General features: G+C 47.0%; 2 protein-coding genes and 1 pseudogene across 2 annotated transcripts; 1 reads left to right on the top strand and 2 right to left on the bottom strand.

Annotated features, from left to right (window-relative positions):
- The first annotated feature begins 37196 nt into the window (after positions 1-37196).
- LOC149361783 (monocarboxylate transporter 12-like) lies at positions 37197-60500 on the top strand. The gene is made up of 5 exons (XM_089569586.1): positions 37197-37573; positions 43957-44100; positions 52058-52376; positions 54985-55523; positions 59929-60500. Exons 1-5 carry the CDS (start codon positions 37336-37338, stop codon positions 60120-60122), a joined length of 1434 nt encoding a protein of 477 aa, XP_089425712.1. The 5' UTR covers positions 37197-37335; the 3' UTR covers positions 60123-60500.
- Positions 60501-64841: 4341 nt separating this feature from the next.
- On the bottom strand, positions 64842-129668 carry LOC149361781 (putative monocarboxylate transporter 5). The gene is made up of 5 exons (XM_089568152.1): positions 129621-129668; positions 82222-82492; positions 78341-78484; positions 74273-75289; positions 64842-65041 (listed from the first exon to the last, which is right to left on the bottom strand). Exons 2-5 carry the CDS (start codon positions 82451-82453, stop codon positions 64842-64844), a joined length of 1593 nt encoding a protein of 530 aa, XP_089424278.1. The 5' UTR covers positions 82454-82492; positions 129621-129668.
- LOC149361782 (uncharacterized) lies at positions 124666-125819 on the bottom strand (annotated as a pseudogene).
- Positions 129669-141870: the final 12202 nt, after the last annotated feature.

The raw sequence follows: 141870 nt of genomic DNA, 5'->3' as shown, positions 1-141870 counted from the left end.
TGTCAGTCTTTCTTGTGTACGTCTTATTGCAGCGCTATTACCATTTCTGTCTCAAATAATGCACCATCTAGCCCAAATTGACGTTCTTCTAAATCTAGAAGTACGTTCGGCGCCCATTTACTAGAAATAAAATAGCTTAATTTGTTGCCCTCAAGCGTCAAAAACAACTTCCTGCTCGATATATTTTCGTCTTAAGACGTAAGCAATCCTCGATTTCAGGTGACTGTTGTCAATACTATGCTCGATGACCCTTTGTATTCACTAAAACTTGTGAACTGGCTCTCCACAATCGCTGACATCGCACATACGAACCCGGCGGACTCGCTAGGCCTGTTCATACTGCTGGTGAGCCGAAGGGTGGACATATGAAATGTAGCCGATCTTTTCGCTTATTCGTAGTACGGAGGAGGTGTAGACAAGAACATATATAGTCTCACTGACGTGAAGCTTTCGCTCGGCCGCCGACGCTGCATGGTGCCGGCTGGTGCGTCAGCAACGACATACTTAGCTATCAGCACGTCGACCCCAGTCGCCGGCGCTGCGCCTGGCTGATTTCACACGCCGCCAAGTATAGTACGACACATTACTGTGCTGTGATGTCAGCTCAACCTCACAAACTATCGCGCTAGCGATGGGTCTTGATGGTGAGAAAGAGCATTTAAGGATTCTTTCGAGCTAAATTTTGACGTTGGTTGCATCCAATACTTGGCCACGGATGACCTTAAGAACAGAGGAAACCCATAACAGGCTTTTTGTAGCCTCAAAATTTTGTGTCTCGACTCCATTAAACTCCTTCCTAAGGGCATGACGCGATAGCATTAATGGCTGCATTCAGTGGCCTGGGGTCCACCGTGTGTATCCCTATGCAGACACGGGCACTGTAGGAGAAGATACACAACTCCCCCCTTTAACCAAGACGAAGGAGCATAGCTTGATGGCCAAGGGGTACCGTTCTGTAATAGGGAGCCATGGGGCACCAGCTCATCCCAATTTTCTTTTCAGCGCAATTAATTTAGTTATATTCTTACCTGTCGCAATGACGTTTGAGTCATGTGCGGCCTTATGTTCGCGATTTATGTGATGCTTTCATCGTTCCTCAAATGCGCCGCCTCATGTATGACGTCACTACCATTTCAAACAATCCATGTTTTCTCGCACGCCGCGTGTGCCGGCACCGGCCCCACCGGATCTTCCGTTGAACGGAAGCCTAAACGCTATCGCTTTAAAATCGGAGCACATTTGCATGCAAGAGCGACGCGATAGGAATCTCGCCCGTGGGCACCATAAATTGGTCTGGAAACTTGAAGGCACGACCCGCCCCCCAATTATCGATGGAGAGCGCGTAACCACGAGCGTGTTGCCGGATGCCCTCTCCACGTCGGTCGCGTGCGTCGGCGCTGCGTTGGAGAGAACCGACTCGAGCGGTGTGGAACCTGTCTTCGCACCGAAACGGTGGCGACGCCCCCTCGGCGGGAGGGCGAGAGCAATTGTACTGCTGATGCTAAGTGTGCGTGTACGCGCCTGAATTGGCGGGAAGTGACGAACAGACGCGACGAGACCTTTTAATAAATGATTTTAAGCGCTGTCGCTCAACCCGTGGCGTAGTTATGCGGTTTTTGCTTTTAACGAAGCCTCCCGCACAACACCAAAGCCGACACTACTCCGGCCTTCGGAATGCGGCATTGTCCGATGAATAAGTGGCGTTTTCTTTTAACCCCTTCTCTCGTGTATTATGACGCTGTTGGTAGGTCTGTGTTGTCTTATAGCCTCTGTTAAGTAGTGCTTTTGATGCGCTGCACTGTTCTGGAAGACACTATGCATATGTCCTCAGGAGTAATGTGTAACGCACCTGTATAGTCTGTTCCTTTATATAAAGGTTCTTTTTGTTTTGAGACATTTTACTGTGACCCATTCTCTGGTTTGCAGCCGGCGAAAGCCGGTTTCAATAAAGTAAGCCGCGTACAAAAACAGCGCAGTGTATAGCGTTTCCTTTGCTTTGCCTCATCATTTAGAGACTGATTACGCTCAGTGAAGGAGAAAAAACTCTCCGGTATGCCCTAGCTGGCCATTTCCTCTGCCAACTGCATCCTCCTTACACCCGCAAATACTCCTTGTTCATCCTCCGACACGACTGTTGATCGCCCTATGATACGTTTGTCTTTCTTTTTAATCCATTCTTTTACTATAAGCGACGGCTGTGGGGTACCTTTTGGTCTCTTAACGCCCTGCCCAAGCTCATTAATTCTTATTGATTTTTGGAACAATATCTTTAACTCACGTTTGTTGCCTGAGCCACTCTGCTCTCTTCGTGCATGTAAACGGTGCCCCTATCTGGACACTGCGCAGCCCTCAATCGAATTTCAAGCCTTTTCGCTAACCTTAAAGTGTGGGCTGTATAGGGGAGTATTAGCAATATAATTATTATGTATCTCTCCTTTCTTTGGTGAACTGGTAAGTTGGTAAAGCTAAGAGCACCCACCATACGCATCTATAATGTCACAGTACTGTGGTTGGCCAGGGAACATCATGAACTTCAGCTGCAAACTTGAAATTCGAGCCGATTGAGGCAGAGCGATGCAGTGAGAACATGACACTGCAGAGACGGGACAGAGAACGCAGACACAAACGAAGCGGTTCATTTGTGTCAGCTCTCTCTGTCCAGTCCCTGCGCTTTTCTGTTCCCACTTCAGTGGCAATTTCCCTTCGTGGAAGCCCGGTAGTACGTGACGAATTGAAGCTGTGGCAAGGGCAGTCGCGCTTTGTTACAATTTCGGCGACTTCAGGATGATAGTCTTGCCGGCCCACCCGGTCAACCCGCCGTTCACCTTAGAGAAAGTGAGAGCGATACAGAAGCTGTAGAGGAAAGGCAGGGGGTTTAACAGACGAATGTTTCGCTTCGCTACCCTACACTTGGGGAGACAGGTGAGGGGGGCGTAAATGTATAAGAGGAAGTAGAGAGATGCGGTCCGTGTCAGGCACGACAAGCAATGACACACGCGCTGAAATTCACAGGACGCCGCACCAGTAGCATGCATACCTTGGGGGCTGCAGCGCTGCATGCTTAGTGGAACACATCGTTCTCCATTACTAACACAAGGCAATGAGGCAGCGCAGACGTTCCACTGTGAAGAAAGGCTGCTTGGCGTTGCAGCTGATAATGTGGGTGACAACGTAAGACATACTGACTTCATCTCGAAACGATGAACCTTAAAAGGCTACTAAGAGGGTTGTCTATTTATTCCAACCATCATATAATCGTCAACTGACACCCGCACGAACCCGGCGAGGCTTCTGTCTTTCCTCTGTGACGTCGAAGCCGCCACATATATGTAGCTCGCCGTTCCAAGAACTCGCTGACATACTGGTGCCTCACCGCCTCGTGTAGTTTTTGCCGCCTAATTATATCGGATTCTATAGCAACTGGCACTCCGTGTACGGTTAAGCAAGAGGCCTCACCTTGACCAAGCGTCGTTGCTTGCCAGGATTGCGGCACTCTTCAGAAGCTCTCCGAAGGCGTCCTTGGCGTCGATGAAGACAGACCGGCACCTTGTCATCGAGTGGGCGGTGAAAGGAAAGAGGAACCGTTGAGACAGAAGCAAGATACGAGATAACACCGCTGGTTGAGGGTTTTTTCATAGCAGAAGGCTCACAAGTTAAAAAGTTTGACCTGGCGACTGATGAAATCCAACTGCATACAAGCCTGGCCACCCCACCTTGTGCACAGCAATCTATGAGTGTGTGAGCTCTGAGTATACAGGGTGTCCAGGCTAACTTTAGCCAAGGGTTAAAAGATAAAATATTTCAGGTAGGTTAGGAAGACCTCTTACACCCACCTGCCAACCGGCTTGCGCATCATAGCCATTTTTTGTTTTGCAATTAATTTATTAGCAATTAAGGTCATCATCATGAATCAGCCTTACTATTCCCACTGCAGGGCAAAGGCTTCTGCCATGTCTCTCCAAATAAGCCTGTCCTTCGCCAGTGGCGGCCACCGTATTCCCGTAAATTTCTTAATCTCATCCGCCCACCTAACCTTCTGCCGCCTCCTGGTACGCTCGCCTTCTCTTGGAATTCACTCCGTTACCCTTAAGGACCAGCGGTTATCTTGCCTTCGCATTACATGCCCTGCCCAAGCGCACTTTTTCCTCTTGATTTCGACTGGTATGTGATTAACCTGCGTTTGTTCTCTCACCCACTCGCGGTTGATAGACAGCAAATGTGATTAGCACAGTTGGAGAGCACCTTCAGAAACCACCATCCAATTTATTTGCAATAAAGCAAGCCTCACGTCTATCTTTTTCCGACATCCAACGAGAGCTAGAGAAATTAAAAAAAACCACGTCACTAGCGCATTCAAGCGCCACGATTGCGCTGCTCTATACAGTGGCTTGAGTGAACAAAATCAGCTGCTGGCAAGGCGCGACGACCTCATTTCCCCGGCAGGCCGATATGTCGACGGGGTTTGTGGCGCCTGCGCGAGCCACTCTGCAAAGGCGACGCTGCAACTTGCATTATCAAGCTTGGAGACTGGCTCGCACGGGCGTCGCAACCACCGTTGACATATCGGCTTGCCGGAGCAGTGAAGTCGTCGCGCCTTGCCAGCAACTGATTTCGTTCACTGAAGCCACGGTTGAGAGCAGCACAATCGTGGCGCGCGAATGCGCTAGTCACGTGATTTTTTTGTATTGCGTGGGCTCTCTTTGGAGCTCGGGAAAAAAGATACACGTGAGGCTTTCTTTATCGAAAATAAATAGAATGGTGGTTTTTGCATGTGCTCTCAAACTTTGCCATTCACATCTGCTGTCTAAAGTTAATTTTTACGCATTGACAAAAATATCCTAATTGCTAATTAATTAATTGCAAAGCAAAAAAATGGATATGATGGGCAAGCCGGTTGCTAGGTCTACGTCAGTGGTTTCCCCGGCCTGCCTGAAATATTTTATCTTTTAACCCTTGGCTAATGTTAGACTGGACACCCTGTATAAGCATCTCGTGGACGCTGAGACTTTCTGTGTCTTCTTGCAAGTCTCAATACAGATGACATCTGATGATACGACAGTCGTAAAACCAAACTTCTAATGCAGAGGACATCACGAGGATGGCTGCGGGACTTTTTCTTCCCTTTGAGAGGTTTGAAGCACTGACATTGCCCAGATGCTGACATTAGCAAGCGTCATTGCGATGTTTTACGGTATATAATATGGGGGTTCCTATCAGCAATTTCTGAGATGCTAGAAGAAACTGGAATATGGGGGGCCTGTCCGATGTGGAACTGCTCGAAATGGTGAAGCTCAAGGTGGTCTGAGCTGCTTAGTTTATTTCTTATTGGCGAGAGGAAAATATTCAATCCACAAAATTATTCCCGTAATTTACGAAACTCGCCATCGAGAACTGGATACTGAACCAAATCATGCGTGTGTGCGAAGGCACACACAACAACAACAATAACTACCTTTCGCGAAAAGAGGCTAGTCTGGGCTCCGTTCTACTGTTTGTGTTCCGTGCATTCAGTGTCAGTTAAACGCGACTTCTCCACTCCAGCAAGAAAGCGCATGTGAACGGTTGTTTCGTAGCTTCAATTCAATTTCAATTCAAAGCTTCGTACCTTTAGCGCCCAGCATGTCATGCGTTAAAGTTAACGAAGGAAGAAGACCAGGTAACAAAGAAATACGCGGGGTGGTAAGGATCTCTTAGTTAGTGGCTGGTCTGCGAGACCCAGTGAGATGGTTCGTGCACCCGCAAACCCAGCAATTCTTTCCGAGCTGCTGTGGTGTTTTGTTGCGTTTTGTTTTATGGAACACAGGGAACTAAGGCCATCATGTTCCAAGCTCAAGGTATAAGAAAGTTATTTTTTGCTCAGTTTTATATAAATATTAAAATCATCGGTGGGGTAGAGGGACTAAAACACAGGCTTGAATTACTGATGACAGAGGAAAGAAAATTTATAACTGGCTAAATGGTAGAAGCGCTTAAGAGGATCGGATAGCCTCAGAAGCCATCACTGGCTGGGCAAGGATGTTGGGCCTCCCAATTAATCAAATAAAACAAACGCCTTCTTCTCAGAAATGACAAGGTGGCTGAGGTGTATCAAGAAATTCAGCAGCACAGTCGGTAAAAATTTAAGATTTATTCGAGAAAATTTGCTTCGATTGAAAAGCTACACACGCATGACCTGTCAACAACTGCATCTTCACCCATGAACAACATTAGTTGTAAAGGAATTTGTTCATTATAAGACTGAGTAAAATACTTTTTCTTAGTTTTTCGACCTTCGTGCATGAGCATTGAATTTGATTAACTGTGAGTTCGTCTCCGCCGTTTTCACAAACAGGTGTGTCTTTTTTTGTCAATAGAAAATTTTGTGTAAGGTGTGTGTGGCGGTTGTGTAAACGGTGGAGAATTATTTCCTTAAAACGTTCCCGGGGTGCACATGACTTCCATTCATCTAAAACTGGCTTCACCAGGTATAGTTTCTTATTTACTTCGTTGTTCCAAGCTCACTTCTATTTTTTGTAGCGTGGTATTTGTTTGTAAGCTTCATTTCAGTGAGAAAGGAATGGGCACTGTTTTCTATGGAGAAAAACGAAAACCACTTCTGTCAGTCCAGGCTGCCAGTTTATATGTCGCTACTTGTATTTGCCTTTAGCATGTAGATATGTTTGAGGATTTGTAAGCTGTGTGAAGATCGTGTACATAGATAGAATACATAAAGGTCCTTGGGACTATTTGCCTAGTAAAATTCGTTTTTTACAATTATGAGTGTCGCGCCTAAAATGCATCCTTGACGTCCTTCATTTTGCTGAATAAAATTCAATAAAGGAGTTGAGCCAAGGCAGACATTAAATGAACGGCTAGACAAATATTTTTTGAGGCAGTTCAACAGCGTGCCGCGGATGCCAGCTCAGCCAGGTCGTGAAGAATGCCAAGGCTCCACGCTGTGTCATATGTCTGCTCTAAATTGAGAAAGACAGCAAGACAGTGTTGTTTGTGTATGAAAGCTTCTCTGACAGTATTTTCAAGGCGAACTAGGTGGTCGATAGTGGTGCATGTCTTTTTAAATCCGCATTGGTGAACATCAAGAAGCTCACGGGCTTCGAAGACGAAGGCTAATCTGATATTTGGTGCACTTTAAAGGAGTCCGCTAAATAGCTGTTGAGAGCGATGGTCCTACAGCTGGTAGGAAAGGTTTGTGGTTTTCCTGGTTTTAAAAATGGAACAAGAATGACCTTCTTTCAGACTTTGCATATTTTCCCCGAAACCCAAACTGTGTAAAAAAGTCTGAAAAGTGCATCTATGGCCGGTTTAGAGAAACGAGCAAGGATTTAATAATGTGTTTCGTCAGGGCCGGGCGCAGTCTGCTGGCCGGTCTACGGTACCGTGCGAATTTCTTGAACTGCAAGTAAATTGTTATAGGATTCATTAGTACCGGCACTTGTCGGCAGTCTTCGTTTTTCAGCTTCGGGTTAGCCGAAAAACTTCTAGATCCTTGGCTCTTGCTATACTGCCGCCGTTTAATTTTATAAAAGCATCACTCTTGACAACCTTAATTACTCTGGTACGGGAGCGGCATTTTTTCGACCTTGCGCCTAGATGACGCGAATGGAGGACTAAAAGACTAATATGAAGCCTAAGAGCTCCAAAGTTCTTCCTAAATGTGTTTTCACTCTAAATGAGTTAAGAAACGATCAATTTCGACCATGGATTCGTGTTTTATATGGCTGCTTACACGCTGCCGCAGAAAAGAAGGTTGCCCGGTAGTTCACTTTTTCTTTGAAAAGCTAATATTCAAGGGGAAATATCCAGCGCAGGAGCAAGTGCTATACGAGAAAATACGCAGAAAAGAATTTACTATTGGAAATGCAACAAAAGTAAAAATCGAAATCTTTTGGATTTTTTGTTGACCCTGTGCCCTTAAGCCGGTGCTAAAGAATACCCCCCCCCCCCCCCCTCCTTTCAAATTTCTCTTCGTTCTGGCCAGAGATGCATCGAAGAGTTCAGTTGAGGCTGTGCTTTGGCACGGTATTAGAGCTTTCGCTAGCCAACAACGGAGCCCCGCAGAACAGAAGAATGAAGCTATGGAAAGGGAGCGTTTCGCATGTTTAGGACAGTGAAGCACTTCGGGTGCTACTTTTGCTGCCGGCAGTTCCATTTTGTCACAAAATGCCCTCCTCTGAAATGGGTGACGATTCTCAGCGACCCCAGATCGCGGCTCGCTTGATGGATTTTAGTGATGCAGAAGCACTGCTTCGACGGAGATAACAAGCCAGACAAAGCACACATGAACGCTCGCGCTCTCAGGAGCACATCTGCGTTGCCAACTGTTGGCGAGTTTGTCCCAGTAGCTGACCCCGCCGAGTCAAGCACCGAGCAGCGCAAAGATCCCTACATGAAGCAAATCGTCGAAAGCCTTAGAGAGCAAAGCATGTGAACCTGAAAATTCAGGCTACTGACCAGGCAATGACGACACCCTCTGGTGGCGGACGAGGACAAGGTCGAAATGGAGGTCAACGGAAACCGCTTAGAAAAGGTCACGTACAACCCACCCGTGAAAAGTATACAGCCCAAGGGGTTTCCTTTTCACCTGTTTAGCGTGGCTCCATAGCATATCATACAGTGCAAATCCTGGGAGGATGGAAGACGCAAAGTAATTCCTGTTTCGAGAGATTACGGTTGCCCAGGATACATAAGGAGGCATGCTTCAGGCCTCACCAGGAAACTCCTTGGCATGTATACTTTGCGCGGGGGTGTACATACCTCATTCGTATAATGAGAATTTTCTTCGCGGGTTCTGGTATGCTTTATGTTCTGGTAATTTTCGCGTAGCTTGGAGATGCAGGTGGCTGAAACAGTTATACGTCTGCAATGGCATAACACATGATGCTGAAGATCAGTGAGCAAACTGCTATTGCGGTCTTCTAAGCACACTAAGGGGTTAAAAGCAAGCACGAATTTATACGTTCCGTACTAAATCCGCTCCATTCTAGCGCAGATGTGTGGCGACTGGACACTACCAGTTCCGGAAATAATTATACCGACTGTTGCGCAGATTGGAGAACATCAAGTAAACAATTATCTCGGCCTTACCGCCCTCTTCTTCAGGCTCAAATTGCACACCAAGGTGGCATTTCGAGGTAAATTTTGTTTTCTATTAAATTTGGTGGAGTAGTTGCCTGATGCTCTAAAAAAATCAGAAATCTTCAGAACCAAAGGAGCGAGCTATCGCAGCATGGATGCCGATAGCGCCTTCACGCGTGCTGCATGCGAATGAGCACCACTCTGCCGTCCAGGGAAACTGCGGAGAAACGCATGGGTTGATCTTGCGCAGCATATGAGCTCCATGCCAAAGCACACCGCGCTCTGGACAGAGAGTAACGAAGTCACGTTTTGAAAGGTAAGGTCAGCGTGTGAAGTTTGAAAAACAATGTCTTTGCGGCCAATCCAACCCGCATTCTTTGCAGCGGCTTTCGTACTGCTGTTTAGAAACGCCAGGTAAGGCTGCTAATACATTTTACAGGAAAAAAAAGTCTCCATCAGACTTTCTTTCATGTGTCTTCTGGACAGGCTATATAGGTGCTATAAGGAGGCACGTAACGGCCGGCCAAATCTTCAGCCAGCTTGCACGACAGCCGCATTTTCTGCGCTCCTGCGCTTTGCGACGAAACAAACTTGCGGGGAACTCAATGTTAAGCACAGGCTTAATGAACCTGTGCTTAGATTGGATAATTTCGCAAGTTTGCTTCGTCATAATCTGCAGAAGTATGGAAAACGCGGCTGTAAAGCACGCTAGCTACATTTGGCTCGCTGCACAGTGAGGAAGTGAAATGTGTCCGCGCATTCCTTATGAAGACCCCACAGAGGACCATCCTGTCAATCACCAGGGGGCACGAACAGAATAGCGAAATCGAATAGCTTATTCGTCTGTTGAGCAAAGCTATGAGTATGGTTTGTCAATAAAAGAAAGAAAACTTTGAACGAGCTGGTGGACAAACAAGTGCCACTGACCAGTTTTATCAGGCTCCTGTCGGAGTAAACAATTTTGTCATCGCATAGGCTCCCATTCACGAGTGCCACACAGGAGACAAAAATTCTATACATCGCCTGTTGTTTTTCCCTTGTAAAATGCAGCAGTTGTATTACGCAGATGAGCTTCGAAACTAAGATGTTGCATACTTGTGCTCGTGCAAATGCAGACAGCTCCCTACCCATCCAAGCCCGGGTTTGTCGGATGAGAGACAATATTCGAGAAGCCCAGTAACGTTCACTATCGCTGGAATATGTTCGAGATATATGAAAGAGACGGAGATGGGCAGGCATAATTTCCTGAGCGGAAATCACATCTAACGGCAGACAGCTTGATTCCATTATTGTTCCTGATGCAGCGGAACCCTTTGGGAGGCGAAGACATATCGGCAAGCACTTGTTTCGCGTGACCTCCACAATCTTCATGCTTGTTGGAAATAATCTGTGAAGTACTGGTAGGCTGTAGGGAAAGATTCCTTCAACGTAGGCTTTTTCAAGCTGAACCATTGAATGAGAGTAGTTGCCCCACCGTGATTTCGCCATGAACTTGAAAAGCAGCGATGCTGCACTGGTTCTGTCGCGAAGTTTTTTTTATCTGAGGTGACCACGAGAGATTGCTGTCTATCATAACAGCTAGCAATCGCCGTCATCGTACATAAGGTAGTGACCGTCCAGGTAGGAGGAGTGAATATCGAGTCATTGTTTCTCTTGTAAAAGCCATGGCAACTCTTTTTCTGGCGACCGACGAAGACCTCGGGAGGCTAGGTGCATCGAGGTGTGCAGTAATATTTTCTGAACAGGTTGCCGGGTAATCTAGCTCGAACGTGACGCGTTCTAGATGCAGATGTCATCTGCATAAATTATGCGTGCTCCTCGCCGAAGAGAGAGAGATACAGAGAGGGGGAAAGGATTGTCGTTATTTGTATAAGGGTAATATTGAACGGTGAAGAGCTGAGCACCGCTCCCTTAAGGTACACCCCTCTGCACTGCCTGAAAGGGTATTGGACCATTTTGAGTGCTCATAAAAATTTGTCGTTCTTTTAATTAATGCCTGATCCATTTGTACAGCGTTACTCCGAGATCAAGATTTGCCAAGGATGCAAGAATTGCATTTTGAAAAACAGAGTAAAGAGCGGCCTTGATGTAAAGGAAAACAGGTATAGTTGGTGTACCCAGAATGAAGGTGCTCTTAAAGTGACGAGACGGGGGTGCTGGCTTTATCAGTCGCAGACCTATTTTGACGGAACCTGTTCATTTCTTGGGGATACTCATTTCGGCTTTCATTGCAAAAAGTGATGCGTTTGCAGATCATTTATGCCTTAAGTTTACGTAGGCAGCTCAGGAGGGCAATGGGCCGGATGGACGCGTAGCTTGTTGGGTGCATGCTTAGAAGACGTAAAAACCGGTACAATTTTCACCAGCTTCCATTCTGTGGGGACATCACCAGTCATGCAGGAAGAATTATAATATTCCAGGAGTCGAAGACGTGAATTGTGGGGTAGCTTTGCGATGGCCTAATAGGTCATTTGATCGAGACCCGGAGAGGTTAATGTGTTTGATTCCGCAATAGCTGTGGACAGCGCTTGTGAAAGACAGATCCAGCGCTGGCACTCCCACCAGTGTGATATCTGAATGGCCATCCGTGGAGAGTGTCGAAGGCAATTACCCCGCCGACAGTAGTGTGCAGTATTCTTCTTAGACTTCTTTTAGGGATTTTCATTCATGCAGACGGAATGCAGCGAAGCGGCAAAATTTTGCCAAACAATGGTTACTTCTTTGCGTCCATCCAGCGTAGATTAAATTCACGGCATGTTTCTCCATTTTTCCGGTCTTCCGTCAAATGCTCCGACAGCGTTGAAGTAGCCTGTGTACAGGTAGCTTGCCATGTTTCTTTTTTGCTGCTGCTGTTGAAAATGTGCTTCCAACTTTCATGCGTTGATGCATCTTATTAAGGTCTGACGTAACCGTCAAAACCACATCAGTCGTCGAAGATGGTTCATTTCGCTTGGACGGTTTCTCTAGTGCTTGCTCCATTGTGCGTGCAAGCGTAGCAGCTATCTTAAATTGCGCCCCCCGTGTGACGCAGGGTGCAGAACATTGCAGTTCACGCATTTAGGTTGCGATCTCGATGTATGTTCGTTGTTCGAATGGGGGCCAGCGCCGAATTTACAGCAAACAGGCTTGCTAAGTGTCTCGAAATATGGCTATGCCTCTGACATTTGTAGCATTGTGTTGCTGCCACATTATGTTCAGTTACAGGGTATCTGCCCAATCCAAGAGAGTGAGGAATCCTTGGCGAATTCCAAGGTAACTGATCTAAGAAGTGCCTCTATGACCTTGCCACCGTCTTCTGGAGCGTGAGGGGTCAGCCTCCTTGCTTGTGACGATACCTTGGTCGCGAAGGTAGTCTTGTAGGTCTTTGTTTCATTATGTGACTCGTAAGCCGGCGGAGACATTCCGCATTGGGGTTGTGATGGCGCTGAGCGCACAGAGGATGGCTTGAGAGGCTTCACCCTGTGAGCGGGAATCCCCAGGCTGTCGCACGGCGAATACACAAGTAAGTAAGGATCTAAAAGTACTCACCCTGAGAAGAAAAGCTGAAACTTGGGGACTAGGCTCAGATAGTCAGTCCACTAATTGAGCACTTATGTAAAGTACGCGGTGAAGATAATTTGCCAGCCGCGCGCCTTCGTCATCGCTGGTCGCCCGAGCACTTGTATACTCGTAAGCTCCATTCATCCGTTGGTGGTTCCTATCCCATTATGTTTAACGGCTTCCTGTGCCTGTCGCCTTCTACCGATCAATATATACCCTCTGAATAAACAGTTATCATCTTAGGGCGCTATATTTTCTTCGTTCCTCGTTCCTTCCTCGTTCCTCGTTCGGTCTTCGCTCCTCAGTTTCGCACCGTTGTCTCTGACTCCGTCCGCAGCGCTGACCTTCGCAGCTCGCCAAAACGCCTCGCATCAGTAACCGCACGACACTTTTGTTTTGACAGGAGCCGGGGCGGTGCTGGTTCGCACGGTGAACTTCGAAGTACGCCAAGGCGCTTCTGCAGCCGGCTGCGCCAGTATGCCTATGAGAACAAAGCCAGCGCGGCTGTTTAGACGTGGCATGGTGCACAAGGCGAAACGCTTTTTAGTAGGTTTACTCGGAACATTACTGAGAGGCGCACTAGAGTACAGCAATGGGACGCCCCGCCAGTCAAGAAGGAGGAAATAAAAGAAGCCTTGGGAGCAATGCAAATGCAGAAAGCAGATGGTGAGGATCCGGTAAAAGCTCATTCTTAGAAGGACGGAGGAGAGATTGTGCTAGGAAAACTATCCACCCTCTATACGCAATGCCTTGTGACCTCTAGCATACCAAGTGCTCGGAAGAGCGCTAATATTAACATTATCTTAATTCATAAGGAAGGAGAAGTCAAGGACTTGAAGGATTACAAACCGATCAGCTTACAGTGAGTTCCCTACAAGGTATTTACTAAGGTAATCACTAATAGGGTCAGGACAACCTTGTCGAATCAGGGTGTAGAAGAGTGTTATGCGAAAATATTGGAATATGTTATAACAATTGCACAACAACCATAGTTCTCCATAAAATCAGCAATAAAATTCCAATAAGGAAAGGTGTCAGGCAAGAAGACACGATCTCGCGAATGCTTTTCCCCACCTGTTTACAGGAGGTATTCCGGGGCCAGAAATGGGAACAGTTCGGGATAAGTGTTAATGGAGAATACCTAAGTAATCTGTGAGTCGCTGAAGCCATTGCCTTGTTAAGTCACTCGGCACATGAACTGCAAAGCATGTTCAATGAGTTAACAGGCAGAGCGGAACAGTGGGGCTAAAAACTAACATGTAGAAAACCAAAGTAATGCTCAACACTCTAGCAAGGGAACAGCAGTTCGCAATACGTAGCGATGTGCTCAAAGTAGTAAGAGAATACGTCTATTTAATGCACGTAGTGACTGTTCATCCGGATCATGAGAAAGAAATAACTAGTAGAATAAGAATGATGTTGAGCGCATTTGGCAGGTTCTCTCAAATGATCAATGCCAGTTTAACAATATCCCTCAAGAGAAATGTATGCTACAGCTGTATCTTACCGGTACTCACCTAGGAAGCAGAAACACAGAGGATAACAAGGAGGGTTCAGCCTAAGTTAAGGACAACGCAGCGAGCTATGGAAAGCTAAATGATAGGCGTCACGTTAAGAGATCGGAAGCGGGCGGAGTAGGTGAGGGAAGAAATGCGGGTTAATGACATCCAAGTCGAAATCAAGAGGAAGAAATAGGCTTGGGCAGGGCATGTAAAGCGAAGGCAAGATAACCGCTGGTCCTTAAGGGTAACGGAGTGAATTCTAAGAGAAGGCAAGCGTAGCCGTGAGCGGCAGAAAGGTGGGTGGTTGAGATTAAGAAGTTTGCGGGGATACGGTGGCCGCAACTGGCAAAGGGCAGGGTTAATTGGAGATATTTGGAGAGGATTTTGCCCTATAGTGGGCGTGGTTAGGCGGATGATGATTACTCAAGCATCGCAGAGGTACCACGTAGTTTAAACTAAAAGACACTAAAATGCATTGGTCTCGCAGCCCCGCTACTCAAACATTCTCCTGCACACTGGTAGTTCTCCTGCACACTGGTAGACTTCGAGTAAACCCTTTCTACAGAGGTTACGTCATGTAGCCGCAAGAGCCACGGTTCTCAGTTTTTAAATGGAGAGTAGTGTTTGCCTACTTATGTATAATGCGTCCCGTCTCATATTAATTTCAATTATACACCCGCTGTGAAAACCTCGTGGCTCGCAGTATAGAAGAAAACTTACGAATATAGGAGCAAGTTTAGCGCCATTTTTATACGCACTCTGGACTAGATATGCGTGACACAAATATGAGCTTCCGAAATGCGCATTGACGCATTAAGCCTGAGGCGTTATGGTTATAAAATTTCTTCGAAACTGTCACCCCTCTTAAATGTTTCCTGGCGAGTGTGCATTCCCTGAATTCAACAACACGCTGTCGGGCGCGCTCTTTATTTTTTATTTATTTGTCTCATATCTGCGGCTATGCTGGACACTCCAGGGAGCAGTGCAGACGCGAGCAATCTTTTGCGTGGTGATGAGAGTGTGGTTTATGCGCAGCAGCCTCCCTCTATGACAACTGAGCGCAACTCGTTAAGTAGGCCGTACGCGTAGAGGTAGAAGCATTATGAAAGGGAACACTAGAGCGCCTGGCAACCGCACTCCCCGCAGTCCTGCCGTTGACAGCTGGCGAGAATAGGGGGCAGCAGGGGCATATATGAGAGAACAGCCAGCGGTGCTTACAGAGCATGCGGTTTCTCCACTGATTCTCGTTGCGAAGAGCGGCAGCCACGACCTTGCGTGTTCCGTCCATATTAGTCCTACTTGTACAATATTCAGACTTTGGATTTGCATATCTGAGCGTCAGGAGTCCATGGTCAGTGCGCTTACCGGCGTTTCCTGGCGATCAGCTGGAAGGACTGCGAACGCGTGCGGTTTAGATCTGCTTGGTTTTGATTTGGTTTATGGCGTTGTACGTCCCAAAGCTAATCTGGTTACGAGGGATGCCGTACTGGAGGACTACGAATAATTTCGACCACCTGGGGTACTTTAAAATACAATTACATCGCGCAGTACACAGATCTCTACCATTTCTTTTGTATTGAAATGCGACCATCACGCCGGTGATCGAACCCGAGCCTTTCAGATCAGCAGCCGAGCGCCATAACCTGACTGCAGCCCCATTTCAACTGAATCTCAAAGATGTACAAAAAAAGTATCTTAACCACCACCAAGAATTTCAGTTATTTTTTCCTGCAGTGGGCGTAGTCAGCTTGATAATAACGACAAAAGTGGGCAGTGGCTTACCTCAGCTAGGCCATAATATACGTAGCGAAAGCAGTTTCGTTTATTGCCATTTCGGAAGTGACACGCTGTCGTCGTTCAGCAGCGTGGTGGCGTCTCTTCGCGAGACGTTCCTCTCGTTCTTCGGGCCTCTTGGCCGCCCGTTTAGCCTTTCTCGAATCATTTTTACGCTGCGCAGAAGCTGTTCCAGACCGCCACCTGCGCCACCCACTCGGCCAGCGCCGCACATTTCGACAGGGGATTTCAGTGGGTGACGCACGATTGCGCTTCTTCTACACGCCAAGCACAGAGTAAATTTCCCGGAAACGAAGGCAACTTGATACTCGCTTGATTGCAACATCTGTAATAAACATGCTCGTCCTTGTTCACGTAGGCCTTAATAAGTATCGCGAAGATACGTTTTTAAGAACTGTGCATTCGCTAGACCCGTCTTTGTTAAGCTGCAAACGTCGAAGTGTCGTGGGAGAGTGGCAGCGTCCCTGTCTCGCACGCCGGTGGCCAGGTTTCCATTCCCTCCTAGGCTCCATTTTTCATTTCTTATTATTGACAGTCCGAGCTGCGCCATGGTTGCCGTGGTACTGGTTGTCATGGTAACGGCGCATGCGTAGTAGTGGCCTCAGGCAGGCACCGCGAAATGCGTTTCGTCTAGCCTGGAGTAGTTTTCGCTACAGTATGCCCGCGTTCAGGGGCAAGCGAATTTCTTATGCTTGCTATGGAAATATGAGGGCTGCTTCTATACGTGCGGTCTGTAAGTTGGCAAATTATGTCAGCGCTTAGTGCTTCTTCGTTGAATATTTACCAATTACAAAATAAGATCCGGAATATTTGAATATTTGCTGTGGATTTCGGTTGATTTGGCTTGGGCTGCACGTTCGATTCCGAAGTATTGACCAAGTCTCTATCGAGAGGCAATTTATTTTGAAAGGAAAGAAAGACACAGTAAACCTTGGTTTGAGAATGAAATCTGAACCCTATTATCACGCAATTTATGAAGGGGTTCATATATGGAACGAAATATGTGCTGGGGCGCATGTAGGTGTCGCTTATTCCAGAAGCCGTGAATTATGAAAAGTCCAGCGAATTCAGCCTAGAAAGAGTGTTACAAACGTAAACCTCTCTTTGTAGTGCTAATCGGCCATAATCTTGTAGTGGAGTTTCGGAGGGGTGTCCCTTACAACCTTTTGAATTCCTACTTGCCAAAGACGAGAGAACTAATCAGTGCGAAGCCGAACCGTTCAAAACATTAATATCAAGAAGGCTGAAATCACGTTCAATACCATTTTAAGGAGGCAGCGGTTTACGATGCGCGCGAGAGCGTTAGTGGTGGCATAGTAATTCCTATAAAATATGGAAAGTATTGATTACAGCTTAGGACTACAGCACTGAAATATCTTAGAGGTTAAATATGGCGTGGACTCCGTTTAGCCGCCCCTATCTTTCAAGGAATGCCAGCATGAACAGCGCAGCTAGCTATTCAAGAGAAAACGGCAAGGGTGACGTTTACATGAAGAGAGAGTAGATCAAGGAACAACGCGAGTTAAAGATATGTTAGCGTAAATCGAGAAGAACAAATGAACAAGCGCAGGTCATTCAGTATGATGAGATGACCTATAGTGCTTTAGTGTAAGGGAATGAATTATGAGAGAAGTCAAACGTACCGGAGCGTGACCGAGAGAATGGGTGCTTTGACGGATAACTGTTCCTCCTGCAGTGGTCGTAGTTGCGCTGAAGATTATCGCGATAAGCGGAGGAACCGCTCCGTGCCTTGCTGTAGTAGAAAGCGTTTGAGTTGTTTGAACCACTGTGTCACGTGAAGTGCACTGAGATTTCAAGGCATAGATAGTTGCCATTTCGCCTCCATCGTAATTCCGTCGTCATGCTTAGGATAGTACCCGGAAACCAATGCTCCGTACCATGGCGGGGATAAGCTAGCGTGGACGTCAACAGTGTTGAATTAGTTTGTACAGAAACCAAACGCGGCGAAACAGCTTAAAAAAAGTTGGAGGCTTATCAAGGTTAAGCCGAGTGGATGCGAAGCAGCCTTCGTTTTGCATTCTTATTGTTAACGTCCTTAGCGTTTGGAGTCATCTTGACCGCATACACGCCCGGCGCAAAGACGCTGGCGCGGTTGCGAGCACAGAGACTGACGCGACGGCGGGCGCGCGCCGCTTCATCCCTTGCGTGACGTCACATATCACGTGATGCAGCAATGGTGGCGCCGCCGCCGCGTCGCGCGCGACGGCGCGAACCGAAGCGTGGAGGCCTCCGCCGGGGACGTCCGACGGCGCGATATGAGGCCCCATCTGCAGCCGGTGTGACGTCATCACGTAACGTCACATCATGTGATCTCACTTCAAGGTCAATGGTGGCCACCGCCGGGCGTCGCGCGAAGGCCCGAAACCTACGTTAATATGCTTCGCATAAAAATTAATGATTGAATTTAACTCGCCTGCAACGACGTTGATACGTCAGTACTCGGAAGGAGATTCGCACAGTAGTTCAAGGCTGGTGACTTTGTATACGGCTACAGTCAACTAGGGAAATAACTGTAGAAGGAGACCACCTTAATCCTTTTTGAGTTCCCCAGCAAAGCCCGCACAGGCAATAAAAAAGAATAACAGGACACACTTAATGTCCGCTTTAACAGTACGACGTGATCGCGTTAATGAGTTGTCTCCCATTATGCGGAAAATCTAATTCACAACTTTACAGTCATGGTCCGATGGGGCTCTTCGTACCACTCCTTACGCGATGGTGTAACGGTTAATAGATGCGCCACTGCCCTGGTATAGCGGGTGCCTCCAACGGTGCGGTTTGTGCGACCGAAGTAGCTCTTACTTGTATATCTTTCGTGATTAATAACTGATTTAATTAAAACAAAACAACGCTTGAGCTGTCTTTTGCTACCCTTCGTCCCCGTTTTTCGCACTGTTATTTTTGAAAATATAGTTCCCGCCTGCATCTGTCACGGAGTTTGCTCACAATCTGGCTGGTTCATTTTGATGACACCGCAAGGCCCTCCACTACACCACCCAATTTTTGGCTCGAGCGCTGTCGATAACACCGACAACACGGACAGCGCCGGATTTTCGGCCCAACAGGTGCCGTAACGCTATCGCTTTTAAAAACATGGTTCACTTAACACGGCTTTTTTCATACTACAAGCTCCTGGCTAACCCTGTGACGTTGTTATCTTGCACGTCTTGATTAACATACAGCAGACCCCCGGACGATTTCACAAGTGATATCGTTTCGAAATGATTAGCGTGGAGGTTTGCTCTGCAATTTACGTTGCGCTGTTTGTTTAACGTTGTTTCGCATGTCTGCTGGACTTTCGCCTGCTGGCGCCGCAACTTTCGCTGTTAAGTTTGAAATACGGCAGCGTGTATGTTGGATTGCATCTTGTCTGGCGACGAAAAGCCACTAGTGACAAATGCTAAAAAGTAGCGCTATGCTTTCGCAGTGTCAGGCAGCGTTGTATGTTGCAGAAGCGTTCGCAAGACAATAGCTAAGAGTGTTGTGCCAAGCAGCGCCCTCGTGACCTTCATACTTCCTCTTGCCACGCGGCATGAAGCAGCACAAACAACTCACGCAGATGTGCAAAGGGAGCGCTAGACAACAAAAAATAATTTTTCATCCCTCTCTGCCCAACCTGGAGAGTGCATTCCTCTTGTTCTATTTTTGCCGCTTCCGGTGAAGTGACGGTTGCAGTGCTATAACGAGGTGCGGCTGTTGGAACATCCAGCGCAGATACACGTATGGTTCTGCGAATGACGGTACGTGATTGCCTTGCGTTACCTCATTTACAGTTTTCTGGTGACTCTGCGGATTGATAAACACGGTACCATTCGAAAAACCTATTCATTACCTACACTGTCTGCGTGCAAAGGAAAAAATCGACATGTTTAATGAAAGAGTGACTCGAAGAATTCTTCACTAGATCGTGGAAAGCCGCGTTATTCACTTGCCGGCATGCAGACCTAAAATGGCAACCTTGCTAGAAATAATGACAGCGCACCTTTTATTCCTGGAAGCAATGCTTTGGCCGTAATGTACTAACCTCCATAGTCGGATACAATTGAGAAACAAAGTGGTAGGTGCTCCTTAAAGGAGGCACTTCACCCAGTAGCGTCGGCCAATTTCGTCATGCTGTGGTTAACACAATTAAACCGTGGTTATTCCCCATCCATCTGACACCTCCTCCGATTTAACCTCAGCCCGCCCAAAGAGAGGAGCCAAGGGGGAGAAGGAGAGAATCGGTCGTGGGAGAGAAGAGGTCGACGCCATTTTCTGGCGCACCTCCTGGGAGGGGATTTTGCCGCATCGTTCTTGAGGTGTACCACCCGATTACAGTTCTTATGTTTCAAAGCAGGTCACAGGACAGCGTGCCGTAAATGACAGCCCACCGAAAGGTTTTTCATATTTGGGCCAAAGTTTTCGCATTCCTATCAAAATGGAAGCGACATACCAGAAATGGACATGTGCGTCTTAAATAATTCCATGATTTCGCCCATCGACATCGCCTGGTGAATGTGTTGATGTGCTGTGTCGAGTCGAACGTATCTAGCGTAAGTTTGCAGAGAAGAACACTGGGATATAAATAAAGCCTTATAAAAAAGTAACAAAACAAGTGTGTGTGTGTGTGTGGGGGGGGGGGGGGGCACCGACAGGGCTGGACAGTTTGATGAAGTAGCAATGGCTTTGCGAGGAAGAGAACGAGTTCTATTCTAGTGCTTACTGTAGTCAATAAAATTAGCTTGCGCATGGTCTCTCTTACGGAGCATTTGCGGTGAGAAAAGTCCAGTTATTTTTTAAAAGAGCATGAAAAAGAGAATCGCTTACATTTGAAACTATGGTTCTGAACAAGCTGCACTGTTTATACTTTTTCATATTAACTTCTTTAGAGACAGTGTGTGATCCGTGTTATCCCCACGTGTGGAAAAAGAAATATGGCGTCATTTAATTGAATACCACATCAATAGTTCGGAGGCGTGCAGTTGTATCTGCTTAGAGCGCCTGAGTTCTCGTATCGCGTCCTTGTCGATTTCGCTGTTTTCTTCACTTTACTTCCTGTCCCTGCTATCCCGCCAAAAATCCTTATTAGAACTGTGGCTGGAGAAAACGTGTACTCATAAAATAAGTCCTAGATTCGACTCCTCATCGAAAATACTGGTAGTGCAGGGCTACTTTTCTTCGGTCGTGAGAAGTACTCCCGACACACTCTTGAAAATCTTGAACTCTGGCAAAAAGATCCGGCAGGCCAGAAAAAATGAAAGAGCATTAACGCATGAACTTTTCCCCCGCCTGCAGGAAAATTCGCACGACTTGAATAAAGTCGCGAGCAGGTTAGGTATACCGCTCACTTTTATGATTACCTTCGAGCTTTATGCACTTTGGTTTCATATTCCTGACACAAAAAATTACTAGGAACTTTAGCGGCTAAAGTGGTGAAAGGCGAAAGCCTGAGTGCTGCACTCTGCTACGCGATTGTTCAGTTCACATTCTGTTGGTGCATTAATTAACTGCCAATTAATGAAGCTTAAGCTTCGCCTTTAGGAATGGAACGCGACAGCGTGTTGTAGCGCTGCCAGGGAGTCCACGGAATGCCACCACCCGTTCGGCGCGATGCGTTGCCCTTTGAACGCAACGCTTTTTAAGGAAAGGAAATGGGGCTGTAATTCTCTGTCGTCTCGGTGGACACCTGAGCCGCACGGTACAGGAAGGGAGGAAGTGTGAGTGAAAGAAGAAAGAGGGGCCGTAGTGAAGAAAACGAAAATTGTATTTTAGGAAAGGAAATTACGCATTAACTGTCTCACATATCTCAGTATAAAGTAGTCGAAAATTGTATTTGAGGAAAGGAAGTTGCGCAGTAACTGTCTCACGTATTTCGGTGGACACCCGTCAAAATTCGCGCCTGGTGAAGTCACGACAATTTGGACCAATCTGAAACGCGGACAAATACGCCTTGCTCGTCGGTACATTGGTTTTTGGGGAAAGGAAATGTATCTGTCTCTCATATCTCGGTGGACACCTAAACCACGCCGTAACGGGAAGGGAGGAAGATGGGAGTGAACGAAGACACCGTATTCACTAGACGCACCTTTGTTCATTCCAAACCATCGAGCTGGCATGACGCAGTGGTAGCGTGCTCGACTCGCACTCCGGAGACCAGGGTTCGATTCCCAAGTTCGGCCAATTTCTTATTCGGTTTTATTTGTTTATTTATTTATCTGGTCTGACTAGAAAGGCTAATTGGTTAAGTAAGTCCCACTAACTTGGAGCATCGCTATACGATCCCTTTAATTGGTTGTATGTTTAGTAGCCAAGGTACAATTGGTCCCGTTTGAAATTCGCGCACTGTGACGTCACGACCGTTTCGACCAACTGAAAAGCGTGACATTTCTGTCGACAGCTCCTGCTTACAACGATGAGGCATTAAAGGCTTCCGCCTTAAAAATGGAGCATAGAATATTCCAGCGAAAAAAAGAATACTAGACCTTTTGTGAAGTGCTCATTTTGAGTGGTGTGCAACAGAGATTTGTCTGAGTGGTGTCCAACAGAGAAAAAAACAAACAGAGGCTAGTACCACACGATAGGCAACCCAGGCGCTCTAAGGACATACCACTGCACGCCTCCGAACTTTTGATGTTGTATTCTATGAATTGACGCCAGATTTCTTTTGGCACACGTGGGGACAACACTCAGCCCACACAGTCTCTAGAGAACTTGATATTAGCATACCACTCTCATGCAATGCTGAATATGAACGATCTTCCACTGCACATCTCGGACCCGGATTTCTAAAGGGCAATATACTTCAAAAAATTGAAAGAAAACTGTTCTGCACCTGCTAAAAGCCATGCACATGAAGAAAAATTGACACCGTGTGTACAGCTATCCTTGATGCGACTGCACAGCTCAGAATTCAATCGGCTCTCTGCCATGCGACAAGATTTTTTTTACTGTGTTTGTCGGACCACGTGTTGCCTTGGGCACTTGCCCAATATCTGTTCCGTTAATAAATATTACCCGTGCATGTTAAACATCAGCTAGCTTAAAACCAAAAATTCAGGGGGCACTTTGACTGTCTAAAGTGGGTAGAGGCGGAAGCGTTTTCCGCGCCACCTTCGCTGTTTCAGTGGCACTGGTGGCGTCACATATATTTGAGTACTAATTACTAAGTGATGGCAAATCACTAATTAATTGTTAATTACTGATTAATGCCTGAATTCTAATTAACTGCTAACTAATGACGCTTAAGCTTCGCCTTTAGGAGTGGAACGCGACAGCGCGTTGTAGCGCTGCCAGGGAGTCCACGGAACGCCACCACCCGTTCGGCGCGATGCCTTGCCCTTTGAACGCAACGCTTTTTGAGGAAAGGAAATGGCGCAGTAAATCTCTGTAATCTCGGTGGACACCTGAACCGCACCGTAGAGGAAGGGAGGTGGGAGTGAAAGAAGATAGATAAAAAGGAGCCGTAGTGAAGAAAATGAAAATTGTATTTGAGGAAAGGAAATTACGCAATAACTGTCTCACATATCTCGGTGGACACCCGTCAAAATTCAGGGGGGCACTTTTTTGACCTAAAGTGTGGTCACTGATGTCTGGTTAAGATGTTAAGCTTCGCCCCTAAGAGTGGAACGCGACAGCGTCTTTCAACGCTGCCAAGGAGTCCATAGAACGCCATCGGCCATTCGGTTCTACGCCTCGCTCGTTGGTAAATTGGTTTTTGAGGAAAGGAAATGTATCTGTCTCTCATTTTTCGGTGGACACCTAAACGTCGCCGGAAGGGAATGGAGGAGTATGAGAGTGAGTGAAGACACCGTATTCACTAGACGCGCCTTTGTTCATTCCAAACCATCGAGCTGGCATGGCGGAGCAATAAAGAAAAAAAAAAAAGCTGGCATGGCGGAGTGGATAGCGTGCTCGTCTCTCACGCCGAAGACCGGGGTTCGATTCCTGCGCTCGACCAATTTCTTAATCGCTTTTATTTATTTATATGGCCTGACTAGTAAAGCTAATTAGGCTAATTTGGTAATTAAGCAATTAACTAAGCTCAGTCCCACTTACTTGGAGCATCACTATACGATCCCTTCAATTGGTCGTATGGTTACTAGCCAAAGTGCAATTGGCCCCGTTTGAAATTCGCGCACTGTGACGTCACGACCGTTTCCACCAATTGAAAAGCGTGACATTTTCTGTCGACAACTGCTGCTTACAAAGATGAGACATTAAAGGCTTCCGCCTTAATAACTTTTTTTTTCAGACCATACCCGTCGATTTTTATGAGCTGTCTCTTGCAAATGCAGATTATTTGTGCCAGAAATTATTGCTGCAAAGGCAAATCAACTTGCTAGAAAATGTCATCTTACATTTAACTGTTGAAAAATTAGTTGCAGCCGTTATGGGCATTGAATTCGATGCTCTTGTAGTTGTTTTTTTAAACGCATGATGGAGACTCGTTTATTTTACACATACAACAGCGACAGGTACCCAAGAAGTAGAGATCTCTTAAAACAATGTGTGCAGACTTCTAGCGAAAGAGATGTTCTACAGTTATGCTTCAGAGGTGATCGGTATAGGTATACGGTCATGAGGGGTGACAAGCCTTCAAGTTCTGAGGCTAAGAAAGGCCAAGCATGGACAAAGCATGGAAGAGCGTTCTAAACTTAAAATAGCTATGGAAAAAATGTTTTGTACTCATTTAGCACCCTTCGATATTCGATCCGAACGCTCAGTTCAGTGCTTGCTGGAGTACTTTCGAAGCATCTAACATATACGCTGTTTCCTGCTTGCGCTCACATATGGAAACCAACCGCAAAGCAGAACGTTAACATGGATAAGCCGCCGCGGTGGCTCAGTGGCTATGGTGCTCGCTTGCTGGCCCGAAAGACGCGGGTTCGATCCCGGCCGCGGCGGCTGAATTTCTTTGGAGAAGAAATTCGAGGCCCGTGTACTGTGCGATGTCCGTGCACGTTAAAGCGCCCCAGGTGGTCGAAATTTCCGGAGCCCTCCACTACGGCGTCTCATAGCCTTAATCGCTTTGGGACGTTAAACCCCATAAACCAACATTAACATGGATAAGGCTACTTGCCAATGCCAGTCCTTGTACCAACACACAATATTTCTACGTAACACAGGATGTACCGATACCTGACGGAGAGCGCTTGAATGCTCAGCCCGAGAGCGCCCGGCCGCGACCGCCCCCTTTTGATTGAAGTGAAAGTCGAAGCGCCCGTATACTCGGCTAGGTCACTGCACTTTAAAGAACCTCGGGTGGTCGAAATAGATCTAGAGTCCTTCAAAACGGCGCACTCATAACCTGAGTGGCTTTAGGATGTTAACACCCATTCACCATGTCATACCTGTCTGAAAACGAAAGAGCTCTTGATTGGGCAACATTTGAATAGCCGCACAGCAGGAAACCCCTTGTTTGGATAGGGCAAGCTGGTTTTCTAAGTGTTCCGAGATCAACCAAGCAATCCTTGAGGGCACTGTTGGCAGGGAAGGTTTCGAGATTTAATGAAGGGGTGGGACGATTGAAAATGTGTTTAAAAAAGCCCGAGTGTTCAAGCTCTGATGAACACAGTGAAACGGAAATACCCACAAAAATGCCACCCCAGAAAAAAAATTAAACTGATGCACGCAACTGCAATTAGAATGAGACAAACGTTAGAAAGAAAAATACGCCAGGTTTGATGGTGCTATACGCTATATAATATGCGCTATACGCGCACAGGAAATTCTGCTAGATTTCTGGAGGCCGTGCAATATATTTCCAAGCGGTTTTGGTGCACTTCGCAATACCACTACTGTTACTTCAGGAGAAAATTTAAACCTAATTTACGCTGCCTGAAGCAACGTAAAAGCTCTGGAGAGCAAAACCGACATATTCTTACCTTTAGTACTCTCAGTTCACTCTCGTTTCCTCGCGAGCAGCAGCGGTTCACCAGTCACCATTCCCCCCCCTCCCCTCCCCTACGAAAAGAAAGAGACCCCAGGCTATGAGGGCATTGAAAACAGAATTAAAAAAAAAAGCAGTGCTGCGTACGTGTGCGCAAGTGCGCATGAGGCGAATGCTCCGATAAAGCATCAAGGTGAACCCTGCGAGAAAAATAAGCAGACAGGTGCGACTTTATGTATAGGCCACAGACCGCTCATACCATTTCGTACGAGCAGGAAATAAGCGAAAAAAAATACAGATGGAGCTATTACGAAGATCCGTGCGCATAAAGATCACGCGCCAGAACAGTCGCTGGGAAGGCAGTCGGTCGCGGAACAAACACTGCTGCTTATTAGAGGGTCGCACAGAGGGGGGCGCGGCCACCTGCTATTTTGTATTCTTCCTTGTATCTCAGCGTCTAGGTATTACATAGGTGATGCCAAGAAAAAAGAGCTGGGCCCCTAGTGAAATTCAATGCAGCATCAGGAGACCAAAAGCTGCCCGTAGGCCATAGAGTTTCTTACTATTACCTAGACGGAAAGCTGGCGGCGCTGCACTTCAGCCACCATGGACGCCCAAAGCATCATGGGGCGGTGAGCTACTTGGTGCGGCACAGTCGTAATTTTTTGGGAACATGGAGTGGCACTGCTAAGACGTTCCATTCCGAAAACGCTGTTCGTGTGTGCGCAGACGACTTTCGCGCGAACGCAGTGGGCAAAACCCATAGTAGTGAAAACGCGACGACACACGACGCCAATAAAAGGTTTCACTTTTCTGCAATGCCATTAAAAAACCTCTTATAGTATTTAAGCAACAACATCTTTTTTGAAAACATATTTACTTTTAAAAGTGCGCCTGTTAAGTACGAAATATTAGTTTTTTTAGTGTTCATCACTTGGCCAATAGGAAAGCTAGTCATCTCTTATTTTAGGCAAACTTTGCACTTAAATGCTTTTTTGCTCGTTTGTTGCAATCATTAGACAAGATATTGAATGTTAGGACGTTTGTAGTTACCAAACAGCTTTATTTTTTTTTATTATTTGTTGGCCAAAAGTTGCAGTTCCGCAACAAGTAGCTCACCGCCCCATGATGCTTTGAGCGCCCATGGTGGCTGAGGTGGTCAAGTGGGGCCTCCATGCAAACTCCCATAGACGGCTTGCCAGCTTTCCCTCTAGGTAATAGTAAGAAACTCTATGCCGTAGGCTGACCTGCGAACAAGAAACAACTCCGGAGACGACGGTACTGTTGCTACGTGGTTTGTCTCACACGCTAGGATAGACGCTATCGACCTCTCACGGCATTACAGAGTAGTCGCGGTCGGTCGACGTTCGACAGGCGTTGTGAATAGACTCGGGAGGCGTATATGCGTGCCTCTGTCCAGGTACAAGTCCGGCAGGCGTGCGGGCTGGGATTCGAGGCAGCGGCACATAGCATCACTTGGAAGCCAAGCGATGAAATGTTCTAGTGGATCGGATATACCGGATCCGGAGCAACTCTTGTCGTAACCAGGTAAGTTAGTTTTTGTCATCCGTCTCAAAATCAATTCGCTTAGCAACAAATAACGTTCTGTAGATCTTCTAAGAAAAGCGACAGCTGGCATCTAGTAACGACTCAAGTGTCTTAGAGGACGGTGTTTACAGAATCAAAGGGTCTCACAACAAAATTGCTCGCTACGTTGACTTTTTCCTTAGAAATATTTTGTAAACCATTCAGTCACCATGAGTCTGAAGTTGACAAGAAATTAAATTCTGGCTGCACTGCACCGAAAAATTGTCCTGGAAATGCTAGAACGCCTGTTTGCGATAGGTGCCATATTTGATGATTGCTCCCACTTTCGGACACACTTTCTCTGAGCCTCCTCTAAGTTGCTATTCGTGATTGCAACCCTAGAGAAAAATATGGTATAATGCAACAATTTCACGAACGTTTGTCAAACAAATGTAGTACAATTATGAGGCAAAGGCAACTCAAATTCCCTACATTTGAACAATGTCATTACGAATGTCATTTCAACAAATATTTTTTGAATTCGTACATTTTTTATAGCAGGGAAGTAATCCACCAAAATGAAATCATATTTTGTTGTTAAATGAACACGAGATTGCAGCCGCGGGAGATTTTCTGCGCCAAAGTTTGCCGAGGGGTCACTTCATGCCAAACTTGCCAAAGTTTGCGCTGCACCCCCTGCGGTCTTGTGCATAAAATATGTGGCTCTTTATTGAGTGGTCTAAAGTAATTACCCTTAGTAACGTTTAGGGAAGAAATTTCTTGCCACGTGACAGCCTTTGAATTTCTCAGAGCACCGAGAATTTTGATCTGCCTGAAATATTTACCAAAAAAATATGTTTTATATCTGCGCCCGAAAGGTTTTTAGAAATAATGCGTAAGCATCGTGCTATTTAATCGCACAGCAAAAAAAGTTTTAGCGCCAAGTTTTTGCGTTGTTTTAAGTGCGTATTTTTTCACAAAAAAACATCGTTCTTTCAAGTCTTTAATATTTTTCGCGGCATTGGTGAGGAGCGTTCTATTTTTCGGCACTTGTCTATAATATGCACTGTCTCATTAAATGGATTAAAAGTTATTACAACACAATATATATTGTTCAGAAAAAGAAAGCTGAAGTCGGAAAAATTGTGTTGTGCCATGTTTGAGCCATATTAAAAAAAAGGAAAATACAGAAACAACAATTTTTTTTTCCCATTTTATTTGTACAAGAATTTTTGTGGGTTTTTCCTGAAAAGTAAATGACGAACGATATAGATGTTATACAATTACTCTTGCCTTGAATGTTAACGGTTACGAGAGCAGTATTCATTTCGATGCCCTGCGGCCTGTGATCGTCTCCTTCAAATGATTCATCCCCTAAGTAACGCGGTTCGTAATCATTCACGCTGATTGCTATCTTTTCTTTAATTTCTCTTCCCCACGCACTGCACAGAGGAAGGCCGCGTGCTCCTTTGGTAGTGGCCTTTAGTAGTTATAGGCGCTTTAGTAGTGGCCTGTGTACTGAGCTTTGACTGTGTGACTGTGTCCTTGACTGTGTTGTGACTTTGATTTTGTCTTGTTTTGTTTTCATTATGTTTTTACTTCTCTGATTTTCGTTGTGGCCGGCACCCGGTGCTTTGTTTTGACTTACTGGGACGATGACTGTACTGTGACTTTGGTTTCTCATTTTCTTATTTCGCGGATTGCACACTGCGCTTTAGCTGTCTGCCTGCGACTGTAACTTTGAATGTGATGTGCCTTGTGTTTCCTCTTCTTTTGAGTTTTCATTTTTTTACAGCTCTGTTTTTCTCTTTACATTATTTTTTCTTTGGAGCATTTACTTCTGATTCATTTATCTTGAATTGGCGTTAATCGTGGCAAAGGGTTGCTGATCCGTGCACCCTCTTTCTTTCTTTCTTGTTACCTCCTCTGAGAGGCGCAATAAAAGGGTAAAAAGTAGCCGGATGAGATATTCCGCCACGGTGGGTCCAGCAAGGTCAAGTCACCTGTCCGGGAATTTCACGAGCGCGGTTGGCGGCCTTCATTATTAAGTTCGGGGAAGGGGTTTTGTTCAGCCCTTGGTCCCCTCCGACAAGGCGGCTGGCCGGCGCGCCTTGTGAAGCCAAGAGAAGGGATGATTCCCACGCTCGCGTTGCTGTGTCTCATGGTTAGTTAGGTGGTGATCGTTTATTTCAAAGAAAAATTTAAAAAAAAGGTGATGGAAAGGAATGTTGCAGGCCGCGGCAATTGCTAATATCGTATGCGCGCGAGCTGCAGCCGGCGGACGTGAAAGGAAAAGAGAGGATAGCGAGAAGTACAGAGGGGAGCGATGGCAAGACAGGACGAGGGAGAGCATTGTACACTATTTATAAAATACAAAAAGTTCTAGTTCGTGTCGCTCGCGCGCAAATTTTCAGGCTCTGTCTGAAAATAGACCGCGTGAGTGGCCACTATGCACAATCATTTACAGAAAACGACAAATTGTACGTAGCGCCCTCTCTCGAACTAACCCCGCTCGCGGCACTCTGCACGAGAGGCCGGGGTGGGGCGCCAGGCAGCGTACCGTCCGAGGTAGCACCCACGGAGCGTTCACGTCACGCGTGCACTACCTGGAAAACAGCAAGCGGAAAGTCAACCACTCCTGCTCGCCCATAGGGGGATAAAGACATGAATGGGTGGCTCCCTTCCGCCCCGACGAGGTTGCTGGCCACCCCAATCGCCGCTGAATGGCATCGCCGCCGCCGCCGCCGTCGACGCGCCGGCGCTAAGGCAATACAATGATGGGGGCACGACAGGGCCCCGATACTTCGACAATAACTACGAATTTTACTCGTATAACCTGTAGAACGTAGAACTGTGCGAAATAAAACAGGCCCTAACAAGGTGAACGTACAAAGTAGGGGACTACTTGACTCATCACAGACGCAAAAGCTTTCCAGTTCTACATCAAAAATCACACCTCGCCCTATGAAAGCCCGAAAACGGACGTTCGGGAGGATGTGCAAAGGCTTTGGTAGGAAGAGCGACCGCCCCCTTTCATTTTATTGCCCTAAAGACCCACGAAGGGTATTACATAAGGGGTGGGCGCATATATTTTGGTGAGCAAGTGTTAACACAAGAAAACATGACTGGTAACGGTATTGGCAAAGTTGGATGAGCACATGATGGCTGCGATGTCAGTCGGTAGGTCGTTCCAGTCTGCTGCAGTACGGGGAAAAATGATGCGGCAAAGGTGGTAGTACGGGCACGAGGTCTGGAAACTTGAAAAGGATGACGAGTGCGATGAGATATGCGGGCTGGAGGGACAATGTAGGGTGCGCAGCCTAGTGAACTATGGAAAAATTTATAGAACAAGCAAAGGCTGGTAATGCGGTGACGAAGCGATAAAGGCAATGACTCGGATTCAGCTTTCAACTCTGATACACTGATGTCGTAAGAATACGATCAAAGGATGAATCTGGCTGCTCTGTTTTGGACAGATTCGAGTGCATTTATAAGGTAAACTTGGTGCGGGTCCCAAATGGGTGAGGCATATTCTAATTTTTGTCTGACAGGGGTTTTATATGCTAATAACTTTACATGTTTAGGGGCTTGGCGGAGATAACGTCTTAAAATCCAACTGTTTTATTAGCAGATGAAATTATGCTCGTGCCGTGAGTTCTCCAGGACAAGTCGCTACACAAGGTAATGCCTAAATACTTGTACGATAAAACCGGTTGTACAGGGACGTTAGCTATTACGTATGGGAAATGAAACGGGTTGCGGCGACGCGTGAAGGACAAGATTTTATACATATGAGGGTTAAGTTCCATTAACCAATTGGCACACCATTCCTGAATGCGGTTAAGGTCGTCTTGAAGAGATTTTTGGTCAGAGGCGTTATTAGCTTGGCGATGAATTACACAATCATCGGCGAACATCCGAATATTACTACATACATTTGTTGGTAAATCGTTAACATAAATTAAAAACAGAAGCGAGCTGAGGACAGACTCTTGCGGCACACGTGACGTTACTTGAATAGGATAAAAGTTTTGGCTATTAACGGTGACGCACTGTGAGTGGTTAGTCAAGAATTCTTCCATCCATTTAAAGATATTACAGGGGAGGTTCAAATATAAAAGTTTCAGCACTAAGCGTTTGTGGGGAACCTTGTCAAACGCTTTCGCATAGTATAGAAAAAGAGCATCAGTCTGTAGGTTACAGTCAAGATTATCGTGCAAATCATGGATAAAAATGGCCAGCTGTGTTTCGCATGACAAACCTTTCCGAAAACCTCGTTGTGCAGGATGAAAAAAGTGACAGTCGAGGAAGCTCATGAGATTGGAGTAGATGACGTGTTCCATGATTTTGCAGGGCCCACTGGTAAGGGAAATGGGACGATAGTTAAGCGGCGAATTGCTTTTACCCGATTTGAAGACTGGGACAACCATACCGCTTTTCCAGTCGTGTGGTAGTTGACCTGATAACAGTGACTGTGCAAAAAGTAAACATAAAAATTGCGCACAAATATCCTTGGTATTTTTCAAAAGCTTTGAGCTAATATTGTCAATACCGGATGAAGATGAAAGTTTCATGTTTTTAATTAGGGAGAAATGCCAGATGACGTGAAGACAACTGGTGGCATAGAATCATTTGTCATCGAGGATGGTGCTGAAAAAGATGATGAAATTTCAGTTTCTTTAGTAAATACGGATTAGAAGGCAGAGGTAAATGTGGCAGCGCACTCAGCATCAGTGAAAACTGCGCCTGACTCATCTGTCAGGGTTATTTCTGGTGCATGATGCGGATTAATATCTTTCCAGAACTTTCTGAGGTTACTTGTGAGCATATTCACCAAGTCCGAGTGAAAAAATGTATGCTTGGCGTTATAAATAGCGGCCATATATGATTTTTCAGCTTCGTGATATTTTACCCATGCGCTATGCGTCCCCTGAGACTTGGCTGAACGGTAAAGGTGCTTATTTTTGTTCTCCAAATGGTTGAGTGTTTTAGTAAACCATGGCTTTTGTAAATTAGAGCCAAAACTAATTTGAGGGATGAATCTATTGGTTAGACTTTCTACTTTGTCTCTGAGCAGAAATCAATTTGCTTGAACACTGCGGGAATGAAAACGTGACGACAAGACTTGAAAGAACGCATTAAGTTCATTATTTACGGCGTTATAATTCTCTTTGTCATAAAAACGGATGATTTTATAGCATTTCGGGGGCCGGTTTGGCGTAAGGACAAGGTTAGCGTGAATGAGTTTGTGATCGCTTATTTCAGGTAGGTATGTAACGGGCAGTACGCTGTCCGGGTGGTTGGTTAATAAGAGATGTAAAATATTTGCTCAGTTCTGTGTTACGCGGATAGGTTCAAGTATTACCTGCGTAAGACTGAGGTCGTTGCAAAATTCTAAGAATTCCCTTGTTTCTCTATTGTTAGCTATAGGTGAGGGCAGGTTATGCCAGTCAATATTCGGAAAATTAAAATCGCCGAAGTGGAAGATTTGTGAATTAGGATGCTTTGTGGACACTTGACACAGTACGTTATTAAGCTGCTCACGGGAAAAATCGTGACTACTGTGTGGCGGCCTGTAACAAACGCCGAGTAAAACTGTGTTAGGTGCTGCGTTTAAGATTAGCCAAAAAATTTCTAGGTCGGATGAATCTTGTATCAGGGAAGATGATAAATCTTCGCTGACAGCAATGAGTACACCCCCTCTTCGCTCGAGGTGCGGCGCGGAACTTCTAGATTTTTTCTAGCTTAAAACGAAAAAAGACCTGGGTAAAAAGTGCCGAGAGAAGTTTCAAAGGAACAAGCTATCAATTGGGCTACACTTAATATTTTTACTAGGAACGCCTCTGTGAAATGCATGGCCGAAAACAGGGCACCACACATTTTTACTGAGTTCGACATTTTTTTCTCAAATATATAGTGCTGTAATAATGTTTAAAGCATTTGAATAGATAGTACATATTATAGAGAAGCTCCGAAACATATGTTGTTGCTCACCAATGTCGCGGGACAGAATTAAAAGTATAAGAATTGCGCTTGTTGGAGAAAAATAATGAATGAAAACAACAGAACAACTTTATGCTAATTTTTTTTTGCTTTGCGATAAAACAGACCAATGCTTATGCGATACGTCTAAAAACCATTCGAGCACAAAACTAAAATTCTCGACATTTCATAAATATTTCAGTGATCGCCGTCTGTTGCTTTGACTAAGAAAGAATTTGACATGTTAAAAATGTGATTATAAATATCTGTGATTATTTGTCTTATGCTTTTTTGTGGACGCTTGAACGATATGGTTGCGACGCATGTGCTTTTTGAGAGGGTGAAGAAGGTATAAGAAGCAATGTTTCTTCGAAATAAAAACCAGTTGTAAGTCAGCGCTTGTCTCTTGTCCCGATGTTTTGCGCTGTTCCATCAAGAATTTCAGTGATGCCAACACTTCCACTCCTGTCAGAAATTTAAACGGGTGTCACATTGCCAGACATTTTTTCCTCGGGAGCTATTAAGGGTAATTACTTTAGGCCGTTCAATAAAGTGCGAGAAGCTTTATGGACAAGATCGGAGTGGTCCAGTGCAAACTCTGGTCAGTTTGGCATGGAGTGACGCAGTCTAGGCCTTCGGAGTAAGCAGAATCGTGGTCAATTACATCACCGTGGCATCAAATAGGCTCGTCTAACCGAATCCCACCTTCTGCCCTCTCTTCCGTTTCATTCCGCCATCCGTTCGCAATAAATACCTTTCACGCTTGGGCATCGTAAAATTCCCCGCGCCTTTTACTTTTCTCACAAACCCCTTTTTTTTCGTATCATTTCGACCAGAAAAATAGCACTCAGGAGCCCGGCGCAGGCTTCGCTTCTTTAGGCAGATTATTCGGAAGACTGATGTCTCCTTTGTGCCCGCAAGGCGACAACTGAATATTAAGTAGACCTAATTGTGAAACCAACGGTAGTCTTGCTCAGGTTCACCAGCGATCGTTCTTTCGTCAGTCGTTTGTGACTAGCATAGGGTTTTCTTCGATCATTTATTTTCTGATAATATAGCTGTGCTCGTTTTTCAATGGGCATTGATTGCGCGCTCATGCTGAATTGGTGCGGCGCTGTGATGTTTTGTAATTATTTTCATCAGCTCTCTAGTTACCACGCCATCGGAGAATGTTAACGACCTTCTTCATTCCTCCACGTAGAAGAAAATGTGATCGCACGACATCCGCGTTGCTTATCCCACGCAATGACGTGTTAAGCCATTAGAATGCGCCAGGCGGCTGCTGCTGCATATTAATGCGATACGCTAAAAGACCTGTGCCAACTGGAGCCTTACTTTGATGTTCCGCCGCCACGTATTTGCTCGTGCTGGCAAACACCGCATAGCTATATTTACAGAGTGTGGTGAACGTGTGCGGCAAACATGCACTTTCAGTGCGAAAAAGACGAGGTCTGCGCCATCTTACGCCTTAACCGCAAACTCTGGCGCAGCTGTACTGGGGCTGTATGTCAGAGTCATTTGCGTATGACGGATGGTGGCCGATAGGGAAGGTGGGATGGCCAACTTGATTGATCAGAACGAGTTCGAGGTCTGTAGTACGGCCGACGCTCGTCTTATGAGCCGGCCTCATTGTCATGAGCCTAAATTTCTCGCCACAAAAGAAACTTCATTTACGTCGTATTTTTTACAATGCTGGGATTTGTACCGCCAGAGTTTTCATTCGCGTAGGTTTGCTTAAAGGTGCGTCGTAGGAGCGGCACACACACATCAGTGTGCTTTCTCAGATTTAAGCGGAGTAAGTTTGAGTGCTCTTAAGGAAACGCTTTTAGCCTCTGAAAGGAAGTCCTGAAAAGGGTGTTAATTTCTATTTTATAACCATCAGGAGATATTTGAAGAGACTTTTTTCTTAAGGTCGAAAATGGTTGCCTCGCTTTCCTGGTGACAAGATCAGCTGCCAGTGTTGGGATTTTCAATTCGTTTTATTACGAGGATGTATATTTATTACTGTTTATTTATTTCTGTGTATTGCCAACAGGAGTTTAACATGAGTGGGTTTGAATTGTGCCTGCACGCACCCAGTTTAGATGCTGCTCTAACATCGGGCAAATGTTAAAGTGCATCGAAAAATTAGAGGGGAAACTTCATTTCCACTTGAAGGGTATTATGGGATACATGTAATGGGTCAGTGCCCCTACATGCGGAATTAGTAATCCTCTGCTTTACATTCATCGATCGTTGGAAGTCCTCACACCACTGTTGGAGCAGCGGCGCAGCTATTAAGCGATGCGCCACTGCAACCTCTCGCACGAGCAACCTCTCGCGACCTAGTCGATAAATCAAAATGCCACCTTCAACTGTGGTCAGTTCGCTCGCAATCCAGAGGGCAGGTTGTAATGACGCTACAAGGTCACGTGACCAAGCTGGATCACCTACGTTGCTGGAGCTACTGCGAGGCTTTAAGCGGTCGCGAACGCCGACTACGCCGATGCCGCACAATTTTTGCGACATTCGGGTACAAACTCTTTCGCTTTAAAGAGACAGATAAAGGAAATGCATAATCAGTGTCACAGCCTGAGAGAAAATGCGATATACATAAAAAGCGAAAGAAAAGAAAGAAAAGCGCCATACCTTGAGCTTGATGACAACACACTTTCGCCAGGAATTTCCATGAATTTCTGTATAGTTACCAGTGCAATCACTGATTCGCCCAGTAGAGTTCAACTCCCACATAGCCTGCGGAGGTAATTCAAAACATAAACGTATTATTTGCAGAGAAGTCTTCTTCAAGTGCGAGATTTTGCTTATAACGGTTGTCACCCGAAGGGCTGAATCTAATTTTTGTGCGACGATATAATTTAAACTTGGTGTGCAAGAGCATATACATAAATTTCAACTGGTCAAACACAGCGCAACTTGCTAGTCTATCAAGCCTGATTTCTGACAGGATCTGCTTTCGCGAGTCGGAGCGCCTATACCTCTAAGGCAAAACCCACAGCTTTTCGCTGAACAACCTATTCCTTGCCCACTCCATTGATGATGCGTAAACGGGAACAAGTGAAAGGTCGCGCATTCTGAGATCAGAACTAGGTAGTCCCTTGCGCCGGAAGGCTGGTTTCCTACATTGAATACGGCAGGATTTTTTAGAGAAGCATCAGCTTTCGCATCGCTTTGTTTGGTGAATGCTCTACGCGAGCAGTCCATGCCAAACTGGCTCGCTGACAGTCTGTTTGGCGGCAGTCTTGAATGTGATGCTGCCGTGGCCGTACGAAAAACAATGTGGAGATTTCTTTTATAGCATAGCACTTCTGCGCCTGTTTGTGGGTTGAGCCACGTCGCCATCGCCGTTGCCGTCGTCGGTGTAACCGAGTACGAGAGCAGCGAGGGGAGGGGATGAGAGTGAATGCGCTCCCCTCGAGACCGGTTGTGCCGAGTGAAAGACCGTCACTTGCTCATGGATGGCGCCAATGTCGGCGCGCCGTCGTCCATCAGCACTGCATGTGACAACGGGAGGATAGGTTTGTCTGTGGAGGCAAGCGTATCCACGCTGCCTTCTCGCAGTCGCGCCACGCTTCGCTCCATTTGCGCACGGTACTCTGAAATGTGCTTGTCCGTGTCGCCCACGGCACTCGCAACGTTCTCTTCCTAATGCTTAATGACAATGCATTGGTGCAGCAGTTTCAATATATCCCCATGGATTTCTCCGAACACAAAGCCACCTTCACGACAATCAGACTGGGGGAGGGGTGTTACTTAAAGAGTGTCTGTGGAAAATAGTGTTTTACAACTTCACATACACACACATAATCTCTCAAGTTCCTTACCTCATTGTATCGCAAAATCAAAACACCTTCAGACAGACGCGTAAATTTTACATTCGTGACTATCGCAATCGTCTTAAGAATTAGTCTTTACGGTGATTATAACAGTTTTGTAAAAGTTTACATAGGCCTCCAATAAGTGCAAATTCTATTTCCTATCGAGTTTTTTTCTCAGCGCTCACAGCCTGCAGTTCGTCAAAGTGACATCATGCCTTCAATTCATCACCCCTCGCGCGGCACGGCTCACGGTGATGGGGACAAGAGTGCGCGTATGCAAGACCGCTGCTGGACCATACCAATCACAATGGCGGGCGCCGCGTTCTTGCTGTGCATGCCCTACTCGAGCTTCGGCCTCTTCTACGTGCTCTTCATGGACAAGTTCGGCTTAACACGGGAAGAAGCGTCCTGGCCTCAGAGCGCCTGTTCCATGGTCACTCACGTGTCAGGTAAGATAGCAGCACTTTGGATGCTCCGTTGGCACTTGAAGCGACCTGTATTTCTGCCAGCCTCTTCCTTGCATACAAAAATCTTGCGCTCTTCATGATTCTTACTAACCGCAGGTGACGTGACAGAGTTGTGTTCTCAAATAGGTTTCCTAAAGGATTCAATACTACTGCTGAGGGCCCTAACTACTAGGGAGTGATAATATCGGTACTTGGATGACTGGGAGATCTTCAAGTGTTATCGGTACTTGGATGACTTAGAGATCTTCAAGTGTATAGAGCCACTCAGGAATGTGTGAACCAGTACTCGTCTGCAAGATTTGATTTATTAAAAAAGTGCTCAGAGCCTAAAAAGGTGAGTGAAGACAAGTGCAGGCTAACACGGCGTGCACTTCTACCAGATGCCCTTTCCGGTTAGGTTGATGGCACCTCGCTTCGGCCTATCCAAATCGAGTTTTGGGAACGTTTAGCATTTAGCCTCTAGCGTTGAGTTTTAAAGTGTCATTCTTCGTACAGTTTACACGTCAAGGGCTTGTAACTTCCAAATGACGTTCATTTGTTGCCTGAACTGCTAAGAATACTGCATGATTTCATTCGAAGCATACAATCAAGCTCTCTTCTCCATGTCTGTTTCCAGGTACCCTTATGCTTAGTATCTTTACATTATGGTATTTGTTTAATTACCCGTATTCGAGCTGTAAGACCTCGCCTATGACGGATTGTGGCTATTGGGGAAGGTGGGATGTCCTACTTGATTGATCAGAACGAGCTCGTTGTCTGTAGTACGGGTGACGCTCGTTTTATGATTGTGCCTCTATGGTACTAGTCTAAATTTTTCGCCACAGAAGTAACTTTATTTAAGCCATAATTTATACAGTCCTGGTCTTTGCACAGCCCGTGTTTTCAATAGCGTAGGTTTGCTTTAAGTTTTCAGTGCATGCGAGTTAAGTCACTGAATGCGTTTGTACGAAGCAGTGGAGGAAATTTTCAGAAACTAGTAGCACGCGCATACGCCTCTAGTCATTAGTTAATTGATGACTAAACACTTTACAGAACCAGCTGTAGGCTGACCCTGGCTGCTTTTATCATCCTGGACCCCCCTGAGCGTAGCTCGTGAGTCACGCCGCAGAGTTACTCACTGATTCTGTGCAGTCCGGGTCAAAATCTCTTACCCCCCCCCCCCCTCTCCAAGTTCTGAATAGTTCTGCGCTGTCTGCAGGGGCCACCTTAGGATGCGCTCCTAGAGTCGACACAGATTGTACATGCGATTGTATATGTCAGGGTAGCAAGCATAGCAGAAAACGCCCTTGAGGGCCGCCTCCTATGCGAGCCGGAAACAGGCGTTTTCTTCATCAACCAGTTAGATTATTATCTGGCTGCCTATGTGCGATGAAAAGCTCGCAGAGCAACAGAACTAACCCACTGTCTCGATGAACGATGGTATCGGGTGTGGTATGGTATGGTATTGTACAGTGCGGTATGTTATCTTCTAAAATTGCATGCTATTGTATGGTTGGTAAGGTATATTATGTTACGGTATTGGGAGGTATGTTATGTTATGATATGTTATATGGTACGTTACATTATGACATATGTTATGACATGCTAAATTATGCATTGCGGTATGTTATGCTAATATACATTATTATATGATGCGATACAGTACCGTATGGTATGGTATGGTATGGTATGGTATGGTATGGTACGGTACGGTACGGTACGGTACGGTACGGTGCGGTACAGTATGGTATCGCATGTTATGTTGTATATTGGGATGGTATGGTACAGTGCGTTACGGTATCGTATGTTACGTTACGTTATACTCAGTTTTGGAGCAAAGTGGTATAGCTGATACCATATGCAGGCGCAGCCATTGCAATCATCTGCACTCGACTAGGCAGACGAGTGACAGTTAGCTTTCTTTGTGTAATTTGTAAATGGAAGCAGTAAAAAGCCGCCGCGTTGGCTCAGTGGCTATGGTGCTCGGCTGCTGTCCCAAAAGACGCGGGTTCGATCGCGGCCGCGGCGGCTGGAATTTCTTTGGAGGAGAAATTCTAGAGGCCCGTGTACTGTGCGATGTCAGTGCACGTTGAAGAACCCCAGGTGGTCGAAATTTCCGGAGCCCTTCACTACGGCGTCTCTCATAGCCTCAGTCGCTTTGGGACGTTAAACCCCATAAGCTAAACTAAGCAGTAAAAACCTGTTGTACGCCAATATTTTTCTGCTTTTTATGAAATATTGCTCACTTTTTATTACGAAGGCAGTGAATTTAACTTGTTTCTATGCCAGGTTCTCTGCTATGTCCTGAATTTCGAAGTTATTTTCTGCCTACTGCACGAATGGTCAACTTCGGTGTCTACTATTCGACGCATTTTAAATTCATGTGGCAGCCGTGGCGCGGTGACCGCTACAAAACAATAATGACCATGAATTTTGTCGTGCAACTGATGTAAATCTTCCGGCCCATTTCTAAACAGTGCACCAGAAAGCAGTAGAAAAGTGGGCAGTGATAACCTTGGAGCTTGTAAAAGATACGGTGCATGATAACTTACTGTAGCTTACGAAACCACGTGAGGCTTGGTGTGACGTCGCCAGAGACTAATTAAACCGCTTAGATTCCTTGCCCTGACATAATTTGCAATGAGGGAAATATTGTTACATGGCGTTAAACCGAAGAACGAGACGAGATGAGCGTTGGCAATGAGATGATTAAATGGCTGCTGGCATAGCATAGCGCTCCACCCTAGCCACTGCCAACTTCATCGTCTTTGCAACATTATTTAGGAACTGCGAATGTCCTCACACATGTCACAATGAGAGCACAGGGAACACTTCACCTTTTCACAAATCTGTAAAGCCGTGTCACATTATAAAGCTGTCCCAACACAGTGAATGAAACCATTTGTGTTCGAGAGAAAGGTAAGGGAAAGTTAAAATCCTCCAAAAATAGCACGATGAACAACAATTTGACCAGTGACGTATAAAACACCTCTATAGCAGTGGATGCAGACTGTACTCCAGCTGTTTACTCCACACTGTGTCCTGATAACGGTTATGAATTTTGCGTAGTGGTGAAGGGGTGGTAACCTCTGTGCTTAAAAGAGAAAATTTTTGAAAAGTGCGCACTACGTTTCTGTGGCTGCTGCAGTGGTCTATCGTCATTACAATACATGTAACCCTCTCAGAGGTGCCGTTTCCTGCTATGAACAGGCATTCATTCCACAAACGGGTGGCCAAAGTTATTTTATGCGAACGCTCACCTTAATAGAAGGCCCCTAGATAAAACGTATTTTTCAGCTGGGAAAGCAAGTTGGGTCGCAAAAGAATGTTATGAAAAATAACAGTACGTATCCGCTGAAACCTGTTAAATTCAGAAAATTTTGTTTTTTGCATTACAGTAAAGTTACAGTTGAAAGCAACCGGCCGAAAGAGCATTCCTGAAATAACCAGGCTGCAGGAAAGTGGCGCCGCTGCGGTGACTCCGTGGTTAGCGCACTCGGCATCTGACCCGGAGTTCCTGGGTTTGCAACCCTGTATGGCGGCCACGTATAGGTGGAGGCGAAGGCAAAAAAAGCACTTCTGTGCCGTGCGATGTCAGTGCATGTTAAAGATCTCTATGTGGGCGAAATTATTCCGGAACCGTCCAGTACGGCACCGCTTTCATTCGTCTTTCACTCCCACCTACTTCCCTTCCTTTCTGGCGCGGTTCGGGTGTCGACCAAGATGTGAGACACTCACTGTTCAATTTCCTTTCCACAAACACTAAAATCAATTTTCTGCTGGACAGGATAGGCTGGTGAACATTGCTAAGCGTTTTGAGCTGAAACGTTGGTCTCGACGACTCGGATAGTAGCCGCGCATTGAGAGAACTGCATTTTAAGGCGAAAGCCTTTAATGTCTCATCGTTGTAAGCAGCAGTTGTCGACAGAAATGTCACGCTTTTCAATTGGTCGAAACGGTCGTGACGACACAGTGCGCGAATTTCAAACGGGGCCAATTGTACTTTGGCTAGAATGTTTTACAATCAATCAATCAACCATGCAACCAATTGAAGGGATCGTATAGTGATGCTCCAAGTAAGTGGGACTAAGCTTAGTTAATTGCTTAATTAACCTTTCTAGTAAGGCCATATAAATAAATAAAACCGAGTAAGAAATTGGTCGAGCTCGGGAATCGAACCCCGGTCTCCGGCGTGCGAGACGAGCATGCTAACCACTCCGCCATGCCAGCTTTTTTTAGAGCGCAGCTCTTTGGCGTCCGTTCCTGGGATTCGCGTCGTCGTCGGCGTTGTCGTCGGCCTCGTAACCAGCTCCGCCCCCCTTTCATCCCCCCAGCGCTAGCAGCGACCGACTGATACCGCTGGATGCCGCTGACGCCGCTAGAGAGTCAAGATAACGTGACTGCATAGAACACCGTCGCCGCCATGCAGAAAGAGGAGGAAAGGGTCCCTCCCCCCCCCCCCCCCCCCTGTTCTTGTGTGGCGGATAGGGTGCTCTTCAGTTGCCGACGCGCCGGTTATTTCACGTAGGCCCCGGCACGTCGACGAATACGTGACCACCTTCCCACGGCTCGACCTGGTTCTTAGCGCTGCGGAAGCGAGGGTATCATATTGTTTGTGTCGGCATCGGCGGCGTTGTCCCTGAAACCAACTCCGCAGCTGGGGATGACTCACTATCGAAAAGGTGAAACAGCTTATTTGCTGCGCTCAAATTTCGCATTAGGAAGTAACGTAATCGTCGGTAATTTTTTTCTTCGCCATGCCAGCTCGATGGTTAGGAATGAACAAAGGCGCGCCCAGTGAATACTGTGTCTTCGCTCACTCCCATCCTCCTTCCTTCCCTTCCGGCGAGGTTTAGGTGTCCACCGAGACATGAGAGACAGATGCATTTCCTTTCCTCAAAAACCCATTTACCGGCGAGCGAGGCGTACAACCGAATGGGCGATGGCGTTCTATAGACTGCCTGCCAGCGTTGCAAGACGCTGTCGCGTTCCACTCTTAGAGGCGAAGCTTAACATCGTAACCACGCATCAGTGACCACACTTTAGGTCAAAAAAGTGCCCCCCCCCCCCCCCCCCCTTGAATTTTGACGGCTGTCCACCGAGATATGCGAGACATACACTTTGTAATTTCCTTTCCTCAAATACAATTTTCATTTTCTTCATTACGGCCCTCTTCGTCTTCTTTCACTCCCACTTCCTCCCTTCCTCTACGGTGCGGTTCCAGTGTCCACCGATATGACAGAGAATTACTGCGCCATTTCCTTTCCTCAAAAAGCGTTGCGTTCAAAGGGCAAGGCATCGCGCCAAACGGGTGGTGCCGTTCCGTGGACTCCCTGGCAGCGCTACAACACGCTGTCGTGTTCACTCCTAAAGGCGAAGCTTAAGCGTCATTAATTAAGAGTTAATTAGTATTCAGTAATTAATCAGTAATTGACCATTAATTGGTGATTTGTCGTCACTTAGTAAATAGTACTCAATTATATGTGACGCCACCAGTGCCACAGAGCCAGTCAAAGTGATGCGAAAACGCTTTCGCCTCGACGCACTTTAGACAGTCAAAGTGCCCCTGAATTTTTTCAAGAAGCATAGAGCTCACTTTATTGGAAAATACTTCATGCTTTAACACACTTCTACTGCGGTACTTGTGCACCACCGCGCTGTCTGCTCCTAATGGAGGCTTTAATGTAGGAATGCTACCATTGCCTTGCAAGTAGACTATAACTTTTAGGCGAGTAGAAATCTAGTAGAACAGTGTAAAAGTGCAAGTGCACATTTTTAAAAATGTGTTGCCCCGGCTAAAAGCGAGAAAATCCATTTTTTGAAATAGCTTTGGGGATTTCTTGCGTGACTCTCGTCTGGTATTTTCAGTGCTTGTACTAATCCATACACGTAAATCATACCTAGATACTTCACGCTTAAAGTGAGGCAAAAACTAAAACCGCCTCCAACGTGCAACGCTCCTGTAACGCGCATTCCTTTTCCTCCTGAAATATTTGTGTAAAAAATTCAACTAGAGGCCTGCTGCGTTTTCATTACCCGGGTGTTTCTCTCGGAAAAAAAAGGAAGTACCTGTAGCACAAATTTTCTCTGCATTTTTTGAAGGAGGAGTTTGTTTACCCGAACTTGTAATTTTTCTCGGAGAGTTTCTAAAATTATCTCAAAATTTGTACTGGTCCAAGGCTGAATCTGATCAGCCCTTCACAGTTCTTTTACTCTAGTTTGTACCAATATTTGTGATTATCCACTGCTGTGAAATGGTATTATACCCCATGACATAGTAGATGTGACCAAGCAAACAAATTCTGCTTTGTAAAACGCTTGTAAATACTAGTGGAAAATAACTTCCAAGCGGGAAAAAGTAAGTGCTTGTTGTCTACATATTCCAGGCCTGATTGTCTTCGCACTGCAGCGTTATATCAGCGCTTATCACATCGTTCAGCTCAGCTGTATTCTTAATACATTAGCGCTAATCACCTCTGCCTTCGTACCAACCATCGAATGGATGGCCGGGACCTTCGGCGTTATTCATGGTGCAATGAAGAAGGCAGAGCGCCAGCACCAACGACGACGAAGCGATTTGTGCGTCCTCCGATTCCGGCGGCCGCGCGCGTGGAGAGCTCGAGCTCGCTCTTGGTTCTGTTCTGGTGCCGCCGCTACTCGAACAGCCTGTGCCATCGTTTCGCTGCCAGTCCTTCGAACTTGCCAATAAACCCCTCTTCATTTGGTGGAGCGTGCGGGTTCGCCTAGTACACTACCAACGTGGAGCTCCGCAGCCGCACAATTCCGATGGCGACGACCAACGAAAGCCAGCAGCCAGCAGTCCCATCGCAGCCCGTCATTTGCTCCGGTGCCGTCCGGCAGAGAGACCCCGTCGTTTTCAACGGACACTGCGACCAGGATGTCGAGGATTGGCTGGCTTCGTATGAGCGGTTGAGCCGTCACAACAACTGGGATGACCGCATGAAACTAAACAACGTAATATTTTACCTGAGCGACGTCCGCTGAGCACCGCTAGCGCCGAGCCCATTCTTCCTTCTGCCGCTTGCACGGCACGTGTCGTCATCGCGGACGTTTTATATGTCGTCGAATTTTTAGTGCTCAGCTCTTGCTCCCATGACCTCATCCTTGGCTGGGATTTTCTATCCCGTCACCATGCCGTCATAGACTGTGCCCGTGCTCACGTCTCCTTTTCCATGCTCTGCGATGCGCCCGTCGACAAACAGCCGCCTTGCTCTGGTACCAAATGCGTGGTCGCCGCCGACACCGATGTTCCCCCCGGCAGTGCCGTGCTCGTTCCCCTTTCCTCAATTTCTGGTTCCTGCGAGCCTGTACTCTTCGCCCCTTCGCCTATCTTTGCTTCTCGCCGACACCTTCCTCTTCCGTTTGCCGTCGTCGACATGCGCCAAGGTGCCGCCGAGATCGTCGTCTCGAATCCCTCACCCTCTGGGTTCAGGTTGCTCCGTGGAGAGTGCCTTGGACATGTTGAACCAGTTGACCTGATCGCACCCTTCGACGATGATGCTCTTTCCGAAAGTACACCAATCGCCGCCCTCACGCTGCCCAACGCTACCTGCGACCCGCTGTCCTCGGCGATTTTTCACCGCTCAGTTGCCAGCGATCTCGACCCACCTCACCGCGAGCACCTCCTCGCCCTGCTTAACAAGTTCCGCTCATCATTCGACCACCAGACAACTTCCCTGGGCCGCGCGACCACTATCGTCCACCACATCGATACCGGAACTCATGCCCCTCTACGCCAGCGGCCCTATCGTGTGTCGCCTCCGGAGCGCCGCGTCATCGCTGAGCAGGTTGACGACATGCTGCAGCGCGGCGTTATTCAGCCCTCTTCTAGTCCGTGGTCGTCTCCCGTCGTGCTGGTCAAAAAGAAGGATGGTTCGATTCGATTTTGTGTTGACTACCGCCGCCTGAACAAAATTACGCGCAAGGACGTCTACCCGCTACCACGTATTGACGACGCCCTCGACTGTTTGCAAGGCGCCGAGTTCTTCTCTTCCTTGGATCTCCGATCCGGCTATTGGGAAGTGCCCATGGCTGAGTCTGACCGCCCGAAAACCGGTTTCGTCACACCTGACGGCCTTTATGAGTTTACCGTCATGCCATTCGGACTCTGCAACGCTCCCGCTACGTTTGAGAGAATGATGGACAATATCTTGCGTGGACTTAAGTGGAATATTTGCCTATGCTACCTAGACGATGTTGTCGCTTTTTCGCCCGATTTTCCGACTCATCTCACGCGGCTGCACAAGGTACTGACCTGTCTCACCGGCGCCGGTCTCCAACTGAACCTAAAGAAATGCCGATTTGGCGCCCGCCAGCTGACCATACTCGGCCACGTTGTCTCCAAGGATGGCGTCCTGCCCGATTCAGAGAAGCTACGTGCCGTCACGCACTTTCCCAAGCCGACTTCTGTTAAAGAGCTGCGAAGCTTCGTGGGCCTGTGCTCGTATTTCCGCCGTTTTGTGCGCAACTTCGCCTCTATCATTGCGCCGCTTACAAAGCTTTTGAATGGTCCCACCAAGCTATCTGCTTGGAACTCAACCTGCGACGATGCTTTCAATACGCTCCGTCGTCTTCTGACTTCACCACCGATCCTTCGCCATTACGACCCCAGCGCGCCTACTGAGCTCCACACCGACGCCAGCGGCATCGGCCTCGGGGCAGTCCTTGCGCAGCGTAAACCGGGCTTTTCCGAATACGTTGTTGCTTACGCCAGTCGTGCACTCACCAAAGCGGAAGCCAATTACAGTGTTACAGAAAAGGAGTGCCTCGCCATAGTGTGGGCGTTAACAAAATTTCGTCCCTACTTATACGGCCGCCCCCTGGACGTTGTTACTGATCACCATGCCCTCTGCTGGTTGGCTACACTGAAAGACCCTTCTGGACGCCTCGGCCGCTGGGCCCTTCGTCTGCAGGAATATGACATTAACGTTGTGTATCGGTCGGGCCGCAAACATTCCGACGCTGACGCCTTGTCGCGCTCACCTTTGCCATCTCCTGCGCCCGCTTCGTCCATATCCGACTCGACGCTGGCCGCTCTCACCGCCACGGACCTCCCTTTCGAACAACGACGAGACCCATGGATTTCTTCACTCCTCGACCTCCTCAGCGCACCGTCTACGGCATCGTTCCCTGGGTCACTTCGTCGTCAAGCTTGCCATTTCACAATTCGAGACTCTCTACTGTATCGCCGCAACTATCGCCCGGATGGCCGCAAATGGCTCTTGGTCATCCCTCGCCACCTTCGCTCTGATGTTTGTATGCATCACCATGCCGACCCACAATGTGCACATGCTGGATTGCTGAAAACTACGAGCGTCTGCGTCAGCGATACTACTGGCGCGGAATGTATACTTTTGTCCGCCGCTATATACGCTCGTGCACTGCCTGTCAGCAGCGGAAATCACCTCCTCGTCTTTCCGCCGGCCCGTTACAGCCATTGCCTTGCCCAGCTCGTCCCTTCGATCGCGTGGGCATCGACCTGTATGGTCCGCTCGCGTGCACGCCTGCCGGGAATCGCTGGATTATCGTAGCTGTGGACCACCTCACAAGATACGCGGAGACGGCCGCCCTGCCCTCGGCTACTGCTCGCGACGTCGCATCCTTTTTCCTTCATCACTTCGTCCTACGCCACGGGGCCCCTCGGGAACTACTCAGCGATCGCGGCCGCGTTTTCTTATCCGAAGTCGTTCACGAGGTTCTGGATGCGTGCCACACCGTTCATCGCACGACCACCGCCTATCATCCCCAAACGAACGGCCTCACTGAAAGATTCAACCGGACTCTTGGTGACATGCTCGCCATGTATATTTCCTCTGACGCCACTAATTGGGATCAAGTCCTACCATTCGTAACTTATGCATACAATACTGCTTCCCAGGCCACCACCGGATTTTCCCCTTACTTTCTTTTATACGGCCGTGAACCTTCCTGTCTTCTGGATACTATCCTTCCTTACAACCCCGACAGTTCTGAATGCACCTTTTTCTCCGACGCTGCCCGTCATGCCGAGCAGTGCCGCCAGCTGGCTCGCTCGTTGACATCCGCCACTCAAAGCCTCCGCAAATATGAGACTGACCAAGGCAAGCCCACCCATGACTTTCCAACTGACTCGCTCGTCTGGCTGTCTGTACCGGCTGCATCCAAGTTTGCGGCTAAGTACCTCGGTCCCTACCGTGTCGTGCAGCGCACTTCACCTGTGAACTACACAGTCGAACCGGTCACGCCTTCCTCGGACCACCGCCGTCGCGGCCGCGAAATTGTTCACGTGAACCGGCTAAAACCCTACTACGACCCCATCGTCACCTGCTCGCCCTGAGTCGCCAGGATGGCTCCTTGTTTTCGCCGGGGCAGTTGCAATGAAGAAGGCAGAGCGCCAGCACCAACGACGACGAAGCGATTTGTGCGTCCTCCGATTCCGGCGGCCGCGCGCGTGGAGAGCTCGAGCTCGCTCTTGGTTCTGTTCTGGTGCCGCCGCTACTCGAACAGCCTGTGCCATCGTTTCGCTGCCAGTCCTTCGAACTTGCCAATAAACCCCTCTTCAATGGTGAGTTCAGTTTTGAATTGGTGCTATTGTTTATGAGGGTTACGGTCTCTTATTACGGTACTACAAGCATTTCAAACTTGTACAATTTAAAATCTACCAAGATTCGCTTTCATATTTTGGTTTCGGCTAAAGAATATTACAAGAACTATTTTAAATGCAGCTCACTTGTGACACCACCGACAAAATAGAACAGGCAGAGCTATAAAAGCTAATCAGTAAGAGCTAGGCAGCCGACATAAGTAAATTTAGCAAGGAGAAAATCAAGCATGCTCTTCCGAACAGCTAAAGGAGTGATGAAACTTGCACAGGCAAAGATCAGCTGTATACATTGAGACGAAGTGGGCACTGTCATTAGCAATATGTGTAAGACAGTTAAATTAGCTGAAAAGTTCCTCATAAATATCTAGAGTAGCCAATATAATCAGGACGTTAATGAGAGGCGCAGTAGCGCACCGAATGGGATATACGCCACTAACGGAAGAAGCAGTAAAGAAAGCGTTAAGAGCTATGCAAAGATGGAAAGGCGAGGGGAAGGTTGTGTTAGAAAACCTAGCCAGCCTCTACACGCAATGCCTTATGAACTCAAGCTTGCCAGAAACTTGGAAGAACAGTAATGTCAATTTGGTCCATAAGAAAGGGCACGTCAAGTGCTTGAAACATTAAAGAACGGTCAGCTCACGGTCCGTTGCCTACAGAGCATTTACTAAAGTAATCGCTCATAGAGTCGGAGCAGCCGTAGACATCAGTCAGCCAAATGATTGGGCAGGCTTTCTTAACGGCTACTCGACGATATACCATATTCACATTATCAATTGGGTGATAGAGAAATGTACAGAATATAACCAACGACTATATATAGGCTGCATAGATTACGATAAATCATTAGAATACATCGAAACCTCAGCAGTCATGCTGGAATTATAGAATCAAGGTGGAGATGAGCAATTCTTAAAAATACTGGAAGATATATTTAACAGTTGCACAGCCATCATAGCCCTCCATAAAATCAAGAGTAAAGTCCCAGTAAGGATTGGTGTCAGACAAGGAGACGGATCTCGCCAATGCCATTCACCGCCTGTTTACAGGCGCTATTTAGAGGCCTAGCTTAGGAACGTAAATGAGTATACCGTAGTATTTGCGATTTACAGATGTTATTGCCTTGCCAAGTCCGCCAGGGGTTGAACCGGAAGGCATGATGAATGACTTAGGCAGAGCAGAACGGTCGGTCTAAAAATTATTATGAAGAACCAAAGTAATGTTCAACCGTCTCGGAACGGGACAATAGTTTACGACTGGTAGCGATGCACTAGAAAGTGGTGGTAAAGAAATACGTGTGCTTAGCGCAAGTAGTGATCCTACATCCGGATCATGATAGTGAACGAACTAAAACAATGGAATGGATTGGAGGGCATTTCGCAGGTTCCCTCAGATCATGAAAGGCAGTTCATCGATATCTGCTTTCTTCGTTTCCCCTCTGCGGTGGCTCAGTGGTTAAGGCGGTTGCCTAAACAGCTGGTCTACCCAGGCTCTAGTCCGACCGCGGCGGCCGTGTTTCGATGGAGGCGAATCGCAAAAGGCGCCCGTGTGCTCTGCGATTTTCATTTTCGATTTTGATTTTCATTTTCGATTTTCAAACCTATTTTCATTTTCTTTTCATTTATTAATGCACAGCGGCACAGCCTTTCCTGACCAGAGGTAGCGGTGCCGTTAAAACGTGGCACTAGTGATTTGGCCTTTATGCAAGCCTGAAACAACCTCAGAACAGTAGCTGGACGAGGGCAACAGTGTTGTCTCGGCTCACTATGTTCCTCGTTTGCTTGGTACATTTCCAGTAGGTACTATTTGTATGTAAAGCCACTTCTAAAGGGCCCTAAGCTTATTCTGATAAGGCAAAAGCAGATAGCAGTGGTAATAGACTCCTAATTTCAGTGGCCTGATCCTTCCTCCACAAAGAAAACTATAAGATCAGAAATGTTAGTGCGGTTAGTATGAATTTGATTCCAGTGAAAATTGTTTTAAAATGTTGGGAGAAAATCACGTAGCATTTCTTGGCCTAGCTTTGTCCCTGAAAGAGGCATTTTTCAAGGTTGTGAAAAACGCGAGTCACGAAGGCTTGTTGACTTAATTAGTTGTTCAATTTCATTATTTATTTCTGGTTATGGAGGAGTCCTTGTTTTTACCTTTTTGTCAAGGTATACGTATATAAACTACATACAATTGTAATTTTAACCCGAGAACAATATTCGCCAGTGTGAGCTACTGAGTCAGACCTACGATTTGACAGACTATTCTTGTAGTATATATGCGACATGGGGTAGTTTTGGCTGTTGTCTCCAATGCATGAAAGAAATTGTTTATATAATAAATTATGTATTTTGGTAGAGTAGTTTCACAACTTGTGGCAGGAAGGAGTGGAACTTTGTCAAAATTCAAAAGAGTTTGATTTTTTTTCATGCATTTAACATTCTTGTGCCAGGACATGTCTTTGTAAAGATTCACCCTGAATGTTTTAATTGTATCAACAATTCCTATTGACTCTGATCATAATCTGATTTTTAAAGCGTACGGTACCTGTGATTAACCGGCAGTAAAATTGACAGCCTTTGTTTTCTTAGTGTTAATTTTCAGGGAGTTCGCGGCACTCCCTTTATGCCTGCCTTGAAGGACGTTGTAGATGCCATTTTCTAATAATTGTAAGTTACTGTTGCGATATCATGAGAAGGTGTAAGCTGCGGATGATATATAATCTGCAATATAGTGGACTGTAGTGATGTCATTTATCTAAGAGTTGAACAGGACAGCCCAAACTGCTTCCCTCTGGATGCCAGAAACAACACGTTTGCATGATGATAAGCTGTCAGCTATTCAGACGCTTTGAATTCGGAGTTCAAGGTATGATGTTATAAGTGATAAAGCTTTCCCTCTCTCTACATATATTTATAGTCTGCTTAGCAATGCTTGAAAATCAATGAGATAGAGGGCTTTTAAATATTCTGTGCATATACAAACTACCATTTACTTTTCCACGAATGCTTTTAATAACATACCTTTCTGTGTTAGTAGTGCTAGCTCTACTGATTTCCATTTCCAAAGCCGAATTGTGTCGGTGCTAATAAGCTCTGAGTTGCAACAAATGTCATGATGCGAGTGTAACATATTTTTCTACCTTTTTGAAAACATCGGTAGCAGGGATATTGGACGGTAGTTAGACAAACTGTTGCGATCTCCGCCTTTCAAGAATGTTCTTAGTTTAGAAATTTGCATCTTAGCTGGAAAAACGACCATAGAGAGGACTAGATTCAAGATATGGGTACGATGTGGCAGAAGCAAGTATGGTATGTGCTTAATAGGTCTCAGCTAAAGATTCAAATATGGATGCGTCTTCCTCCACCACCTCCACCCCTGTCCTGTTTTCCCAGTTACGTCGAGCCCCACGGTCATTTGAACGCCACCCTTTTCCAGCCAAACTTCCATTCAGTACACTCATTATACAGACCGTTATCTTCCGACGTTGCTGATTTGGCTAACCTCTCGCCACCTATAGGCTTATCAGATGGATTTGATGGCTCTGCCAGACGCCTAGCACTGTTGCGACACCTTTCGCCAATAAACATTTTACGTTATAGTAACCGAAATTTAGGCATTATTTCGGCATGTGTTGCTTGAGGAGACATGGCAGGTCACATTATAAAATATTTCATTGATATTTAGCGAGATGTGTTATGCTTTGGCAAGATAATGTCATAAACCTTAACAAGCTTTAACTGTACCAGCCTTTATAAAAAGCACGAGAAAAGTATACCAAGTCTTGCAGAACTGATGTTTTATCAAATAGCTGCAGTTCATGAGTCAAAAATTGAAATTCTCTGAGTGGTCATCCGGGAACCTCAAAGTAATATGTGCATACTTGAATTTCTTTGCAGGTTTCGGGCACGGCCTGTTCCTAACGTCGGGCGCCATATACATTCTGCTTTTCTTCGACAAGTACCGTTCCACAGCAACCTCGCTGATGTTCGGTGCTTGGGGCGTCAGCGCCGTCGTCAGCCCGTATGTGCTGTCCCGCCTTGTCGTCACGTACGCTCTTGACGGGGCGATGCTTGTCTTCGGTGGTGTTCTTATGCACTCCGTTCCAATCGTCATGCTGGTCAAGAATCCCTCCGCTGTCGGCGTTCCCTTCAAACGGTTCAAGTCTGCTCACAACGAATTGGACGTTCTTAATGGTTACGGTACACAGAAAAAAAGGTAAACGGACAGCGTCATTGTAATCTCCGGAATCATGAGCATCATTATTCATTTTCAACCATCTGCCATATAAAGGCTTTCACTGTTGTTTCCAATTTTTCTGCCGCCGCGGTGGCTCAGTGGTTATGTTGCTTGGCTGCTGACCCGAAAGACGCGGGTTCGATCCCGGCCGCGGCGGTTGAATTTCTGTGGAGGAGAAATTCTAGAGACCCGTGTACTGTGCGATGTCAGTGCACGTTAAAGAACCCCAGGTGGCCGAAATTTCCGGAGCCCTTCACTACGGCGTCCCTCAAAGCGTGGGTCGCGTTGGGACGTAAAACCCCATGAACCAACCATAAACCAAACATTTTTTTGTGACCTTGCGCAAATCATGACCACGTTCTCCTGAAAATCCTCTTGTTATTTCGCACGCAGTGCTGCCTGGATGTCATGGAATTATAGGGTTACTGTGTGGAATAAAAAACAAAAACTGGCTGTATATATAGGCACTGCATCTGTGCATGAGTACATCAAATTACGTTGTGCAATTTGTGTTATTTTGCCGAAGCTTTTCTTGCAGCGTTGATATTTGTGGTAATTATCAATTGCGTTCGTCTAGGTACCTGAGTGCAGTTATTTGTTTTTCAGCTGGAACTAAGCTCCGCTAAAATGCAACTATTATTACATCATAACATGCTCCAGAATAGAGGTGCTAGCCGACAGAAATTGCGTTATTACGGAAGTCGCTTACGCTAAGCCGTTGTGAGCACAGATACCATTGACACTGCGATAACACCAAGCCTAGCGCAGGGACATTCTACGACACCAGCTCAGATAATTCCTTGCAGTCTATAATTTTCAAGCCTAAGCTGAAATATCGTGAATTTTACCAAATCAGGTGCCCACGCTGATCTCGGACCATCGGAGCAATCGGTGTCGCTTGTTTGTGCTTGTGAAACAGAGTGTGTTTGATTTGTATGCACTTGAGGCTACTCGAAGTGGAGAGATGAGCCTTCCCACGCGTCAACTAGTAATGCTTCTTATCATAACAGAATATTTCGACACTCATATTACAAACAAATGTAGTTTTTGGCCCATTTTTCATCGTGCCATTTTAAGAAATTCCTCCTTCATTTCCATTGTGTTCATTTATTCCATTCTTTTTTTCATCCTCACTTCTCCTTCATAATAATAGAGGCTAGAGATAGTTAATTTCATGCGGTACAACCTCTTCCCCGCGTTTGTGTTTCTCTATGATGCGCTGGTAAACTGAAATAGGGGTGACCAGTGAGAAACTTTGCTGCTACCACCACCTTACGCAATGATGAAAAATAAAAGTATATTTCAATACAGCTTCCTGCTTCAAGACATCAAATCGAATCATTTACTGAAAGAAAACCAGGCCAGCTGATAAACACAAGCCTGACGTTTTGAAACCCTTAGCAGTATTGGTTTCAGCACGATTGCCATATTCACTTAAACTCGTCGATCCGTCCCATAAATCGTTAGGCCAGCTTACGGAAATGGCGAAAATTATACTTGGCAGTGTGAAGTACTGTATGTCACCCAAGTAGTGTTGTGAGCCGCTAAGAAACGGAGAAGGTAACCTGCACCGAGTATCGCATATCGCTGATGCCCGTAGGTCACGCTTGAGAGGAGACAGCGCTTTGTTAGCGCCCCAAGTGAAGACGGACGTCAAGACACAATAAATAGGACACAACTAGAGAAAATGCGAGATTGAGCAACCTTCTCTTCGTCCTATTGCACACTGTTGCCGACCTTGAAGCCTTTAAGGGCAGCGATGGGGTACATACACTTCCTGCAGCAATTTATCTACGCAGCATGTGATATGAATGGCACAAATATTTTCTAACTCACTATTAACTATGATAACTTCCAGAAAGATCATAAAAATTCTTTTCTTCGTTTCAGTACAGGTCTGGGCAATAATTCGTCTAATTTTTTTAATATTGCCTTAAAGAAGGTTACTCTCTATAGTCGTAAAATCTTGGACCTGAGTAAGCTACAAAAATGTTTGCTCTGAAAACAACTGAGTTGAGAATTTTTTAAAACACTGCATTTGTTTTACATGCAACATATTGATCACCAAATTAAATTTTTAGGAAATCTTTTTAGTTATTATTCTTCTATGAAAGGGCATGTTTAAGAAAATGTGCGGAAATTCTCAACATGGCTGCCAGAAACGATTCACTACTTGAAGTTTGGTGGAGCACGGGTTTACTTACAAATACCAATTGTAGTTCAATGACGCGTCCTGTGTACTCCTTTTCAATGATGACTGCACTTGCGCATGCTACGTGTCCTCGTGTCGAAGTCTTCGTGAGTGGCTTGAGATTTCCTTCCAGGTCGGTGAAGGAGCAAGCTAAAGAGGCGGTAAGGCAACACCAGGGCTCATATAGCCAATCCGCCTCGCATGAGGGCAAGGTCTATCTCCTCTTCTTTCGTGCCTAGCCTGTACTGCAGTGCCACAGAAAGCTGACCGGAAGTATAGCACGGTGTTTGCAGTCCGAGAACTTGAACCAAGTCTTCAGGTTTATACATGTCCAATAGTGTCCAGCTTTCATCGTTTCTTGTTTTTTTGTTCTGAACAATGATTTTTTCCTTTCAGTTATAAGCCAGAGGAAGGCTCCGTTAATCACGAAGCAGGGAAGACTGACACACGGCAGGCCGCCACCTTAAGACAAGTCTTCGCGTTATTCAGCGCACCAGCTTTCTACGTCCTCTCGATAACAGTCGTGGGCGATGATTTCATATGCACGGAAATCACAAAGACAATCGTGGTTTATGGCACCGATAAAGGAATGGGGCTGAGCACATCGAAGCAGTTACTGACATTATTTTCGGCGGGTCACCTACTGGGACGAATCGCGCTGCCTTTCATGGCGGACCTGTTACCCTTCTGCCGGCACCCTCTGTACGCGTTCAACTTTTTAGCGCAGTGTGTCGGCCTAATGGCGATACCTCACGTCTCCACCTACCCAGCCGTGGCAGTTCTGTCAGTTCTGGTGGGGGCATCAGGAGGGTACATCCTGTGCATGAAGTACGTGCTGGTTGCCACCTATCTTGGAGTCGGCCGTACGGCGGCATGCTGCGGCTTGGATGGCCTCGTCATGATCCCGTTATCAGCTCTGAGTCCACGGATTGTCGGTGAGTGTGGGGGCATCTTGTGGGCTTGTGCATGAACTCGCCGCCAGGTAGCTTATGTTTTTGCGCGCGTTTAGAGACTGATCAAGCTTACTTGACGTGACTTGCTTGTGTGAGGCATAAACTACCTAACCATTACCGGAATTTGAGTCGCAAATATATTTATTTTTATTGCGAAAGTAATACTTCGCCAGGTCTAACCAGTAAAGAATCAACAGCAGTTGATTCTTTAACAGTTCTGAACTTAGACGGAGCGTTTTATCTAGGAATTCGTGCTGTAGAAAAACTTGATCAATAACAAAAGTTCTATAAAGGAAGCATTGTTTAAAACGGTTTTTTTTTCATGCTCTGAGGGAACAGTTTTATATCAAAAATATGAATTAACATATCTTTCCCGCTATCTAGGAGCCGCTTTGGTCTTTATGTTGAAGAAGGCTGAAGACATGATAAGCAAAAAAGCTGTGTCATCTACGGTCAGATCGCTGTCATAACTAATTTTGACGCGCCCATTCATAGTGGCGTGGCACGATGCGCCTACAATAGCCTAGAATTGTCCCCTGGTGAGAAACGCCTGTTATCGCTATAAATTCAACGCATTACAAAATTCAGCGCAAAAGACAAATAGAATTTATTTTTTAACCAACACCACTGCTCCAGACGCCTCTACTACCAGCCAACGTTTCTCATGTTTTGGCGACAGCATCAAAGAACGATTAGCTCACTTGAGTACTCTTTTGTAGTCTTCACAAAAATTAGCACAATTATAAAGCTACATCGAAAGAGGCTAGCGGGAACACAAGTACAGTTATTGTTTACCTTTATCATTCAGCCAATTGATGGAATTGAGAATAAAGACTATTACTATTAGAATAAGGACTATTTGAATAAAGATTATTATTTTATCGGCATGCGGCGCAGGTGATAGTGAAGCGTTGGGTGCGGTATGTTGTTCACGACTTTGGGAAGGAAAACATTTCAAGTTAAAGGAAAGACGCAAAAGCAGTGACGTTATCGGTTACTGTGGCATAAAACTAAAAAATTTCTTGCTTAACGCAATTTTCGTTAAAAATGTCAGCGCACTCTGCAGGCGAGTTAGTGTCAATGCCTTTTTTTTCTTTCGAGAAACATCGTTCACATGGTTACTGCCTCAATCATCATTCACCCTTTAACAGTGAACCTCAAGCTGTACTCGTCGTGGGAGATAGTACCAATATCGTCAATGACGTGTCACACTCGACCCCCCCCCCCCCTCCCCGCGTTTGCACTCCAGCCACCGCCCAAGAAGAGTTACGATCAACAATTCCATAGGTTGAAATTTTCAACAGTGAAAGGTGGTATTTATTCACGACAAAACGTGTTTCGCGGCTTTAGTGCGTGTTTTAAGGCTAACAATAATCATTTCATAATTGCGTCGCGCCTGAAGAATGCCGGCGGTAGCGATGTCTCTGGCGGAGGAGCTATTTTTTGCAACAGTTCTGACAACATTGTTTCTGGCGACCTAGAATTTGTTTCCGACAGGAACTCTGGCTTTGTTGTATAGCTGGAGACGGCTTCAGGTCCAGACGAGAGCGTCGGCGACGCCGGTACTGCATTAAACTGTGCACATTTACGACTGATTTATCAAAACAGTTCGTGCTAAGAGGAAAAAATGTATATGCACTTTCCAATGTGTTGCAGCTTATCGGACGAAATAAATACGTCGCATTTCTGCGTGTTGTGAACAATTACTATGTCTGCACTAAGGGAAAGCGGCCCTCAAATGCAGCTTTTCCTCTTTTAAATGTTCTAGTTTCTTCTAACCAGGCACCGATTAACTAATATGTTTTCAGAAGAATTGCAGGGAGAAACTATTAGTACTTAAAAACACTTTCCGATTTTGGGACTTTTCCGAGAATTACTTTGGAGGTTAAAAGCCTAACGCTGCCAACGGCAGAAATACTGGAAGCTAATGTATAACGAAAAACCTAGGCGCTCCTAAGTACTGGCAGGATAAGGTATGATAAAGTAAAAATCACTGATAAATTATGAACACTGGTCCAAGAGCACTGGCGGGGACAATATGGGGTAAAAGCGTATGGCAAGGGTATTTTCCAGGCTATAGTACACACCTGGACACATTTAGGCTTAAAACGAAAAGTTTAGCCTTGGATGATACACACTCACTGTGTAGTTTTGAGAATATCCGGCTGCGATATATGGCCTCGAAAATAAGATGTTATTATTTAGTTTTATATGCTATAACTTACTTTAAACGTAAGGGTTTTTTGGGTCATTAAGCGGTTTGTCACATTTATGCCTTTAATTGAGCATACACGCAGAGATAACTTCTGCCTAGTTGTGTGATGTGGTGTTTAGAGCGAGAAACATTTTTGTCAAAAAACCGGCGCTCCTCTTTAGGCACAGGAGCTGCTAAAATTTGACTTCAAATAAATAAATCAAGGTAATTTACAGCCCTAAAGTTTTGTTGTAGGTGAGGTGAAAAGAAGGTATTGCTCGATGTCCAATTTATGACCAGTGACCACACTCAAAAATGCTCCAACTAATTTATTTCGAAGCCAGGGGTCCTAATTCGAAGCCCTCTATTCTGCTGAAAACACTGTTTCAATGGACGCAAGAGTAGCGGACGCTAAACTCGGATGTCACCACTTCGCGCACTTTAACGTGCGTTCCCAGACACCATTAAAGCGTGTGGGTGTAGGGGACACAGACGCAAAGGGGATGCCCTCGACTCAGCGCGGCAAGCTCAGCAGAGACCAGCCACCAAGTGACTCGGGGGTTGGTAGTTTGGTGCCCAGCTTCAACTGGTCGCAAGCCAGAGAATGGGTTGGAGCTAAAGGTTCACAAGGAAAACAAAGTTTATATAGCAAAGAGACGATACAGAGGATTCTAAAGTCACTCCTACGAGCGCATACGAAGTGATTAACAAGACAATGCAACTCGTGCAAAGTTATACCTGAGAGAGATTACATTACAAAAGAAATATTGCACCTAAAGTGCACTAACACTTAAGAGAGACAAGCAAACAAAACACTGTTTGTTCAATGGGCACTGCGACAGTCCGACGACCAGAGGTTCACGACGGTGCCGTCCCGAAGACTCGCGCGCCATGCCTCGTTGGGAGTCGAACGGGCGTGCTTCTCTGAAGCTTAAACGGTGGCTCGCGCTGACAGACAGCTGTCAACGCCCTTCATATATAGGCGCCTCACGCGTCCATTCGTTCCCCGCGCCAAGGCAGTCGCGCACATATGCACAGTATCAGCTGCGCTATTTTCTTCTGCTTGCGCCGGGCGTAAGCCCCCATTGGTCAGGCGGGGAGACTTTCTTCGAGGTGCTTCGAGATATTTTTTGTGGGACGCCGCCGCTTGCTCGCGAACGAATAGGCAGATGGCATCGTTTGGCACAAGCAAAGCTGCGCCCTTCCCGTCAGCATTGAGTAGAAACTACTTCGACATTGTAGAAAAAAACGACAACGTGCGGTCAGGTAAATCCGGCGAGCGATGGTGGAGACGGAAACAACCTACAAAAGGCTATGAGCTCTCCGGGGTTTGCTTGTCCCCTGTTCTACGACGCGAGCTGGCGAAATCACGTCCACGCAACGCTGTTTTTGTTTCTTCTTTCAAAAATGCGCTGAATTTTGTGGCATCGGGAAATCGGATTCTTAACGAGAGCGTTCTCTGAGAACCGGACGTGCTGTTATGCGGGTTGCTTCGACACATGGGCGTCTTAGCGGCTTACGTGTACTCTAAAGCTTCATTAGAAATAGCCTTTGACACACACGCACAAAGAGCACGCTATTTTCAGCGTTCATTTTCCTATTGCGTACATTTAGCGTATGCTGTACTAAAGTACCTTATCGCCAAAGAGTAAAGATACGGGCCTTTTATTGGACCGCATACAGGTCAGTTGGCTTCCGCGCGCGTTCTTCCATTTAGTTCAAATTCTTTCTTTCATAGCTGGTTCGTTCTACTTTAGTGCGTGCGTGCGCTCTGATGCACTAAGCTAGAATATCGCCTCGAAGAGTTTTCGTCTTCGAAAGATTGCATCGCCGCTGGTGTTACTCTTCAAGGTTCTTTGCGCGTACTCTTAAATCCAAGCACTAAAACGAAGCCACGACGAGCAGCAGTCGCTCGCTTATCGAAGCTGATCGCGTAAGGGAGCGGATTTCGTTGTTGCGTAAAAATGCGACTGCCGAAGTTGGTTCATGTTTTCTCTACTTCGACAGCCAAGCCAGGCTTGTTCACCGGAGAGAAAATATATTATCAGTACTGAAGTTTGCACACTCTACAACAGTAGAAAGGCCGCATTACGCGAAATGTTTGCTTTCACACATGCAAACTGTACTCAAGAGGCGGTGCTTACAAGAGCATCCTTCTTAACCTTGTCTTCCGTCTCTTTCCCTATATTTCAGGCCACTTTCGGGATGCAAGAGGATCATACGACAACTTTTACCGCATGCTTGGAGCCGTCAGCTTCGTCTGCTTTATTGTTTTCCTTGCCTTTCACATTGTCAACGTGGCGCGAGAAAAGGCAGGTCACTCAAGATGTCAAAGTAATGACCAGTCTCAGCAGCCAAAAATGAATAGCCAGTCAGTGGCAAAATAGTGGAAAAAGTTGGTATAAATATAGGTCCCAATTTGGCATTTGGGGAATCGGTAAATTTCTCCAACAATGGCCATTCCTTGATGCCAAGACAGGGCGGCCCGTGCTCAGCCAGTCTAGCTATCGGCAGTGCACCATCGTCCACGCCCGGGCTGTCTATGCTCAACCATTCTGTCAACAATGGCCCGACGTTGGCGCCAAAAGTATGCCCATATTCAGCCAGACTATTAATAATGGCCCGCGATTCGCACCAACACTATGCTCATATTCAGCGAGTCTATTCCTAATGGGCACCATTCGCACGGACACTACGCCCATGTTCAGCCGGTTTACTAATAATGGTCCGACGTTTGCGCAGGAGTATGCCTATGTTCTGCCAGTCTGCAAATAATAGCCCTGCGTTCGCGCCAGGACTAGGCACATGTGCCAGGTTTTCCTCGCTAGTTTAAGATTCGTCGTTAATGCATCGCCGATATCACTTATAGGTGGGTTATTAACAGCGATGCTAGTTGTAAAGTGTATGCAATGGTGGGTCCTCCTAGATTTATTACCGATTCTGTGTGTACTTTTACTCGTTTTTGGCCACAACCGCCCAGCTTTCATGCAAGACTGCAAGCAGCCTTCTGATGCATGTAGACTGGACAAGAACAATGGAGACTTATTCTGCACCAGCCGGAGTTCGTATAATTTAACATTTTCATGTAGGCAGCCAGCGGACATACAAAAGAGAAATAAAGTGTGCAAGGAACAAAATTGATTGCATCTACGGTGCCAGTACATCGTGAGACGCACTGCGCTTGACGCCACTGAACTGATTAGTCATATCGGCACTAATCGTTGCAGTTTTATTGTAAGAGAACTTTTGCACTGCCTTGAAACAAATTCCTGGCCAAGCTCTTGCACCATCACCTCGCTCTACATCGAAGATGCAAAGAGATGCACGATGTGATCATCAGTGTAAGTACGACATCGCAGGTGAAAACGAGAACTAAAATAACACACTGAATTTTCGGTGCGCAGTGTGCGAGAAAATGCTGGAAACACAATTTTACAGAATAATTTCTAAATGGTGCTTAATGCCATCCCCACATTCATTACAAATTCTGGAATCACAATTGCCAAATTTTTCTTCCACCATGTGGCTAATTTCCAATCCCCATTTGCAATCCCTCACCCTGTAATACATAGTAAAATTCACAAACGGAGATGTAGAGCTTAGTACAAATGAATCTATATTTAGATTCACTATCTAAAATACGTCTCTAAATTACGAGCTGGTTTCTTTCCTTTTCATTCAAACAAAATTATCGCACAGGTGGTAGCATCTACTCCCTGTGGACGTCGTTACAACTTTGAACCGAATTTTCTGTGTGAAATAAAGTATTCCATGAAATACCGGTTGCCCAGTTTTGCGCACTGCACTGACCGCAGGAGACTAAGTACACGTTTTTTTTAGAAACAAAAATATGCATTTAATCAGTTCCGGTTCGCATGCATCTAACATGGAAGGCGGAACTCTTACCTGGAAACCACACGAAAGCACGCAGAACCATGTGTCTAGAACAACAAGTATTACTGCTTAGATTTTGATGTCAACGATTTTCAGAAAAGATCTCATAGAAGTGTGCATAGGCGTCCTGGGAACTCGCTCTATTATCGTCCTTCAAAGCGCCCCACCATGTTAATAGAACTGTGAACTAACTGGGAATCTGTGAACTACCGGTAAGCAATACTGTAGTGTTCTGTCATCATAGACATTTTAAAGCAGATCTATTGGGTGGTAGTTGCTATTCCATCGTGTTCTCGGCATAAGCCTGAAAACTTTTTATCCCGTACAAATCGTCTCACGGAGATTTTGAGCTGAGGCGTCCAAGAGACATTTAAATAGCAGTAACGAGTAATCACTGGCACCGCACGTACGGTAGCACTCGTCCTCCTAGTACGAGTGGATATCAGGTCAATGTTTTCCTTCTGAAAGACCTGACAACACTTTTCTGGGAATATACGAAGATTTCGGGAAGCGAAATAAATTTAGATGTCCAGTAACGCTTTCTGAAGACGTCACTGGGTGATGTAGAGCGATAGTAACGCGCTCCAGATACAGATGTCTGCATAAATCGTCCGGTAGCACAGACCCAACGTCCGACGGTTGCAACCTCAATCCATCGGCTGCCACTTCCACACTTAAAAGGGACGCAGTAGGCCGGCGTCGGTGATCCAAGCGAAATCTCCGGCAGCACGAACGCAGTGCCGGACGGCTGCCGCCTCCGCTTCCACCCTTCGCCACTGCGTGAAGCACTGGACCGCTTCGAGTGTGCATAAAAGTTTTCAGCTCAATCAAACATTTTTCGATACACTTGTAGAGCTTCCATGATGGCCAAGACCGCTAAACCCTAGAAGAACGGCATGGTGACCGCCAGTCAAAAGTAGCCCTTGCTGTCAAGGAAATCGGCTGTCGGGATGCGTCTAGCACAAAGATCCTCTTCAAGTGGGGAAACGAAGTGGATGACCTTATCAGACGCAGACCTGTCTTGGCGAAACCCGTTCATCTCTTGAGGCTACTTATTTCGGGCTTCGAGGAGCCATGCGATGCCGTTGTACATCATCCGCGAGGAAGATATTGATGTTCGGGGCCCATTTGCGTGCGTATTAAAAACTTCTATAACAGTGAACAAGCAGTAAAAATGACAAAAGTATATCGATCTAAGGGGGACGTAATGTGGAGCTCAGTTAAGTTCAGTTTTATTCCTTAAATTCCCCCATTCAAGGGCGTTTTAAATAAAGGATGGAATTACAGTGATTCGGCTGCAAGCTTTTTCGCGAGGGCCTGCATTATTTCAGTTAATGTAAACGAGTCAGAAATTCACAATTTATTAACAGCACTGTACCAAAATGGAGATGACACAGCGTTTGCATTACATTACGAAAATAGTCATGCCATATGTAGCAATGTGCACTCTAGTATTACCAATATTATGAACTTATTTGAGAAAAACGTCGTATCTCTCAGCGAATTACATATGAGCCTACAGCGATTCCACAATCGCCACAAAAATCGCATGTTCCAAGGCCAAGAATCTGCACAACGTAGCATGTACAAACTACATGTGCCTATCTATTCTATACAGAACCTGTGAAAACTATTTGGGTTTTCGATTTCATTGTGTGCTACCTCAAAATAAGCAAGCTGACACTATGACTCGAAATCTGAAAGCTACTTAGCCCACGTGTACCCCATTACAATATGCACACCCGCTGTTTTAAGAAACCTACGCTTTTTATCACTTGGTGAAAATGCATATTTTATGGAGAAACGTTGCTGAACTCTGTTTTATTTATTCACACACACACACACACACACACACACACACACACACACACACACACACACACACACACACACACACACGCGCGCGCGCGCGCGCGCGCGCGCGCACGCACGCACGCACGCACGCACGCACGCACACACACGCACGCACGCGCGCGCACACGCACACACACACACACACACTGCAGCTCCACAGCGGCTATTGCAGGAGTTGGGATATAGAATACATGGTCAGCAGTTGCGTATATAAGTTGATTGATGCACGCACACACAATAAAAGTGCATGAAAGATGAAATAAAAAATGTACACAGCATAGGTGCTAGTGCCATTGACTGACAGCTTAAAATTGCGGACATGCAAGGGAACGAATATCGACGGGTACGAAGTTTCTAGGTTTCGATGATACTTGCGAAGAGGCTGTATTTATGTGTCAGTACGTGCGTAACATGCTAGCTGATAATGGTGAGTAAAAATTAACATGGGTGCTCACTGCCAAGGAGCGCGGCGAGTTAATGAGCATGTAGGTATCCTGGTTAGGCTGGCATCACCGTACGGCAGTAATGTGACGTGGGAATTGAGGAGAGATCGAAGAAGGCCCTCAAGAACACCCAAAGTTCACCTTTTCACGCGCTACTGCTGCACAGCATGCGCCCAAGGCCACGCAGCTCAAGTGTCTCCCAGCGTGAGAAGTGATCGAAAAGCACCATGAGGAGCAGCGCCACCATGAGGTGCGCGGCGTGCCATTCGATGTATCGAACTACCCAGAAATTGGCGTTTGACAGAATAGACGACTTTATTACACGTCTTTACAGGGTTTTCAATGCCATTTTTTTGTGTTTGATGTATGAAATGACACGAGATATCCGGCTCGCCTATATAAGCATATCTTCCCAACAATGGCTGTGAACACTACAGATGCCTGCGATTTCTAGCGCCACGGAGGAAGACTGCAACAAACAGAGGCAAGCATGCAATAATTGGGTATTTTCTTCCTCTCGCTGCTTTTATTTATTTATTTATTTATTTATTACAATGCGTACAAATCACCCGATGGGTATTTCTGTACGGGGGTACAAACATAAAGAGTGCTTAAAAGAACTGTTGCACATACAAACACAGTCAATGTAGCAAGGAAGCACTGAAGCAAGAAACACCTGATATGTACTTATACAGAAACATATGGAAACGTGTAAAAATTTGAAAAAATGTAAAAATGTCAAAATTTACAGCAGTATAGGAGTTCCGTATGTAAAAATGCATGCAAAAATGTAGATAAAACATTGGACAAACGATCTAGGGGAAACATTCCGTTGTCTCGCTGTTCTTTGCGCAGATGGCAACACCTGTGATGCAGCGGTACCTCTTGCTAGAATAAAACAGCTTATGGTATTTGTTATGGTCGCACTTCAAGTTCTCTCCTGATATCGCGTGCAGGCACCGTAGAAGGCTCTTCGGAGTTTTCGGCTGGTTTTCGTCTTGTGCGTGTCCAGTCATACACAATGAACATCCCGAGTATAACAGCGACGGTGGTATTCAAAGCAGCCAGCATTCGATAGAAGCCGTCGTAGGAGCCCATAGTGTCCCGAAAGTACCCTGAAAAATACAAAACAAACAGAAATACTGGAACTGGAGAACACCATGGCTGTGAAGGACGCCATAGCGGTGGGCTGCGGTTAATTCAAACCACGTTGCGTTCTTTCACGTGCACTGAATTGTAAAGTACACGGGCCTCTAGAATTCCGCCTCCAACGGAAACGCGACTACCGGATGCCGAAGTCTGGATTTTTTGGCCGCACTACAGGGTGTTGGTGAACTAACTTCGGGAGTCCAGTGTGTATCTGTATTTATACAAAAAGCTTCATGCCTGGAAGCACACTGCCTAAACAATAAAAAAAGACCACCGCGCTCGGGATCAAGCCCGCCTTCTTCGGAGCAGCAGCCGAGCACCATGACCTCTGAGCTACAGGAAAGCTTTATATTAAATATGCTTTTGGAAATAATGGATCATAAGGCATACTGACACCATTAGCTGTTATGCCAAAACGGAATTATTTGCTTCGCTGCATTATTCATAATGAACTACTGTGGGTCGTAAAAAGAAGGAGACCTTCACTATATGTTAGCCATGCTGAAATTGGTGCTAGGTATTGTTAGCAAGGCATCTTAGACCAAATGCGCGGAGCGTTGATTTGAAAATTTGTATTTATAATAAGTAGTCGCTTCAAAATTTACAGACTGTTTCAAGACTAAACGCGCACTATGCGAAAGCTGCTTGGTATAGGGGGTCGGCCATTATGCAGACGAACAGGATTTATAATTATTTTCATAATGCATGACGTAATACATCATCCAAACTTGGTATTGAAAACGCAGGACTGTCGTATGCCATCTCTGGGTCAAAGTTCAGCGGAATAAGCGAGTGATTTGACCTAAAAAATATTTTACTATGTGCATTTAGAATTGCAACAGTCGATACAAACTCATAACGGCGTTGTCAAAGAAGCAATTTTAAGCTGAGGACAATCTCATTGGCATGCTGTACCAAGAATATACCTGCTTGAAGCAAACAAGACGTAGGAGAAACTATAGCAAACAAAAACTTCGGAATAGTTACCCAGACAATTAATTTCATTGAATCAAATACACGCTAATTTCTGTATTATCATTTTCTAGTGTACACAGTTGAGCTGAAAGAACAATGCTGAAGGCTTCCGAGAGAATAATAAAGGACTGAACTCGTCGGGTAGGATAGCAACAAGTGTGTGGGACAGTCGATGAATGTAATAATGCTGGTCGTTGTCGGCCGCGTTCAGTTTAATTACAGCAGCTAACTTTCAAGATGTAACTAATCTCGAACATTGTGGAAATATTTTCTCACAGAGAAAGTTCAGGGCAAGCCTGGATCATTCTCGCATAATATTCTCAGAGTCTTTTCTTGAAGCACCCGTTTTATTGGCAGGAAAGATCTGTCGCTTGAGTTAGAAAGCAAATCTATGCAGTTCCTGCCTTTCAGAACCTGTGCAAATTTGGGCGCCTTTCTCTACACCAAAACACTTGGCAGCACCGGTAATACTTTATGATCTCCAGAGCGTTCTTGACAGCTTCGTGGCAGTCGGTTTTCTTTCTGAATTTTCGCATTGTTCTGTAGAGCAATGAAACAAGGGCAAAGGAGGTTAGACTCTGTTGGTGGAAGGGTGAAAACTACCCTAAAAATTTTGAGTCTTTCAGCTGGAACCACCATATGGCGTTTCCCAGAATTTGTTGCTTGTCACTAAAGTAATTTCCCTGTTGATAAAGCGACACGAAAATATCCTTAAAGTTTGCATATTTTGAGATGAATAGCCTATCGTAACAAATAAAGGACATCTGGTCGACTAGCTGCGGAGTACCCAAAGTAGTGTCTAAAAATGGGCAGTTTATCGGTATCATTATCTTTCTCTCTGGCTGCTGAAAACAAATCTCCTCAGTGTTGTGTAGAGCTGTACTGGACAATCGGTCAATGATACCAGCTAAAAATCTACTGTATGGTCAAATAGTACGTAATATCAAATGCGAGAAAGCCGCGTTTTCAAGACTCTTTCAAGTATATCTATGAGCGCAGGTTGCGAGCCTACAAGCCACAGCAAAAAAAAAATTGTGGTGCAGGGTAAGGAGAACCAGCGTTAGAAATATTTCCAGAGCGTCAGTACTTGCTAAAAAAGCCAACGGTCAGAAAATGCACGTATGCAATAACTTCCTCCTTGAACTCTAACAACTGGGCGCGAAGAAATTGTAAGAAGGCCCTGAAGAAAATTGTTTCCAAAGTTAATACCCAGAATCGCTCTGGAAGATGTGCGCATTGTTCCAGTTGACGGACAGTAGTAGATGCTGAGCGAAAGCGCTGAAACTTCAAGTACCACAATGTCACAACAGAGCAAAAAGCAAATCCTCAGGCATGAAGGTTTGATGCAGCACCAGAGAAATATTCTGCGGATTTGCAGTGCACTGCGTAAATGGAACAGCAAAGGGACGTCACCCTGAGTGAGTGGCTTCTATTCGACGGGATTTTCCTTTTAGTACTCTAGCACTAACACTCCACTGACCGATTTTGCTGCAGTCTGTCAAAATCTGATGTTTAACGGCGCGGGTTGCTCAGGAATTGCCACATGGGTCGCACAAGTCCTACCTGCGCTAGCACTAAGGCCTGACTCACTGACATCAGCAATCTTTTTCTGTTGCCTTCGTGACTTTGAAAACCGAGCGTCCGAACAAAACCGAAACCGAATTGAAAGCCGAAGTGCTGCACTTAATTCGCATTTTGCTTAAGTGCTCTAAATCATCCGTAGTCTCTTTAAACGAATTTTAGCTCGGAAACTTCTGCTTATTAGAGAAGAAATTCTTCGAGAGTTATCAGGGAATTCAGAGAGTTATAAAACATTTCGAGTTTTTTTAACTGAAGGTATTTTCGACTAACTATATCTACCTCGGCCAAGTAAAGCCACAACCCGGGCTACAAGCGTGGAAAGTGAAAAGAACGAAGCAGTCTGCGCACTGTGGAAAGCGTTTCCTTGCGGCCGCCTTTAACGTTCTGAAAACCTGCAGGCACAGTTAATGACCGAAGATTTCCTGCGCCGCCTCTTTTAAAGCGGGGATAGAAGCTTTCCTCTCTTTCAATTGCGTTTCTGTACCAGAATTCATTCTCAAATACTCCTGCTTGCTTCCTAAATATCTCCATTTTGTGAGCGCAAAGGGTCACGAAGAAAACTTGCCGCATGTTCTTGCAAAACATATGAACACAGAGCAAAATCTGAAAATTTTCTATAAGGTATTGATAAAAGAAATATATGTCTCTTCTATTTAGCATGCTTTGTGAGCATAATAAAACTGAAACGATGGACCAATGCCTGATTTTATCCTATGACAGGTATTTTCTTCCGAAGCGCGCCAATAATAATCACTTACATACTTATAAAACATTTCCAAGTACCTGTTGGGCAAGTCTGGTTCTTAGGAAGATTCTTATATATATATATATATATATATATATATATATATATATATATATATATATATATATATATATATATATATATATATATATAAGAACCTTCCTAAAAACCAGAACCAGATTTGCCCAACAGGTACCTGGAAATGTTTTATAAGTATGTATCTATATATATATATATATATATATATATATATAGTAGTTGCAGCAGGTCTTGTCGTTGAATGGGCCAGGAATACTTGTAGAAGAAGGGGTCACAACATTGCAATTATCTTCATTTCATACCGACAGTTTAATACCGACATTTAATACCGACGTTAAAGAACCCAAGGTGGTCGAAATTTCCGGAGCTCTCCACTATGGCGTCTCTCATAGCCTTAGTCGCTTTGGGACGTTAAACCCCATAAACCAACCAACCAAACCGAGGAAAACCAACAAAAGAACGTGAAATTTACTTTTTTAAATACAGCTTTAACTAAAAAGGTTGGTATTCTTGAAATGCAAGGCATAGATAGCTGGCTGTTGAGCACGACTTACACGCAGTCAAAGTTGAAAATTAAGTAGGGAAGCCAAGGGCATAATAAGACGATGGTGTGGTAGGATGAGCAGCTAACTTTTGCGATTCGATTTGCTGGTCCGCTTGCTTACACGCTTCCTCAGAACGAGAAGCACCACCTAGTCGCCGTCTACTAGCTGAGCACTGTTTGTTCACTGTCGTGATTAGCTTAGAGCAGTTAGTTGGTGTAATATGCTTACGAACTGCACTTAGGACAGTGCGAAGAAACCGTACATGGTTATCACGAAAATTTATCATGTATGGGTACCGCGACCATTCAGCGGCAGTTCAATTACTGCCATCAAAACGTAGACCGCGTGACGCCATGCCATTAAGGTCAACTCAATGCAAGAACCCAAAGAAAATTTGTCGGCCTCGTTCTATGAAGAAAACTTTCAGTTGCATTCTTGTTTTCTGGATGTCTCACTTAGCTTACTCTACGTTCTTTAATGAAAAAAGGAATACCTTCTAGAAGGACACGTTGCTGCCATTTGCACGTTAATTACTGACAAATAAACTGCTGATGCTAAAAAACACAGAGATACTGTAAGTAAATTTCGACCATAAAGGATTGCCACATTAATTTACCGAACGAAGTAAGTAATTATTTCGTTGAAAATAATATTGGCCGAAAAAAGCAAAACTTGCATTCTGAAATAAGCACCGGAAAAATTTCGCCTAATATTCGAAAAATAATACCCGAAAAATCCTACATGTAGTTTTGTAGTATTATTAATATGAAAGTTTCACCCGTTACCGTGGTTCAGTGGATTTGGCGTTCGGGTGCTGATCCTAAGAATGCCCGTTCGATCCCGACGGGGGTGGCCGTATTTCAACGGAGACAAATTACAAAAACGTCTATGTACATCGCGGTATCAGTGCCTGTTAATGACGCTCAGGCGAACCAAATTCATTCGGAGCTCTCCATTAGATTTTTCCTTATAGCTCATTTGTCGCCTTGGGATTTATAGAAGAGAAACAAAACGAGAAGGCAAACTTTTTTTCACCGCTTTTTCTTGCTTAACTGAGTTAAAAAGAACTGTGCAGTTGATGCCTAAGAGATGTGGTCTTATTTAAACAGCAAATGGATGTAGCTGGGGTTATTTTTACATGCCTTCTTGTGCTCATAGTAGCGCGGCATTTGCAGAGCATCATATTTAGCAGTATCTGTGGATTCAGGAGTTGAAATGTAAACTTAATTTTGTGAGTTTTACCTGCTGTCACTCTTAAAATATTCCTGAAAGCATTTCAGTGGTAAAGCCTATACTGTGCTTAGTCTGAGCCGCTGGGTCGCCGTGATGCACATAGCGGGTTCGCAGCGTCGATGCTTCGTTGTTCGATAAATTACTGCCGTCAGTGTAAAACATTGGTGGCAGTGAGGACGCCTCTCGCCACTAACGTTCAAAAAAGGCTTTTCGAGGAAGAAATGTGGCTTTTGCGTCAAAATAATGCTAGTTATTACGCAGTTCAGTGTATACAATCATATTTGCTAGCGCTTAGTGAACACACGTTAGAAGAACACGAATACACAGGACACACGCTAGTCTTCAACTGCCGTTTGTGCTAAAATCAACCAATATAAGATATCTAAAAAATGCTGAACTCACACACGCGCAGTAGCAACGCCACGCCTCAGGAACATCATTTCTTTTTTTGACAGATTAACAGACGGGGTGCTGACGCATTTCGAGCCTTCATTATCAATGCACATAGATTCAAAAATTTCACGTTCCGCTTGTGTTATCATTGTACCTAGAATGATTGTTTCTGGAAAGATTGGTGTGCAAGGTACAGGGTCAGGGTCGCCAGGGTGCCGTTCGATAAAACAGCGTTTGCAGTGCGCAGCGAGATTACCCCCCGACGATATGTATTCCGTTGCCAAGCGACCCTGACCCTGTACCTTGCACACCAATCTTTCGAGAAACAATCATTCTGGGTACAATGATAACACAAGCGGAACGTAAAATTTTTGAAGCTATGTGCATTGATAATGAAGGCTCGAAATGCGTCAGCACCCCGTCTGTTAATCTGTCAAAAAAAGAAATGATGTTCCTAAGGCGTGGCGTTGCTACTGCACGTGTGTGAGTTCAGCCTTTTTGAGATATCTGATATTGATTGATTTTGGAATAAACGGCCGTTGAAGACAGACGTCTGTCCTGTGTATTTGTGTTCTTGTCTCGTGTGTTCACTAAGTGCTGGCAAATATGATTCCAAACGCTTTCCAACTAACCCAAGTTTCCGCCTTAATGAGTGTATACACGTAAACTTCGTTAACTCCTAGGCATCTTAACGAGCTTGTAATACTTAATTTTTAGGTTTTACTCCTACGCGCCTCGCTCTGCTTAGAGACTTGCTGCTCACCGTTAGTTACAGCCACACAACTTTACAAAATTTCTAAACGTAGTGTAGCGCGGCGCTGTACCTAAAGAGACCTTGACTACCTCACGCGCCTTCGTCACGCGCGCTAAAACGTTTGTCGTTATGCGTCATTTCGGGGCGCGCATGCAAAGTGAAGTTCTTTGTCCCGGCCACACTGTCGTGCTCACCGATGCTCGCTTCTCCACCGCAGAGGGGTACATTAAGCGGAAATATAAAAGCTCTTAATGTGTTTGCGTTCCGTAAGGTGAGTTTTTGTTGTGTTGCGTGTTGTAGGCCTCAGCCTGCTGATATGTGGTGAACTCACAAATAGGCTAAAATTACTTGATATCCTTCATAAAAGCAAGCGAGAGCCTTATTTGTGAGGATGAGGCGAATTAAAAAAGAAATGAAAATTGGGTTCGATTCAATGAGATAAGCAGTGCAAGAGTCACATTTTTGCGGACTCCTCAACCGCGCTTTAAAAGAAAGAGGTGAGGAGGCAGTACGAGAAGGAAGAAGGTGAGTGGCGCCGTAGTGGAGTGCTCCGGAAGAATTTCGACCACCTGCAGACGTGTAATGTGAACTGACATACAGCAAACGGGCGTCTCTAGCGCTTCGCCTCCACAGAAACGAGGCCGCCGCGTCCTGGGTTGAACCGGCTGCCTTGGGCTCAGCACCCGAGCTATCTATTCCCTGAGACACCGCGGGTGCTGGACATATGATGAAGAACGTAGTAAGGTACTGAAAAGTGATTTTCAATCCAGCCGTCAGCCCAGAACGGTTTCGATAGGTGGACGCATTCTAAACATACCAAATTTTTAGTTTTTTAAATTCATATTCTTCCGAGAAACGCAGGTAGAATGTGCACTCTGTGGGCTGTGCGCAGGGAGGCACAAAAGTTGAAGAACTATGCTGTTCGGCGTCAATCTAAAAATAGTTGTTGGGCAAAATCAATCCCCCCCCCCCCATAAAGTTGCCAAGTAGCGCACTCAGACCTTCGCTAACTATCGCTGCGAAATATGAGTATAATGCTGCTGTTACAGGTAAGCGTTATTGCTAGTTTGGCGTTAGTGAATGCACAAAAGCCATTAAAGCCGTATCTTCTTAGACGACATTTCTGAAAAAGATCAGGAAATATCTACGTTCCTTTGATATGGGCGGATGGGTGAGCTTTACTTCCCCACGACGAATTTAGCATCAATCGGTCGTGTCCACTGAGCCTAGTAACGATGCATGCGGTGCAACGCGTGTCACACAGGGCAGGAGCATTAAAACAATCCCCAAAGAATAATTACGCACTGTGTAGTAATGTTTTTTCGTAGTCCGTTCTCATGCGCGTCTAGTCTGCGACTGCTACCGCAGCTGAACCCAGCTAGCACGTTGCCAAAAGCTTTGTATTTTTCGTTTTGCTGCGCTATCAGTAGTGGTGTCATTCCTCAAAAGCTCTGCGTCCGAGGTGTGAGAAGCCTTATATTGGACCCCGCGGCTGGGTGAGCCGATAGTCTTCTCTTGGGGCTACTTCAAACCTTCCAATTGATAACCACAACTTATCCGTCGCGTGTTAAATTCATGATCTCTCGCGCTGTGGTTTGGATATCGTCGACTTCACCAACTTTTATCTACGTGCCTATCATTCCGAAAAAAGTCCGCGGCAGGTTCGGTTGGTTTGTTGGGGCTTATCGTCCCAAAGCAACTCAGGCTATGAGGGACGCCGTAGTGAAAAGCTCCGGAAATTTCGACCACCTCAGGTTCCTTAATGTACGCTGACATCGCACAGTACACGGGCCCCTAGAAGTTCGCCTTCATCGAAATTCGGCCGCCACGGGCGGGATCGAACCCGCGTCTTTCGGGTCAGCAGCTGAGCGCCGTAAGCACTGAGACACCGCGGCGGGGCCCGGGGTATGTAAGCACTTCAAGTAAAGACATCAGCCACTGAAGGGCTCTTAACAAAGTAGGAAACTGAAACCAAGGCAATAACAGCGTCTCCGACAAAAGAGCCAAGCACCTCGGGCATTTCCCGTATCCGAGACGGATGCGCCAGCAACTAAGGCACTAGACCATCACTGCAATTCAATATTTCAGCATCCTCTCTAACGATACTCGTCGCTCACCGCAATCACAAGCTAACTGAAGCAAGGTCACGCGCTTTAAAACTTCTCCTAACCTCAAGAACAGGAATAAGAAAACAACTTCCATATCCAAACGTTAATCGCGATGAGCGTGAGACAGAATCCACGGTTTACAGTGAGTTCGTCGACCCTAACCTGTTCAAAAGTAACATTTACGCTAGCGCACACTAACCGCGTGAATTGAAAAAAAAAAGAATCGCCTGTATCTTTCTTTGAAGTATGTTTTAGTCGACTGAAGAGGGAATTCCGCAGATGCAGTGAAGTTTGTCACTATCAAAGATGGAAGAAAATAAAACAAGAATGCAAATCAGCTAGCTCGACTGGATTGAAGATATCGGCCATTTTTTGTGGAAGAATTGAAATTCTTTATTTAGACAGAACCGTCTAAACCTGCACTAACCTTGCTGGCATTATTTATGCAAGACTTCTATCACGCTATTAATCTTAAGCACTTCGACATGGCTATTTCCGTTAAAACTTGTAACAGATTCTTCCTTATCGGTGCAGTTATCTCTCAGCTGTGGGAAAATCTGTTATTCAAGTGAGCATTGAAATAAATAATGTAATGCAACAATAACACAAAAGTTTAATTTAATCACCTTATCTGAGCACCCCGTTTAAAGAGATCTAAACAGAATAATCCTGAGTCTGTACTTATATCTACATAATTAATTCGTGAATTTAAGCGAATAGGCTGTATTTTAAATTGCTTCGCCAAAACCGCTGTCAATATTTTTGAAAATGCAATAACACATGCTATCGGTCGTCAGGAAAAAACAGTGTGTTACAGGGCTTACCGATAATGGACGCGCTGCCCAGAGACACTGGCACCATGACGAGTCCAAAGAGGCCCGAGCAGGAGGCCAGCCTCTCGATGCCAAGGTATTCAGCAAGAAGAATTCCACGTATCGCCGACGAGTAGCCGTGAACCACTGTTTCGGCGACGCGCAAAGCTGCGATGGAAGCGAAAGACCCTGTGTGCGGCAAGGATAGCGCGCAGATGGCCTCGAGACCGTAAGAGCTAGCGAAAAGCGGAAAGCGACTAACTGGAATACAGTCTGAGATTGGCACGATGAAGATGCGCCCGAGAAGCATTCCTACAGCTGCGAACTCCACAAGATGCGTGGCGACGTCCACATCAACCCCCTTGTCCACAGCGTAGTCCACGATAGTTGTACTGAACGACACGCTTGAGTAATCTCCAGCTACCGTCGCTATAAGGAACACGTAAAACGCTGGCGTTCGTAAAACCTCTGAGGCGAATCTCTGCAGGCTCCGGACAAGGCTTGAAACAGAAGACACCGAGGCCCTGCGAGATTTTTCGGCCAGTTGAGGAGATTTTCTCCTCCCTTGAGTTATCTCCTCGGCGACAACTGGTTCAACGCAAACTGTATTCACAGACTTTTCACCCTGTCTTCCCGACTTCCACGTTGCGGGATATCTGAAATTGCTTAGAGTAATCGTTGCCAGAGGCTTATCATGACGATCTACTTGTTCTCTCGTTTTGGTATGTGCGGACTTTAGAGGGCAAAAGGAGCATTTTGTAATAGCATTTTTCAGGCTATTCCACTTGACGGGAGAAGGGTTCTTGAGAAGCATTGTCAGGGGCACGGCATGCAATAGGACGCCCCCGGTCATGAGAAGGGTGCCGTCTAGGGAGTAGTTCGCACGGAGGTAAGTGAGGAACGCCGGGCCCAGCAGCCCGGAAACACCCCATGCGATGAAGGTGAGTGATAAGGCTGTTCCCTTGTACTTGTTGAAGCACATGAGGATGTAGATGGAGACGGAGGCGAGGTACATGCCCATACCCAGACCTGCAGGCAAGTAATTATGAACATCACTACACTGTTAGCCGAACTGAACACTTATAGAGGGAGACACATTCCCTCGTAGCAAGTGGAATGTGCACTTAGTTTTAGCGAATGTGCAGATTACTGTCTTCACAGTCCAATGTGAAGAATTATGCCGTGTACAGACGCGAAAAAATTAAGAGAAATTAGGTGAAAAAAAACTTCTTTCACAAGTGAATAAGTGGAAGCAATTCTTAAAGAGAACACACGACTCCTTTGTAAAGATCGTAACTTTTTACAACGTCCTGAAACGTATATTTAAGCACCAACTCATTAGCTCTGGTTTGAAACTTTGCGTAGCATTGAGCAAGCGAGTTTAACTTGAGCACCTTCAGTTCTATAGCTGCGCACTTGCGGTTAGCATTTCTGTTTGTTTTGCTTAATAGCCCAACTGCGCAAGCAGCCCTTCCTATAAGCTATAGCGTTAGCCTCAGCCTGCACTTCGAAATCGCTATAAGGGTTGACTTTGCTGCACCATCATTAATAACGAAATGCGTTCGGTGGTGCTCATCATCACAAAACGGGAGTCACAGTTGAGTAAAAGCTAAAGGGTGTCGCGCATAGTTTTCTCTTTGCGTCAGCATTACGGGCAAACAAAAATTTATGCCACAGACAGTTCTGACTTTGGTAGCGTAAAGTTGTTCCTGCAGCTTCAAATAAACAACAAAAACATTGGAAACTTTCCATTGCGGGAACCTTCCTCTACACAACAGCTACATTGCATAAAATACTGGTGCAAGTACAGATTTACAACTGCATGGCGTGAATGCATCTCGCGTATTGTTTCGTCATCGCTTGCAAATTAGCTGCTAATGTGATTGAGCGTCAACTTAACCATCACTTTCTGCTCTCGAAAGCTTACTGTCCACTATAAGATACAGCTTGCCAGTTTAACAGGTACTTTGGTAAAGCGGAAAGTTGGGCAAGTTGGATAACGTTCATGATATAAAAAATAGCGCACAGGGAACACAAGGGACGGAAAGTAAACGACGCAGACAAGCGCTTGTCTGCGTCGTTTACTTTCCGTCCCTTGTGCTCCCTGTGCGCTATTTTTTACATCATGTACTTTGGTAACGCAGATTTCTCGATAAGAATTCGTTGGTTTTGAAAACCGTTCATTGTAAAACTACCACTGAAAAACCTCTCAAGTAGCGGTCTCATGACGGCACCCTCCGCTTTATTCTCTCGGCCTGTCCCTGCCTGGTGTCGCCGCTTGTTGGTATTGCAAACATGATTTGCAAAAGAAGATACTATTGCCAGGTAGCGAGCGTTTACAGTTCGCCGTCTATTTTCAATGAACGCTGGCGGTATACATGGTCTCTTCGTGTTTATTCTGGTTTCCCGCAGTCGAGCAGCTGCTATTCTGATTCTTGAGCCCTCGAAGGTTTTAAGGCGAAAGCCTTTAATGTCTCATCGTTGTAAGCAGCAGTTGTCGACAGAGAATGTCACGCTTTTCAGTTGGTCGAAACGGTCGTGACGTCACAGTGCGCCAATTTCAAACGGGGCCAATTGCACTTTGGCTAGTAACCATGCAACCAATTGAAGGGACCATATAGTGATGCTCCAAGTAAGTGGGACTGAGCTTAGTTAATTGCTTAATTACCCAATTAGCCTAATTAACTTCTCTAGTCAGGCCATATAAATAAATAAAACCTAGTAAGAAATTTGTCGAGCTCGGGAATCGAACCCCGGTCTTCGGAGTGCGAGACGAGCATGCTATCCACTCCGCCATGCCAGCTCGAAGGTTTGGAATGAACAAAGGCACGTCTAGTGAATACGGTGTCTTCGCTCACTGCCATCCTCCTCCCTTCCCTTCCAGCGAGGTTTAGGTGTCCACCGAGATATGAGAGAGAAATACATTTCCTTTCCTCAAAAACCAATTTACCGACGAGCGAGGTGTAGAACCGAATGGGCGATGGCGTTCTATGGACTCCCTGGCAGCGTTGCAAGACGCTCTCACGTTCCACTCTTAGAGGCAAAGCTTAACATCTTAACCACACATCAGTGACCACACTTTAGGTCAAAAAAGTGCACCCCCCCACCCGTCAACCGAGATATGTGAGACAGTTACTGCGTAATTTTCTTTCCTCAAATACAATTTTCATTTTCTTCATTACGGGCCATCTTCGTCTTTCTTCTTTCACTCCCACTTCCTCCGTTCCTCTACGGTGCGGTTCAGGTGTCCACCGAGATGACAGAGATTTACTGCGCCATTTCCTTTCCTTAAAAACCGTTGCGTTGAAACGGCAAGGCATCGCGCCGAACGGGTGGTGGCGTTCCGTGGACTCCCTGGCAGCGCTACAACACGCTGTCGCGTTCCACTCCTAAAGGCGAAGCTTAAGCTTAAGCTTAATTAGCAGTTAATTAGTATTCAGGCATTAATCAGTAACTAACAATTAAATTAGTGATTTGTCATCACTTAGTAATTAGTACTCAATTACATGTGACGCCACCAGTGCCACAGAAGCACTGAAAGTGGTGCGGAAAACGCTTTCGCCTCTACGCACTTTAGACAGTCAAAGTGCCCCCTGAATTTTTCATTAGCCCCATCAATAATTATCACAAGCGCAGTCTGTCCTCTCATAAATCTCCTCTTTTCTTTACTCATTTTGCACCCAAAAGACACCGTGCCATTTGTAAGAAGTTGCCTGCGAACTTTTATTCGCCGTTGATGTGTGCTCCTGTCATATGTTGTCGTATGTAGCAATAATACAAAACTAAACTTAAGCGAGGGCGACGACGTCTAGCCGTCGCTTGTTATTTGACCCTAGCATTTCTTTGCCATAACGAAAGGCTGTTCCTTATTATGGTCCTGAAACATATAACAAGCCACAAGTGCACCGACAGGCAACTCTGAATGCTTATTAGACATATCAAATAATAAGCAATATGAGCAGCTTCGTTGCAAACACGCGCAAAAATTTTCGGGAGGATGAGACCACAAAATATGTTGAGAGGTGATGGCATCATCGTGGAAAACTGCAAAGAGATGACACACGAGGATGTGATTCTCACCGTACATTGCGCCCAGCGTGATGGAGAACCAGATGACTTCTCTGGCAAAGGCGGACGCGATGATCCCAAGTGATGCAATGAAGGCTCCCAAAACCACTATGTTAACCACAGGTACGCGGCGCTGTAGTGCAGCTACGAGTAAGCCTGGAAAAAGTGAGTCCTACACATAAGGTCACAGGAGTGAGCGACATTTATGGGATCACTATGTACATACCGACTAGCACAGCACAGAACTGCGTAGCGCGTCAACCAACGTACAATCTTTGCCAAACGTAACTAAGCAAAAGTGTTTGTCGCTTAGTCTTGCAGTGCAGCAGACATGACACCCCTTTAGCTGTAAATATATGTAATGTAAGGTGAAGACCTTCCCGCTCCTTTAGAGACAATTTGGGTTTTATGGATGCGGTAAGGGCTCGATTAAACGGCTGAGAAGCAAGACAATACTTGCGAAAAAAGCGAGGAGAAAAGAGGAACATGTAAGACAAATACAGTGCAAATATTCTGAGTTTAACAGGTGTTGAAAGGAAGCCTAATTTCCGGAAGGCGACGCCTTGATTATTGGCCATGAAGGCGATAAAAGAAAGAAATATAGCTTGAAGGAGTCAGGAATCAGTAGCTCGGTTATTAGTTCTTCCCGCCTTCAAGGTTACTTTATACAAGCTTCAAGCCTGAGTTTCTCGTCATGATTGCTGCAGTGGTCAATGGCCAAGATTTATCGTTACAACAGTTCCGCTTAATTTCGAGGAATAAATGTGTTAAGTATCTGGAATTCGCGGAGAGTAAGGGTTCTGTGCCCCGGTTCTGGTCGCCCTTTTTTCGTGCAAGGAATCAAGTGGCGTAGATCAGTACAATATTTGCATGACTTCGCGGTCGCTTTTTTTTTGACTGCTCTTATTGCTGAAGGCTAAAAGAAACGCTTGTCGAAGTTGGTTAAATAAACCCCTTGCACAATTCTTCGCGCTTCCTTCCAATGGTGGATGCTGGCCTGATAATCTTGTCACTGCCCTGCTGAAAAATAAGTTCTATGATGCAATAACCTCATAGATCATTCATCATAGAATATCATACAATATGTATGACATATCATACAATCTGTATCATATATCATACAATTCATATGATATATCATACAGATTGTATGATATGTCATACGGATTGTATGATATTCTATGATGAATGATCTATGAGGTTATTGCATCATAGAACTTTTTTCAGCAGGGTGGCGATCAGAAAAACGAGTTGACTGCTCAATAAGCTTCCAATTTGTGCATTGCTGTACCGCCGCCCGCACACCTGACACGATTGCTTGAGAGCATGGCTTGGGGCGACATTAGCACCTCTTCACGTTGGTCGTTGCGTCAGGGACCATGCATTACGGTGTGTCAGAGGCTCCTGACGGTAGTGGTACATCGTCAATGTTGAATATATCAGCGGTATGTCTCTGTCCTCACCTTTGTCCCGCTTGTCTATTGGCGAGGAGGTATTCTATCAACTTCAACACTCCGGTCAAGCTGCGCACTTTGCGCCGTTTTACAAGGCGAATACACAATTCAGAACAACTTACGAATTTACAGCTATATACCCTGTTTTAAAAATTTGTTGTTTCACCATTCATGGAGCCTCAAAGGATTAGTTAGGTGAGCCGAACCTAACACCTATGAAAGACATCGAATACCCTTTCAGCATTGAATTTAATTTCATCGCCAGTCTGCAGCAAACGTAAACTTTATCAAGTCTATGTTGCTGAATGCTTCGCTTTGTTTGTCGATAACCGTAGCTAACGCTTACTATGGATGTCTCCCAGGAGGCTTTCTTTTCTGAAGAGATTTAACACACAACAAAAATTCCTGCTTGTGCAATTTCATCAAAAGGCTCTCTCATGGCTCTCTGCGCTGTAAATTCTGCACTTACAACAATCAAGGACGACTATATACTTGTGGAAAGCAGAAACAACAACTGCGACACCCGCAATAAGAAGAAACGCGACTTACGTTGTTCGTTAAAAGCATGATTCCTTAGTTTTCCCTCCTTGACGAAAAATGGAGCGCTTCACTATTGCCCCTAGTACTAATGAAGTCACCGAACAAAGTAACGATTACGAAGCTCCGTTTGATTCACGGATTGTGGAACGGCGGCGCACCAGTGGACACAAAATTCCAGGCAAACAAAATAATGCGGCCGAACGGATATACAAGTATGAATCTGACAGCTTCTGGCCAGAGTGCAGTTCTAGCAGCATGAGACGAAAACACCTGCGAGCAAGCAGTTCTCAAAAGGACGTCGCCACGAAAGTTTTCCAGTCTGCATTGATGTGAAGGCATAACCAGTTGATTGCCTGGTGATGCCTTCACAGCTGCTCGTTTTTGAGCTTACATTTATTGCTGCATGTGACAAAGAAGACCAATTGACACACACTTGCCATTGAAATGGTAGCTTCATCGCTGCAACAATCAAGTACAGGTGTGATGAGTAAAATTCGTCTGGGTTTCAATAAATTTACTTCATCGAAATTAATGCCAATAAAACTATTTGCATCCACTAAGAGAGACAGCCCTAAGTACGTTATGAATCTGCAGCTATCGCTTCTAGTTATTAGAGAGCATATGATGCCCACAACGTTCGATTAAACTCACAGCTATCGCTCTCTATTCGTATTCAGCTATTCAGCGGTTCTCTTTTTGGCATAGGCGATCGAATATTATGAAAACATATTCCTTTAATTGAAAAGAAGGCCCAAATTACCCTTGTTCCATGCTGCATAATAGAAAATAGGAACACTGTCTCATGTTTAGTAATCATCGTCTCTATAAATTGTTTGACGTTAAGAATAAAACCATACAGTAAGAAGGCCTGCAGCGGTGTCCAATTAGATCGAGCATCCGCCTCGCACACGCGAAATACGGTATTAAATTTTGGCAGCTGCCCGGAACCGAGTTTTGATACAGTGGGTACAAGTTTCCGTCTTGCCTGATGATCGGCTTTACTAAGGCGAAATGCTTGCAAAACAGGTCTTTGTGAGCAAGAAAAATAAATTATCTTTTGTAGTTCTGAAGCCAAAGTAGGCTTTGCGCCATCAGAACGTAACATCGTCATCATAATCTTAGATCCACCATCAAATTCTTACTCCTTCAAAAGAAATTTTGGGAGATAATATGGTGTGGTCTCGGAAGAAAGTGCTACACGCTGCTCGCATGAAATAGCTAATATGGCTGGCTTCAACGTTCATTAAAACTAAAACTGGCGAATAGGCTTCCTGCGTACGCTTCAAAGATAGCGGCTTTGGCAGAGCTCTGATGTAGCGAAGCTTCCCAGAGCACATTCAGAATGAGAGATGTGTACTCTGATAGAATACTTAAGGAGCAGCTACATCGATTGGAAGGTACAAATACAATACATTTTCGAGAGCATGAATTTCTTATCCCAGACGATAGCACCAGGTTTCATGGAATTCACAGGAACACGCTGTGTCAGTGCTAAAGCCATGCCTAAAATTTTATGGCCTTGTCTGTAATATGGGATTTACATTCCAGAGCTGCACTCGAACCACAAACCTTGCTTTAATATAAAACGCAAGGTGCACATTCTCACAACAATAACGCGGAAAGACGTTTATTGTCTACAAAATTTTACGAGAACTACATAAACCATCACTTCGCTAACGATACCACCAGTTTCTCACAAATATTTAGAGCCTTTTTATCGGGACACCTTTGAGACCTTGTGCACTTGAAAGTTCCGTAATGATTACTCTGGCACAGTTCGAACCGCAGCCATAAAAAAAATGTAAGTTACTGCTCTTGTAGGTGGCCTTAAAGCTGATATTACCAGCAATATAAGAAGCTTGCACGCTTAACAGCTCTTGATTAAAGCAAACCGCGTACCCGAGACATGCGTGGCCATGGTGAGTACATTTTGAGGCCAGGACGCCCGCTCCCGGCTGACGTTGTAGTCATCCACGAAGAACACGAAGAGCAACGCCATGTAGGACACGGGCAGAGTCAGCACCAGGGTGGAAAGGGCGGCCAGGAGGGGCACGCCCCAGCATACGTCCACGGGAGGACCCTTCCTCCTGGCTCCTGCCATTGCTCTCGCTGAGGGGAGCGCAGGAGCCATGATTTTGGCGGCAGAATAAAGTCGAGGTCAAGATCCTGCCTGTCAAGGAAAGGAGGAGCCAATGTTGGCCATACATTGGTTAGGCGCATTTCTTCAGAAAACACGCACCTGTAGCTGTACTGCTATGAAATTTTTAAGGGCTTCAGGAACATTGATCCTATGTTGCGCTTGCGATGTTCAAGCGCCTATATCGCTCTTTGTTCGCTGGCTGTTTTGTCGCAACTGACGCCACTGACGTATGTTTCGGGCTAGTGGTTCCGCAAGTTAACTCTTGAAGAAAGCTCTACATGAACGCATTCAAAAAGTGAGCACGACGATCACATGCGCTTGAGTTCGTGTTCATGTAGCGCCTTGTTGAAAAGTTAAGATGACGCTGTTGACCTTAGTGTCCGCTTTGCAGGCAGTCCGCAATAACCAAAATCTACCCTTTGAACTCCTGTGAAAAAAAGAAGGTGGTAGTTGGGTTTTCAACAGGAGCGTGCGTAGCTTAGGCGAAATTATGCTTTTATATATTGATCGCGTGTCGGTGTCAGTGCAATGTTACTATTGAGCAGTTGTATATTTCCAGATCTTTAGATATAATTCATGGACCTTTGGGCGGAGGTGCCTCAGCGGCTGCATAACTTTCTGAGTGAACGCAGTTGTTGAGATGCTGAAGTAAACAGTGAAACAATTCATCAGAAAGTGTTAGGTTACACTCAGGGCTTTATATCGCATCCGTGAGTGCGGTGATAAAACAAAACAAACTACGTGTTGACCGTCAGTAATATATTATCTCGGATTAAAGATAATTCCGGTGAAAATAGCCAGGTGTGCGTGTATGTGCGGGCAAAAGGTGGTGCTGTTCTAAATTGAAATCGCTGTAGCATTAAGCGTAAGTCAAAGTTTTTCTATTGCACAGGAGGAGTAGTGGGCAAGATAACATACTCTTATATCGATTACGAGGTGTTTATCTGAGCCAAAAGAACTCCTCGACAGCGTTTTACTACATACATCAACACAGGGCTAACTGTAAATATCACCCTCTGCTCTGTGAAACCATAGTATTTGGTAAGGATCACGACCAGCGTACGCGAGTGATCACAAAAGCTTATTTCAAATCCCACGGGGCTAGTTTTGTTAGTTAGGTTTCAGTGTTATTGGTAATAAAACGAGATTCCATATCATGCAGCAGCGCTGAAGCAGGCGATATATCTTGTGGCATTTTTGAACTTTTCCCTCTATCCTTTCTCAGTTATCGTTGTATTCTCCGCAATTAAGTTTTCAGAAGCTGTTTTACCCCGAAAGCATTAGAGCGGACATTCGGAGGGAAATCCGTGCATGGTGACACACAAATTCAGAACTGGTCGAAAGGGCTGTTACGGCGCCCGTTGTGCTTCGTGTAAGGAAGACGACGGGCAGACGCGTGAGCCGCATGGCCATCGCCTGGTCCACGCTCCTGGCTCGATCAGCTGACCTAGGACTGCTGTTAGCCCTGCTCCCGTTGAGAAGCTTCACCGAATAAATCCCACCTTACATTTGGTGGAAGGGCTGGGTAATATCCTCTCGCCCTGGAACTCCGCAGGTGAACGGTACCCCCTACCGTATGCCATCGAACCACCAAGGCGTACAAGTGAGCCCGTCGCCTGTGCTGATTCTCTCCGCCAGCGGGATCTTCAGCGGCACGGACGACCATGATGTTGAGGATTGGCTCTCATCGTATGAGCGGATGAGCGCATACAATAAGTGGGACGCGGAAACCAAGCTGAACAATGTGATTTTCTATCTGACGGGCGTGGAAAATCTGTGGTATCGAAACCTCGAGGTGGACATTACATCATGGTCCGTTTCAAACACGAACTACTCAGAGGTATTCGGCCGCCCGGCTGTCAGAAAACGCCGTGCCGAACAGCGCCTGCGTGCGCAGTCGCAGCAGGTAGGCGAGAACTTTACGAGTTACATAGAGGATGTCGTGGACCTGTGCAAGAGGTTGAACGCGCAGATGTCCGAAGCCGACAAAATCAGGCATATTCTCAAGGGCATTGATGACGACGTCTTTCAGATGTTGGCGCGAGACCTGCGCACCGTCGCTGAAGTCGTCACCCTATGTCACAGCTTCGACGAACTACGCAAGTAGAGGGCTCTGATACGCGAACACACCACGAGCATCGACTCGCTTGCTGGCCTGAATGATGCAAGAGACCAGTCATCGCCCCTGCCGCAAATCAAGAGCTTCATCCTGAAATAGTTGCTCGGCAGCTCTCGCTTATTTCAAGCCATCGAGAGCCATTACCACAGATAAATCCGAATCTGAGGCACATCATTCATGAACAGGTCGCTGAGGCTCTCCCGCAAGCCCCTCAGCCCACACCTCTCGCGGCCCCGCTGACATATGCGAAGGGTTTGCGCGACCTCGACCACCTACCTATGCTCGCCTCCTGGTCCTGTTCGAGTGCGCGCTGCTTTTATTCCACCGCCTGCTGATCTGCGAACCTCCTAGGGCACGCCGATTACATTCGACCGCCAGCTCGACTGGGGCAACTCCTGGCGCACGCCTGACAACCGCCCGACCTGCTACTTCTGCGGCTTGCCAGGTCATGTGGCGCGTCTTTGCCGTCGACGCATGAACGCCTCACGGCCACTTCCTGAAGTTTCCGGTTACTGGTCCCAGCGACAGTATTCGACTCCTGCTGAGCCGCCCCTAAGCCGTTCTCTGCCTCCTGAGCGCACCGCCTTCTCTGGAATGAAACTGATGAGGATGACTGAAGTGTCCTTTAAACACCACATTAATTGTGCTTAAAGAAGTTAGTTCTGGACTGTACCTGTAACCCTTGTTATTCGAGATAGCACGCTACCGCTAAATAACTGAGACACATTCGTCGGACTTCTTTAAAAGAAGGCCTTGTGTGTCTTGCGCAGTACAGCGTGATCTCGTAAGCGTGATGATATATGCTAGAGTGTGTAATTACAATGTACTAATTAAGAACGCAGCAAACAGTCAATAACACCGCCTCGCCATACCCTTGGAGTGGAGCTGAAGTGTCCCCTTAATTTTTACTCTTGATAATCGCTGCTCTTTGAGTAAAAAAAGTGTAGGGTTTTCCGTAGTTAAACAGAGTAGACTGGACGCAACATGTCTTTAAGCCAGTTCGCTCATGGTTTTGTTCCTCTGGGTCGTCGCCACTTCTGGCGACAAGTGTGATGCTAGTATTAGTTGATGTAGACGACGATATGTAATGCACACCACGAGATGTGTTGCATTTGAACACGAGTCCAGCGAAGCGGATGTGTTCGCGCTGCAGCGGGTTGGAATGAAATGTCATGGCAGTATTTTTTTAATAGTTGTTTGCTCAAGATTACCATCAAGGTCAAGCTTCACACAAACTCGGTGAGCCACTTAGACCTCGTGAAGTAGTTTTGGCATTCAAACATTACTTTTGCGTCAGCGCTCGTCCGCGTTTACCTCTCTTGATTCTCGATCTTTGCGCTGAGGTCAGTGGAGGAATAATTCGGTTTGACATGAAGAGGCAGTTTGCCTTAGCGGACCTGACAATGCTTGCGTGTTTGGTAACTCTCTTTGCACGAAAACATGCTTGAGAGCGATCTGCTGTCGTCGAGAAAATTTATTACTCTGAGATATACTGTTTTTAAAAGAACAAACAGGACTTGTTAATAGTAATAGGAATTAATAATCATACATGGTCATATATAACTGCAGAATGAAAAGAGGCTCTAACGGAAAATGCCATGCACGTAGTAAAAGAATACACTGACAAAACCGAAGCATTGGTGGGGAGGAATAATGACCTGTTTTTTAGAACAGTCCTGTTTTTTTTTTGTGCTTGCGCGCTGGCTATAATGAATATAGCCATTTTTAGCTTATCATATTTTCATCCGCGGAGTAGACCAATATAAAAGTTAGTCTTTAGTTTCCGCTCACATTTTGTTGGGCCTTTTCTGCATGAATGACATCTAAAGAAATGTCCCCTTTTCTGTATCCATGACTTATTAAAGAAACATTTAAAGTCCTTGAGTTTACTCAACAATAGATGCACAAAATTTTCATCAAGCACTTCACAGTAAAACACTTATTAAAGAATAGATAGTGAATTTTTGTTTCTTAATAGCTGCGGCGTCAGCAGAGACGCGCGGCACTTGCTTTCTTGCGTCGTTCCCATCATTTCCACGTGATGGGTCCTGAAAGCCGGCGGTGGGAGGTATTATTTTTCTTTCATGAGCATGACGCCATGCGCGCCAACATGTTTCTCGATACTTGTTCGGTAGTATTTAATGATATAATGCGGTCAAGCATCGTGTGTTTCGTGTGGATAGGCAATCGCAGAAGATTGTGTGTCCACGAATAGCGTAGCACGCTTTATCAAGCACACGGCGAGTGTGAGCCGATATAGCAGCTACTTCTTTGTTCTTGAGTGCCGGAACAATTGCTGTCCTTACGCTAAAACAGGGAAAGCATTTGCGAATTTATCCTCCGCGTGTGTTCGTGCCGGTAAATGTTTGTACGGCATCGTAATTCCCCGATGAGATAAGTGCCACGCATGTTCTAGAGCAGGTATTTTTTTTTAACATTGGCTTAGCGACTGTAGAACTGGCGGCTTGCTATTGCTATTCAAACAAAACAGATGTTTTCTCTGTACTGGGTGTTGAAATATCATATTGTGGCACAGATTTCAATATTGTAAGTACTCTTTGTTCGGCGTATTTGAGGATAAATGGCGATTGCATGCGCAGTGCGTAAAACGCCGCTAAATGTAGCTAAAGAACAATTGTAAGTGCTAGGACACATATTCCATCATTCATTTTTATTTGCTTCCAACTGTTATCCATTAGACACTGTGATACGTCTTCATTACTTTCATTTTGTAAGCCCTAGGAAATGTTTTTGCGTGTTTCAGGTCTTCGAAGTTATACGCGCAGCACGAAAAAGAATCGTCGTCGGGTGGTTAAGGGTCCCGAGAGTCGCGGGCACAGCGATCGAATTTTCCCGCTGTATCACGGGGCAGCGTTTCGGTCTCCAGATAACTCCTGATATGGTCGCGTCCCTATAAATTGGACGTCACAATTCGCATCTCTCGCTGCACTCAAAATAAGCTTGTTGCTGGCTGCTGCAACACCAGGGATGATTAAGCAACGTCAAGCAGGTGTTGCTCGCATTCCCAGAATTCCTACTCTACACCTGCGTTAAGCTTTGCACTTGATATCCCTGGCTTTACGCAAGCCACCCGAACACGAATAAAACAAAGTTCTCGAGACACCTGCTATTTTCTTTTTCCTGGGGCGCTCTTTCCGAACAGTCATACCATATGCTTGCTAGCGACTTACCTTGCTCTTTTTCTTTTGAGTGGCTTTGTTCGGTATGTGTAATAGAGCCCTGCGCTAGCAGCTCGAATTGCAGAGCCGTTCAGAGGCGCCTCCATGGTAGCGCATCAGACACTAAAAAAAGAATTAGCTGGCAGTGAGCGAGCATGTGAACGGCAGTAGAGGCCCGTGCCAGAGCTGGGAAGGCGCACCAGTCCGCATGCTCAAAAATTGTGTGCAGAAATACGCCTTTCTAAAAAGTAATCGAAGCCGCATTTTTATTTTTAATTTTTCTAAGTACGTGTGACAAACTTCCAATAATTTGCATCGGGCACCTCTTTTCTTAAATATAATTGTTTTTGAAAAGCAATATATCCAGGAAAAAACATTATTCTGTGACAAAAACGCTGCTGAAACCGAACAGCGTGAAATAAACAAAAACCCTGGGGTTCGCCACTTTTAAAGAGAGCATTTATTCGGCAAACTGAAAAAATTAAACCTGATAAATGTCCGGAATAAACAATTAGATGACAGCTGGCCAATGTGATCTTTTTCAATCTCGTTCGTTTCAGCTCTCTTGTTTTTCCACTGATAGAAGTACTGCGTCTCTTTCTTGTTGGGAAGTGGAGAAGGGAGTGTTTTGCAGATTTCGATGTGTATAGGGCTTGTATAGGCTCACGTTTGTGTTTTCTTCTCCCAGGATACATGTAAAAAAAATTTCTCCGGCTGCAGTGTACGCCCCATCGAGGAAAATCTGGAGACGTTCTACCCAGATGTGTAAAGCACAGCCCAGCCTATTTCCTCTGGCGCAGACAATGAATTCGCTTCAAGCTCTCGTGCTGCCGGCGCATTGATATTGCTTCAGGTCTATATGATCTGCCTGAATGCACATTAAAATGCTGCAAACACAGTGAGCATGATCCATTTTCCCTCTCATTTTGATACGCGAGTCATTTTCTCTGAAATAAATAAACGTCCGCCGCTATGGCTCAGCGGTTATAATGCTCGGCTGCTTACCCGAAAGACGCGGAGATGATAATATAGAGGCCCATGTATTGCGCGATGTCAGTGCACTTTAAAGAACACCAGGTGGTCGAAAGTTACGGTGTTCTTCACTAGGCGCCTCTCACAGCCTGAGTCACTTTGGGACATTTAACCCCATAAATCAAACCATCTGAAATAAATGCATTTTTCCCTAAATGCGACATTTGCCTATAATAATCCTTCACTAATTTGGCAGTTGATAATTTAATCGTCTCTGAAATGTTCAAGTAATGTTGTGCGGATGACACATTAAATGTGGAATTGCCGTTGTGCTGAAACCAGTTTTATTTATATCGTTGCAGTGATACCTAGCATCTGTATTTTATTTCTAGCAATCTCAGGACTTACACATAAAAGCTGTAATGCCCCCTCGTGTGTTTATGATAACGAACTGGATTGAAACAGCATTTACGCTAAAAAATATATCCCACAATTCTGCCTTCTAGTCTGATATTATTTGATATATTTTTGACATGCTTATTTGGCGGGGGCATTTTCTTGCAACAAAAATTGTGGCAGTTCTTTTAAATGTGTATTTTTGGCAAAAACAGATTACACTATCAATTTATCATAGAACACCTGCACGCAAGTCCGAATTTCATTACAAATTCTCGCCTATCGAGGAAGTTTCCTTGCATTATATCGTTCACGAGACTGCTAGCACGAAGCCGGATGAAAGCTTGCTGTGATGGATGTGATGCATTTTATATACTTTGCAACTGTTTCGTAGAGTTGAAAGTTAAGATGTGGTTCCTGTGTGGAGTTTTAAAGTGGATTCCAAAACATAGTGACAATACTTGTAATACAGTAGCTTATTCCATAGCGAATTCAGTCCTCAATTGTAACGGTGTGCGAATATCTGAAAATTTAGAATAGCCAATCAAATATCCACCTAATCGAACGAATCAAATAGTGTATTTTCGAAATTATTGGAACAAAATCGCATATGTTCCCAGTATTTTTTGAAAAATCGGCAGAAGGTTCGAATATGGACCTGCATATTTCTTACGACTGTTCAAGAAACGGACCACACCAACGCAACGCACGATTCTTAAGCGAAAAATGTGATCCGGATGAACGATTCATTGTTACGACGTCGTCAATTGTGTGGTGGCGTTCACAACGTGTGTACATGGTCTCTAGTATTGGACGATGCCGCAGGACTCAGGCAAGTGCAGGAAAACTGTGACTTGATGGTCACTCTCGGAGGCCGCGACTCATACGTAGGTTACAGCAGTCATTTCGTGTGGTGGGGCTCCAGCGCCGCCGGCTACCCATTGGTTCTCTATTTAAGACAAGGTTTCCTAAGGACTGGGGCTCGGGTTTATAGGGATTAAATGCTTGAGAAAAGGGTCTTTGACCAAACCAGGCAACCAGTCACATTCCTAAAAAAAAATTACGTCATCTTAATTCGTAAGAAAGTGCACGTCATGGACTCGAGAAATCGCACACCGAGCAGCTTACTGTCCGCTGGCTAGAAGGTATTTAATAAGGTAATCACTAATAAAGTCACGACAACCTTAGACTTTAATCAGCCAAAAAATTGACGCAGGCTTTCATAAAAGATACTCCATAATAAACCAAATCCACAATATCAATCAGCTGATAGAGAAATGGCAGAATATAGCCAATCCCTACATGCAGCCTTCATAGATTACATAGATTACTCAGCGATCATGCAGACATTGTAAAATGATGCTTTAGAAGACCCTTACATAGAAATACCGGAAGTTATCTGTGTAGACTGCAAAGCTACCATAGTCCTCCATACAGCGAGCAATAAAATTCCATTAAGGACGGATGCCAGTAAGGAGACGCGATTTTGCCAAAGCTTTTCACCGCCTTTTTACAGAAGGTATTTAGAGGGCTGGATTAAGTGCAGTTGGAGATCATTTAATGATAAAAGCCTTAGTAATCTGCAAGTCGCTCATGACGTTGCCTTGCTAAGTCACTCAGAGGAGGAAATACAAATCATAATCAATGGCCTAGATAGGCGCAACAGAAAGGTGGGTCTAAAAATTAATATGTAGAAATCGAAAGTAACGTCCAGTAGCTTCTGGAGGGAACAGCAGTGTAGGATTGGTAGCTAGGCGCTGAAAGTAGTAAGGGCATACGTCTAATTAGGGGCAGAGCCATATATTCTCTTTAGGAGAGTACAGCGGTGGGGTGGCGCCAACAGCCCGCGAAATTTAGTGGCGGCGGCGTCCGCCGTTATGTGCCGAGGCGCAAGGGGCTCGCTTTGGTGAGCGATATAGAGCGGTGTCCCAGAAAACCTTTTATCCATGAAAATAACCGCAAATTACGTGAGCATTCTAAACCTTGCTACAAGAGGTATTGTCCGCCATGGGCCAGCTTAATACATGCTGGGGTTTTACGTATCCAAAAGACAAGACTTCACAGCACGATCACTGTTTTCCACGAAATTTTTCAACGCCTTGTCCGTCCACATCAAGAACATGTACTGTTCCCTTACTGCGGATGCTTTGCACAGTGCTGTAGTTTCAACGATTGACGAGTGCGGCATCAGAAAATTCCAAAATCACTGTGGAATTAACGTGGACACCCTCCTTGAACTCAATGACCTATACCTATGCTCTACAGTCGTTTCCTTTAACGACAGATTTTGATCCAGAAGGAGCGCGTTTGGATAGGCTCAGGGCTAACGCCTTTCCTCAGCGACTGTCTACTAGCGTGTTTTGATCAAAGACGGCAAAAGTGATTACCCGAGTCTCCACCCAGTGCCTGTGTCTGTCCGCTCCTTTAGTCCTGTCTATTCTGCGCTGTACCTTTTCCTGCGAACTGTCAGTAAGCAGGCTGAACAGAAGAATGATGGGCGTGTGCAATTGCACTGCACAACGGTCTGCTTCGCGGTAGACGGACGAGTGCAGAAACCTCGCAACCCTGCTCTGCCCCTCGATGTGCGCATCACTGAGTACTACAGCCGAATAATTTATAATAGCCAAAAAAGCTGGTAAAATAATCGCAGCTTTAGCTGCTGCTCCAATTTAAATCTAACACACTGGCCAACCGAACTTGAAAGCGAGTATCGTGTACCGTATATTTGGCAGTTCGTCCCATCGGGCACGCCTTACAGGCTGCACGTTTTATATTTGCAATTTGTTCAGGCTAATTACCCTCGCAGCGGGAATTTCTAGCGTGGATCTTCCTTGCCGCAATTGTATCACCTGGTAATTGTGTTTTTTGTTGTGCTACACGGTCGCACGAGGAAAGGCAAAATAGGGAGGCTATCAGAAAGACTGCTTGGTAATGTTACATGACGGCAAGCCCGATGAAGACAGAACTACGTGACATATGGCGATGCAATGATTTAACGGTGGCGGACCTAGCCACTGGCCACTTTGTCTTCTAATCCGGGACACTACCTGGAGCTACCGAGCTGTCATCGCGTTCGCGTGAACTAGGAGAACAGCAGTGACGGTGAAATACAGGACGCGAGGATGGTCGTGGCAGGCGTGGGAATTTCGGAATGCTGTATCCATCTCTGGCCGGCGAGGCGCGCCGTGGAGACGGGGAAAGCGGACGATTTCCTCGCTCCTCACGGGCGAGCAACCAGATGGTCCGCTCGAGAGCGCTGAGCTACCCTCTTCCCAAACAGGACGCAAGCGCGTACCGCCAGGCGCCGCCGCAGTGGTCGCTGCTTGTCCGAAAGTGACAATGGGCAAGTGCGCCGATATCAGCGGACACCGGCTGCGACCGGAGGGAGACAACAGCAAGCCGCGACAGCGAGAGGGCGCTAGGTCAGTACGTCCGATTTTCCCCCTTTGTTGTCGTCATCTTGCCCCGTCAGCTCCATGACCAAGCCAGACGGCAAAGGGTCGAAGATCAAGCAGCCAGTTATTTTGGGAGAACCCAATAAACGCTTCGCTCCGGGCAAATCGTCCTCCTCTTCTGTGTTGTGTCCTCACTCGCACTTGCTCTGCGCCGCTCAAGCCTTTCGCTATTGCATCACCGCAATTGCTCAGTTGTCAAAAGCTGAAGTGGAGGGGAGGAATGCCTCTCGAGAAAACGACGTCCCCCCCCCCCTTAAGCCGCTGGAGTCAGTAGCAGCGGCCGGTACCCGTTCCTGCCAGTTTTGTGCGGGCAAGGACATGGAATTACACGATCTCCTCGCAAACGTGGGTGACTTGACGGAGCGTCAGCGCGGCCGGATCTTCTCCTTGCTAAGCGGCTTTGAGGATATATTTACGGAATGCCCTGGCTGCACAAAACTCGGGCAGAACCGCATCGAAACAGGGGACGCAGAGCCTTTGAAATCCAATCCCAGACCGGTCAGCTCCGCCAAACGGCAAGCGAGTGACGCGGCACTGGAAGAGCTGCTCGATGCGGGCATTGTTCGCCACTAAACGAGTCCCTGGGTATTCCAGTCGTACTGGTCCCCAAAAAGGACGGTAGCGCAGGCTTGTTCGTGAATTACAGGTGGTTGAATGCAGTCACACAAAAGGATGCGTACCCCTTCCCAAACATTAACCATATTGTCTCGAACCTTGGCGGAGCGAGCTATTTTCCTACTCTGGATGCTAGAAAAGGCTTTCTCCAAGTAGATGCAAAAAGGCGACGAGTGCACAGCGGCATTCACATGCCGCAGGGGCATCTGAGAATTCGTTAGGATACTCTTCGGTTTGTCCGGAAGCCCGATCACCTTCTGGCGGCTGATTGACAGTTTATTCGGCTACTCCAAATGGCATCACGCCCTTGCCTACCTGGACGACATTGTCATCTACTCGCGTACCTAAGAGGAACACCTCGATCATCCCAGAGACGTCCTGAGGAAGGTCAGAGCGGCAGGCCTCACACTCAACCCCGCCACGGCGCACCTGTGCAGAGCGAAAGTCAGCCTCCTCGACTACCAAGTGTGACGCGGACAAGTGTCCCTGGTCCCAGAGAAGCTACGCTCGATCCTAGACTTTCCAGCGCCGAACGACGTAAAGGCCATGCGCCGCTTTCTCGGAATGGTTGGTTAATACGGCCAGTTCATACTCAACTGCATACGCCTTAAAGCCACGCTGACAAAGTTGTTAAGAAAGGCAGCCCCATGAGAATGGGGGGAGGAAGAGCACAGGAGGTTTCGTCAGCTGGCCGAAGCCGTCGCGGACACCGTGTCACTGAAACTGCCACACCTAAACAGGCCATTCGTGCTCCAGACAGATGCCTGCAATTTCGGAGTGGGCGCAGTGTTACTCCACATGGAGGACGAACAGCTGCGACCCGTGGCATATGCCAGCCGTGCGCTGACGCCGGCCGAGCGCAACTACTCAGTGGCGGAGAAAGAATGCTGGGCAAGCAACTAAGCACTACGAAAATTCGAGATGTAGGTAGAAGGCACCAGTCTCACGATCGAAACCCGCCACATGGCCTTTACACGTTAACCCGTCCTCGTGAGCCGAGCGGAAGGCTCGCGCGTTGGGCCCTGATGCTAAAGCGCTTCGAATTCGAGGTGCGCTACCGAAAAGGTACCACAAACGTAGTTGATGATGCGTTGTCGCGCGCGCCGGTGATTGACCCCTCCCTAAGCGGCGTAGAGGAGGAACCGACGCAGTAACCTCCCCACGCGTCGGGAGAGCGGAGCCGAGCGAAAGAAAGTCTCGCTTGATTGTACGCGCATCTCTTTGGTGTGAAGGTTCCCATCGAGCAAGCGTTCAGCACAGAAGACCTTATCAAATCTCAGCAGGAAGACTCGTACTGTCGGAGGCTGGTCACCGCTCTTATTAAGAGACGGACCACCCGACGAATCCAGTCAAAAGGGCGCAAGGAAACCGCAGGGAACGCGATAGGCGTGAGCTGTAGTGCAACTTTCAGTGCTGCGAGTGAGCTGAAGGGTTCACTACTTGATGCTGACGGAGCTTTGCTGAAATATGTGCCAGGCAAAGAGGACTCAATCGAGTGCTTCAAGCCGTCATCACGTATCAGCTCAGGCAAGCTGTGATGCAGCATTACCACGACGCGGACTGCCATGGAAGAGCGCCAGCATGGAAGAAAGTGCGTCGGTTCGCCACCTGGCTTTGAATGAAGGTTGAAGTACGTAAATACGTACAAATCTGCCATGTCTTCCAAGAAAGAAAACCAAGAGGGGGAAGGTCACCCGGCTTGCTTCAGCCGACCGTGAGCACAAAGCCATGGGAAATCGTGGCATGCGACCTGATCGGACCCCTACCGCGCAGCAAAAGAGGGCACAGATTTGTGCTTCAACGGAATCGCTGAAATCTATCCGCTGCAAATAGCCACTACGAAGGAGATCCTGGCGAAAATCTCAGAATAAAGGGTCTGTTCTGAAAGTAGTAGGACTAGTTTTTTCCTGGGCGAACGGGAGGACGAGACGCGGTCTGCGCTTGCAGGATCGTTGAAGGGAGATATTGGGAATGCTGGGGAAAATCGGCAGTCGGCTATCGGCCGTTGAAGAGAGCAGGTCACTTGTACTGTGAACCCCTGTCGCAATGTCTCGTCACGCAGAATCATGGAGCATGTACTGGATCAGCGATACGCGTTCAAAATTTGTTTAAATCTTGGTAAAACGGGCAAAGAGACTCACGACATGATTAAGGGGGCCTACAGTGAAACTTCCATGTGTAGATCAGGTGTTTTTTGAGTGGCGCAAGCTGTTCCGAGAAGGTAAGGAAAGATTTGAAGATGATTACCGCTCCGGATACCCTTCGACCCGCAAGACCAACGAAGATGTGTAGAGAGTGAAACATTTAATGAATAGTGATCGTAGGATGAGTATCAGAATGATTGCATAGGACTTGAGCATTCTTCAAACCCAAATTTTTGAGATCGTGACAGAAAACTTAGCCGTGAGGAATGTGTGCGCGAAGTTGGCGCCGGGAGTGTAGTCAGGAGCGAAAGGCCAACCGGGAAGCGATCCGCTAGGATCTTCATCATGTGAATGAGGAGCCCGATTTTTGCCCAGTACAAGGCGGCAACGCTGCCTCAGCCCCCCTAGAGCCCCGACTTGGCCCCGCCAGATTTTTTTTCTATTCCAGAGAATAAAATCGACACTCAAGGGGAAAGAAACATCACGGATCGGTAGAGGCGGTTCAACAGGCCGTGACGAGAGAGCTAACCAGCATTCCGGTCCAGCCGTTCCTGGAGGCGTACCAAAACTGGAAAACTCATTGGCAGCACCGTGTAGGTGCGGAAGGGTGCAACTTTGAAAAATTCTAATCGTTTGCACTATATCAAAAAAAAAACACATTATATAAAAAAAAACGAGTCCTACTACTTTCAGAACAGACCTTGTATTTCTGCCATTTTGGTTTCCCCGAGCGGTTGATCACTGACAGTGCATCATACTTCACGTCAAAAATTTTTCGTGACAAGTGCGCAGCAATAAGAGTACGGCAGCAGAAAACGACGTGCTATCCTCCACAGTCCAATGCGACGGAGTGTCGCAACCTCGATGTGAAACCATTGCTCGGGGCTTACGCCCGGACGCACCTCGACGCCATCACCTTTGCACTGCGAATGAGCGAAAACCGCTCTACGGGCTTCACTCCGGCTTGACTGATGTTTGGAAGGGAGTTCAAGAATCGACCGGACGCTATCCTTGCCAAAACCAGGTATGCTGCTCGAGCCGAAACGGCAGCTGCCGACTACGCGTGGCGTGTGCGAGAACGACAAGCAAACGCAGTGACAGAGGCCAGCCGCAATCGCGCGAGACCAAGGGCGAGCCAAAAGGGTGCATATGGTAGAGCGTATTGGGACTTAGAATTCCGTATTGGGACTTAGCGTCTTGGGACTTAGAAGTCCCAAGACGCTAAGCGTATTGGGACTTAGAAGTCAACGAAATTCAAGGTTCCTAGAAAATTCCTGGACCACGTAACGACCTCGCCAATCTCTGCTCCTCGTACGAACCGCAAGTTGACCAAATGGCAAGTTACGATTGGTATAGGAACAAATGGGAGAGCCAATGGTAGGCGTGAATGCGTATTTCATAGGGCACTGCGGGAGGATGGCCGTCAGCCCGCAGTGATTGCGGCCCTCACTTCTAGCTCCCACGCAACCAGAATGGATCTACAAGCACATCGAGGCAGCCAGCAAGGGGACCGGTGCGAGACCAACCGGTCGACCACCTGCGGCAACGGGATTGCGGGCAGTGGCCAAGGAGGTGACAGAACTGTATCGGGAATGACGCACGTGCCATGCCTGGTGCGGCGATTCATCGTGCTCGCCTAGATTAGATATGCGCCTTGGTTGCCACACCCCTTGCGGCTATAAAAGCACTGTACGTTCAGCAATAAAGTGCATTTGTTCGCTGGCCACCTCGACTGATACATGGTGTCAGAAGTGGGATAGCTCACGTCGGGGGGGCCTGCCGTTTGAGGATAAGACTGCAGCGACCGAAACACGATGGAGCAACTGCTGAAGCTTCCTGAACCACTGCTGTTGTCTGGGAATATTGCCAAGAACTGGGAATTGTTCCAGCAGAAATTCGAGCTTTTTCTGGAAGCAACGGAATCTCCAAAAGAGCCCCGAACCACGGCCGCCAAAACAGCACTGCTGCTCAGCACTGCCGGAGATGACGCATTGGAGGTATTTAACAACTTCCTTTTTCTCGAGGGCGAGAACAAGCAAGATTATGCTACCGTTGTTAAGAAATTCAAGGAGTACTGCCAAGAACAACAGAATGAAGTCTATGAGCGGTACATATTCCGATCCAGAGTGCAAGGCGAATGGGAGTCATTCGAGCATTTCTTGCGGGACCTCAGAAAACAAGCAAGAAGCTGCAATTTTTCGGGAATAGCTGATTCTTTAATCCGCGACCAAATAGTGTTTGGCACCAGTAGCCCACGACTGCGTGAAAAGCTCCTCAAAGAAAAAGACTTGACACTTGCCAAGGCTGAGCAGATTTGCAAAGCGGAGGAAGCAGCATCGCTGCATAACGATGCCTGGGCGCAGCCCGATAAGCACGTGGCGCTAGTCATGAAGCGGTCTGGGCAGGTTCGCAAAGCGGAGCACGCGCTGCAAAAACAACCGTCGGCACAGCCCGATAAGCAAGTGATGCAAGACAAGCAGCAATCTCGGAAATGCGCCAGATGCAACCGTTTACACGCCATACCCGGCAGATGCCCTGCGTTCGGCAAAACGTGTTTCATATGCCGAGGTGTTAACCATTTCGCAGCTTGCTGCAAAAAGGGCCCGCAAATCCGAGAAGTTGGCGAGGAGCAAGACAGCTTCGACATTCTCGATGTAACAGTCTCGAGCATCGACGCGAGAGCGGACTGGGTAGTACATGTGAAAGTAGCTGACCAGATGGTTAACTTAAAAGTGGACACGGGATCTCAGGCCAACTTGCTGCCCTTCTCTATCTACCGACGATGCAAGACGACAGCAGATTTGAAACCGAGTTCTTCGGTGCTTCGATCATACAGCGGTGGTGTCATTCGACATTTCGGTATGGCAAGGCTACTAGTGACCGTGAACGGCCGGTCGAAGGACATCAATTTCTATGTCGTCAAAAAGGGCAACCAAGCTATACTGGGACTACTGGCATGCGAGTCGCTGGGTCTGGTGTCACGTGCAGTGGATGCTGTAAAAGAAGGAAACACCGCAGCCGGCGGCAATGAGGACGTTCTAACCGAATTCCGCCAGCTTTTTCAGGGAACCGGCTGCGTGAGTCGCCAGTATAAAATGGTCCTACGCAAGGATGCGACGCCAGTTGTCCAGCCAGCTCGGCGGGTGCCCTTGGCGCTGAGGGAACCTCTGAGGGAGGAGCTGGAGCGCATGCAGCGAAGTGGCATCATTGAGAGGGTCCAGAAACCGACAGACTGGGTGAGCCCTTTGGTTATCGTGCGGAAGAAAGACGGCAAAATACGGGTTTGCATGGACCCTAGAAGTATCAACGAGTGTATACAGCGAGAGCATTATCAGATGCCAAGACGCGAGGACATAGAAGCTGAGCTCGCCGGCGCTAAGTACTTCACGCTCCTCGATGCAAGGGCGGGTTTTCATCAGGTACCCTTGGATGACTCCACAGCAACTATATGCACGTTCGGTACTCCATTCGGGCGTTACCGGTTCTTGAGACTCCCATTCGGAATCTCATCAGCCCCGGAAGTTTTCCAGAAGATCCTGAGCGAAATATTTGACGGCTGTGAAGGTGTGAGAGTGTACATTGATGACATTCTAATATGGGGCTCGTCTAAGGAAGAACACGATGCGCGCCTGCGGAAAGTGCTGCAAGTGGCAGAAAAAGCAGGCTTAACTTTCAACGCTGAAAAGTGCAAGGTTGGAGTGACTGAAATTAAATTCTTGGGTGACGTCATTAGCCACGATGGAATAAAGCCTAACCCAGCGTTGACACAGTCGTTGAGGGAGACTCCATGCCCAACGGATAAAGCCGCGGTCCACAGAATGCTTGGAGTAGCAAATTATTTCAGCAAGTACTTGCCTAATCTCGCAGAACGTACTACGCTTCTTCGCAGCCTCATCAAAAAGGACTCTGTCTTCGAGTGGACCGAAAACCACGCTAGTGAGTGAAGGATGATCTGCGACATGCTTAGCAGTGCGCCTCTCCTAGCGATTTTCAACCCAGCCAGAGAAACTAAAATCGTGGCAGATGCATCAAAGAACGGTTTGGGGGCTGCACTTTTACAGCACCACGGTGAAAACTAGCGGCCAGTCGCTTATGCCTCGCGTGTAATGGCCAGCTCAGAACAGAGGTACTCGCAAATTGAAAAGGAAGCGTTGGGGATAACGTTCGGCTGTGAAAAATTTCATCACTTCGTATACGGACGTAAAACTGTTATCGAGACTGACCACCGTCCACTGCTTGGTGTTGCAGCGAAAGGAATAAGTGATATGCCACCCAGGCTTCAACGTTTTTTCTTGAGGCTAATGGCTTATGATTTTGAACTGCAGTATGTACCAGGAAAGAAATTCTTTCTCGCAGACATGCTATCAAGGGCTCCAAGGACAGCGACGAAGGACTACTCCGACGACACGGAAGATGTGGAAGTCCACGCGGTTGCAGTCATGTCAACCTTGGTAAGCGCTAGAACACTGGCCCGTCTGGCCAAAGCAACGGCGGATGATCAGGACTTGCAGTCAGTGATGCGCTACATTAATGGCCAAGGTGACATTGTGGGAATAATGAAGCCATTCGCGTCCGAGCTGTCATTGATTAAAGGAATTGTATTTAAAGGCAGCAAAGTTGTAATCCCGAAGTCAATGCGAAAAGAAGTTCTTGAACGTATTCATGAGGGACACATGGGCTTGAACAAGTGCCAAGCAAGAGCCAGGGGCCTAGTGTTCTGGCCGGGGCTGCACTCTGATATCAAAAACCTGTTGCAGAGTTGTGCGGTTTGCCGCAAATATACGTACAAACAGCAAAGTGAGCCTTTTATGATCAGACCTACACCGGCCCATGCATGGTACCGCGTAGGCGTCGACATTTTTCAGTACGGAGGAAGCTCGTACCTGTCGGTTTTTGATGCCCATTCGAACTTCCCGGAAGTGGAGAAGCTGACTCGTACAACATCCAGTGCCGTAATTGAGAAGTTGAGCGCCATCTTTTCAAGACACGGCATTCCAATGGAAGTCCACACGGACAACGGGCCGCAGTTTTCGTCTTATGAATTTGCTCTTTGCATCCAGGTACGACTTCAGCCACGTCACGTCGAGCCCCGAGTTCCCGCGATCGAATGGACACGCTGAGAAGGGGGTTCAGATTGTGAAGAGAATCCTAAAGAAAACGGAAGAAACAAAAGAAGACTTCTGGCTCGGGTTGCTCAACTACAGATCCGCTCCACTCGAAGATGGCCGCTCCCCTGGTGAACTCTTGCAGGGCAGGAGGCTTCGCACTCTGCTCCCAGACTTCAGGCAGCAGCCAAGCATACCAGTATTCAAACGAGCCCAGGCAGACACTCGGGGGAGAACGTTACCACCTCTCAACACCGGCGATGTCGTGAGAGTACAGGAAAAGACATGGAATCGCCGCGCTCAAGTTACCGGAGCAGTTGCACCAAGGTCTTATCGAGTAGTTACCGAGGACAACAGAGTGCTACGTCGCAACCGACAGCATCTGCTTCCAACTGGTGAGCTGTTCCAGCAAGAAGCCCCCGAATGTGAAGACCGGGAGAGCGAACGAGCGTGTGAAGCACTGCAATCCACGGCACCTGCTGCAACTGGAGAGTCGCCTGTGAGCTCCCAGAACATTCCGCAGGCGCCGCCGCCCGTGACTACGACTGGACCGACTGTGAGCTCAATGGCTCCGCAGGATCTTGCATTGCGTCGATCTACCAGAGATAGGAGACCACCGCAGCGTCTGCGGTACGACCGCAATTTCAACCAAGTACTTGGCATCTCTTCTCCACAGGAGGGAAGATGTATCGGGAATGACGCACGTGCCATGCCTGGTGCGGCGATTCATCGTGCTCGCCTAGATTAGATATGCGCCTTGGTTGCCACACCCCTTGCGGCTATAAAAGCACTGTACGTTCAGCAATAAAGTGCATTTGTTCGCTGGCCACCTCGACTGATACAAGAACCTGCCGCCGCCGCGGCCCCACACAGGACCGCGACCCCGGCAGCACGAAGGCTCCAGTGCAGGAGGGCAGCAGCCGGCGCCGCGGCCCCATACAGGACCACGGCCGCGACCGCGGTAGCACGGAGGCCGCAGGTGTGCGGAGCAGCGCGCTGGCTGGCCGCAACAGCCTGACCCCCGCCGCGAGCCTGCGGAGGCCGCACCCGCATCTCACTCCGCGAGTCCCGCGGACGAGCAGTGAGTCCCAGCCCCAGCCGGGGCAGCCGGACGCCGTCGTCGGTCCGTCGCCACGTGGGCATATTAGGCCGATGAGGTGCCACGTTGCTCCTATGTGAGCGTAGCGCCGTGAGATCGGCAGCTGTAACTGGAGGCGAGCCTGGCGCTGGAGTAGGTGCCCGTGATCTTTCGCGGGTGCCCCCCTCAGGACCAACTGGCGGCGCACCGGGCCGCCGTGATGCCACCAGACCCGGCGGCGACGTGTTGCCCGGAGCGGCAACTTCGCCTTCCGCTACCACCAGCAGCACCAGCAGGAAGGCGACCTAGACGCCGAGGTTGTGCGGGCACGGATGGCTCGGAACGGAAGGCTCGGATGGCCAGTGTGCTTCGGGTGGAGCGGGTCCCATCCGCCCCAGAGCTCCGATCGCACAGCCCTCGCCGGGGAACGAGCCTCCACCAGCGCCACCCTCCCAAGGAGCACCACCCCCAGAGGACGACCTAGGAGCCATGGTCAAACATGAGCTGCGAATAGAAGGTGAAGACTTTATTGAGATAATTGCAGTCTATCGTCCGCTGAATTCAGGGGACGCTCAGTCTTTAGAGAGGAGGACTGCGGGAATTCCGGAATGCCATATCCTTTCCTGGGCGGCGAGACGCACCATGAAGACGGAGAAAAGCGGACGCTTTCCTCCCTCCTCGCGGGTGAGCAACAGGATGGTCCTGTAAAGAGTGCTGCGCTGCCCTCTTCCCCAAAGTGGCTGCAAGGGTGCTTCGCCAGGCGCTGCCGAAGCGGTCGCTGACAGGCCGAAAAAGAAACGGGCAAGTGCGCGGAGATCGGCGGGGACCGGCTGCGACCGGAAGGAGACAACAGCGAGCCGCGGCAGTGAGAGGACGTCACATGAAAACCTCCCATTTTCCTTCTTTGTTGTCGTAATCCTGCCTCGTGAGTTCACGGCCAAGCCAGACGGCAAGGCTCGAAGATCAAGCATCCAGCAGCCAGCGATTTTGGGAGAAACCAATAAACCTTTGGCTCCGGGCAAATGGTCCTGTTCTATGTTGTGTCCTCCTTCGCATGTCCGCAGCGCCGCCGTGAGAACGGCCGCGCGTGGTGCTCGATACCGGGAGCTCAGAGTTCGCGGCCTAGACTTTAAAGGAGGCTCAACGGCCCAGTAAGAACCCCCACGCAGAGGTGACGAACACAGAAGGGAAGAGGGTGTAGGGCTTGCCGTCAAGATGACAGAGATAAGCAGATGCCGATCGATGAACGCTGGCCCTGGAAGCTTCCGGGCCAGAGGTCACCTTGTGCCGATGGCCAAAGTACATGGGCGCACCAAACGGTATAGTTAGGGGGTCTATTTGCGCACGTGTCTCGGATCGGTCGGGTCGCGTAGGGTCTGGTCGGCAGGCTCAGTTCGTCGTGTCTTGTGGTCGGGCTGAAGGACGGGGCTGGTGCGAATGGTGAGGTCGATTCTGGTCAGGCGGAAGGAGGCACAGCCGGGCGATCGTGATCAGGAACACGATGCCGATGTTCATGGCAGACGCACACGCTGAAGTCCGAGATCAGCATGTCGGTGATTCCTCAGCACCTTACACAAAAAGTAATGTGACGGCTAGCCCGTTCAAGACTGGACTGCATGACATATAGCGATGTAATGATTTAATGGCGGCGGGCCTACAGTGAGCGCTCCGTGCTCACTTCGTCGTCTTCTAGTTAGTGACAGTATATTCGCGCAATGACAGCATGCCTGCGCGACAGCTGAGTTTTCGACAATGACGCCGCCCTCGTCCGCTGTAAGCAACGAGCAGAGGTCCTCCCTGGCTGCCCTGGTCGTCACTGGACCAATAGCTTGTTCCGGATCGAAGCCGCAGCGGACGGCGCTTTGGACGGCCTACTCTTGACATCGTTTCACTCTCAACAGCATCATTCCGCACAAATATCGTCAATTTCCACGATGTCTTCACTTTTGGAGCTAAGGGACGGCTGGTGAGCCGCGCCGCAACGGCATGCCAGCGGCAGCAGCGAGGCGAGTGAAATTTGCTTGTATCACCGCTGTTCTACAAGCAGCTCTGTGTTGGTCTACGACCATAAAACATAATATATTTTTCACATGTCTCTATCCAAGAGTTTGCTATTCACGTCAATATCATCAAATTTTGACTTTTCAATTTTCGGACGATGACCGAGGGGTTCCAGGCAGCTGCCAGCCGGCCGCCCACCTTAATGTTCTATATGGATCTGTACGCCCCATTTCGGAATACGGGCTGGTCAGCTTAGTTCTACATGCCGATACGTTAACGGACAGCTGATAAAGAAGTAGCAGGTCGGTCACAAAGCAAGGAAGGCCGAGCACAGCAGTTTCGTAAACACCACAGCGTGCAGAACCTCGCACGAAATGACGCCCGCAAGAAGAGTTCGCCTCGCTGCCGGATGCTTCTATAGTAGTGCCCAGTCTGGCGGCAAGATAGAAAACCCGGAACACTATTCCAAATATGGCTATATGGCTCTCCTTAGGTTAAGTTGCAACCGCCGATCAAGACCATAATATTGAAACTACATGAATAAAAATGGTGTGGAGAGCGTAAGGTATGTTCTCTGAGATCATGAACCAGCCGTTTACCAATATCAGTCAAGAGAAAAGTATGCAACAGCTGCATCTTACCGGTACTCACGTATGGGGCAGAAACGTGGAAGCTAACGAATAGGGTTCAGCTCAGGTTAACGACAACGTAGCGAGTTATGGAAAGAAAATTGATAGGTTTCACGTTAAAAGACAGGGAGAGGGCAGAGTGGGAAGGAAACAACCGTTGCTTACTGACATGCTGGTTGACATCAAGAGAAAAAAATGAACTTGGGCACGGCACGTAATGCGAATAAAAGATAACCAATCATCCTTCAGGCTAACGGTCTGAATTTAAAGGAAGGCAGTTGTAGCAGACGGCGACACAGAGTTAAGTGGGCGGATTAGGTCAAGAAGTTGGAGGGAATAGGGACAGGAGAGGGTTAACTGAAGAGATATAAGACAGGGCTTTGCCCTGCAGTGGGCTTTGTGAGGCTGGTGATGATGGTGACAAGGACTTCACTCTCTTAGAAATATTCTAGTAATTTCGTGTTGCGACCTGTTAGTAAAGACTGGTTTTGCTCCCTTCTAGAGGTTTAGCTTTCACATTATAAGTTTTAAACTGACTTAGAGCACCTTATGACAGTGCCACCACTCGTACTTACGTGTTTCATACCATTGCTCATCTTTTTCGTATATGCGCGCAAGTAGCAAATATTGGTACTAATATTCCATTCGTATTTGATTTAGTCCCGTCACTGTTCTATACGTATTCTACTCACAAGAGAAGCTACATTAATCTATTCGATTCAGGTTGGCAGAGAGAGGGAAGCCACTTAATGACGAAAACAGAGAATCCACGCGGTGTTTAAACATAGCTGGCAGGCTACTCGGCATGGGCAAGGGTATTTGGGAGATAAAGGTGAAAGGAGAGCGGTGCGGAAAAAGCACATAAAAGAGCTGAAAAGGTGAAGTGATAAAATGCGGCCATTATATGTGGACTAAGGTGAGTCGGCGGTTAATGATGCACATATCAAGTGATGTAGTGCATAGTCCGACATTGGCTAACAGAGTTCACTCATGAAGAATGCATGATTGTGAAATGCAAAGTGAAATTATAGCTTGTCAAGATATCTGATGTCATTTAAACAAGCCAAAAAACGTTCATTATATGCCTCTGTTGAGTAAGGCAGGCTAAAGGACTAAAACATTGTTAATTGTTAGAGGCACTGGGGAAAGCTTTTCTACGCTATCGTAGTACACACGCTCGTCAATATACGCAGGGCACTCTGGTAGGATATATTCCACAGTTTCAATCGACCCGCAGTTGTCACATAAGTGTGTGTTCATTTGACTGTAATGGTATCACAAGCCGTCTGTAAAAGCAGCGTTCAGGCGAAGTCATTGAAAAAAGTGTTTCCAGATAGCCGGGAATTCTGAGTTGACAGAGTAGGGGAGTTTGTAGTAATGTGTCAGCAAGCTCCAGAGCCGATAAGCTTCTTGGAGGCAAATGTTTCAGCCATTTATGGCGCATAAGATTTGGTGAAGAAAATACGAATGTATCTCCGATGTTGGAGGCCATTACGTGTCGGTTCATCAGCTTTTTCATTGGCCAGAATGCCAGAGGGTGCTGGTAGCTACTGAATTGTTTAACAGTGGCGTGAGGCAATAGCCAAATGAAGTGGGTACTCGACATCAAAGGAGATGGGCTGATGACTGGTTTTCTTCAGCAGGTTGGGGAGGATCTGCAGAGATGCTTTGGAGTCGTTAAAGATAAACCATAGGCCGGAGGGTTGGCGCAGGACCTAGGAGACAACTTCTTTACTGCCATGAAGCTCAGCTATCGTAGAGGATTTCTTCCGCTGCTGCAGCCGTTGAGAAATAATATGCGTTTATGAGGGCACAATATGGCCCCAGGAAGAAGTTTCTTGATTACAAGAGCCATCGCTGAAGATGTGGGTATCATACGTATATTCCTCGGTTAAATAGCCGAGAGTACCTTGCAGAAGCGCTGCCGTCGGCATGCGGTTCTTCGCATCTACACCTGGAACAAACTTCTGCACCTTGAGAGGTGAGAGTGTTTAGGAGGAGAGTGAGTGGTAGTAGTCTCTGTCGCTGATAACAGTAGAGAAGGACAGGAGCTACACAGCATGGCCAAAGCCAGAGTTACATTGAGTTAGGTGAACATTGTGTGCAAAACTCTTCTATTGGAAGACGCGGTGGAGATGAGAACGCATAGTTTCCTGGGGGGGGGGGGGGGGGGGGGGCGATCACATATAGCGGGAGACAGCCTCCTTCCACTACTGTTCATGATGCAGAGGAATCACTTGGGAGGCCACGGCATATCAGTAGACAGTTGTTCTGCGCGGCGTCCAGAATCTTCTAGCTTTTTGGAGGCAACCTTTGCAGCACCGGTACACAGTAACGCAAGGCTACTTCAACGTATGTTTATTCGAGTAGAACCATCAATAACCATTTGCGGTCCCACAGTGTTCCCGCCATGAACCTGAAACCTCATGATGTTGCAGCGATCCCCTCGTAGAGTTCTTTTTTACCGGAGGTGACCGCGAGAGATTACTCTTTTCAGACGAGTGTGTTGTCGGGAAGTTGACTTAGCATGATATAAATGAAGTGGGCGGAAAACTGAAAAACTGAAGTGGGCGGACCGAGAAGAAACACATACGACGACGGACAAGCGCTGCTACCAGCTGTTTAATGGGGTGTGACACACAGAGTATGAACCAAAAATGCGAGCATGCGCAAAAACAATCGAGACACACACGTCATACAACCGAGTTTCGATTATGGCAAAGAGTAAGACGTGTTCAATGGATGTTAATTCGGCCGTGCACCATTTCAAAAGCCATGATTTGTCCTTGCTCCAATCTAAAAAAGATGGCAAGTTCGTTGTTTTACCTAATGGCGTCTTTAAGGAGAAAGCACTTGAGGCGGTTGGCAAAACGTTTTGCCCGTGAAAGGAAGCCAAGTAAGAATAAAAACAAAATTTATAAACTTTTGCAAGAGCCTGCAGCTGACGTTGTTGGCGAATGCTATTGATACTAGTTCTATGAATTCCTTGTCAGACATTTTTAAGCTAAAACACACAAGCCAGATTTGCCATTTAGGACTATCGTAAGTGAGAAGGGATCATGGCAACACCAGGTCAGTCGATTTCTTTTTTTTTCTAAGCTTAAACATTCGTCTCTTGATGATCCCTTCTCGGTAAAGAAGACAGCAGATGTTGCCCAGTTTTTGCAAAACAGCGATCAGATTGTTCTGCTTTTTCTGTTCACATTGAAGATTTTATGTATTTGATATCACATACTTAGTTGTAGGCCACGGTTACAGACTGAACCGAAAGCTCGGGAGCTGTGGCATTAAAAAACAATGCCGGTATTTCACCAAATTATTTTTAAAACTTGTAGAGTATTACCTGAGCGTTACCTCTATCTTACATGACAACCAGTTTCATCTCCAGCGCAAAGGTATTTGCATTAGTTCATGTATCGTGCCGATTTTATGTGATATGTTTTTAGCCTTTATCGACGGCTCATTGGATGTAACCCTACGGGATGGTCCTGTTTTAAAGGTTTTTGGATATGCAGACGAATTTTTAATTCTTTTAAGGGCTGGGAGCTTTACATCCCTTCACTCCGTTGTTTTAGAGATTTTAACTGCTTTTAATCAATCAGGCTCGTTGGTTTATGGTTGGCTTATGGGGTTTAACGTCCCAAAGCGACTCAGACTATGAGAGGCGCCGTAGTGAAGGGCTCCAGAAATTTCGACCACCTGGGGTTCTTAACGTGCACTGACATCGCCGACATCGAGAAACCAATCAGTACACGGACCTCTAGAATTTCGCCTCCATCGAAATTCAACGGCCGCGGCCGGGATCGAACCCGCGTCTTACCGGTCAGCAGCCGAGTACCATAAGCACTGAGCCACCGCGGCGGCCGTAATGAATTATCACGAGGGTCAGATTTTACTGATGAACTACCTGATAATCAACAGTTTCGGTTCTTGGACTTAAAGCCTAGCTTCTGAGGTAGCCACATTTGCTGTATGTACTTCACTCGTGCCAGCAAGGTGTTCTTGAGATACAACTCTTCACACTCCAAGATTGTGAAAAGAGTCATTGCGTCTTTCTGCCTGGAGTCTGCCTTTCTAAAGTCATGCCCTCACAGCATGCAGGTGATTCGCAACAATCAAGTCTGCCGCCTCTTGGCGTTAGGCTTCCCTGGTCCGGTTACTTCTGCTGTTGCTGAAACCACCCTGCAGAAACAAAAAGGCGCTCAATAAAGAACACCTGAACTGTCGTCTTCAAGCAAAGTAAAACACGTTGTGGGGCTAGTTGGTTATGCATTTTCTTTTCTTCAAATTTAAGAACCGCTAACTTTCCAGACGAATACACAGATAGATAAGTAAGCGCATGTCCTGTCATGTCTATCTGTGTATTCGTCTGAAAAATAGGCGCTGTTTAAATTTCAAGAAAAGAAAATGTCGTCTTCAAACCCGATGGTGGTCCCATGTGTGCGCTGAGTGTGGCACAAGCTCAAGAAGGTGGCCTGCAGGCACCACGTTCCTTTGGTCTTCTGAGTCCCACAAAGCTATCTAGGCTTTCCCGTCGCATTTTTGGCATTTGCGAGGGTGGCTTTACAAAGAGACATGGCATCTTTTATATCAAATGCGCTACAGGAGTTGTGTACGGTTTAACCCTTTCAAGCGGGTATGCTTATATAGGCCAAACAGGCCGTTGTATTAATATACCGGCTGCGGCAGCATGCGAAAAAGTTTGAAATAAAGCAGAGCGTCAAATCTTGTGCGGCGTGTTTCTTCCTGTGTAAGCACGTGTAGGGCTAGATTTCAGAACACTAAAATTCTAGGCAGGAGGGCTGATGTAAAAGCTCGGTTTGTGCTGGAGGTCTTCCAAATTAAACGGCTATCTGATCGCTGCGCGATTGATGCTTCATTTCAGGTTTATAACACTCAATGTGCTTATATAATTCTTTTTTGCCATAATCGAGACGTCGTTGTATGACGTGTGTGCCTCCAGTCTCATTGCGCATGCTAGTATATTTGCTTCATATAGAGCGTGTCACACCCCATTAAACAGTTGGTAGTAGCTCTTGTCAGTCATCGTATGTGCTCTTGTCAGTGCGTCTCTATGGTTTACGCCCACTTCATTTATAAGGCTATTGATTATTACAACACCTAGGAATCATATTGTGCATAAGACAGTGACCGCCTTCTTAGGAGGAGCGGATATCGAGTGATTGTTCTAAAGCGAAAGCTTCACTACGGGACCTCGGACTTCAACCGCGGACCACAAAATTTGGCGTCCAGGTGAGTTAGAGTAAAAAACCATAAAAAACAGAAAAATAAATGGAATCAGTGTGCATGACTGGGAGTCGAATCTGCGGCTGCGCGAAGAGATCTCTTTTAAGGGCCGCTCAGCCGGACCCCTGCACTATCGCCACATTTTTTTTCTCTATTGTGTAGAAATAGCCAACACGCCTCGTGTTGAACTGCACCACACTCTCATGCTGTGCATTGGAGAGCGTCGCCTTCATCAAATTCCATCTGCTCCGTCCCACGCCACTGCCTGCTCACCGTCGTCTCTACGAAGGACAAATCCGTGCTTTCGCTCAGATTCGAATTTAGTAAGCATTCTCTGTAGTTTTTTTCCTGTGATAGCCTTGGCAACACATATCTCCGGCGACAGACGAAGACCTCTGGCAGTCAGGTACATCGAGGTGTGCAGTAACGCTCTCTGAAGATGCTTGGTAGTACAGCACAAACGTGACGCGCTCCAGATGCAGGTATCATCTGCATAAATTGTTATGCGTACTTCTCGCGGCAAGTATCTTATTACTTGCACAAGGGTAATGTTGAACAGGAGACGGCTGAGTACAGCTCCTTGAGGTGCGCCCCTCTCCGCTGTGTGAAAGATTGTTGGACAGTTTCGAGCACTTATATAAATTTGCTGCTCTTTTAAATAGCGAGAAATCCATTTGTAAAGCTTTCCTCCGGAGCCAATATATGCCAAGGCTGAGAGAATTGCACGGTGAAAAACAGAGTCAGCAGAGGCCTTGATGTCAAGGAAAACAGTTTTCGGGACGCACAAAACATGAGGGTTGTCTTCAAGCTATGAGACCAGGGTGATTACATTATTAATCGCAGACCTACTTTGATAGAACTCGTCCATTTCTTTGAGATACTCATTTCAGCTGTCAAGGAACCAAGTGATGAATTTGCAGATCTTTCGCTTACCTACGCAGCTCAGCAGAGCAATGGGCCGGAAGTAAGCGTAGCTTGTTGGCTGCTTCCAAGGTTTCAAAACAGGAACAAATTTCTCCGACTTCTATTCCGTGAGGGCCTCACCAGATATCTAGGAAGAACTATAACATTCCATTATTCTAAGATGGGAGTTATGGGGTAGCTTTGTGATGGCGTCATCGTGACCCGGAGGCGTGCACCTGTTTGATTATGCCATAGTTGTGGGTAGCTCTTCATTTGTGAAAGACAGGTTAAACGCTAGCACTGCCACCTGTGGCAAGCAAGATTGTAAGTCCGCAGAGATTTTAGAAGACCCTGAGCCCGCCGACAGTAGCCGGCAATATTATTCTTTGGCTTCTTTAACGAATTTTCATTCGTGCAGAAAGAGTGGTGAAGCTGTCGGGGTGGCGTGCGCAAACGTCTTATGAACCACCAAATTTCAGTTGCTAGTTGGCGCACATCCAGCGTAGAACAAAATTCAAGCCATCTTTGCCGACTGACTTTATCCAGGTAACGCCGAATGTGACGTTGTGCACGTGGGCAGACGCAAAACTATTCAGGACTTAATTGTGCGCAAAGCTTTCCTTTCGGCTCGCGTGCGAACAGCGCTCTGCCTTTAAAATGACTTATGATTTGAAGGTTGCCTATTATTTTGGCTGTAATTCGTGCTTCGGTTTTTGTTCATTCTTCAAAGCTGCCGGCATGCCGCTTTCTCGCTTTTTTTGTGATGCAACACCCGCCTAGAATTATCTCAATTGACCGCACCAATGCGGAGCCGATTTTTCGTTGTTCCAGAGTGTTCCAGTAACTTTCCAAGATTTATCTCGAAAGTTCGACGACCACAGGCTCGACGACCACAGAGTGATGTAGTCCTTTGTGGGCGCAAGTAAGCCCAAATAAAGTGTTTCGTTTAGAAGCCATTTTATCTGTATTCCTGCTCTCCGGATGGCAGTAACCACTACGTGACACAAGTTTTCAAGCCTCGAAGCGTCTAATTGCCTGTCCTGGCTCAATATATACTCCAATGAGGGTATACTCTTGTCTGCCAGTTACAGTTACCGCACGCACGTATTTGTTGCCACTATGAGGCAGGACACAAACCAAGGAGGCTGAGATATCCTTGAGAAAGCCTATTGGCCATCTGGTTACGTCCTTTGGTCGTTGTGAATAGTGAAAATAGCACCCGTGCAGTCGAAAGGTTTCCTCGACTCGCGGTTCAGCGATGACTATGAAAGAGAACTGGTGCTCTCGCACGAGCTGCCGGAAACCAGAGAAATTCGAAAGTAAACCGCGAGCGTTCCACTTGAGGATGGTGCACGTGCGAAAGAGGTTGTGGATGGTCAGCTGTAGTATTGGTATCTGGTATAACGCCCTGTTGAGCCCACGATGCCGACACCAACAGCTCCGTCGCAAGGACAGCTTGAACTTATGGCAGACCTGGTGACGATGGGTTGGCGAGGACAGTAGTCTTGATGGCCGCCAACAGCTTCGGAATCAGTAGGCATGAGATGTCACGTCCAGTGCTTCCGTTTTGCTGCCTTTCGCTGATCGTCCTGCCGCGTTGCGGCGTCTTAGGCTACGCGGGAAAGATGCTCTTTGCCAGGTTTTTTGCGCAGTGTTGCGACAGCTCTGATGGAGGATTCTCTAGCTTCTTTTTGGCCGCAGCTCTGTGTGTGTTGTCAGCTGTTTTTTTCACCTCGCGGAGCCAATTTTGGGGCAGCGACGGATTCGTGTAAACCACGTCGGGGTTAGCTCGCGGATCATGGCGTTTGGGTGGTTTGCCTTGTGCTTGCTCCACCGTGCAAACAAGTACAGCAGCATCCTTTTTACAACACCCTCCGTATAAAGCAGCGTGTGCACCACCACGGTTTGCTCATTTGCGCGGCGCTCTGGGGTGAATTTGTTGTGTAAATGGGGGCCAGCACACACTTTGTAGTGGACTGGCTGCTAAAATGTCTCGATAAGTAGTCATTCTTCTGTCATTTGTAACGCTGGGGTGCTGCTCCAACGTATTCAGTTACAGGGTAACTATAGAATGCAAGCGTAAGTCGTTTGGGCAGTGGTGCATTTTTTGCGAATTCGAAAAGAACAGACCAACGATGTAGCTTTATGTCTTTCCCACCGTCCTCAGGAATGTAAGTGATTGGTCTCCTTACTGACAGAGCGCTTTGATCCCGTATATACTCATGCACAGCTTCGTTTAAGTAGGTGACCAGTACATTTTGAATTTTGCCGCAAGCCTCCGTGTAAGAGTATGGGACTCAGACCTAAAAAGCCGCTCCAGCCAGCTTAGTTGCTGTCAGGAGACGTTGGCACCGGACAGTGTTGATGCTGTAAACATCAAGCTCCCATCCTTGTTAAGGCGATGGCTGCCAAGTTTCTCTTGAGTCGACGCTGCAACTGCCGGAGCCACGATAATGGGGTTCGCTTTTCATAGGCTTTATCCTACTTCGGTGGGCCTGAACCACGGTGTAACAGTAGGCTAGGTGAGCGAACGGCAGGGAAGAGGCGCCGCTCCGCGCCGAGGGGATCGTGCAGTAGTTGGCCGCAGGTCAAGAGAGGGCGAACCAAATTGCGGCCCGTAGGGAGCTCTCATGCGCGCGCGTGCGCTTCAGATTGCCCGCTTAGCGGCTTTTACGCGCCATTTCCCGTCCGGATATCGCTTATGTGCGAGTCGTGTTTATTGCTGAGGAGTCACTGTTTTCAAGCTTGCACTTTGATTTCACCCTGCACTGATGCCCTGGTGACATGGGGCAGTGCTTAATGCCTTTTTGTAAGACTGGCTACAAGTATTGTGCGAAAAAGTTATCGCTTTTCAAGCCACCAAATGATGACGCCAGGTTCGAGGCATGGAGAAGAGCATCCCCGCGCAGTATCGCGTGATGAAGCGGACTGACTGTGTGTGCGAGAAGCATTTTGTTCCCCATTTTATTCTAAAAACTTTATCCTCCAAAATAGATGGTCACGTTCTGATGTCAGGGAATAGAAGAGCCGGCCTAACAAAGGACGCTGCGCCTTCAATTTTTGAAGGAACACCGAGTTACCTAACCAAGAAGATCAAGAGTCCCCGAAGAAGAGTGCAGCGGATAGAGAAACCTTTGGCAACTTCTGTGCGTCCTCCGAATTACACCAGTAGGCAGCCATCGCCTTAACAAGGATGGGAGCTTGATGTTTACAGCATCAACACTACCCGGTGCCAACGTCTCCTGACAGCAACTAAGCTGGCTGGAGCGGCTTTTTAGGTCTGAGTCCCATACTCTTACACGGAGGCTTGCGGCAAAATTCAAAATGTACTGGTCACCTACTTGGCGGGTATTTCACGCCATGGAACGCACTTCTCAAGTAGCTGATTATACCGAAAGCATTCGCTTGGCTCTGAATGTGGATGAAACTTCATTTGCACAACAAGCAGCCCGTCAGTGTTTCCCACATCATGACTGCCTCCCTACCCCTTCTCCCATATTATCGATTTCTGAGCCCCCTGATGAGGTTACTTCAGATTTTACGATGGCAGAATTGCTGGCCTCCATAGATCGCCTCAAAACAAGCACTGCTCCCGGGCATGACGGTGTACCTAACTCGTTGTTTCGCAACTTGGAAGGACCTGCTCTACATTCCCTCCTTGATACATTCAATGAGGTGTGGCATTCTGGAGTTATTCCTGCAGAGTGGAAACATTCCATCGTTGTCCCAATCCCCAAATCAGGTCAGCCGCCGGTTTCTCTTTCGGCCCTCCGCCCTATTTCACTTACGCCTACTATCTGCAAGCTTTATGAACACATTCTAGCAGCTCGCTTGTCGTGGTGGCTGGAATCGAATGATTGTTATCCAGAATCTCAAATTGGGTTCCGCCCTCACATTGGAACAGAAGACGGTCTGGCTGTTTTGGCTGCGGACGTACTAAACCATTCTCCCCATAGTCATCTTTTCGTACGGTGATCGCTACTGACATCACAAAGGCATATGACAACGTCCTACACTCTTCTTTTCTTGGCACCCGTCAAGATCTCGGTCTCCCGCATCGCTTTCTCCTTTCAACTCACTCATTTTTAACAAACAGAACCTTCAGTGTACGTATCCATGGGAAGCCTTTTGGTCACTTTACCTCCAACCGCGGTGTACCCCAGGGCTCCGTCTTCGCCCCCACATTATTTAATGTAACTTTTATACCTCTTGTCCGAGCCCTAGAGAAAATTCCTTGTGTGCGCGTCCTTGCGTACGCCGACGACATAACCTTGTGGTCCTGTAATCCAGATGCGTCTGTGCAACAGTCGGCGCTTCAGCAAGCGCTGGATGCCTTAACATCACGACTACCCCCTTTGGGTCTGACCCTCTCGTGTAATAAATCTTGTTTCATTCGCATTGGCAACAAAAGTGACTTACGGAAAGCAGCACCTTTTACCTTCACGGTAGATAATTCTCCAGTTCCTCAAGTTGAAAGTGTGCGTGTTCTAGGTCTTCTACTTCATACATCTGGGACTGGGACTCCGTGGCTAAACGTGACCCGTAAATCGGCTCACGCTACTCTCGGTCTGATTCGACGCATAGCTATGCGCTCTGGCGGAGCGCGCTTTGATACTGCCCGTCAGCTCGTGCGCTCCATCCATCAGCCGCGTATAGTGTACCAAGCGCAATTTCATCGCCTCACCCGCCGACAGTGGGATTCCCTTGAATTAATCAATCTGGAGGCTATGCGCGCCATAACTTATCTTCCGCGTATCACACCCATACCCATTCTGCAAGAGTACGCTCAACTTAATACATTGAGAGAGCTTATCGACCAGCGTGAGGCAAACAGAGCACGCAAGATGTCGCTTCAGCTTCATCGTTTACAGACTCTTCCTACATGGTCATACTGTCAGCTCACAGACAATCGCCCCTCTGCTTCGACGCCGATATCAGCCGCCCATCTTCCTTCAGGGTGCATAATATACACCGATGCATCACACACAGCAGTGCAGGGAGTTACTGCAGTTTACAGTCCCTCCCATCCTCATCTCAACTCCCGCGCTACATATAGCACGGATACTTGCTCCCCCCTGGCCTTGGAGCTTCAGGCGATACACAATGCCATTGCTTCCCTTCCACTCGTACCCACTTTCGATATTGTACACATTTACACCGACTCCTTTGCCGCCCTTAAGCAGCTTAAGGCTGTCAGGCGCACATTCCAAGTTACACAATTCATTCACCAACTTTGCACAAAATACCCCTGTCCTGTGCGTATACACTGGATTCGCGGGCATGCCCAGGATCCGCATAATATCCATGCGGATGCAATGACACACCTTGACACATCCGATATCCCGCCACCTTCCCCTCTTCCCTCAGATCCGTTCCTGTCCCATGTTTCCGAGAAACACTCTTTGCGTCAGCGAACACGCGCTCTAATTCCTCCGTGTTCGTACCCTCTCCCCCGGAGTCTCACTCGGGAGGAGGAGGTATCTGTGCGCCGGATTCGGGCAGGAGCGGCTCTCACTCCTTCTGTGCGTCATCGGTGGCGTGACAAACGTTACGAAGTGGCAGACAAGTGTCCCCATTGTGGTGCTGCGCCCGACCAGTGTGATGAAAAACACTTGCTATGGACTTGCCCGGCTACAGCTTCCGTGAGACGGCGTTTACTAAGAAAGGTTGGCCTGCGATGGGACGTTGCAGACGACTACACCAAGCGGACTCTATATAATCGCTATATCACGAACTTTTGCCGCTTTTTAAGCGAGGCTTGTTTGCACTCATTTTTATAACTTTCTTTCCTTTTTCATTATGCCTGATGGCAAACAGCTCGAATAAAAAAAAATTACACCAGTATACCTGGTTCATCACATGGTGCGGAAGTGTCGAAGACCGTAGCCACAAGCCATGAAGAGGAAAACAGCGATGGCACGGAAGTTCTAAACCACTCTTCATTGGAGGACTTATTCGACTTGGCAGCGAAAATGTGCCTACCGAGGTCATCGTGGGCCGTAAGTACATCGGATCGACGAAGATGGGTTCAAAGACGTTCTGGTCAGTGGTGCTCGCGTAGTGTACAGGGACGGAAGCTGCTGTATAATTAATAAGAATTCTTTGCTCGTAAACTCTCACTTGGCGGTCCAAGCCTGCATTTTGGACAGGCCAGTTGGCTGCACAGCAATTGGAATAAGCTCGTCTGTCTCAACAACATTTGAACTTGAGAGCATGGTAAGAACTTTTGACAATGTGAACGTTTGCTCCGGCGGACCAAGTTTAAAAAGCTTTCCGTCTGTGCTGCCGGAGTGTGCTTATGTGGACAACCAAAAAAGTAGGGACATAACAAATGCCCGTTATTATCGCCTGTAGGCAGAATATGTCGGCCATGCAGTGGCCTCCACAACACTTTGCAATTCCATGCTGACCGACAAACAGCAAGGACAAAACAAAAGGTGCCGCTTCAACGGATCAGGCTTTCTGCTTTGTGGAAAAGTGTACCGTCTGCCCAACTTGAACGAATAAACGCATTGCGCCATGCAAAAGCCACTGTACTGTGGTCTCGAGCACGACTTTTAGCACGAAACAAATTGCTCATGGAACAGCTCAAAAGCTGCCAGGAAGAAATCGCAAAAGTGAAAGAGGAAGGGCCCGCAGAGAAGCTAGAAAGTGTGGATTTACCTGCTGCACAGTTGCTTCTTGTAAAAGAGTGCATTGCTGCAGTTAAATGCACTACGAAGAAAAACAGGAGATACCCTGACGACACGCTGCTGCTGTGCCTTTTGCTAAACATTCGAAGCCCTGCGGCATACTCTTTCCTGCGCAGCGATGCCATATTACCTCTTCCATGCGTTTCGACTATCAGGAAGTACATCATCAGCTTAGTCGGGCTGAAGTGTGGTTTTGAAGAAGCGTTTTTTAGGTGCCTTAAAATGAAAGTTGCCCCGAAACCAGCATTTCAACGAAGAGGGATCCGCATTCTTGACGAGATTCAAGTTAGAAAGGAGATTACGGTGAACTCACGATTAATGACATATCCCGGTCTTGTTGACTTTGGTGAGAAGAACAGACAAAGCAGTGAGCCGGCTGATCGCGGGCTTGTTTTCGCCTTCACACCTTTCGGGGGAAAATACTTGCAGCCAGTGGCTGTGTATACCGCCAAGGGACCTACGAAAGGAACGCTGCTAGCACAGCTACTGCTTCAATGCATAGTGTACTTAGAAGAAGCGGGCCTTCTCATTGACGGAGTTGTTTGTGATGGCGCCTCCACTAACAGAGCAATGTTGAGACAGCTTGGAATCAGCGGTGCTCTGGGGCATGTTGCAAATACTTTTGAGCACCCACTGGGTTCATAGCGAACGGTGCATATCTTCGCAGATGCACGTCATCTCTTGAAGTGCATACGCAATCGTCTGTATGAAAAGAAAGTGTTGAAGAAAGGCAGAAAGTTAATTAAATGGCCTTGCTACGGCGCCTGTTTGTAGCAGGCACCAAGAACTTAACTGAGCTCAGAGTTCCCCCAACACTGCCTTTCACCATGTTCATCCTTCTAACATGCTTAAAATGATAGTGAGATTGACAACCCAAATTTTCAGCAATTTGGTAGCAAAAGGAATTTTGCTTTACGCACGTAGAGGAGCACCTCGGCTGCTTAATGTCGAGCCGACCGTTCAGTTCGCGATCTTTATGAACAACTTATTTGATGCCCTGAACCGGCGCTTTCCAGAAGAAGGGCTGACTATAGACTGCAATGATCTTAAAGTTCTGAGAGTGCCTCTGATTGCCTTGACGAATGGGAGGAAGAAGTTGCAAAAGGACAAATTCCTCAAGATCTCTTCCTAAGCCGGTCAACTGCGGAAGGATAAAAAGTGACGCTCAAATCTGCTCGTGAGCTGTCAATATACCTGTTGACAAAGTGCGATTTCAGGTATGTACTGGCCGAAAAATTGAATCAGCACCCGTTGGAATTTTTTTTGGTGTTATTCGACAAGCGGATGGCCAAAACGAGCATCCAAATTTCCCAACGTTCTTGCAACTGTACCGCATGCTGTCCCTTTACTCCCTCCTGAAGACCCCACGGTTTGGTAACTCTTCAGCTTCCGAGAAAGAACAGTACGGCGTTGTGACATTGGCTGCCTTTAAGAAGGCATATAACAGTTCAGCATCAAAGGAGCTATACAAGCTGGAGGCCGTCAAGCTGGATTAGGCTTGACGGCCTAATCGGTGAAGGGAGCTGGGAGTGCGACGAAGTGTTTGAATATGATAACAATGGTGCAAGTGTTGTGGAGTGTATAATTTAATGTGTTACACGGATTGTATCCAGGAAAATTTTAAATCAGACCTCCTTCACAACGTGCAAGAAAGTATTGGAGAGTCAGAAGGGCTTGTCAAAGGCGCCCGAAGCTGAGCTCGTTAATTGCAAAACAAGGGGCAGACTCACTTACCCTAACATGCACCTCTATCAGCTTTTTATGGAAGCTGAAGAACATTTCTCTAAATACGCAAATCTGAGACATGCCTACGATAAAACAATTGATGCTGTACTAGAGAAGTTCACTTTCCCTTGTACTATCCATAGAGAAGACATGCTTGCCAAGCTACTCCATTTTTATATAAGCCTTTGTTTGCGTCAGTACTGCCGTCAATTGAAACGCAAGCGCGTTGAAAAAGGCCAGGACCTGGGCATAATATCCAAGCTTGTTTGACCAGAAGGAGCCAAGCTGAGTGTACTGTTTGTTGTTTTGATTGTACGTACAACAGTAGAATTTAGGTGCTCTGTGTGTAATCCAGGTTTACAGTGAGTGTTTTTTTGCTTCACGTATGAAATAAGCACACAACGTTCTACCTCGATTATAATTTTTTCTGGGCTGCGGAAAACACCCACTCATCATCCTCACAGAAATCGCATGAACTTCTCGAGTAACCGCACTAAGGCATGCGTTCAGTCGCTTTCACATAAAAACATTCATTTCTCTAGCGGTGGACCGTAGCCGCTAGATTCTCAAATGCGACTGCTAACTTGATGCGCCCTTCTACCTCTTTCTTGAGTGAGAAGCAAACTCGTTCCATGTTATAACCGAGAAAAGTTGCAACTATTCTAATACTAGCTTTCTTGGTTCCCGCTCCAACAAAGCTTCTCCGTAGCGTTGTCTGTCGTCTTGTGCGAGCGTCGATAAAGGGGCTTTACGCTTGGCCTAATCTGGGGACAAGTTTTTCAAACAGTTATCGGTGATTCACAGTATAACAAGCGCCTAAAAAATCAGCTGGTGTCTCAAGTTTTCCTGGAGCTACATATAGAGATGCTGTGCTAAAGCCACGATCGGCGCCGGTACGACGGATGGATGGATGGATAGGAGTGCCCCCTTAGAAACGGGGTGATGGCAATTGCCACCATGCTCAGCTTTTCTTTCTTTATTTTTGTTCAACTGTGTTGTCAGTTCTCATGAAGATTCGCCATCTTCTTTACCTACGGTTTCCTACACTTCTAACCTGATGTCACATCTCTGCTTTTCAGCCACCAGTCCTCCAATCGCTTTTTGCTAACTTCCACTGCATATTTATTTACGTGACCATTGTTATCTTTAAACCCTAGGGCCTCAGGAAGAGTGACTGTGCCTGCATCGACATCCGGATAGAAACCATCACATTTGAGTATGAGGTCCAATTATTTCCACATATATACCACACACTGCACATGTTTCACCTTCTTCGTTAAATTTCTTTTTGTAGCTGCGCGTTCTAGGACACCCTGACCTAGCTTCAAAAACTAGGGCACTGCCTCTTGTTTTATCATAAAAAAATTCTTTCCTGATCTGCCTTTTCCACTATCGATATAGTTCTACACTATGCTTCTTTTCCATTGAATTCATGCAATTTTTAACTTCCGCATTTTCAACCTGTCATTTAATGCTCTTTCTTTCTGCGTCCTCATGTCCGGCATACTTGCTGGTTAGTTTTCTAGTTATTTTCCACCACTGTGAGTCAACGCTCTTTCTGTATAACTATTTAAATACCTTAACTGCCCACCTGTTATCGTCCAATTTCCTTAGGCGTTCTTCATATAGTATTTTACTCTTAGCTTCCCGTGCTTCGAACGATGCCGAGCCCATATCCCCTTGTACTGCCTCGTTTGTGGTATTGCCGTGGGCACCTAGTGCTAATCTTCCAACAGCTCTCTGATTTCCGCCTAATCTCGACTTAACTTCTGCCCTTAACCACAGAACCGCATTGCCGAAAGTAAGTTCCTGCACCATTATTCTTTTCCAAATACCTCTCAGTACTTCATATTTGTTGTACCCCCATAATGCCCTATGTTTCATTATCCCGGCATCTCTTCGTCCTTTTGCCGTAAGAGCCTGTTCATGCTTTTCGTTTAGCCATATCCCGAGGTATTTGTATTCGCCCACTTTGGGTATTTCCTGGCCTTGTAATGTCAGCACCTTATCAGTTGTATCGTTGAGAATCATCACGCCTGATATAGTTAGGCCAAAACTGAATCCTTAGCGTCTCTTTCGTCTCCACAACAATAAACCAAAGCTTGTAATTCTTCCCGGCTATGTGCTAACATTACAATATCGTCCGCATAGGCTGAAACCCGGGAGTTGCTGCTCAACTACATTTCCGCCTAATTTGTACGGCAGATTATAACCTAGATTACTTTCTTGTAGCCTTCTTTCCATATTGATACGTGGCGGCTAGAAGCAGCAGTAGAAAGAGCAGAGGTAACCTGCTACGCAAGGAACCGATGGCTTGGAGTAGACTCTCAGCACACAAGCGCGCACCTCAGCGTCGTCTTCGTTACAAACCACTTCGTCGTCCTCCCAGCGTCCGTAGCATGACCCCCCTAGCGGCAAAAGCACCGTCCCGGTGCGCTCTACACAGGCCAGCTAGACGGCGAGTTGGAAGGTATGAGGCGGGACACATGGACGATGTCGGTGCGGGGTGCAGCGGCCGGAGATGGCGGATGTAGCGGGGTGATCTCGTACGTCACCGCGGTCACCGAACGTACGACCCGATAAGGACCTGTATATCGGGGGAACAGTTTTTCACAAAGGCCCACACGGCGGGAAGGGACCCAGAGTAACACAAGGGAGCCAGGAGAGTACTTGACTTCACGACAGCGACAGTCATGACATCGTTTCTGATTGACTTGGGGGGCCGACAGCCGCTGGCGGGCATCAAGACGGGCAGCGTCAGCGCGAGCGATGGCGTCCCGAGCGTAAGGCCTCGTGGAGGTGGTGGCGGGTGTACACTGTCGAAGGGCAGCAAAGGATCGCGGCCAAAGAGAAGGTAAAAAGGGGAGAAACCGGCTGTATCGTGACGCGTAGAATTGTAGGCGAATGTAACAAATGGGAGGCTAATATCCCAGTCGTGGTGATGGTCGGAGACGTACATGGAAATCATGTTGGTGAGGGTACGGTTCAGACGTTCAGTGAGGCCGTTCGTCTGCGGATGGTAGGCCGTGGCGAATTGATGACGGACGGAGCAGGAGCAGAGGAGTTCGGCGACCACTTTGGAAAGAAAGCAGCGGCCGCGATCGGTGAGCAGTTGACGGGGAGCACCGTGGTGGAGTGTGACGTCGTGCAGGAGAAAGTCAGCGACATCAGTTGCGCAGCTGGTTGGGATCGCTCGAATAATAGCGTAGCGCGTGGAGTAGTCCGTCGCGACCGCGATCCATTTGTTTCCCACAGCAGACACCGGAAAAGGGCCGAGCAGGTCGAGGCCGACACGGGAAAACGGGTCTACGGGGATGGGAACCGGCTGAAGGTGTCCGGGAGGGAGAACCGAGGGCGTCTTCCACCGCTGGCACAGCTCGCAAGCGGCCACATAACGGCGGACCGAACGGTATAGACCGGGCCAAAAGAAGCGGCGGCGCACGCTGTCGTAGGTGCGGGAGACTCCAAGATGACCGGCCGTGGGAACGTCATGAAGCTGCTGAAGGACGCTGCTGCGCAGGTGTTGAGGGACCACGAGAAAGAGGTGAGCGCCGTCAGGCCGCATATTGCGGCGGTAGAGGACGTCGTCATGGAGCACAAACGGGGCGAGGAACGCGTCACAGCGGTTGGCAGTGAGGCGGTCGATGAGGGAGCGTAGCGAAGAATCCAAGCGCTGTTCTTGCGCAATGTTGCGGAAGGACGAGATGGATAAGACGCAGGCGTCAGCCTCGCATTCGTTGGAGGAAGGCGCATCGACAGGGTAACGGGACAAGCAATCCGCGTCCTGGTGCAAGCGGCCGGACTTGTGGACGACACAAAATGTGTACTCTTGAAGGCGAAGAGCCCAGCGCCCCAGCCGGCCAGTAGGGTCTTTGAGCGAGGAAATCCAGCATAAGGCGTGGTGATCCGTGATAACAGAGAAAGGGTGCCGAAACAAGTAAGGGCGGAATTTTGCAATAGCCCAAACCCGGGCGAGGCATTCCCGCTCGGTGATAGAATAATTGCGCTCTGACACAGAAAGGAGACGGCTGGCGTACGCAATAACGCGAAGCTTGTTGCGTTGCCGCTGAGCAAGTAGGGCACCAATGCCATGGCTGCTCGCATCGGTCCGAAGTTCCGTAGGGGCTGAAGGATCAAAGTGCGCCAACACAGGTGGAGCTGTGAGGGCACTGATAAGGGCTCTGAAGGCGTCAACTTGGGGGGGGGTCCCCAGGAGAACGGGATGTCCTTCTTGAGGAGCGTGGTAAGAGGTTGGGCTATTTCCGCAAAGTTCTTGATGAACCGGCGGAAATAGGAACATAGGCCGAGAAAGCTGCGCACATCACCGGAGGAGCGCGGAGTAGGAAATGAACGCACGGCGCGGACTTTGTCGGGGTCGGGTTGGATCCCAGCAGAATCGACCAAGTGGCCAAGGACCTTAAGCTGACGGCGGCCGAAGGTACATTTCTTCGAGTTCAGCTGAAGACCAGCCCGGCGGAAGACGGCAAGGATGGCTGAAAGGCGATGCAGGTGGCTTTGGAATGTGGACGAAAAAACAATCACGTCATCTAAGTAGCAGAGGCATGTCCTCCACTTAAAACCGCGGAGGAGGGAGTCCATCATGCGCTCGAAGGTCGCAGGGGCATTGCACAGACCGAAAGGCATGACTTTAAATTGGTACAGGCCGTCCGGGGTGACAAAGGCGGTTTTCTCCCGATCCCGTTCATCGACAGCAATCTGCCAGTACCCTGAGCGAAGATCGATGGGGGAAAAGTAACTGGCGACGTGCAAGCAGTCGAGAGCGTCGTCAATTCGGGGCAAAGGGTAGACGTTTTTCTTTGCGACGGCATTCAGATGGAGGTAATCGACGCAGAATCGCCAGGTTTGATCTTTCTTTTTAACAAGCACGAGAGGGGACGCCCAAGGACTACTCGAAGGCTCGATGATGTTGCGGGCCAGCATCTTGTCCACCTCTGCCTGAATAACACGGCGCTCTGCGAGGGAGACCCTATAGGGCCGTCTGTCAATAGTGTGGGCTTCGCTGCTGTCAATGTGGTGGGCGACAACAGAGGTTTGACCCAAGGGACGATCCCCAAATTAAAAAATATCACTGTAGGAGGACAGAAGGCTGTGAAGAGCTGTAGAATCAGCAGAGGGCAGATCGGCCGCGATCATCCGGGAAATAGAATCTTCACGGGAGGGCTGCGATGTAGGGACATTGGAGACGGCAGTCGTTAGGTCAGGAGCCAGGACAGAAACTGTGCAATCGGTCAATAGGGACAGATCAGCAAGTGAAATGCTGGTCGGAAGTACCTGAGGGGACAGGCTGAAGTTGAGGACAGGGAGGCAGGTGCAGTTGTTGGTGATGTGGGCAATGGTGTGGGGAAAGAAGACGTTACGATTCAGAATCACAGCGGTTATAGGGCAGGCGACGTAGTCTCCATCAGGGACGGGAGGAGAAGGCGACAGAGGGATGTAGACAGGAGCTTGTGGCGGGAGACGGGCAAACTCGGTGGATTGAAGGCGAGGTGAGCTGGTAGAGTCATCATTGCACAGGGGCAGATTCAATCGGAGAAAGCCTGAGGAACAGTCAATAAGAGCTGAATGGGCGGTTAAAAAGTCAATGTCAAGGATTATGTCCTGAGGGCACCTGTTCAGGACGGTGAACAGAACGGGTATATGACGCCCGGCAATGCTGACTCTCGCAGTGCACATTCCAATCACGGCAGCGGGGCTGCCATCGGCGACGCGAACCGTGGACATGGCGGCAGGCGTTAAAACTTTCTTCAGACGGCGGCGCCAAAGAAGAGCTCAGGATAGACACTTGGGCGCCAGTATCAATGAGGGCAAGGACCGGGACACCATCCACAAGAACATTCAAGAGATTAAGTTGGGCAGCGGGGGTCAAGAGAGGATTTTCAGGCCGGGTCAATGATGCAGCGTCACCTCCGGGAGCTGCATCGGCTAGTTTTCCGAGAAGTGGCGGGAGGTCGAAGGAGAAGGGCTGCGGCGTGTGGCAGGAGAACGGGAGCGGCGGCCTAATGGGGAAGGTTCGTCACGGAGCTCGTCACGGAGGGGATCGGGTCGTGGTGTGAAGCGGCGCGGGTCGTAGACGTTGCGGCGGTCGACGAATGAGTAGGGGCGAGGTGGCGGGGACCAACGGCTGCGGCAGTGACGGGAGATGTGTCCGACGCGAGAGCAGGTAAAACAGATCAGCCTGTCATCAGAGATACGCCATTCGGCAGGATTGCGATATCGGTACCGAGGCGAGAAGCTGCGACTGTAAGTGGCAGCTGCGATCACTGGAGGGTCCGGGCTGGCATGAGCGTTGTCCACGACGCGAGGAGAAGGGACGGCCAAGTTCGCAACCTCCTGGCGAACGACGGCTTGGATGAGGGCCAAGGTGTTGTCCGGCAGTGGCAAGGAAGAAACAGCGGGCGTCATCGCCTCCAGTTCGCGGCGCATGATACGGGTTAAGTTAGCCGGGTGGGAAGGCTGCCGCAATGTTGGCAGATCTTCACAGGAGGAGCTAGCAGCAGTGTTCGGCAGCCGGTCAAAACGGTGAGCAATGCGCCGGTGTTTGGCTTGCTCGAAACGCCGGCACACCTCAAGAACAGAAGCGACCGCGGAACAGTCTTTGCATAGAAGCAGATTAAAGGCATCGTCGGCAATGCCTTTCAGTATGTGACCAACTCGATCTGCCTCGGACATGTCTTTATCAACTTTACGGCACAAGGCGAGGACGTCTTGTATGTAGGCTATGTATGGCTCGGAGAAAGTTTGGGCGCGTGACGCGAGTGCCTTCCTGGCGGCGAGTTGGCGGCCGATGGATTTTCCGAAGAGGTCGCGGAGCTTCTGCTTACATATGTCCCATGAGGTCAAGTCATCTTCGTGGGTCTCGAACCACACTCTCGCGGTGCCGGTCAGGTAAAGATCACATTAGCGAGCATCAGCGTTGGATCCCATCTGTTGTGCGTGCTGACGCGTTCGTAAAGGGCCAGCCAGTCGTCCACATCAACGTCGTCTGTACCGCAGAAAGTGCCCGGTTCACGGTAGTGGGCGACGACGACCGCTGGCGGTGTTGACGGAGAGGGAGATGGCTCGGACTCGGTAGACATGTTGGCGAGACGGCGGCCACGGCGGAAAGCCAGCTTGAGGTCGGGGATCGAATTTAGCAACCTCCACCAAATGATACCTGGCGGCTAGAAGCAGCAGTAGAAATAGCAGAGGTAACCTGCTACGCAAGGAACCGATGACTTGGAGTAGACTCTCAGCACACAAGCGCGCACCTCAGCGTCGTCTTCGTTACAAACCACTTCGTCGTCCTCCCAGCGTCCATAGCAATATTTTTCACATAAAGCATGAACAGCAGCTGTGATAGAGTACAACTTTGCCTTAAACCTTGGTGCACCCCCACAGTTGTGGTACTTTTTTTTTCCTTCCGATGTAATTTCAACTTTATTATCTCGGTAGATTTCCTGCAGAAAATCAATTACCTCATGACCGATACCTAAATCTTTCAATATGCTCCACAGGAGTTCTCGTTTTCGTATGCATCGCTTTTGTCCAGAATGGCTAAATACAGAAGTCTGTTTTCCGCCTCAGCTATTTCTATGCATTGGGTAAGCATGAACAGGCTATCATCTAAGCGCCTACACCTTCTGAGCCCATTCTGAAGTTTTCCAAGTATCCGATTACCTCCTACCCATGACTGCATTTTTAACTTCACCGCCTGCATTGCCAGCCTGTACATAACAGATGTTATCGTAATCGGACAGAATTATTTTATGCTCATCTTATCTGCTTTTCCTTTATAAATCAAAATTTTTTTACTGACTCCAGCTGTGCGGAATTTGCTTATTTCTTATGACTATCTGATGCTTTTATCCGCGCTTCCTTGCTTCTTGGACCAAGTTCATTAATGAACTTAATTGGAATTTCGTCTATCCCTGCTGATGTGGATTTAGGAATATTCGCTTCCGCCTTTTCCCAGTTAAGACTAGTCAGTTCTAAGCTGTTCTCTATTGTGTTGGTTGTCCTGTGTTGCCAGCGCATTTGGGGAGATTACTCCATTGTCGCTGCTAAAAGACGCAGCTATAAATTACGTAATGTAGTTCACAGCATCGTCTCCCTCTAAACATTTTCCCTCAAAATCTTTAATCGGTTCCTTTGATTTTTTTTTCTCAACCAGCTTATATTGTACCAGAATTTTCTTCGCCCCCTTTATTTGCCTCGCGAGCTTCAGCCTAGCATATACTAGAGGACTGCTTTATTTTAGCCTGGACTAGGACGTGAACTTGCTGATTCTTTTGTCGATAAGATTCCCAATTATACTGGTGAACAGCGCAAAAAAAGGCGGGACAACAATAAGACAAGCGCTGGCTACCAACTGGGTTTATTGAACGACGGAAGGGTATATATACAAAAACATAACACAAAGAAGTAAGAAGATAGTGTGAAAAGGGCCGTCAAAATCAAAACCTATGTCACATGTGACGTGATGTAAGCTAATTCCTTGTTGCTAAGTGCCACGGAAGGACTGCTGATGCATTCGTCACCTTGCTTGTGGATGTGCGCACAAAGTTCCACTGCAAAAAGTGCAAGTGCGCACCGGAGTACAAGAAAACCGAAGTTCTGTTCCGCCATAAAGATAAGCTCAAGCGCGAAATAATGAAAGGTGTTCTAGAACAGTAGAGCAGTGCATATAAAGGCGAGGGCAAAGAGACGCTTTGTCTCTACCGAGAGGCACAAAAAACCCGAACACTAGACTTCCGGCTTAGAAACGAAGTTCTCTTTTCTCCTAACTTTGCTAAGCCACGCTATTTGGCGTGCCCAGGCGGTACTCTTCTGAACACTGGTCTATAGCGCCGCACCTTATCAAATGATCCGGGAATGCGTATGTTCCTCTGGTTTACTAGTAATTAATACAGCACTGGTCGATGTCATACTTGCTACTCCTGCGCCTTCTACTATACGCACTTCTTTCACTGGTGGTATAAAGCTGCATCTATTTACAGAACAACTGCAGCAGTTATTGGTCTCGGCCTTAAGTACCGTGGTGATCAACAGTTAGACTCTATAAGGAAGTCAGAATTTATACCGATCATTAGGTTAACCTACAGGGCTCGAACAGCCTATATGATGGTGGCAGGTGCGTTTTGTTGGATGCATATTTTTTTGGTTTCCTTGTTATTCTTTACTACTTCCACGCATACGTTCTGCTAAACGTGTATGCTAAGCGTAATAGTTCTCATAGTGAGGGCCGGTATTTCATGCTACATTGTTTATGAAGTACACGTGGATCCACGTTTCATCAAAGAAAGTACAAACAGGGCTGAAGCACCTTCAATCTGCGTACTAGGCCGGCCTTGTCGCTGGCCGCTTTTGCGCGCATAAATTTACAAGGCTTTGCTTTGGTGTAGAGTGGCTTCAACTATGTGTATGGTTTGCAAATATCTTCAAAGAATGCATCAGGTTCCAACCTCACACGACACGCAAGCAGAAGAAGGCACAAGAGCGAAGCACATCGCTGACTAACAATTCCGTTCTCATTCATCACTAACGCTGAACTGGTCCGGCATCCGGTGTCATGTTTCTTGTGTGTATATTTATCGTTGCACTGCAAGATTCATGAAGCTACCCAGTCAACTCCCCGGGACAAACGCTCTACGGATGCGCTTCCGGGATGTGTTGGTAATGGTTTGGTAATGACACGTCGCCGGTTGTCATGCCATCACCGCGGAATTCCAGTCGTGTAAGTCATTTAGGAGACGCTCGTCAGTTTTCGCGCGTACCCACACGACGAACACCAAGCCCGTGCGGAACGTATCCGTGTGAAAAACACTTCGTCTCAACATAGCGAAACACTGCTGGTTTTTTTCTCTCCCGCATGAAAATTTATGCCACTTTAAGTATTCTAAGAACACTGATATGAATCAGGTATCAACATAAACTTGTGGCTCGCTCTACTGGACTCCATTCCAGGACAGCAGAAAGCAGTAAAATGAGTAAAGGGTTATCATACAGTTATTAGTTATTACGCGATTAAAAAATTGGGACCCAAGTGTTACACACGAAACGAGCACTAATAGGAAGGAAGAAATCAAAGCCCTCACACGTATAGTTACAACCATCCTTACAACTTTCGATGCTTTTTAAAGAGAACCAATTAGAGGTTATGAAGGGCGTTCAGGAAGTAACAAGCAGTACAATAAACAGCTTTAAGAGTGAATATAATACGAACACACAATAAGTGCACACTACAGAATCTGTAGAACGAAAGGGGCGATTGCTACTCCAAAGGCTGTATGTATTACTGTAAAATAAATTGAACGTGCAATTAATTACCAGGGCAACTAACATGCTCAGGAACAAGCGCGGGCACGAAGTTTAAGCTCCCATAAATCCTGTCGCATTTAAGCAGTATACTGTCAGTGAACATTTGTAGACATCAGAAATATATATGGACAACTAAGCCACCAAAAGTCACCGCTTAGCAGTGGCTTCTCTTGACTCGTTAACCAACCCGATCTGATCTCGCTTAAAGTGTTACAGGAGAACAACTTCTTTTCAATAGTTATTTTGCATAACACGTGCGTTTTGCAAGAAAAGCAATAAGCGAATGCTTTTTTATTAGTCCACAGGCTCTTTTCTCTAGACATTAGTCATGGCAATGTTTATCAGAACTGCTTTTCACAAGTGAAAGGGAAGGAAATCGGGAATAAATATACTGGACCAAAGATATCACCGAGGTATGTCTTTGGAGGAGTACTATATCTGTCATGTTGTACACGCTTAGATGCTCGTTTGAAAGCATCATGAGAATGCTAATGTCTTCTAAAATCAATGAGGTATGCGCGACCGACAGGCAGCAGCTTCGAGTGGCCCCTGACCTAGCAAGGGAAGGAAGCGGTACTCACGCTGGGCTGGAGCCGGGTAGGAAGCAGATCGCCGGCAGCTGCACTGAGCCGACGCGTACCGCCAGCGCAAGTGCACGGGCACCATTGCGCGTTCGGCAGCAGTTGGTTCTGTTCGCTTCGGGCTGCTGAAATGAATGTAAAAAATAAGAAATAGTGCCGCGACTCAAACTGGCGACAGCGTTATCGTACCTGGAGGGAGGGCATATACCACACAGAAGGACCTCGCCTTTCTAACAGATGAAGACGGTAGACGATATATTCTGTCTGTATGTTTAGTTTTGATTTCACTCCAATCAGGAAAAGGAAGCATATGACCGCGATTGCTAAGGCTTTGTGCTTTGTGGTTAATATAATTTAGCTTCCGTCGAGACAGATAAAATAGCCATTTCTACGTTAGACACGAATACGCTCGCTCGTATGTGGGAATTCATGTGTCATCTCCGTTTTTTTGTTGCTGTTACTCAGTCACGAAATTACAGAGTCATGATGACAAGTTGCTGCGAAAAATTATGTCTTTCTTGTTTCGAATAATGTGACTGCTGCCTGTCTTTGTCCTAATATGGTACAATTAATGCAGGGACCACAGTGGTTGTAAGCTCCAAGTCGGAGCTTTCCATCTTAAATATCGTGGTCACCATGCGACGCGATTTAAGGGCATTTGCCAACTAAACAGTTGGAATCTCGAAAGCTGGTGCAGAGGCACCCTACAACTAGTTTTTACTTTTAATTTCTCTTAATGTGTTCCGTTTGTCAAACAACAAATCGCCCCGTGCTTGTCAGACAACCCGTATTGCTGTCACAAGCGTTTAAGAAGCTCTATAGCAGACGACTTGTGCACCTGCCGGCGTGTCCCACAGCTAGGCATCTTACTGCATATTACGTAGGTATGTGTCAACGAGAGTCTCCGTCAAGCTGGACACGAGGGGAATGAAAGGGAATTACAAACGACGTGGATTTAAAGTCTCGAGGATAAAATGCGGCTTGGCATTCCGACTTAGGCACTGCGCTGAAATGTTTCGAAATCTTGATAGTGGCTACAAGTTTACAGTTATGTATTAAGCAGTTTACACTTGGCAGCAAGGCCTTGAAAGTGGTAAGTGAGTACGCCAACTTTTAGAAACGTAGTAACCGCAGATCCGGATCGCGGGAGTAAATAACTAAAGGAATAAGAATGAGGTGGAGTGCATTTCGCAATCGCCCTCAGATGATGAAAGAAAGTTTGCCAATATCTTTCAAGAGAAAAAAATAGAAGCGCTGTATCTCTTTGGTACTCACCTACGTGGCCGAAACGTGGCGACAACCGAAAACGGTTCAACTTAAATTCGGGAGAGCTCTGCCAGGCTATGGAAAAAAAGACGATAGGTCTATGGCTATGGAAAAAAAGACGAAGATAAACGAAGTGTGCAGATCTGGTCTGGAACAAGCGCGTGTTATTGACATACTAGTCAAAATCAAGAAGGAGAAATAGTTTGGCCACTCCATGCAATGCGAAAACAAGATAATCGATGGTCTTTGAGGGAAGGGACTGGATTCCAAGAGAGGGCAAGCGTAGCAGGAGGCGGCAGATAGTTAGGTGGCCCGATGATGTTTAAAAGTTTGCTGGAATAGGGTAGCCACGACTTGCAAAGGGCAGGGCTAACGACAGGACTCTGTCCTGCTATGGGAGTAGTCAGGCTGAGCACGACGATGATGATGATGAACGGCGCCATTTGTTTTTTACCTACAATTACTACTCTAGTTTATGGTTAATGGTGTTTTAGCGTACTAAACTTACTCAGGCTGTGAGGGACGCTGTAGTGGAGGGCTCCGGATAAATCGACTACTTGATGTTTATTAACCTGGATTGGCAAACCACAGTACACGGGAATATAGCAGTTCGCCTCTATTGAAATACGACCGCCACAGCTGAGATTGAACGCACGTATTACGGGTTAGTAGCTGAGCACCACAACCACTGAGCCAAGGCGGCACCTAGCTACAGTAGTGAAGCTGTCGTACGAAGGCTTAATTTTTTGGGGGACAGTGTAGAAAAATGTAGCTTTGGCCACCTGCAAAAACGCATTTATTTCGCGTATACAGTGAAGCATGAGAACAAGTCGTTCTGAACCACTTTTTTTTTTCAGAAGTGGAGCCCAGCAGACGACGAAAGAAGGCTGTCATTAGAAATGTGCGGCGCCATTTTTCGCAGCGTAAGCTTGCAAGTCGACAAATCTCCGCCGGCCTGTACGACGGCAGCGATGTGACCACGCGTCGAAGGCACCGGCAACCTTACCTTCAACGAAGATGAAACTACATGACTGAAGGTGCGCATTTAAGGCCGCTGAAGTCTCCTTTGCGTTAAAATAAGCCGCATTTATTCGGTACATTATGTTGGCGCCCACTAACCCACGTAAACAAATGTATGTCTTTCGCATACGTGGTCATCTGCGTGGCTAAGTACGTTAGTGCCAAGCTTTATACGCTTACAGTAGCGTTTTTCACGTGTGCTTATTAATACGGCAGCGCCTCAAAGTGGTCGGTAAGCCCGCTGGCTGACAGCAGGAATAGCCGACGGAAGACGCAACCTATATGCCGCGGCACACCATTTTAAGCGAGGCGTAGAACGTGGCTCCACAGTCGCTACGGAAGCAATGGTGCTTCGTGCTTCACATAAGGAACTCATCGTCGCAATCTTCATACGACAACAAACTTGCTGTGCAAGAAATTTAGCTATTATTGCGTAGAGCTGTTGCACGAAACCTCTGAACAGACGATACAAGTGGATGTGGGGCGCTCTCCTTGAGGGAAAAACAATTCCACTGCATTTCTCTGCATTGTTTGTTGTCTTCATTCGACAACAAACTTGCTGTGCAAGAAATTTAGCTGTTATTGATTAGAGCTGTTGCACGAAACCTCTGAACACACAATACAAGTGGATGTGGGGCGCTCTCCTTGAGGGAAAAACAATTCCACTGCATTTCTCTGCATTGTTTGTTGTCTTCATTCGACAACAAACTTGCTGTGCAAGAAATTTAGCTATTATTGCGTAGAGCTGTTGCATGAAACCTCTGCACAGACGATACAAGTGGATGTGGGGCGCTCTCCTTGAGGGAAAAACAATTCCACTGCATTTCTCAATCGTAGTAAACGCAACCGGAAAGCTTTTTGCAATGTACATTCCTACATTACATCTTATATAATCACACAATCACCAAACTAATGGCAGCTCACGCTCTGCAAGAGCGCGTTTTAATGCTGTAGAAAGCAGAAGACAACACTAATGATTGCTTGACTATGAACTGCTCGTGAACCACTGCCACCACCGTCTTTTCACGCGCCATCATTAAGCTGTTGCCGCTTGTATTATTGTTATTTTTAGCATTTTTTTTTTACTTTTTCTTTTCTGTTCCACTACTGCTGCCTTGCCGCACAGTCTATGTTGACCTCTATGCAACGTGACCGAAGCCAACAGTCGCCATAACTAAGGAGCATAGGGGCTGTTTTTTTATAGATAGAATAATTTCTGATGTCCATGAAAGGGACGTTCTTGTAACACGATTGCCAGGGAATGATGTCCTTACGCCAGTGCCAGTTCGAAAAATGTTACTTTCAGTGTCCAGCAGCACTTTATTCTACACGTTACACACGGAAACATTGCCCGTGAGGACTTAGGTTCAGACGAGGGGGCATTTTTGCGTCACCTATGAGGTGCCACCTGTGTGCTGTTCCTGAAACATTTAGGGATTGCTTCATCTATTCTAAGGGTTCAATTTGGTTCTCGGGTGCCTTGCAATGGACTTTGTAAAAGCAAATTTATTCGACTTCTCATTATAGCCGGCAATACCTCACCATAGCGCATTATGTTGATGAACCTTTTGATGTGTTTTTTTTTTTCAGATTAGACTGCGCAGTTTATGGAATACTGGAATGATGGACCGGCACTGTGTATCACTTGCTTCGGCAAAATCCCATTTATTCCAAATTTCTGTTCCTCTGAAGGAAGTGTGAGAACAGACCGGCTTTAAACCGGAGTGGCACTCCCTTTTGATGATGCGCTCATCCTTACCTCCTGTCTAGTGATCTGATACTCTGTCTTTTTGAGACGTCTTTCGTGGCGTTTCTTGAAAGCTTAGTAGGTAGTTCGTATAAATAGAACATAATTTCAGTGTAATAAATAACACGCGGACTTCATGCGTCTGTGGGAAGCGACCCTGCTTTTGGGTGGTTGGCGACCGGAATTCGTCATTGGCTGCCCTTGGCAGCGATACGCAGCGAATGGCGCGGTGCGCAGTAGCGCTGTGTCAACAGAAGCCGACCAGACCTGACCACTGACTTGCATTGGATGCGATATGAAGATAATAGTGGGGCGATGTCGCCAACAACCCAACGGTGCTCGAAAGACGCTCGAAAGCCGCTGGTATATATCAGTGACCGATTACACAGGAGCAAACGGACTTGAAATAGAGAATAATATATTGGCAGTTATATATTAGGGGCCCATAGCACCAAAAAAAGGCGATCTCATTGCTCAAGATTTAAACTCCACACTTCATTCGAGCCATAAATTTATATTAAAGTGACAAGAAAGAAAATAGCGCAGGTTTATAAGTTAAAACTCAAGCGACAGTGCTGCGGCCTTTTCCAGGTTGTGGTGAAGGCAGCACTAGAGTCGCTGGTCGCGCTTACCTGTAGTGCTAAATGCTGAAAACTGCGCTTCTAAGTTTCTCAACTGCCGTTTGCAGAAGATTCTGCATCGGTGAGCTGACTGATTTGAAATTATCTGCACAGCGCATGTCGGCTGTTCACTGCCCGCTTTCACGCAGGCCGCTGTGAAAATACAGACAGCGTATATTGCGAACTTTCAATACAACCGGGATTCTACCTCGCCTAGTCCCACAAGGAGTCCTTCGTAACCCCGCCGTGTTGGACGAATGGAGTCACCCCCTCTATGTCGGATGTCGCACGTATTTATATCTACGGCATGGGGCTTGGCGAATTACATTTAATCTCTGTCGTATGTTGTTTATAGCTGACCATACCACGACCATACCATTTTATTTCTTTAGTACCCGAGCCGCCTTTCATAACCCTTAGCTCAGATATATTGACGCCACTCATTAGGAGCCCTCATGTAGCGCAGCTGTTTGTTCGACTGGCTGGGCTGGCTGCCTCATCGGCACACACGTTCACTTATTATTTTTCTTCACAGAGAGCGTTGACCCCACGGCAGCAGCATTGTCCCGACGCAGCTTCCAGTTGGGGTAAGCGAACACAGACTGTGTCGCGACTGTGTTAGAATAGTGCTGGGCAAATATCTATAAAAGCGCTCCGAAGCGCAGTGCCTTAAATGTTAGGTTAAAACGTCCTGTAATGCTCTCGCAAGGATACTGGAGGCAATTTGTCAATTCGTGCCAAGTGCAAAATTTTTGGAAGGCCTGCTTATTTCCCTGCTCGTGAACATGTGTCGCGAACACTTGCCATTACGCGGACCCTCACCCTAAGCATAAAGATAGAAGCACTGCGCAGCGTTTCCGGGTCACTGGCCTGATACGGTAACGCGGATACTATGTTTTTGTATTTCGCCTCAAAGAATGTTTGCGAGATAAATTCATTTGACAAGTGCAACGGGGAATCGTAACGAGCTCGTCTTGGTGTACCGGTCTGATATTTGAAAAAAAAAAAAGCATGTTTGTCGCAAGGCTAACGCTCTCAAGAAATGCCGATAAAATGTCCTAAGTTACGCTGTTTTCAATATACGAAAAAAAAAACAGTTCACCGCAACGTGTTTGCGAGGCTGTGAAATTCAGCATGTCCATTTACTACATGAGTTTTTCTCGCGATCTGTTTAAAACCTCTAAAAAGTGCTCTTCGGTTAACATGTATTCAGCAGGTCATGAGGTGAAAGTACCTAGCCCGTGCGAATAAGTATATTGTTGATGATAAATTTTTATAGCGCTGGACCATCTGTGGCCAAACAGTGCCAAGGCGAAAACTGTGTTCGTGTATTAAAAGTTGGGCTGAAGTCCTATTTACCAAATATCTACTCCCCAAGAGGACTTGCACCCATTTTTCCACAGGTGGTAGCTGGCGGCACTAAGCATCGGACCCCCCTCCTTCCGCATAGAAGCGTGATGCGCAAACCAGTACACCACCGCTGCAGTTAAAAGCGCACTGATGCAGACAAGCTGCAGTGTATATATGGCGCCGCAGATGTCATTGAAGTAATAGAATTTATATTATTTTTCACTGCATCCTGTGTGAAGTGTTCATATGAAATTTATTTAGGTTTATTTTTATTTCATTACTTCATCTCTTGCGCATCTAGTTTCGGCGGCGTAGTAGTCGCACTAAAAGGACCACGTCAGTGATGTTATAATTTTTCACCAAATTAGAGGATTTTCGATTAGCAGGTAGAAGGGGCCTAGTAGAACACCCCCCAGATTTTTCCCGAAATCCAAATTTTTCGGCGTGAGGCGCGACCGCCCGGTCGTCGGTAAGGCACGGAAACATAGCATCCAGCATTGCGTACACATCACGCCCATAGAGCAGGTGAAACACCATAAATTCAGTTGTTTCTCGTACGGACATAGTCACGTATTAGAGGATCGTCCAAGTGTTGTGCTGGACGTCTGCGTACACTGCGAGCATATTCGCCAATCAATTTTCCTACACCCTGAGCTTGGCGCATGATAGCCTTGGATGCTTATGCCCACTAAACCCAACACAACACAGCACAGCATATCCTCCATAGTGTATTGTGTCGTTCTGTGAGCACATTGGACTGCAGGTATTGGGCAGTAGTTTTGCGATGGCTCGTGTGACTGAGCTTGGGCACATCATGCATGAGCTGCGCTGTGAAAGCCGTTAGTCCATCGGTGATTGCGTAGGACGGGGTGCCGTATCGTAGAACAACGCGGTGCATAAGAACTACGCGATTTCAGACGATGAGCCACGCGGCACCGCCTGGGTCGCCGCGTAGCGTGTCAGATAGTAGGTTGCGAAAATTATCCATTTATTGCCAGCCGATGAGACAGGGAATGGCCCAGAAGATTCATGCCGACTTGATCAAAGGATGTCCGAGGCGGCGCAGATGGTTGGAGCAAACGCGCCGGCTTTAAGAGAGCAGCCTCGCGGCGCTGTCATTCGCGGCAACCTCGGACGCAGCTGCGCATAGTGGCAGCAAGTTTTGGTCAATAATATGCCTGGCGCACTCAAGAGAGGGCCCGTGTAAATCCCAAATGACAAGAAGCGGGACCTTTTTTAGAAGCAAAGCGGATTTTGACACGGGTGTCTGACGGCACGACGAGGAGATAGGCGCGGTTGCTGCGGCTCAAGATTTTCTTGAACAGATTGCCATTGCGCATGCAAAAGGAGGATAGGTTCCGGGAAACTCTCGGGGTACGGTAAAGTGCGGCACTTGATTGATTTAGGTCAGAGACAGGGCGCGAATCGCATACGCAGTCACTTGTTCCACGCCATCTTTGTTTGGGCTAGGACGGCACCCAAGCCGATGTTGCTGGTGTCGGTGTGAATCTAGGTGTTGGCGTCCCCATCAATGTGAGCAAAAGCAGGGCTCGGCGCAGCTCTGTGAGAGCCTCCTGTTGCTCGGTAGCCGAGTCGAACCGGGTATCGTCACACGTTAAACGGGTCAGGGGTTCGCATTCTAGGAGAAGTCGGCGATAAAGCGACGGTAGTAGGCGCGCAAAGGAAGAGTTTCAGCGTTTTCTTTGCGGTATAAATCGAAAATTCTACGGCGGCAGTTTTGTAGTGATCTGGTTAGACTGGTTTGGCGCACACAACGTGGCCGAAAAACAGTTATTCGCAGCTGAAGTGTCATTTTTCAGGTTTGAGCGTTAAATTGGCCGACCGCTGAGCACATAATACACTCCGCAGGCTTTCGAGATGTTCCTCTTAAGTTTCAGAGAACACGACCCCATCATCCAGGTAAACTAAACAGGTTTGCCATTTGAGGCCAGCGAGGACAGTTTCTATCATTCCCTGGAACGTCGCCGGCGCTGAACGGAGACCGAAGCGCAACATCTTAAGTTGACATAGGTCACCCGGAGTGATGAAGGCAGGTTTTTCGCGGTCTCGTTGATCAACCTTATTCTGCCAGTCCCCCTCTCTTTAATTCAATGCAGGAAAATATACCGGGTGTTTTTTTTAGAAGGTCCAGAATTTCTTAAAAAAGGTAAATTGGTTTAGATTTATTTTAGCACTGGGGCTATACTGCAGGCTACGGCGGGCGCCAGGAAAGAGGAAAACTGCTTTAATTAGTTCGCTGATTAACTAAATATGTTAATGAACTTTTCTAATTTTTATTTTAGGGGTTATGTTGTATTCGCAGAATTGGAGATCGTCCTCCAAACAGTCCACCAGAGAAAAAACAATTTTAATTAAAAATTTTTCACGCATGGTACGAGGCGCGAAAAAGTCACCCTGGTAGGCATCTTCACACCGTAACTACGCGGCGGGGAGCGCCTCTGACGTAGATCGCTCCGCCCTGGGCTTTGGGTCACAGGCGGCCGCCGCTATCGCTGCATGTTTCGATTCGCTCCGCGGCCTCACGGAATGCCGCGTTGGAAGAAAAACGCACTGACAAAAGGCGCAGGGCGGAGCGAGCTATGTCACAGGCGCTCACAGACGCTGTGTTACAGTGTGAAGCTGCCTACCAGGGTGACTTTTTCTCGCTTCGTATCGCACGCAAAAAATTTTTTCATGAATTTTTTTTTCTTGGCTGGACTGCTTGGAAGACGATCTCCAATTCTGCTAATACAACATATCCCCTAAAATAAAGATTATAAAAGTTAATTAACGTATTCAGTTAATCAGCGAACTAAATAAAGTACTTTGCCTCTTACCTGGCGTCCGCCGTATCCCTCAGTATAGCCCTAGGGTTGAAATAAATATAAAGGAATTTACCTTTCTTTAAAAATTTTCGACCTTCTAAAAAAAAAACACCCGGTATATGGCGCAGTGAAGTCTGACAAGCGAGTCATATGTGCGGGGAAGCGGATGTACGTCCTTTTTAGTGATGTTGTTCAACATTCTGTAATACACGCAAACGCGCAGTGTCCTATCGTTCTTCTTTAGCAGAATGACAAGCTACGACCATGGATTCTGAGTGGTTGAATCATGCCGTCATTAAGCAACTCCTTCACTTGCGTTTGGATGGCCTCACGTTCTTTAGGAGATGTACAGTACGGCTATTGTCGCATGGGACGGGCATCGTCGCGCTGATGATGCGGTGTTTCGTAATGGCCGCCTCTTGACCTTTCGAAGAAGACGCGAAGAAGGCTGTTTATTGAAGTATTACGGCACATAGACGCGGCTTTGAACCTGTGATAGCCCTCAGCTGATGTAAATGCGATCGAGAGGCATATTCTGAGGTTCACGACTTCCCACGTAAATCATTCAGAAACATCGGCTAATTCACCAGCGAACGCGATCGCCTTAACGCGGAAGAGGTACTGAAGTTCTTTCCTAAAATTCGCAGCCAGTAGCTGTGATCTACCAGTAGGGAGGTGGACGAGGCTTCGGCGACTGCTGTCCCGTCACGGAGCCAATCGCAGAAAACACTGGCGAGTGGTGGGATTAAAACACTCTCGGAGGGAACTCGAAAGCCGAAGCTGCGCAGGCGATTGTCAGGAGTGTCATCAGCGTTGTCTGGCGAAAAATCAACTGTGCGCTACAGGTAATCGATAATGGCCTCATTTTTACGAGGAAAGTCAACATTAAATCAGGTTACAAGAACAGTAACGAAGAACCAGGCAGCTGACAACAAATGTAGAGCTGCGTACCTGTAGCCGATCTGTATACTGGCCAAGCGGAGTGACGGTGTGGCCGTCAGCCGTGCGGATCTGCGTACCAGACCAATGTGTCGTAGCTTTTTTTACAAGAGCTGCCAATTTGCGGCTTAAAATAGAAAAATCGCTCCGGTGTCCAGCAACGTGCTAATTCTGTGACTGTCGATGAGCACAGGTATGCCGAGTGAAAACCGGTCATCATGTTCAGAAGATGTCTTCATCGTGGGGGGAACTGCAGCGCGTCGAGTTCCAGCGACCCCTCCCCTACAGGTCGCTGTCGTTAGTTTTCCCGGGGAGGGCTCGGCGACTGCCTTTTCGTCGGTCGTGAGAACTGCTGGCTGGCCGGTTATGGGGACGGTCAGCGAGGTTACAGCGACCTTGATTGACATCGTTCTGGGGATGACAGACGCTGCAGGGCCACGTACTCTTCAACATTATGGGGTCGCTCACCAAATGGATGTCTGGGCGCGTCGGTGGGGAAACCCTATCGGCAAAGCTCACGATATGGGCATTGGCGGAAGAGATTACCGGGCTCTCCAGAGTGGAACCACAAACGCCTCGGTCAGGGTCACGCCAGACGTCCGCCTCACGCAGAGGTGGGCGATCATTCGCCAAGTACGGCACAATGTGCACGGACGGCAGCGGGACGTGCTGATCTGGAGCAAATGACGCAGAAGCTCGGGCTGGGCGTCGCAGAGCGCCTGCGCATGTCGTGCGATCAAGTCAATCTGGAACGGCTAAGCTCTGCCACCAAGTAACGGAGGTCCAATCGCTCAATGCGCCTCCTCGCGGATTACGCTACCAAGAAAGCTGACCGTTGGCTGTGACGCACAGCAAAACTTTCTGCAGCTATTCACTCACAATGGAGCGGATCATGACTATGAAGAGGCCAGGGTTGCTTCCGAGTGTCCGAAAAGACTCCGTAGCAGAAGCAGCAAGTACTGGCCTATCGTACCCGATGAAAAGCTGTTGAAGGAGTTGCTCCACGATAACCGCTTCCATCATAAACTCGGCTGCAGTACCGGAGGGGATGCGCACCAGGCCAGCGAGAAGCTCTTCTTTAACTCCCAGAAATAAGCTGCAGATATTTGAATTCCGACGTGGCTGAATCAGCTCGCCAGAAAAATATCATGTCTTCGACATACATGGTGTGTGTCCTTTTGGGAATCTTTATCCGGGACTAAAGAACTTGCTGAGCTCGTTCCCTACGATCCGCGCTGGTGCATGTCTCCAACAGCGGAGATCACGCCATGATATCAAAACGCCTTCACGGTTCTGGTACCACGTACGAGTGCCGTTCTGCAGGCTAAACAAGACGTTCCGCAGCCTTGCAGCCTCGTACAATTCACTGAACGAGGCGGCACGTTCAAACTGAACAATTCAATCTTCCACGCCCTCAGTAATGGCACCTTAAAACATGTATGCAAAGACTACACATATCCGCTTTATTCCTCCATAATCAACTGTGGCTTACATTGCTTAGGTTCGAACAGCACAAACAGTTTTGAGATCGGTAACGTAATTTGGCATCAGGAAACACCTTGTGTTATAGCCCTCTTCTGAAAGACTAGCATGATAAATGCTTTTCGATCAGTCGTGAGCACGTTTGGCGAAATTGGGAAAGAGAAGCTACACTTGTTTTCCAACCGTTACTTAATGCTGGCAGCGTCCCAGTCATCCGCTGCCCCCAGAAAATCAAGACCACGCCGCTGCCCCGAGAAAATCAAAACCATCGGGCTCCCTGAGTCTAACCACTCGTACAACCAACAAATAACTTGCAGTGACCTTGGACGAATGAGTCGCACGTTCTCTCCTCGCAGCATCTCCGTCTGCCGCTCCCTTGCCTTCAACATACACTCCTGTCTCCTGCCTCCTGAGCAATGTAATTTTGTTTTACAGCTGTGTTTTACTCGTGACTTTTGCAGGTAATTCCGAAGTTGGTCACCATAGTGTAGTGCTTGGCCAGAACCTTCTACGAACAAGCCAATTAACCATCGTCCCTCAGTCCCCAGCGGATGCGGTGCAACTGACCAAGGTGGCGGTCAGACCTGTGACACAGCGGAGGGTGCTAAGAATTTCTGGCTCCGGAAATGCCATCATTGGAAACTGAACCTTGCAACGTTTAATGCTAGAATCTTGTCCAGTGAGGCTAGCCTAGCAGTGCTGCTCGAGGAACCAGCCGTCATTAGATGGGATGCGATAGAGCTCAGTAAGGTTAGGAGGACAGATGAGGAGTACAGAGTCTTGCTATCGTGGATTAGCGGACAGATGAGAACAAGGTGTGGGATTCCTCATCAATGAGGAAGTAGCTGCCAACATCGAGGAGTTCTATAGTATTAACCGAAGAGTAGCACCTATCGTAATTAGGTTTAATAAGAGGCAGAAGCTGAAGGTGGTGCAGGGCTATGCGCTTACATCAATCCATGATGGCCAGATTGTTGAATGCTTCTATGAAGACGTCGAAT

The sequence above is a fragment of the Amblyomma mixtum genome, chromosome 2 (genome assembly GCF_055824585.1).
Source record: "Amblyomma mixtum isolate Tamu chromosome 2, ASM5582458v1, whole genome shotgun sequence".
Taxonomy (NCBI): domain Eukaryota; kingdom Metazoa; phylum Arthropoda; class Arachnida; order Ixodida; family Ixodidae; genus Amblyomma; species Amblyomma mixtum.
The sequence above is the reverse complement of the archived record's forward strand: the minus strand, read 5'-3'. Positions and strand labels throughout refer to the sequence as shown.

What these genes read in the sequence shown, in the direction of transcription:
- LOC149361783 (XM_089569586.1), top strand. Translation starts at nt 37,336, where the DNA reads ATGCCTTCAATTCATCACCCCTCGCGCGGCACGGCTCACGGTGATGGG. An exon ending in CATGGTCACTCACGTGTCAG is followed by an intron (nt 37,574 to 43,956) that starts GTAAGATAGCAG and finishes TACATATTCCAG; the next exon opens with GCCTGATTGTCTTCGCACTG. An exon ending in TCTGAGTCCACGGATTGTCG is followed by an intron (nt 55,524 to 59,928) that starts GTGAGTGTGGGG and finishes CCTATATTTCAG; the next exon opens with GCCACTTTCGGGATGCAAGA.
- LOC149361781 (XM_089568152.1), bottom strand. Translation starts at nt 82,453, where the DNA reads ATGGCTCCTGCGCTCCCCTCAGCGAGAGCAATGGCAGGAGCCAGGAGG. An exon ending in CATGGCCACGCATGTCTCGG is followed by an intron (nt 78,485 to 82,221) that starts GTACGCGGTTTG and finishes CACTTTTTCCAG; the next exon opens with GCTTACTCGTAGCTGCACTA. An exon ending in GGGCAGCGCGTCCATTATCG is followed by an intron (nt 65,042 to 74,272) that starts GTAAGCCCTGTA and finishes TGTATTTTTCAG; the next exon opens with GGTACTTTCGGGACACTATG.